General features: G+C 44.0%; 4 protein-coding genes and 1 non-coding gene across 7 annotated transcripts in view; 2 read left to right on the forward strand and 3 right to left on the reverse strand.

Annotated features, from left to right (window-relative positions):
* Positions 1 to 17,565: 17,565 nt before the first annotated feature.
* RBP7 (retinol binding protein 7) lies at positions 17,566 to 36,174 on the reverse strand. Its single transcript, XM_029227244.1, has 4 exons — positions 36,034 to 36,174; positions 24,808 to 24,986; positions 24,587 to 24,688; positions 17,566 to 17,806 (listed from the first exon to the last, which is right to left on the reverse strand). Exons 1-4 carry the CDS (start codon positions 36,104 to 36,106, stop codon positions 17,756 to 17,758), a joined length of 405 nt encoding a protein of 134 aa, XP_029083077.1. The 5' UTR covers positions 36,107 to 36,174; the 3' UTR covers positions 17,566 to 17,755.
* Positions 36,175 to 45,959: 9,785 nt separating this feature from the next.
* Positions 45,960 to 69,183, reverse strand: NMNAT1 (nicotinamide nucleotide adenylyltransferase 1). Of its 2 annotated transcripts, XM_029226756.1 has the most exons (5): positions 69,066 to 69,183; positions 51,052 to 51,222; positions 48,805 to 48,988; positions 47,355 to 47,500; positions 45,960 to 46,625 (listed from the first exon to the last, which is right to left on the reverse strand). In XM_029226756.1, the coding sequence occupies exons 2-5, from the start codon at positions 51,164 to 51,166 to the stop codon at positions 46,225 to 46,227; spliced, it is 846 nt and encodes a 281-aa protein (XP_029082589.1). In that variant the 5' UTR covers positions 51,167 to 51,222; positions 69,066 to 69,183; the 3' UTR covers positions 45,960 to 46,224. The 2 variants fall into 2 exon arrangements, with proteins under 2 accessions (XP_029082589.1, XP_029082588.1); XM_029226755.1 differs by lacking the exon at positions 69,066 to 69,183 and having other exon boundaries at positions 51,052 to 51,977.
* Positions 53,360 to 53,432, reverse strand: TRNAE-UUC. Its single transcript has one exon. It is a non-coding gene; the product is annotated as a tRNA-Glu (tRNA).
* A 763-nt stretch (positions 69,184 to 69,946) lies between the features above and the next one.
* LZIC (leucine zipper and CTNNBIP1 domain containing) lies at positions 69,947 to 80,548 on the forward strand. Its single transcript, XM_029231234.1, has 8 exons — positions 69,947 to 69,975; positions 70,592 to 70,751; positions 74,735 to 74,839; positions 75,913 to 76,048; positions 76,383 to 76,481; positions 78,143 to 78,238; positions 78,640 to 78,721; positions 79,217 to 80,548. Exons 3-8 carry the CDS (start codon positions 74,739 to 74,741, stop codon positions 79,273 to 79,275), a joined length of 573 nt encoding a protein of 190 aa, XP_029087067.1. The 5' UTR covers positions 69,947 to 69,975; positions 70,592 to 70,751; positions 74,735 to 74,738; the 3' UTR covers positions 79,276 to 80,548.
* Positions 80,549 to 96,019: 15,471 nt separating this feature from the next.
* The window catches only part of CTNNBIP1 (catenin beta interacting protein 1), a 53,392-nt gene continuing 42,682 nt past the window's right edge, over positions 96,020 to 106,729 (forward strand). Inside the window, exon 1 of one of the 2 annotated variants that reach the window (XM_029229731.1) lies at positions 96,020 to 96,245. The gene's annotated coding sequence lies outside the window, so the exon portion shown is untranslated. The remainder of the gene's footprint in view (positions 96,246 to 106,729) is intronic. The other variant, XM_029229728.1, reaches the window with a different exon arrangement.

A 106,729-nucleotide genomic window follows, 5' to 3' on the forward strand; every position in this document is an offset into this window, starting at 1 on the left:
TATTTCTCTTAGTCAGTTTGTGCTGCTATAACAATACCATAGACTGAGTGCCTTATAAGCAACAGAAATTTATTTCTTAGTTCTGGAGGCTCAAAGTCAGAGGTCAGGGTGCCAGCATGATCAAATCTGGTGAACTCCCTTTTCCAGGTGGCTTGTACTAGCTTCTGCTGGTATCCTCACATGACTGTGAACAGAGAGCAAGCAAGCTCTCTAGAAACTCTCATAAGGGCACTGATCTCATTTGAGTGCCTCACCCTTATGACCTCATCTATTCCTAATTATCTCTGCAAAGTAATGCCATCACATGGGGAGGGTGTCAACACATGAATTTGCAGGGGATACAAACATTCCATCTGTAACAATATTCAAATATTATAGGAAATATCCTTCCCATTTTGTGGCTGGAGAAACTATGAATATTAAATGGCCTGCCCCAAGTCAAATGGGAAAATGATTAGAAGTCTTGCTTCCCCTGAATTCTTTCCCTATCACACAAATATCTCTGTCTATACATCACAAGAACACAATATCTAGAACAAAATGGGTATTCGAAAAATGTAAGAGAAAGTACTGATTGTATGCTTGTTTGCTGAGTAGTGATGTTGTGAAAATGCCACAGTATTTTATTCACCATAGATTCCATGTCCAATCTAGCTTTAACCTTTTATGATTTATGACATTTGGATTTTCTGACATAGAATTCACTTTTAAAGCTGTCTCACTATTTTAAGACTAAGAAATACAGGGATTTTTTTTTTTACCATTTGCGTGACAACTCCACTCCCTTTCTTTTTCTTCACCTCCAAAGTACTCTTTCTGCAAATATAATGAATTTTGTAAAATCACAAAAATTAAAAGTGAACTCTCTTTAGCCATGTACTGTATTTCCCATGGTCTTTTACAGGATGAATCCCTCTAATATGTTTTTTAGTGCCTTTTACAGTTGTGTTTTAAACTGCCCAAGTGCTGGAGTACCTACCACTTCCCTTAGGGGAAGCTTTCCCACAAAATCGTAAATAAGAGTATCTCAGAGGTGTTCATGATACTTAGCTCATTGTTTTGCTCAGTTTCTTCCACCTTCCATCTTCTAAAGGGGGCATTATATTACCCCCTTTAGATCATGCAAAATAATCTGTCTGCCTCATTTGGGAACTACCAAGCATCAAGGCCCAAGACAAATTAGTTCTCAGAATTACCTAGAAGTTAGCAAAAGTACTTTTTAATACTAGTAACAGATAAAGGAGGAGAGCAAACTGAAACATGTGACTGAAAATAAAAGTATACTTTGGGCAGATTTTGTTATTTTATAAGGGGAAAGGAGTTTTTGTGGGGGTTTTTTCACTTGAAAGTAAAAATAGGGACTTCCCTGGTGGCGCAGTGGTTAAGAATCCGCCTGCCAATGCAGGGGACACGGGTTCAAGCCCTGGCCCGGGAAGATCCCACATGCCACAGAGCAACTAAGCCCGTGTGCCACAACTACTGAGCCTGCGCTCTAGAGCCCACGAGCCACAACTGCTGAGCCCACATGCCACAACTACTGAAGCCCGCATGCCTAGAGCCCATGCTCCACAACAGGAGAAGCCACCGCAATGAGAAGCCCACGAACCGCAATGAAGGGTAGCCCCCACTCTCAGCAACTAGAGAAAGCCCCCGCGCAGCAATGAAGACCCAGCACAGCCAAAAATAAATAAATAAAATAGTCTTTAGAAAAAGTAAAAAATAGCCTCCTAGTCTATTAAAAGGCATTTGTGAAGGTAAATTCTAGAACTTATCATCTTTTAGGATAGCTTTTATTCAAGTGCCAGGGTATAGAGGGTTCACTGGACCAAAATTTGTCTTCCTGATGATCTACAAAGCTACTTACATCTATAAGTACAATATATTCTGTTTTCTCTTCTGCCATCAGAGGTTAGCCCCCGCACCTGGACCCTGGATTCCTTCCCCTCCCACCTTCTTAAGGACTTTGGTCCAGGATTTATTCTTTTCCTTTTGCACCATCATTTTCTTTCTCCCCGCTGGACACATTTCTGCTCTAGGAACACTAACTTTAAAAACCCCTACCTTGACCTTACATCTCCTTTGGGCTATGCCTCCTTTACTTGCTTCCCTTCACAGCAAAACATCTCAAAAGACATTTTGCATATTATTTCCACTACTTCCCTTCTTCCTCAGTCCAGTCTATCCTCTGTCTGTGCCATTCTAAGAAAATTCTCTTGTTGAGATCACCAATGATCTCCATCGAGCCAAGACCAGTTCCATTTTTTGTATCCAGTATTTATCAGTCTTCTCAGCATCATTCAGTACAGTTGAGCACTTTTGAAACACTTTCCCCTATATTGCCTTTCATTGAGGCCACACTCCCTTGGGTTTCCTCTTGCCTCACTGGAAGCTCTTCCTCAGGTTCATTTGCTGCCTCCTTCACCCAAGTTTTTTTTTTTCTTTTTTTTTTTTTTCACCCAAGTTTTAAATATTGTGGAGCTGCAGGCTCAGTGCTGAGTCCTCTTCTCTCTGCCAACATGACAAGTGCTGTAGATTAAAGTAAGTCCAAGAAGGAGAATAATGCTGGAGATCGGTGTTTCCGTTTTAAAGAGGGTGGTCATACAAATGAATCTGTATACAAAACAGAAACTGAGTCACAGGTATAGAAAACAAACTTATGGTTACCAAGGAGGAAAGGAGTGGGGGGGGGATAAATTGGGAGATTGGGATTGACATATACACACTACTATATATAAAAAATAACTAATAAGAACCTACTGTATAGCACAGGGAAATTTATTCAGTGCTCTGTAATGACCTATGCGGGAATGGAGTCTAGAAGAGAGAGGGTATATGTATATGTATGGCTGATTCACTTTGCTGTACAGCAGAAACTAACACAACATTGTAAATCAACTATACTCCAATAAAAAAATTAACTAAAAAAATAAATAAAGGGGACCTTCCTGGTGGCACAATGGTTAAGAATCCGCCTGCCAATGCAGGGGACACGGGTTCGAGCCCTGGGCCGGGAAGATCCCACATGTCGCAGAGCAACTAAGCCCGCGCGCCACAACTACTGAGCCTGCGCTCTAGAGCCCGTGAGCCACAAATACTGAGCCTGCGTGCTGCAAATACTGAAGCCCGGGTGCCTAGAGTCCGTGCTATGCAGCAAGAGAAGCCACCACAATGAGATGCCTGTGTACCTCAATGAAGAGTAGCCCCCACTCGCCCCAACTAGAGGAAGCCCCACGCAGCAACGAAGACCCAGTGCAGCCAAAAATAAATTAATTAATTTAAATTCAAATAAATAAATAAAAGGGACTTCCCTGGTGGTCCAGTGGCTAAGACTCCACGCTCCCAATGCAGGGGGCCCAGGTTTGATCCCTGGTCAGAGAACTAAATCCCACATGCCTCAACTAAGAGTTCGTGTGCCACAACTGAAGATCCCGTGTGCTGCAACTAAGACCTGGTACAGCCAAATATATATATATAAATAGAGTGGTCAGAGAAGACCTAACTCAGCAAGTAGCATTTGAAGAAAGACCTGAAGGGACAGAGGAAGTGAGCCAAGTGGATATCAGTGGGAGAGCATATGAGGAGCAGAGGGAATAGAAGGCCCTGAGTCAGGAATAGGCCTGGCAGGTGGCCAATGTGGCTGAAGCAGGATGAATGTTAGGGAAAGTAGAAAGTGATGTCTGTGGCTTTCTGCTCTAAGATGGGAGCTGTTGGAGCATTCTGAACAGAGGAGTGATCTAATCTCTCCGATGTTTTAAAAGGATCACTCTCTCGATGCTACGTTGAAGACAGACAGTAGGGAATAAGAGTAGAAGCGCAGAGGCCAGTCAGGTTCTCACCTCTTGGCTCAGTGAGCCAGGTGAGAGGTGCTGAGGGCTCGACAAGATAGCAGCAAGCAAGGTAGGGAGAAGTGATGGGCTTCTGGTTATATTTTGAAGAAATAGCAAACAGAATTTGGGAGTGGAGGGTGAGAATGAAAACAATGAGAAAAGTCAAGGATGACTCCAAGTGTTGGTAGAAAGAGAAGTTGCGATTCATTGAGATGGGGAGGACTATGGGTGGAGCAGACTCTGAGGGGAAGATAAGGAGCTCAGTTTGGTGCATGGTAAGTCTAAGATATCTACTAGACTTTGAAGTAAAGATGTCAAGTAGATGGCTGCACATATAGCGCTGGAGTTTAGGAGAGAGGTCCAGACTAGAGACATCAGTTGAGCATCTTTGGTGCATGGATGAAATTTGAAGTCATGAGATGGGATGAGTGATTAGAAGAAGCAAGGAGGAGGAAAGGAATGAGCAAGGGAGACTGACAATGACTGGCCTGCAGTTGGAGGAAAACCAGGAGACGGTGGTATCTGTGACCAAAGTCAAGTGAACAAAGTGTTGAAAGAAAGAGGAAATGATCAGCTGTTTCAAATGCTGTCAACAGATGACTTAAGATGAAGACGGAGATTGTCCATTGAATTTAGCAACAAGCAGCTCTTCGGTGACCTTCAGAACAGTTTTGGTGGATTGATGGGAAAGGAAACTGATCTAGGTATGTATAAGAAAGAATGAAGGAATAGACAACTCTCTCAAGACGTTTTATGGCAAAAGAGAGCAAAGAAATGGGACAGTAGTTGGAGGGAGAAGTGGGTAAAGCTGTTTTGTTTTTCATATTGGGAGAAATAATAGTATATCTTTTATGTTAAAGGGAATTATCAGTTGAGAGGGAAATTTTTGAATATTTAGGGAAAAGTAGATTCTGTATACTATTGATGTCTTCTTTAAATCCTTTACCTTCTAAGAAGTATATTCTTTTTTTTTTTTTTTTTTTTGCGGTATGCGGGCCTCTCCCGTTGCGGAGCACAGGCTCCGGACGCGCAGGCTCAGCGGCCATGGCTCACGGGCCCAGCCCGTGTGGGATCTTCGCGGACCGGGGCACGAACCCGTGTCCCCTGCATCGGCAGGCGGACTCCCAACCACTGCGCCACCAGGGAAGCCCTAAGAAGTATATTCTTATCTTATAAATTGGAAAAGTGTATTTCCTCTTGAAAGGAAAATAATAGCAAGATTTTTTCTTACACAAATCTTGTTTGCTATCGCTGTTGATTTGACGTTAGTAATTTTCTAGATTTTTAACCTTCTTCTTGCCTAAAATGATACAGCACGCCTGCCAAGGAATGCCGACTGCTTTGTGAGGCCATGTTAATCATTAGACGTTGTTTCTGGCTAGAATCACAGGTCATGTCTGTGACTGACTTAATGTCTCTAAAAGTCAACTATCTGAAATTTATGTATTCTGACTCTGACTTGGGCTTAGGATTCAGAATTCTGCTTGCGTGGAGTAGAATTTGATTTTTCTAGGATTACATTGTAATGCCTAATGTCTGGGGTTGCTTGATACACTCAGCAGATGTGGTCACCAAATCCAGGAAAGAAAACCAGTACTGCTGACTCACTCTGTCATCTGTTCGTGCATTTAGTAACCACTTATTGAAAGCCTATGATGGGGGAGTTTCCTGGTGGCCTAGTGGTTAGGATTATGGGCTTTCAATGCTGTGGCCCAGGTTCAATCTCTGGTGAGGGAACTGAGATCCCACAAGCACACACAAAAAAAAAAAAGTAGGAAAAAGAAAAAAAAATGCCTATCGTGGGCAAAGCACTATACAAGCTACCAAGACAAACTGGTGAATAAGACATGCTAAGTATTCTCCTACCCATAAGATGCCTTACAGTCAAGGAGAGAGATGGAACAGACACAAAACTTTCCTGGGCATATATCTGGAGAAAACTCTAATTCAAAAAGATACATGTAGCCCAATGTTCCTTGCAGCACTATTTACAATAGCCAAGACATGGAAGCAACCTAAATGTCCATCAATAGATGAATGGCTAAAGAAGATGTGGTACATATATATACAATGGAATATTACTCAGCCATAAAAAAAGAATGAAATAATGCCGTTTGCAGCAACATGGATGGACCTAGAGATTATCACACTAAGTGAAGTAAGTCAGACAAATATCATATGACATCACTTATATATGGAATCTAAAAAAAAAGTTATTGTACAAATGAACTTATTTACAAAACAGAAATGGACCCACAGACACAGAAAACAAATTTATGGTTACCAAAGGGGAAAGGCAGGAGGGATAAATTAGGAGGTTGGGATTAACACATACACACTACTATATATGAAATAGATAACCAACAAGGACTTATTTATAGCACGGGGAACTATACCCAATATTATACTCAATATTTTGTAATAACCTATAAGGGAGAAGAATATGAAGAAGAATATATATATAGCTGAATCACTCTGCTGTACACCTGAACCTAACACAACATTGTAAATCAACTATACTTCAATAAAATAAAAAAAAATTAAAAACAAAAAACAAACCCCAAAACACGTATACAACTATAATACATTGTAGAAAGTGTGAAGTGCCATAAAAGAAATTCCAGGAAAGCACAGAGGAGCCCAAAGGATAAAGAGATTATTACTTGTTTGGAGGACGTTGCTCTGACTCACTGAAGCAGGCAGGTATTCTGAGAGAAATCTACCCAACAGCCTCCCTTCCAATGATCTCAACTAATGTCAGTATTTCCCCGCATTTTAAAACATGATAATTCATTTTTATAATCCCCTGAAAAGCAGGAACATCTTGACCCCACTTTCATTTTATAGCCAAATGAACTGACTCCATCTCTTTTTGTTAAAAAAATTCTATTAATGTCATATGTACTTAAAACGTAATATTAGAAGAGTTTCCTTTAATTTTTAAAACCTAATGAACAGTTGCATTTGAATAAAAATAAGATTTATTATGTTTTTAACCAGATGAATACTCACAAACTCATCTTCTATATTTCCTCATTAAGTGAAAAGTATTATCGGGAGAAAACTACCTACCTCTTGGCTATATTTTCATCATAAGTCTCCTACATTCCTTCTCTCTCTCTCCTCTTAGAAAAAAATTGATAAATGTGTCAGTGAGAATAAGAAAGGAACGTGATGGAAGACACCACCTCACATGGGAGTAAGTCAGTCACACCAGATTCAAGGGGTTCAGAAAAAGATTTTTTAAATTTTTGTTTAAAAAAGGGAGTTGGGAGACTTCCCTGTGGCGCAGTGGTTAAGAATCTGCCTGCCAATGCAGGGCACATGGGTTCGATCCCTGGTCCGTGAAGATCCACATGCCGCGGAGCAACTAAGCCCGTGTGCCACAACTACTGAGCCTGCGCTCTAGAGCCCACGTGCCACAACTACTGAAGCCTGGGTGCCTACAGCCCGTGCTCCGCAGCAAGAGAAACCACTGCACACCACAAAGAAGAGTAGCCCCCGCTCGCCGCAACTAGAGAAAGCCCACGTGCAGCAACGAAGACCCAACACAGCCCAAAATAATAATAAATAAATAAATTTTTAAAAATAAAAATAAATTAAAAATAAATAAAAATAAACATGACATACAGAGTGGAAGTCCTGGATTGATGGATTTCATTTATTTATTTGGTCATATTTGCGTTCCTCACCATGTTTCTGTATTGAGAACATATGTGTAGTTTTATCATTATCAATATCTGGGTAAGTAATATAAACTGAGGAAAATGGGAATTCCCTGGGAGTCCAGTGGTTAGGACTCAGCGCTTTCACTGCAGTGGCCAGGGTTCAATCCCTGGCCTGGGAACTAAGATTCCACAAGCTGCGCAGCGTGGTCTAAATAAATAAATAAATAAACTGAAGCAAAGAGTCCAGGAGAAATTGGCTCCACCCATAAGTGGAATTTATCGATTTACATAACTGCAAAGTCCAGAAGCAGATTTTCAGGTCAGGTTTGTTCCAGAGACTCGACAGTGGACCCAAGGTTCTTGATTCTCTCTCTGTTTTCTGCAGTAGCTGCCTGCTCCTCTGGAGAGCTTCCTTCACGGTGTGCTGGTGGCCCCCAGGATGGGTTATACTTCCTCATCCAAGCCTTGTAAGGAAGAGATTGTCTTTTCCCATCCTTCCCAGCTAGAATCCTGAAACCCGCTCACATTAGACCACTTGGACAACATGTAACCAAAACAAACAAGCAAGCACTAATTGATTTAGTCTGGGTCCCATGTTTCACTTGTAGAGCTGGGGTGGAGTTAACTTCAGCAGAACCAAATTGAATCTCCCTGAGCAAAATAAAAATCCCATTATCCACCCCACTGGTTAGAAAGCTAAATGACAGGGACCTCCCCAGCGGTCCAGTGGTTAACAATCGGCTCTTTCAATGCAGGGGCGTGGGATCGATCCCTGGTAGGGGAACTAAGATCCCACATGTGTGGTGTGGCCAAAAAAAACAAAAAAGAAGAAGAAGAGATAAATGGCAGCTTCTCCTGAGAAATAAGTGACTAAGTAAATAGTCTTAAGTTGCTATTTTAGATAATATCAGTACCAGGGATGGATGTAGGTTTTGTAGTATCTAAAACATAAACAATTTCGGAGGTCTTCTTTAAGAAAAAGAATACAAAATTAGTCTCAAATGTGAATTTTAAGAATCAGAAAAATAACAGTTTGATTAACTGCCCCTAAATAAATTTTACCTGCAACATACTCATTGTCTCTTCATATGATAATTTCATAATATAATTTTTTAGAGAGATTTTAAAAAGTAAACTAATCTTTCCTCTATCGTGGTTGACCTAAATCTACTTTTTATTACTGATAGCTTAGGAAAGTTTCTTTTAGCTTCACAACTCATTATAGTAAGGATATTACATTATTGGTAAGGATAGGTAAACTTTAGGACTGCTTTTAAACTTGGGGCTATTTCTTTTTCTTTGGCCTGCGGGATCTTATTTCCCTGATCAGAGATCAAACCCACGCCCCCGGCAGTGGAAGCCCGGAGTCTTAACCACTGGACTGCCAGGGAAGTCCCTTGGGGCTATTTTTATGAAGTTTCAGACATGAACTGGGATATTTCAGAGCATCATAAGTTTTCTTTTTCTTTTTTTGCGGTACGCCGGGCCTCTCACTGTTGCGGCCTCTCCCGTTGCGGAGCACAGGCTCCGGACGCGCAGGCTCAGCGGCCGTGGCTCGCGGGCCCAGCCGCTCCGCGGCATGTGGGATCTTCCCGGACCGGGGCACGAACCCGTGTCCCCTGCATCGGCAGGCGGACTCTCAACTACTGCGCCCCCAGGGAAGCCCTGAGCATCATAAATTTTCTTATGCTGTGATTAACAGTAACACTCTGAATTGAGGACTCACAATCACCAGTTTGCTTTTGCCTTTATCGTGGTGTGTTATGTTTCATATTAACTCCATCAGTGTCAGTATTTTATGTAAACTAGCCAGAAATTTAAATCTTTTGACTCACTCCCTTTCCTTTTTTAACATTTATTTTATTCAAGTATAGTTCGTTTACAATGTTGTGTTAATTTCTGCTGTACAGCAAAGTGATTCAGCTATAAATATATACATTCTTTTTCATATTTTTTTCCATTACGGTTTATCACAGGATATTGCATATAGTTTCCCATGCTATATAGTAGAACCTTGTTCTTTATCCATTCTATATATAATAGTTTACAATCTGCTAATCCCAAACTCCCAATCCATCCCTCCTCCACACCCTTCCCTCAGGGCAACCACAAGTCCTTTCTATGTCTGGACTCACTCCCTTTCTTTTTTTAAAATTAATTAATTAAATTTTGGCTTCCTTGCTGCGAGCAAGTGGGCTTTCTCCAGTTGTGGCAAGCGGGGGCTACTCTTCGTTGCGGTGTGCAGGCTTCTAATTGCAGTGGCTTCTCTTTGTTACAGAGCACAGACCTTACGCGCGCGCGCGCGCGCGCACGCGCGCAGGCTTAAGTAGTTGTGGTGTGTGGGCTCAGTAGTTGTGCCTCCCGGGCTCTAGAGCGCAGGCTCAGTAGTTGTGGTGCATGGGCTTAGTTGCTCCGCGGCATGTGGGATCTTCCCAGACCAGGACTCACACCCACGTCCCCTGCATTGGCAGGCGGATTCTTAACCACTGCGCTACCAGGGAAGTCCCTCCCTTTCTTAATTGGGTTATCAAACAATTCAAGAAACTATTCATTACACTTATGTAAAATTTATCCTTATAATGAACTACTGCTTTGGGTATGACCTTTAAAAAAATTTTTTTTTTACAATTCACTGCTTAATGTTAGAATCATTTATATGGAATTTATCATTGACTTTTTATGACTTTTGTTTCATATTTTCAGGACCTAGTACCACTTGGTGAACCTCTCCAAATGTCTGCTGACTTGAATCCAATCTAAGCAATTGTGATAAAATGCGTCTAATAGTTAACTATAGTAAATCACCATGAAGATGGCCTCTTGCATTTTAAAATGACAGAGGGATACTTTGCATATCATATTTTCTCACTTGTTTTACGGAACCGTGCCAAAATGTCTTTCCAAACTGCAATTAAAGCAGTGAGGCATAATTAAAAATATATATTTGGTCTTTGTCTTTGATTCCTGGCACAGAGGTCCAAAAACTCTTGGAGTTTCCTGAGTGATAGGAGTGTCTTTGTCATTCATAAGGGGCGACTGCAGATCACGCTTGAGTTTGTCCTAATGAGACAGCTTAGGGTGTTCCCCCCTCCAAATAGCCTCAGAATGGGGACTGGTCACCAGAAAGACCAAGCACTTTATTAGAAGGTGGGAACCCTCTGTCCAGCCTACCAGCCTCCGGGAGAAGAAGGGGGACTGGAGATTGAGTTCTATAAAGACCTTTGAACAATGAGGCTCAGGAGAGCTTCCAAATTGGTGAACACATCAAGACGTTGGGAGGGTGGAGGACCCAGAGAGGACATGGAAACACCGTGTCCCCCCACCCTTGCGTTATGCAGCTCTTCCTTTCGCTGTCCCTGAATTGTATCCTTTATGATAAACCAGTAACAGGAAGTAAAGCTCTGTGAGTCATTCCAACAAGTTATTGAACTTGAGGGAACTGTCATGGGAATGCAGAAGGCCACTTACTGTACAACTCGATTTATATAAAAAAATCCAGAATAGGCCATTCCATAGGGATAGAAAGTAGATTAATGGTTTCCAGGGGCTGTGGGGAAAGGGTTGACTGCTAATGGGTAAGGGGTTTCCATCTGAGGTAATAAAAAATTCCAGAATTAGACAGTGGTGATGGTTATACAACACTGTGAGTGTACTTACGGCCATTGAATTGTACATTTTAAAATAGTTCAAGTGGTAAACTTTGTTATGTGTAAATTACCACAATTTTAAAAAATGCACCCATTAGGATGGCTATTATCAAAAAGCCAGAAAATACATGTTGGTAAGAATGTGGAGAAATTGGAACCCTTGTGCAATTTGGTGAAATGGCACAGTTGCTGTGGTACACAGTTGGCAGTTCCTCAAAAAGTTAAACACAGGATTACCACGTGACCCAGAAATTCCACTTGCGTATATACTCAAAAGAGTTGAAAGCAGGGACTCGAATGGATATTTGTACACCTGTGTCCACAGCAGCATTATTCACAATAGCCAAAAGGTGGAAGCAACTCAAATGTCCATTGCCAGATGAATGGATACACAAAATGTGGTCCATCCATACAATACAATGGAGTATTAGCCTTTAAAGGGAATGAAATTCTAACACAGGCTACAGCATGGATGAACCTTGAAGACGTATGCTGCGTAAAATTTGCCACACTCAAAAGGACAAATATACGATTCCACACAGGTGAACAGTCAAATTCATAGAAACAGGAGGTAGAATGGAGGTTGCCACCGGCTGGGAGGAAGAGGAATGGAGAGTTGTTTCATGGGGACAGAGTTTCCGTTTGGGAAGATGAAGAAGTTCTGGAGATGCATGGTGGTGATGGCTGCACAACAATGTGGCTGTACTTAATGCCGCTGAACTGCACTCTTAAAAATGGTTAAAATGGGGCTTCCCTGGTGGCGCAGTGGTTGGGGGTCCACCTGCCGATGCAGGGGACGCGGGTTCGTGCCCCGGTCCGGGAGGATCCCACGTGCCGCGGAGCGGCTGCGCCCGTGAGCCATAGCCGCTGAGCCTGCGCGTCCAGAGCCTGTGCTCCGCAACGGGAGAGGCCACAGCAGTGAGAGGCCCACGCACCAATAAATTAAAAAAATAAAATAAAATTTTAAAAAAGGGTTAAAATGGTCAATTTTATGTTATGTATAGTTTACCATAATTTTTTTTAAACATCTTTATTGGGGTATAATTGCTTTACAATGGTGTGTTAGTTTCTGCTTTATAACAAAGTGAATCAGTTATACATATACATATGTTCCCATATGTCTTCCCTCTTGCGTCTCCCTCCCTCCCACTCTCCCTATCCCACCCCTCCAGGCTGTCACAAAGCACCTAGCTAATATCCCTGTGCCTTGCGGCTGCTTCCCCCTAGCTATCTACCTTACTACATTGGTTAGTGTGTATATGTCCATGACTCTCTCTCGCCCTGTCAAAGCTCACCCTTCCCCCTCCCCATATCCTCAAGTCCGTTCTCCAGTAGGTCTGCGTCTTTATTCCCGTCTTACCCCTAGGTTCTTCATGATACCATAATTTTTTAAAAACACTAAAAACTAAAAAAAGAAAGAAAAGGAGAGAAAAGAAAAGAAAAAGAAAGGAAAAGAAAAAGAGCAAGGGCCCTCCTTTTTTCCCCACAGGGCCCCGCGAGAAGAGGATGCAAGGTTCGTCCAGAAGGGGGCGCGTCGGGTCCCCGTGCTCCTCCGCAGCATCCGGGGCTACCCAAGAGGGGTCACTCCACCCCAACTTCCCTTAACTTCAAATCTGGGGCAGGGTGTGGCGGGGGGCGGCGGTGACGCGGGGGCGGGGTTCCCCTCTTTCCCGGGCTATCCGGCCCCTTCTCCGTGTTTGGGTGGCGCAGACGGTGCCCCTCTGAAGCACGCGCCACTCCCTGGAAAGCTCCTGTCTTTCCAGAAGGCTTCCTCTGCTTCCTAGGCTGGCAGAGCTCGCGTCCGGAGGAATCCCCTATTTTATTCTATTTCATCTATTTCATTGCTGCTCTCACAGGATGGCCAGCAATAACTTTGGGGAACAAACAGCCTGAGCGCGTCACCCTCCCACACATCAGGCTACTGCAGCGCGCGCAGCGCGCTCCGCGTGGACACGGCTACACGCCCCTTCCTCCCAGGGACGCGTAGCAGCTGCTCCCAGAGCCGCCCAGAAAAATCCGCATAGCCCTCCCCCGGTGGACGTCTCCTGATTGAAACAAAAACTCTGTCGTGGAGGCTAGTTTCTGAACTCTTCACAACTGGAGCCAAAATAGCACCACAGGCAGCTGTATACCAGTCTTTTCCTTGGAGAATGAGAAGAATTTTAATTTCTAACGCTTAAAACTTTTAATAAAATGCCTGAAGAAACAGACATCTGCAGGGGTAATGGGATGAAGGTTCAAACTAAAACCACTCCTATCTTGATTTGGTAGGTTGCCTAAGTGGGGAATGTTTTTTAAAAAGAAATGTTTCCTAGACATAAGGTGAGAGGAAGGAGGAGAAAACAAGGAGAAACGCAGAGAACCAGGGGCTTCCCCGGTGGTGTAGTGGTTAAGAACCCACCTGCCAATGCAGGGGACACGGGTTGGAGCCCTGGTCTGGGAAGATCCCACATGCTGTGGAGCAACTAAGGCCGCGTGCCACAACTACTGAGCCCGCGTGCCACAACTACTGAAGCCCATGCACCCAGAGCTTGTGCTCCGAAACAAGAGAAGCCACCGCGATGAGAAGCCTGAGCACTGCAAGGAAGAGTAGCCCCCGCTCACTACAACTAGAGAAGCCCTGCGGGCGGCAACAAAGACCCAGTGCAGACAAAGAAAATTAGAAAAAAAAAAAAGGAAAAAAAGGCAGAGAACTACTGCTTATTACTTTTTGTGGCTTTAAGTCAAGTTATATAAGGGAGGAATGGAGGAGAGCCAGCCATTCTGGAGCTGGTGCACCTGCAGGTGGAGGTAGACAGGTTCACGGCTTTGCTAAGAGTGATGCTCTTCTCCTGTGACCTGAGAGTCTCATAACTTGGTTCGAAGAACTGAATAGATACATAAATAAATAAATGCTCTATACCCTGAACTGAAGTGGATAGTTCCAGGTACTGCTGAGCAGCGGTCTAGCAGATAAGATTGCTCAAAGTCCCCTGGCTCTGCGAAAGGCCAACCTCATCTCCTCCCACTCTCAGCCCTGCTCCAGCTGCCTCCTGGCTGCACCTCCAGAACGTCAGACATCCTTTCACTTCAGGCCCTTTGCACTGGTCCTCTTGCCCCCCAGCTCTCCACAAAGCTTATTTCCTTGTTTTATGACTCTGACTAAATATCACACTTTCCTGAGATTTTTCGTAACCATCTTGCTTAAAAGGGCACCAGCAACATCCTGTTTTCTCTATTCCCCTTCCCTATATATATATTTTTTTGATAGCACTTACCACTGTATGTTTAACATATATATTATCTATCTCCTCCCTTTGGTTCATGAAGGGAACAATTTTTCACTTTTTTCACTGCTAAATTCCAGGAATTAGCATGGTCCTGGGGAAAGCAGGTCCTTCATGTTTGTTTTCTTTTTTGTTTTGTTTTGTTTTTTGGCTTCACTGCACCGCCTGTGGGATCTTACTTCCCAGACCAGGGACTGAACCCAGGGCCACGGCAGTGAAAGTGCCAAGTCCTAACCCACTGGACCGCCAGAGAAGTCCCCCCATATTTGGATAAATTAATAAATGCCGATAAAACTTTGCCTTCCCACTGCAGCCTATTGTCTCAAATTGCCCCAAAGCAATGCTGTTATGTTAGGAGATTTCTAAAAAGGGGTCGTCTCACAGCCCACAGCCTCCAATTTGGGTTACTCACTACATAATTCTCAAATCTCACTGGGTTTGCAACCTCAGCCAATCCACCTACTGCCTGATTCTATCCTGAAACAATCTTGTGTTCTTTCTTTTTGGTGGGATCACAATATCTAATTGGATCAACAACTGTTTCCTGACTTCATTTGACTCCAAAGTCATCACTTTTAAGGTCAAACTAATAACTTGGTTTCTGTTATTTATGTCGACTGAAAAAAAAAAAAGCACAGCCTAAAAGCTGAGAATTATGTTTTATTCAGCAGACTTACTGAGGACTTAAGCCCAGGAGCCAGCCTCTCAGATAGCTCCAAAGACGTAAGGGAGGAGCCGGAATATACGAGTTTTTGCAACAAAAACCAGGTAGTCAGAACATCAAAAGATTACTGTTAAAGAAAAAAAACAGGGTCTTCCCTGACGGTCCAGTGGTAAAGAATCTGCCTTCCAATGCAGGGGATGCAGGTTTGAGCCCTGGTCCGGGAAGATCCCACATGCCACAGGGCAACTAAGCCCGTGCGCTGCAACTACTCAGCCTGCATGCCTCCAACTACAGAGCCCACACTCCAGAGCCGGTGCACCACAACTAGAGAAGCCCGAGTGCCACAAAGAAGAGCTCGAGTGCTGCAACTAAGACCTAATGCAGTCAAAAAATAAATAAAAATAGGGCTTCCCTGGTGGCGCAGTGGTTGAGAGTCTGCCTGCCGATGCGGGGGACACGGGTTCGTGCCCCGGTCCGGGAGGATTCCACATGCCGCGGAGCGGCTGGGCCCGTGAGCCATGGCCGCTGGGCCTGCGCGTCCGGAGCCTGTGCTCCGCAACGGGAGAGGCCACAACAGTGAGAGGCCTGCATACCGCAAACAAACAAACAAACAAACAAACAAACAAAAAATATATATATAAATAAAAAAGAAATTAAAAAATAAATAAAAATAAATAAATACGAAAAACAAAACAGACATCTCAAGTTAATGAATTTAGCACTTTTCTATGTATGGGAAGATGCAAGAGTCTGGGCCCATTGAAATAATTCCTTTTATATGCACCTTAGCTATCTAAGGCCAGTATCCTATTTTTCTCCATCCTGGGTCCCCTGAGGGTGCAAAGTTGGAGGCTGCCGCAGTGGCTGGTGGCTTGATGGCTGCAACATTCTTGGTTTAGTGATATGGCAGGCCACATTTTTTGTCCACACTTAAAACAAGAGCTATACCTGATACTCACACTTTAACTTCCTATAGATTTCTGACATCACCAGCAGATGGTAAGCTCCTACAGGCACAGACCTTTCCTCTGCTGTTGTCCACGGAATCCCTAAAGCCCAGCTTAGAGCCTAGCACGTGGTGAGTACTCAGTGGCCATGAGTCCTTCCCTGACTTGCCTTATCATCTGGCATAGACTCTATGGTCCATAAATTCCATCCATCTCGCCAAGTTGCTCCCCTCCAAGACTCCCTGAAACTACCACCACGTCCCTTCTGCTTCTCACTGTCTGTACCCCTTCGCCTCTGCTGGTTCCAAAACGCTTCGCATGCTGCTTCAGTACCAGTTGTGCTGCTAAACCATCCTCACCAGGATGGCAAAATCCTGCACCTCGCCTTATGGATAACTTGGGCATCTCAGAGAGCACTGAACCCTCCCTCAAACCTGAACGTTTCCTTCCTTTGCTTTCCTGATGCCTCCCTGTTTTTCCCGCCCCTCTGGTCCTGGGGCTGTGGGGTTTGTACCTCGGGCTTCTCTCTTCTCACTTTAAACATAATGTCCCAGACAGTCTCATCCATATGTGTAGTTTATATGCTCGACAACTTGTGCGTGTCTCCAGACCCATCTATCCATTGTCTCCTGGCAGCCTGGCTTTCACCCGGCACAGGCACCTCAGAATCTGAAGTTCTGACTCCACTTCCTTCTTCTGCTTGTGTTACCTTCTTTCTGATGGGCCTCACCCTTCCTATAGCAGCCTGAAACAAAAGAGAGCACCTCCCTTGATTCTTCCCCCTGCCAGCATCCCTAGACCTCATCCATCACCTTGGACTATAGATTCTGCCTCCTTAATAATTGGTTACTTCTCTCCAGTCCCAGGAGTCCTTTTCCCGTATTTGAGACCTGGGCTCCAGGTGATCCTGAATGACGTCACCTCACACTGTGATTTCCACCAGGCTTTCCAAACTGCCTCCTGATTCGCATCCCCCAGCCACAATCTTTCATCCCTCTGCATTCAGAGTTACTCCTCTGAGCCAACCTAATTGTGCATATCTGTTTAATACCTGTCACCATCTTCCTATTACCTTGGGGACAAAAATCTCACCTCTTCACCCTAGCATTCAAGATTCTTCATGGTAGGGCCCCTGACTGTCATGTCAGTTTCGCCTGCCGTCTCTCCCCCACCACCCCACCCAATGCACCACCCTAAGTTGCAGCTATAGCAATCTTTTCAGTTCTTCAAACATCCCTCCAACTTCTGCCTAGAATGCTTCCTGCTTACCTATGCTTCAGGTCCCAGCTTAAGGATCACCTCCAGAAATACCCCAGACCCCTGCCACCACTTGCCCATCCCCAGATGTCAGGTTTGCCCCTCCTGAGCTCTCACAGCTGCCTATACTTCTCACCACTGTTCAGACTGTTTGTTTCCTCCATTTTCCTCAGTAGACCTGGAAGACGGGAATTAAAACTTGTTCATTGGTGTGTCAGTGGTGTGCCTAGAAGGCTTCCAAATATTTCTGAAAATAAGGATATGCTAAATTTAGAAGGAAAACATCATACTCATTGGACAGGTTTATTGAAGCTGAGAAGTTTTCTCACAATCCAAATGGCTTCTGGTACAGGATGTGTGACACCTTTCTGACCACAAGGCCCCATCCACCAAGCCAGGACAGATCAACACCTGTTTATTCTGGAATATAATTCAGCATTAAGCCATCGCCACATGTAGACTCTGCGGCTGGATACAGATCAAGCTCTCTGGAACGTCTGTTTGCACACTTGGCCTTCACAGAACATTTCCTAGGGGCAGGGAGGAAGGGAAGACGAAAGAAGATGAGTTGGCATGTGGTCTATTACCATTAGTCACAACACTTCTGACACCAGGTACGTGGTGTCTTTTCCAATCCCATGTCTCCAACCCTCTGACGCCAAACTGGATGGTCAAGAATTTTTCTTTTTTTAAAGTTTCACTTTTACTTGTATCTTTCTTTCTCTTTTTAAAAAAATATTTATTTATTTAGTTGCACCAGGTCTTAGTTGCGGCAGGCAGGCTCCTTAGTTGCAGCATGTGGGCTCCTTAGTTGTGGCATGCATGTGGGATCTAGTTCCCTGACCAGGGATCGAACCCAGGCCCACTGCATTGGGAGTGCGGAGCGTTATCCACTGCTGGAATGGCTAAGAATTTAATTCAGTTCTGACACTGAGGACCAGAGCTAGTGCAGACCCCACAGGTCAAGGGCTTAGTCTCATGAGATTGCCCTTATTTCAGACATCAGTCACAAGTCCCAGGCCACATATACTTCCAACCGAACAACTGTAAATGAGGGATTCCCACAACCCCCTCCCCTCAGGTTCAATACTTTGCTAGAATGGCTCACAGAAACACTCTTTACTTGTACTTACAGGTTTATTGTAAAGGATGCAACTCAGGAAGAGCCAAACGGAAGAGATGCATAGGACAAGGTATCGCCGGGGGCGGGGTGGGGGGGTGGGGCGTTTGGCAGGGCGGGCAGAGCTCCAGGAGGGCTACCCTTCCAGCACTTCTATGTCTTTACCAACCAGGAAGCTCTCTGAACCCCCTTATGTAGGGGTTTTATGGAGGTTTCATTACACAGGTATGATAGCTTAAATCACTGGTCATTGGTCATTAACTTAATCTCCAGATCCTCTTCCCTCACCCAAGCTCAGGGGCTGTGCTGAGAGTTCCAGCTTTCTAATCCGGCCTTGATCTTTCTTGGGACCAGCCCCCATCCTGAAGCTATCGAGGGCCCCCAGCCACCAGTCGGCTCATTAGCACACAGAAGACACTCTCATAACTCTGAGATTCCAGGGGTTTTAGGAACCAGGTACAAAGACCAAATATTTATTTATGTATGTATGTTTGTATGTATGCATACTCTATTTCTTTTGAATTTTTGAATTTTATCTTATTTATTTTTTTATACATCAGGTTCTTATTAGTTATCCATTTTACACATATTAGTGTATACATGTCAATCCCAATCTCCCAATTCATCACCCCCACCCCTGCCACTTTCCCCCTTTGGTGTCCATACGTTTGTTCTCTACATCTGTGCCTCAATTTCTGCCCTGCAAACCGGTTCATCTGTACCATTTTTCTAGGTTCCACATATATGATTTAATGTATATTTGTCTTTCTCTTTCTGCTTTACTTCACTCTGTATGACAGTCTCTAGGTCCATCCACCTCACTACAAATGACTCAATTTCGTTCCTTTTTATGCCTGAGTAATATTCCACTGTATATGTGCACCACATCTTCTTTATCCATTCATCTGTCGATGGGCATTTAGGTTGCTTCCATGACCTGGCTATTGTAAATAGTGCTGCAATGAACATTGGGGTGCATGTGTCTTTTTGAATTATAGTTTCTCTGGGTGTATGCCAGTAGTGGGATTGCTGGGTCATATGGTAATTCTGTTTTTAGTTTTTTAACTAAAAATACTCCATACTGTTCTCCATAGTGGCTGTATCAATTTACATTCCCACCAACAGTGAAACAGGGTTCCCTTTTCTCCACACCCTCTCCAGCATTTGTTATTTGTAGATTTTCTGATGATGCCCATTCTAACTGGTGTGAGGTGATACCTCATTGTAGTTTGGATTTGCATTTCTCTAATGATTAGTGACGTTGAGCATCTTTTCATGTGCTTCTTGGCCACCTGTATGTCTTCTTTGGAGAAATGTCTATTTAGGTCTTCTGCCAATTTTCTGATTGGGTTGTTTGCTTGTTTAATACTGAGCTGCATGAGCTGTTTATATATTTTGGAGATTAATCCTTTGTCCGTTGATTCATTTGCAAATATTTTCTCCCATTCTGAGGGTTGTCCTTTGTCTTGTTAGTAGTTTCCTTTGCTTTGCAAAAGCTTTGAAGTTTCATTAGGTCCCATTCGTTTATTTTTGTTTTTATTTCCATTATTCTAGGAGGTGTATCAAAAAAGATCTTGCTGTGATTTATGTCAAGGAGTGTTCTTCCTATGTCTTCCACTAAGAGTTTTATAGTGTCTGGTCTTACATTTAGGTCTCTAATCTATTTGGAGTTCATTTTTGTGTATGGTGTTAGGGAGTGTTCTAATTTCATTCTTTTACATGTAGCTGTCCAGTTTTCCCAACACCACTTATTGAAGAGACTGTCTTTTCTCCACTGTATATCTTCACCTCCTTTTTCATAGATTAATTGACCATAGGTGTGCGGGTTTATCTCTGGGCTTTCTATCCTGTTCCATATATCTATATTTCTGTTTTTGTGCCAGTACCATATTGTCTTGATTACTGTAGCTTTGTAGTATAGTCTGAGGTCAGGGAGTCTGATTCCTCCAGCTCCGTTTTTTCCCCTCAAGACCGCTTTGGCTATTTGGGGTCTTTTGTGTCTCCATACAAATTTTAAGATTTTTTGTTCTAGTTCTGTAAAAAATGCCACTGGTAATTTGATAGGGATTGCATTGAATCTGTAGATTGCTTTGGGTAGTATAGTCATTTGCACAATATTGACTCTTCCATTCCAAGAACATGGTATATCTCTCCATCTGTTTGTGTCATCTTTGAGTTCTTTCATCAGTGTCTTATAGTTTTCTGAGTACAGGTCTTTTACCTCCTTAGGTAGGTTTATTCCTAGGTATTTTATTCTTTTTGTTGCAGTGGTGAATGGGATTGTTCAAATATTTATTTTTATTGTATCACAGCTTGTAAGAATCATCCCAAGAGTATCCTTAGAGCAAGGGTCCTTCTATCCTCTGCTTCGGCAGAGTTCTTGGCTATGCCAAAGAGGGATGCATGCAATTTGAACATTACTTCTTACAGCCAACTAATCTGAATCCTCAAACAAATTTGTGTTTTCTTTGTAGTTTCATGTTACATTTTTGTGATGGCAAGTTTCTTAACTTTCTTTTTATTGCCAGAAGAGTGTGAGATTTGTCAATCTAAGAATCAAAATATCTTCAATGTCTTTGTAATCAAAGACTCCCCAGACTCTCAAATACCACCCATATCCAACTTTAAGATGAGTGTTCTCATTTTGTTTTCATGGATCTCACCTAGATTTCACATGTATGTTGAGACTTAAAAAAACAGAGTTGGAAGCACACATTCTTGTCAGACTTAGATTTGAATCTCTACTCTACAACCTTGGGGAATTTCTAAATCTCAGTCTCTTCATTTGTAAATGGGAAAAATAGTGTCCCTTCCACAGGACTGTCTTGAAGACTAAGTGAGAAAATGCACTCAAAGGATTTAGCTAAGTAATCACACGCAAAATCATCACTCAAAAACTGTAAGCCAGGGCTTCCCTGGGGCACAGTGGTTAAGAAACCGCCTGCCAATGCAGGGGACATGGGCTCGAGCCCTGGTCTGGGAAGATCCCACATGCCACAGAGCAACTAAGCCCGTTCGCCACAACTACTGAGCCTGCACTCTACAGCCCACAAGCCACAACTGCTGAGCCCAGATGCCACAGCTACTGAAGCCCGTGCGCCTAGAACCCATGCTCCACAACAAGAAAAGCCACGGCAGCAAGAAGCCTGCGCACCACAACAAAGAGTAGTTGCTCACTGCAACTGGAGAAAGCCCGTGCGCAGCAATGAAGACCCAATGCAGCCACAAATAAATAAATAAATAAATAAATAATTTTTTTAAACAAATGTAAGCCATTGTAACATACCTGTATGGCAGGAAGAAATTCTCATTTTAAAAGCCATAATTAAGCCTTTATGTACAATTTTATACCCTCTAGATTATATTGAGAAATTATTGATTAGGTTGAGCTATAATTTGTATGGTTTTTAAGTGCTGGTGGCATAAGAAATTGATATACCCTTTTGGAAGCGAGTAAGGCAACAAAGTAGCAGGAGGCAATGATGTCTCTGACAACACTGATCCTCTCTGTGAATTCTTCCCAAGGGAATAAATCCATGCACGCAAAAAATTCTGTTTATGTGAATTTGAGAAATAGCTGAGGGCTTCCCTGGTGGCGCAGTGGTTGAGAGGTCGCCTACCGATGCAGGGGACGCAGGTTCATGCCCCGGTCTGGGAAGATCCCACATGCCGTGGAGCGGCTGGGCCCGTGCACCATGGCCGCTGAGCCTGCACGTCCGGAGCCTGTGCTCCGCAACGGGAGAGGCCACAACAGTGAGGGGCTCGCATACCGCAAAAAAAAAAAAAAAAAAAAAGAAATAGCTAAAAACACCCTGAAATATTCCTGGACATTGAAATTAAGAAAATGTTTTAATAATATGAGAGTTCATGAACCTGATGGAATATTATGCAGCCAGTTTGCTACGTTATTATATGTATTCAATTTATACATGATGAATTCAATAGGGAAATTATTTAGAAACCTGGAATATGTTTTTCTATTGAATGAAAAGGAAGAATATTCTAACAGACTGGATGGTAAGATACCAAACTGAAAACAGTGAGTTGGGATGATAGGATTGCTGGTCATGGTTTCCTGTTTAGCATTTTCTTTAATAATCTCATCAAAAATAAGAACACTCAACAAGAAAATACAAACAACCCAATCAAAATAATGGGCAGAAGACCTAAATATACATTTCTCCAAAGAAGACATACAAATGGCCAATAGGCACATGAAAAGATGCTCAACATCGCTAATTATTAGAGAAATGCAAATCAAAACTACAATGAGGTACCAGCTCACACCAGTCAGAATGACCAGCATTAGAAAGTCTATACTGGAGAACAGACTTGAGGATATGGGGAGGGGGAAGGGTGAGCTGTGACAGGGCGAGAGAGAGTCATGGACATATACACACTAATAAACGTAAGGTAGATAGCTAGTGGGAAGCAGCCGCATGGCACAGGGATATTGGCTCGGTGTTTTGTGACAGCCTGGAGGGGTGGGACAGGGAGGGTGAGAGGGAGGGAGACGCAAGAGGGAAGACATATGGGAACATATGTATATGTATAACTGATTCACTTTGTTATAAAGCAGAAACTAACACACCATTGTAAAGCAATTATACCCCAACAAAGATGTTAAAAAAAAAAAGTCTAAAAATAACATATGCTGGAGAGGATGTGGAGAAAAGGGAGCCCTCCTACACTGTTGGTGGGAATGTCAATTGGTGCAGCCACTATGGAGAACAGTATGCAGGTTCCTTAAAAAAAGTAAAAATAGAATTGCCATATGACTCAGCAATCCCACTACTGGGCATGTACCCAGAGAAAACCATAATTCAAAAAGACACATGCACCCCAATGTTCACTGCAGCACTGTTTACAATAGCCAGGACATGGAAGCAACCTAAATGCGCATCGACAGATGAATGGATAAAGAAGGTGTGGTACATATATACAATGGAATATTACTCAGCCATGAAAAGGAACGATATTGGGTCATTTGTAGAGACGTGGATGGGCCTAGAGACTGTGAAGCAAGTGAGAAAGAGAAAAAGAAATATATATTAACGCATATATGTGGAATCTAGAAAAATGGTACAGTTGAACTGGTTTGCAAGGCAGAAATAGAGACACAGATGTAGAGAACAAATGTATGGACACCAAGGGGGGAAAGCAGGGGTGGGGGTGGGGTGAAATGAATTGGGAGATTGGGATTGACATGTATACACACTAATATGTATAAAATAGATAATAAGAACCTGCTGTATAAAAATAATAATAATAATAAATTAATAAATACAAAAAAAAAAGAATTACCATATGATCCAGCAATCCCACTCCTGAGCATATACCCAGACAAAACTCTAATTCAAAAAGACACAGGCACCCCTATGTTCACAGCAGCATATCTCACAATAGCCAAGACATGGAAACAATCTGAATGTCCATTGACAGATGAATGGATAAAGAAGATATCACACACACACACACACACACACACACACACGATGGAATACTACTCAGCCATAAAAAAGAACAAAATAATGCCATTTGCAGTAACATGGATGCAACTAGAGATTATCATACTATGTGAAGTAAGTCAGACAGAGAAAAACAAATATCATATGACATCACTCATGTGGAATCTAAAATATGACACAAATGAACCTATTTATGAAGCACAGACTCACAGACATAGAGACCAGACTTGTGGTTGCCAAGGGTGGGGGAGGGAAGGGATGGACTGGGAGTTTGGGGTTAGTAGATGCAAACTATTACATATAGAATGGATGGACCACAAGGTCCTACTGTATGGCACAGGGAACTATACTCAATGTCCTGGGATAAACCATAATAGAAAAGAATATAAAAAAGAATATAGGGCTTCCCTGGTGGCACAGTAGTTGAGAGTCTCCTACCGATGCAGGGGACACAGGTTCGTGACCTGGTCTGGGAAGATCCCACATGCGGCGGAGCGGCTGGGCCCATGAGCCATGGCCGATGAGCCTGCGCGTCCGGAGGCTGTGCTCCGCAACGGGAGAGGCCACAACAGTGAGAGGCCCGCGTACCGCAAAAAAAATTAAAAAAAAAAAAAAAAAAAATATATATATATATATATAACTGAGTCACTTTGCTGTACAGCAGAAATTAACACATTGTAAATCAACTATATTTTAAAAAAAGAACAAAACAGGGCAAGTACCAGGTGGAGTTGGTCCCCTTCAATCCAATGGGTCCAGCCTCTGTTCTTCTTTTGCCCCTTCTGCACACACGTGAGTCTGTCATTGTCCCAGATGACCAAGCTCTGCATGAGGGATGGGAGAAAATACTGGTTTGCTCTAGCAACATCCTCAGGTATTACTAGGGAGGGTGCCAAGGTAACCTTGCAAAACTAACAGCCTATGTCATTACTTTAATTTTTACCTTGCATTTTCTGTCATCCAGGCCTTTGTTATCCTCATCAAATTCTTCTCCAACTTTAAATTTCACAAGGTGGCTCCTGAAGCTGCTGTTCGTGTGGATGGTAAAAGCATCCCCATTCTGCTCAATCACTTTCTGTGGTTTCAGAAGCCTGGCTATCTTACGCGTGGCAAAGTCAATATCTTAAAAATAATTTTTTAGAAAGAAAAGAAGACATTTCAACATTTCCTTGAGATGCAAAGGCTAAGAATTTGGCAGCCGTCCTCAAAATCATTGCATTTGATGGCTAGTCTTGCTTTGACAACTTCAGCGTCGTTTCCTGACAAAACTGGATCTACAGGGTCAGCTATCCTGGCAAATCTCCTTCCGGAGGCTGATTAAAAATCTTGAACAGCTTTCAGGGAAAGTTCATTTGGCTGGCTGTGCGTTAGGTGATGGACCTGAAGCTGGGCATGGCAGAGACAGTTCTGGGAATCCCCTCAGAGGTTGACAAGAGGACGAGGAAGCCAAGGGGACTGGGTTCAGGCCCCAATCCAGCCTCAGTCACAGACACCTTTTTCTGCTTTATACATTTACACTTCCAATTAAGACAGCATTTGAACAGTTTCCGAACACAGGGGAAAAAAACAAAACAAAACAAAGCACCTCTAACAAAAAAGAAAAACAAACAGGGAATTCCCTGGCAGTCCAGTGGTTAGGACTCGGCGTTTTTACTGCCAAGAGCCTGGGTTCGATCCCTGGTCGGGGAACTAAGATCCTGCAAGCTGTGTGGTGCAGCCAAACAAAAACTTAATAATTTAAATTTTTTTTTAATTTTAAAAATTAAAACAAGAAAATTAAAATGAAAAAAGAGGAAATAAAGCACCTCAAAAAACATTGTAATCATGCAAATACTACTATACATTGAGAAATCTTTAAAAGCTTTAAAAGAGTCACACACCAAAACATGGAACACTGAGACGATCAGCATTTTGGTATAGACAGCTCCCATTAAGTGGCTATCAACCCATTATGTACTAGAGGTAAGGGTTGTTGTTTTATTTTATTTATTTTTAACATCTTTATTGGAGTATAATTGTTTTACAATGGTGTGTTAGTTTCTGCTTTATAACAAAGTGAATCAGCTATTCATATACATATATCCCCATATCCCCTCCCTCTTATGTCTCCCTCCCACCCTCCCTATCCCACCCCTCTAGGTGGTCACAAAGCACCGACGTGATCTCCCTGTGCTCTGCGGCTGCTTCCCACTAGCTATCTATTTTACATTTGGTAGTGTATGTATGTCAGTGCCACTCTCTCACTTCATCCCAGCTAGGGGCAGGACAGGAATAAAGACGCAGATGTAGAGAATGGACTTGAGGACACAGGGTTGCTATTTTAAATAGGGAAGCCAAGTGCCATTTCAGCCAGAGCTGAGGGAGATGACAAAGTGAGCTGTAAGCTGTGCAGATTTGGGGGGAAAGAAGTGTAAGACAGAGGTCACAAGGACACCAGGAAGGGCGTGCCAGATGGTCTCAGGAACACCCAGGAGCCTGGGGTGGCTGGAACAGAATGAGGGAGATTGAGGAGGAGGAGGGGACCTAGAGATGAGATGCGAGGGGACAGTAAGGACAATAGGGCTTCAACCCAGAGCAAGATGGAGTCAGCTGGTAGCCACTGGAACGTTTAGAGCAGGTGACACGTTGTGACAAGATCAGGCAGCCACAGCTGTATGCTGGCTCGTCACCCTGGACAATTCTATGAGTCACAGGGCATGGTTCTCCTATTTAGGGACTGTCCTATTACGTAGAATAAAGTTTTAGGAATCTTCATTGCAGAGATTTACATACCTCATTGCAGGTAGCTTGGTCCCAGAGTTGACCCGTTTTAATTTGTTTGCCTAACAGATTCGGTTTTTCCTGACACGACTGCCACTTGGGGTTAGCTGTGCTTCTCGGGGCCAGGTGCCTCATACTTCCATTTCCAGCCTAGAAAACGTGGCCAAGCCCTGAGTAGGGGTCATTCAGCATCTCATTAGCCCCCACCCATTCTTTTGTCTTCTTAAAAATTTTTTCTCTTTCTTTGGCCTCACCATGTGGCTTGCGGGATCCTGGTTCTGTGAACAGGGATTGAACCTGGGCAGTGACTGCGTGGAGTCCTAACCAGTGGACTGCCAAGGAATTCCCAGTCCCACCCATTTCTAAGCTCAATGATAGTATAAATGTTTTAGAATGAAATAATGCCATTTGCAGCAACACGGATGGACCTAGAGATTATCATACTAAGTGAAATAAGTCAGAAAGAGAAAGACAAATACCATATAATATCACTTATATGTGGAATCTAAAATATAAATATCTACGAAACAGAAACAGACTCACAGACATAGACTCACACTCCTCTTGTGGCTGGCAAGAGGGGTGGAGTGGGGGAGGGAAGGATTGGGAGTTTGGGATTAGCAGATGCAAACTATTATATATAGGATGGATCAACAACAAGGTCCTACTGTATAGCACAGGGAACTATAGTCAATAACCTGTGATAAACCATAATGGAAAAGAATATGAAAAATACATACGTATAACTCAATCACTGTTTTACAGCAGAAATCAACACAACATTGTAAATCAACTATACTTCAATAAAAATTTTTTTTAGTTTTTTTAACATAGAACTCAAGTTTTTAGCAAGAAATGCAAATGATCCAGTCTTTACTTGTTTTCAGCAATGTTTAAACATTGAGGCTAAACCCTTAAAATATTTATCTGATTATTAAAATGACCAAGCCAAATTTAAAATAGTTATCACTGACTTTCCTTAAACCCTATTCTGTATGTGGAAGAAAAACAAACAACAGGGCTTCCCTAGTGGCACAGTGGTTAAGAATCCGCCTGCCAATGCAGGGACATGGGTTCGAGCCCTGGTCCGGGAAGATCCCACATGCCGCAGAGCAACTAAACCCGTGCGCCACAACTACTGAGCCCGTGCTCTAGAGCCTGTGAGCCACAACTACTGAGACTGCGCTCTAGAGCCCGCGAGCCACAGCTACTGAGCCTGCATGCCACAAGTACTGAAGCCCACCCGCCTGGAGCTCATGCTCCACAAGAGAAGCCATTGCAATGAAAAGCCCGCGCACCTCAACAAAGAGTAGCCCCCACTCACCGCAACTAGAGAAAGCCTGCGTGCAGCAACGAAGACCCAACACAGCCAAAAATAAATAAATTAAAACAAATAAACAAACAAAAAAAGGCAAACAAACAAGAATCCAAACTTTAGATAATTACTTTACATCAGTTATGCTTTTACCATCAGTGAGATGATTTGTTGCTAGTAAATTTATAATTAGTACTACTGTTACTGAAAGCTCGGCCTCTCTGCGCACCGGCGCCTAATCAAATCCAGGAGACAGAGTTTTGGGTTAAGTAGAAAAGGAGAGCTTTATTGCTTTGCCAGGCAAAGGGACACACAGCGGGCTTTGGCCTCAAAAAACTGTGTGTCCCAACCCCAGAGGATTTGATGAAGGGTTTTATAACAGTGGTTCAAAGGCGAGGAAGTCTCTGACAAGATTAGGGTGTGAGCAGGGCTTGCACTTCCTTAACCTCATCTCATGTGGTCATCTCCTCACTTTAATGAGCTTCCCTGGTCCCTTTAATCTTGCCTCAGGTGGTTTCTTGGCTGCAACTTCTTGATTAGCAACTGTTTGAAATCCACCCTTTGGAACTCAGGGAAGGTCATGGAGGCTGGAGTCTTGCCTGTAAGAAATGGTAGACAGGGACCTCCCTGGTGGCGCAGTGGAATCCACCTGCCAACGCAGGGGACACGGGTTCGAGCCCTGGTCCGGGAAGATCCCACATGCCGCAGAGCAGCTAAGCCCATGCGCCACAACTACTGAGCCTGCGTGCTGCAACTACTGAAGCCCACCTGCCTAGAGCTCATGCTCCACAAGAGAAGCCACTGCAGTGAGAATCCCGCGTACTTCAAAGAAGAGTAGCCCCCGCTCACCACAACTAGAGAAAGCCCGCACGCAGCAACGAAGACCCAACACAGCCAAAAATAAATAAATAAATAAAATTTAAAAACCGGTGGACAGGGACTTCCCTGGTGGTCCAGTGGTTAAGAACCTACCTTCCAATGCAGGGTACTCGGGTTTGATTCCTGGTTGGGGAAATAATATCCCACATGCTGTGGGGCATCTAAGCCCCCACACAACAACTAGAAAGGAGCCCGCACGCCGCCACTAGAGAAGCCTGTGCCACAACAAAAGATCCTGCGTGCCGCAACTAAGACCCGACACAGCCAAATAAATAAATAAATATTTTCAAAAAAGAAGAAGAAATGGTGGACAAAAGAAGGCCTCCGTGCGCAGGCCGCACTCGGTTTCACTACCACATTGTAAGATTGTCACTTAACAGATTTGCAGTTGCAAGGCTGGCCTTTTTAAAGATCAAAATTTAAATTAGCTTAAGTTCTGGTCATTTTCTGCCAGGTCTACACTTACCATGACCTCAGTGGCCAAATGGCTTTAGTAGTCATAAGGCTTCTGTCCAGGTCAAACCATGCTTTTCCACACCATTAGATTTTTAAGTAGGAAACAAGACATTCCAGCAGGAGGAGGAAACAATCTAAAGGACGCACATCCTATTATAAGGATGTGTGTGAGCATACACATTTTAGGGCAGGATCTCAAAGAGGCCAACACAAACATTTACTTTTCTAAACTTCATCTGTTCACATTAACCCTTCATCCCAAAGCCACTTCTAATCTTGAGGCAATGTGGGTCTTGGAGCCAAGAGATACTGGCTTTAAATCCAGTTTACATGGTGACCTTGGACAAGCTGGTAATCCCTGCCTTCTCATGTTCATGAGATTAAAGGGGAGTCCAGACAAGATGGTCAAGCCCTTGCAGGCATTAGCACAGCATTCTTTCCTGCCTAGAGCTTCACACCTTCGGTCTTTCTTTGCTATTGTGGGGTCCACCAAGAACTCCCAAATCCAGAGCTAGCTCCTCCAGCCTTTAGAACCCAAGCAAACTTTCTTCAATTTCCAAAGGACAAATTGCCTTTCTTCTCCCTGCAATTTGGCAGAAGCTAGGAAAGCGCAGTATCAGAGCCATGTTGGGGAGTTGCAGGATCAGCCTTAGTCAGAAAGGAGTAATTTTCCCCCTCAAAAGAGATGCTGGGGGACTTCCCTGGTGGTGCAGTGGTTAAGAATCTGCCTGCCAATGCAGGGGACACGGGTTCGAGCCCTGGTCCGGATAGATCCCACGTGCCGCAGAGCAACTAAGCCCATGAGCCACAACTACTCACATCTAGAGTAAGCTTGCACTCTAGAGTTCGTGAGCCACAACTACTGAGCCCGCATGCCACAACCACTGAAGCCCACGTGCCTGGAGCCCGTGCTCCGCAACAATAGAAGCCACCGCAATGAGAAGACTGCGCACCACAACGAAGAGTAGCCCCTGCTCGCCGCAACTAGAGAAAGCCCGGGCGCAGCAACGAAGACCAAGTGCAGCCAAAAATAAATAAATAGATACATTTATAAAAAAAAACAACCATAAACATTTTTAAAGGGAGAATCATTTGGGGAGGGGGTCAGAGTCTTTGCTCTCTTCCACTGTGTGCAGACTTTCAGGGTGGTGTTCTAGGGATCTTGTGCTCAGTCTGAAGTTACCATCATCCACCTGGGTGGAGACCTTGGTTCCCGCATAAGAACTCAAGCATAAGAACTCTGAGATGCTCATCACTGAATGTTCTTTATCAGATTGTTATGTATATTCCTTGAGGAGGAACAAGGATCCTGCCCCAAGGCTGCACTATTGTTTCTTGACTGCTCCTCCTTTGTTTCTGCACTCCCTACTTTCCCTGATAAGCAACTTGAATCTTATCTTTGGAACCCAGGGAAGGTCAAGGAAACTGAATGAAGCCTACTTCCTACAAATAAGAAAGGAGGGACACAGAAAGGATTTGTACCCATGAGGGCCCCACAGGATTCTACTCAGTTTCAGAATCACCGAAGAATCTGGTTGAACGCAGATACTGATTCCATAGATCCAGGATCTGGGATGAGGCACAAATGTCTGCATTCTAAGGAGTTCTGCCGGTCCTTGAGTAACAAGAGCCTACAATCATCTGGATCTGGGCCCCTACTTTGCCCAGGAGAAATGCATTGACCCTGGAGTCTATGTTTTTACACGTGGAAGGCAGAAGAGAGTTTGCCACACAAATAGCCATGTGTGCCAAATCATTTTCTTCCCAGGCTTTTGGCAACTGGCAATAGGTTTTAGGCTGATTTCAGCTATTGTATAAAATGCTAATGTAAGCAGATAGGTTAGGGGGTCCCCACCCAGAGAAAGAGAACCAGGCATGGCTTTCTTGACATAAGAGAAACCATTTTTGGCCTTACCATTTTTATTTTTTTGGTGTTGCCTTTTATTTTTATTTTATTTTAGTTTAGTTTTTCGCCATGCTGTGCGGTATGTGGGGTCTTAGTTCCCCAGGGATTGAACCCACGCCCCCTGCATTGGAAGCACAGAGTCTTAATCGCTGGACCACCAGGGAAGTCCCATGGCCTAGCCATTTTGTGATCTAAGCCTGGCCATAATGAGTGCCCTTGAGCAGGTCTTAGTAATGCAGGAACAAAGGAAAAGCCGTCAAGAAAAAATAGTTCAGCAATAAAACAGAGTCCTACTTCTGTAAGCAGCTATCTTGCCCCTTTCCTGCTTGCCTATTTTTGTTCCCCTTAAACCTTAATTGTGACAATGACATCACAAGGTAACATTTAACCTAACTCCTGACTTATGCTCTACTAAATGTCCACAATGCCTTGCCTAACCTGTTGATTCTTTCCGTAGATTAAAAGAAGTAGGAATGAAGAATTAAGTAAAGAATGACTAGTTTTCTACCCCCAGCAACTCCCTGAGCAAATTTACAGGCAGACCACACAGGCAAAATAGCATCCAAAGGGAGATCAGGAGAAGTCAGCAGGTTTGCAAGCAATGGAAAAATGACGAAGAATCTGACCTCCTACCTTAATAATTAACTGAGATTTTTTTCCCCCTTTTTCCCTTTAAAAACTTTCATGGCTGAGCATAATCTTTGGAGTTGCTTTTGGGACATGAGTCCAACTTCTCCCCAGATTGCCAGCTTTTCTGATTAAAGCGACTTCCCTTTCTACCAACACTTGCCTCTTTAGTATTGGCTTTTGAGCAGGAGAAGCTGAACCTGAGTTTGGTAACAATTCCTCCTCAAGGAATATACAGAACAATCTGATACAGTCTTAGTTCCACAGGAACTAAGGCCCCCACCCAGGTGGAGGATATGATGGTGTTGACCCTCCTGAGTTGAATCAACTAAAGCTTGGACTCTGCCCAATTCTATGCTGAATTCTCCTCTGCTCAAACCCCTTCATGAATATGCACGTACCCTTAGCTTAAAACTTCACCAATTTTGCTATTCAGGGAGACACTGCTTTGGGAAAGATCCACAGTGTTGTCCTTACTTGCTGCAAGAAATAATAAGTCCTTTCTTCTCCTGATCTTTGGCTTGGTTGTGTCTTTTGGCTGGACACCCACCAAGAGGTGAACCCAGATTTCAGGTAACACTAAGAGATCCCTTGGTTTGTATTTTAGACACTTTAGAATATCAAATCTGATCCAACCACCTCTAACAGATGGGGAATCTAAATGAACTCAGAGGTTATATGACTTTGATTCTATTACCAACAATCACTGGCTAGTTATCTGCGTTTCCAGTTTGGTGGTCTGTTATACTAAGTAGCCTCTACTCCAGCATCCTTAGCACACTTATATTTCTTTTGGGAAACAGACTGCAAATAACAGTTCATGTGTTGTCTGGATCTAGTAGTATCTTTCTGGAACCTGAACCAAATGTAAAAAAAGGAGTAGTGAGGCAGGATATTGACTCAATACTCTATGGCTTAATCCTCTGTGAAATGGGTTGGATGATAAATGAATATAGCTAATGTAAATAAATAGCCTCTGTTGGCCTCTAGGATCTAATACAGTGCCAGATAATTGATAAGCTTCTAATGAAATCACGAAAAAGAAAGTATCCAACAAGGGGTCATAGCAGAGCGTAAAGAAAAGCAAGACAGTATTGGGGACAGGTGAAGGATTCCATGAATACACATTTGAAAAACACTAATTACAACACTCAGAAGGCTCCTTTGCGATACGTGACAGGCTTAACAAAAGATGTCTTCGCACACTTGAAATGTTGACCCTGACTCCATTCCCTGTTTTCTCCTCTAAGAAATTTGCTCTAAAAGCCATGGAGGGCCTTCCCTGGTGGTCCAGTGGTAAAGAATCCACCTTCCAATGCTGGGGACGTGGGTCGTCCCTGGTCGGTGAACTAAGATCCCACATGCCACGAGGCAACTAAGCCACAGGCCGCAACTACTGAGTTGGCGCGCCTCAGCGTGAGAGCCTCCCTGCTGCAAACTACAAAGCCCAGGCCCTCTGGAGCCTGTGCGCCACAACTAGAGAGAAGCCTGTGTGCTGCAACAAAGAGCCCGCACCACAACGAAAGATCCCGCATGCCGCAACTGACCCAATGCAGCCAAATAAATAAATAAATAAACGCCAGCCATGGAAATGGTTAAAGAGAAAGAGCATAGCAAGGCAAAATTCAAAGCCATCCCCTGATCTTTAGCACGTTATCCTCCGTAAAAAAGCCAGATGCTAGCCAGAGAAACCAGGGGAGAAAGCACTTATGGTCACATGTCGCCACTAATTTGGGGGTGAGGAGATAAGTACATTATCAGGATTTACTGCCTTTGGGAAAAGTCATCATTAATTCCTTCTTATGAATGGGAAAGAGAGGAAATGAGATTCAGGTGAAGGTAGAATATGCCACCCTCAAACGTGCCACTTTGTCATACTGACTGTTTTGAAATGAAGATGATTGGGAAGAAGATAGAAGAAAAACTCTCTGCCCTTCCCCCAGAAGCAGGACATAATTGTGTAAATGTGTCCCCCCTCTCTCTGTACCAGGTCGGACAGAAGTTAGGGAGACAACACTAGATTCCTATCAGCCTAGAGATGGCATCAGATTTTACATAATAGACTTTACTAACTAGCTCTCATTTTCCATTAGTTCCTCCATGTATTTAATCTTCCCACAATTTGCCACCCCTAGAAAGTCAAAGCCCTTTTCTTTGTCTTGTCACTCTTTGCTGAGATGCCACATAACCAAGTTCTAACCACTCTGAGATGCTCATCACTGAATGTTCCTGTGTGTTTTCACCATGCATGTGCTAACAAACTTCCCTTTGTTCGTGTCTTGTTACTCTTTTTTAAAATAATTAATTAATTAATTTTTGGCTGCATTGGGTCTTCGTTGCAGTGCTCATGCTTCTCACTGTGGTGGCTTCTCTTGTTGTGGAGCATGGGCTCTAGGTGCATGGGTTTTAGTAGTTGTGGCACGTGGGCTTCAGTAGTTGTGGCTCGCGGGCTCTAGAGCTCAGGCTCAGTAGTTGTGGCGCACGGGTTTAGCTGCTCCACGGCTTGTGGGATCTTCCTGGACTAGGGCTCGCACCCACCTCCCCTGCATTGGCAGGTGGATTCTTAACCACTGGGCCACCAGGGAAGTCCCTACTCTGTCTTTTTTAGTCTAATTAACAGGGCTCCAGCCAATGAACCTAAGATGGGTAGAGGAAAAATACTTTTTCCTTGCCTATGAGGTTTTGTGTCAGTATGAATCAGATTTAGCTTGAGAAGTTCCAGACTTCCCTACTTAGTGTGAGAAAGGGAGGGGAGAATCTTACCATAGGCTGGGAGATCTTAAAAACACACAGGAACCTCAGAACCGTACGTTTCAAAGTGGTTAAAATGGCCGATTTTATGTTATATTTATTTTAGCACAATTAAAAGAAAAAAGAAATAAAATGGATCCCCCTGCTCTCAGTTTACAGATGGGGAAACTGAGGCCCAGGTCAGATAATGAGGAGGCGGAGCCAGAGCAGCCCCCAGGCCCCTAGACTCCCAGCAACTCTGGCCCAACTGTCAATAGCGCCACTGATGGGCGTCATTTAGGTGAAAGTGCTTGGCACAGAGTAGGTGCTCAGAACTACCAAGTCTGAAGAGTTAAACTAAGGGCAGGACGAACTAAGAATGGGCACGGAAGGGAGGCGTTCTACAGTCCCGGCAGGAAATAAACTCTTGAGGCCCCGCCGGCCCCCTACGCACCCTGGAGGCCCCCGCGTTCCCTTCCCTCCGCGCTTAGAGAGCCGGAGCCCAAGCCGGGCAGGGGGCAGTGGAAGCGACCCCCCCCCAGACGGCCACCCACAGTCCTCCCGGCTGGAATTGGGCCCCGGGGTAGTGGGGGACGGGGTAGTGGCCTCTGAGGGATTTGGGTTTCTTGACCCTCCTCAAGCCCTCGAGGGAAGGAGAAGCCAGAAAATTGAAGATTTCAAACGTAGGTCCCGAACTCCACCGGGCACCAGAGTCACCTGGGGGCGCGGGCGCGGCCGGAGACCGGCTGGGGAAGGTCCCCTGGGGCCCGGGAATCCGCGTCCCGGACCAGCTCCAGGTGATGCTGATGCGGCCGGCCGGGACCTCCCCGGGACGGCCGCTGGGCTCGGGGAATCCCAGAGCCGCCGCCCGGAGCCTCGCGTTCAAGCGGCTGCGCAGCGAGGTTCTCTCGGGAGGGGCTTCGGGCCGGGGCGCCCCCTCACCCGGGTGGACCCCCATCGTGCCCCCGAGCCTCCCAGCGAGGTGGGCCCATGCCACCCTTGCCCCCTCCTGCTTGGAAGTCCGCGATAGGACAGGAGCCTCGGCCGCGGGGTAGAGACGCACGGGGCACCGGCGGACACACAGAAGGACAGGCAGAGAGACTCGCGGACGGGGGAGAAAGAAGGACGGGGAACGGGTGGGCGGACGGGGGACAGGAGGAAGGACGGGAGGGACCTGGACATGGGCAGACGGGTGGGGGGGCAAGGGGATGGGAGAGACCGAAGGATGGGGGGACAGGCAGACCGACTGGAGGACTGGCAGACGAACGGGGGTGGGAGTCCGACGGTCAGACGGACGGACAGCGAGACGGAGGATGGACGGGGGTGGGGAAGCGGGGTAACCGCCGGATCCTCAGGCAGACGGGGGGACGGAAGGACGGACGGACGAGGGTGAGGGGAGACAGGGAGACTGACCTACAGGACAGCCCGGCCTCCTCCGCCCTGACCCGGACGCGCGGCCGGAGCCCGAGGCCCCCGGACGGCCCCCCCGGCCCTACCTAGGGCCAGCATGTAGCCCTCCAAGTTGTCGCTGCTCAGCAGGTTCCAGGTGCCGCTGAGGTCGGCGGGCATGGCGGGCCTGGGGGCGGCACTGGCGGTGGGCGGTGGGGACTCGGGAGGTAAATGTGTGGCCGGGGAGGCGGGACCGGGGCGGGACCGCCGCCGGGAGGAGCTGTGCGGGGAGCAGTGAGCACAGGCCTCCGGGAAGCCCGCCCCACTCTTAGCCTCCTTCGCCACGCGCTCCTGGATTTCTGCTACCTCCCTTTTGGAGGTAGCTCAGTTTTCCTTTGGGCTTCCTCCTCTCTGCTTTAACTCCAAACCGTGATCACAGCCACACTGTTTTCTCTGCCTACACGTTACTAACCAAGGGATCTCCTTCAAAGGCATGGCATTGATTACTGTGTCAGCTGCAAATAATATACCAATAAATCCAACTCCAGTGGTCTCAATAAATAGGGGGTTATTTTCCTTACCTATCAAGCAGCCCTGGGATAAGCAGTTGCGGGTGATGATATGGCAGCTCCACTGTCACGGAAGTGGCACCTCTGTGATTCTCCTGGCTCTGTGATTCCTGCCGGTCACCTCACTGTGATGAGTTGGCTGCTGGGTTTCCAGCCGGAACATCCACATTCCGGGAAAGAAGGGGTAGAGCACCACCTGCCATTATCCCTTCAGCAGATTTCTGTTTACCCTCATTGGCCCAAACTGTGTCTTATGCTACTTCTAACTGCAAGGGAGCCTGGGGAATCTAGTATCTAGTCTTTAGCCTTGTCAGTACAGAAAGGCCAAAGAGTAAGGTGTTGGGAATGTGGGCTAACCTATAATAGCCACAAACACCCTCTCTATAGGCTGGCTCCAAGACTTACCTGTCCATTTCTTTTCTTTTATTTCTATTTTTTAAAAAAACGTTATTGGAGTATAGTTGATTTACAATGTTGTGTTAGTTTCAGGTGTACAGCTTATCTGTCCATTTTTGATCTCTCCTGTGAGCTCCAGACTCAAGTATATTAATAGCCAACATTTATTGAGTGATTACTATGTGTATTATCATTTATCACAAAATCCTACCTCTCCAATAGTTACTTTAGTATCTCCATTTGACAGAGACAAAACCTGAGACACAGAGAGGTTAAGTAACTTGCCCAAGTTCATACAGTTGGTGGAAGAGTCTGGATTCGATCTCAGGCAGCCTGACTCCAGAGCTCATGTGTCACCACTCACTGCTTAAGATGCCTCTCGGGACTTCCCTGGTGGCGCAGCGGTTAAGAATCCGCCTGCCAATGCAGGGGACACGGGTTCGATCCCTGGTCCGGGAAGATCCCACATGCCGTGGAGCAACTAAGCCCGTGCGCCATAACTACTGAGCCTGTGCTCTAGAGCCCGCGAGCCACAACTACCGAAGCCCACACGCCTAGAGCCTGTGCTCCGCAACGAGAAGCCACCGCAATGAGAAGCCTGCATACCACAACAAAGAGTAGCCCCTGCTCTCTGCAACTAGAGAAAGCCCACACAGCAACGAAGACCCAATACAGCCATAAACAAATAAATAAGTAATAAATAAATTTATTTAAAAAAAAAGATGCCTCTCGATGTCTCTCCTTGGATGACTTAAAGGCATTCGAATGTAACATATACAAGGCAGAAAGCATAAAACAAAATTGTTCCTTGGCTTTCCTCATCTCCATAAATTGTACCACTAGTCACCCACTTGCTTAAGCCCAAAGCCCATTTAGACACTGGATTTCTCCCTTCTCTGCTCACCCATATCCAATCCATCAGCAAATCCTGTTGGTTCTTCCAACCTAACCCAAGCCACCATCCTGTCTTGCCTCTTCCTGGACTTGCTGCTTCAACTCCTGACCCCACCAAACCGTTCTCCATCCTGCAGTCTGGCAAGCTTTTGAGAAATGTAATTCAGATCTTATCACTCTCAGGCTTAAAATGTTCAGTGTTCAGTGTTGTCCCATTTTTTGTAAGAGGAAATTGCACTCCCTCCCATTTAGAAATGGTTCCTAAAGCCATTTCTGATTTGGTTCCTGGATACTTCTCCAACATCATCACGCTCTGTCTCCCTCGACTCAGCAACTCCAATCATACCAGTTCTGTTGTGGTGGTGATTCTGTGCAGAGGTCAAACCCTTTCTTTCTTCACAGTCTTTGTATAGTGTTCCCTCTTCCTGGGAGGTTTTTCCTCCTGGTTTTTGCATGGTTAGCTCCTCTGGCTTCCAGTTCAAAAGTCACTATTAGGGAAATAGTCATTTTTAACCATGCTCTTCATGGAGAAGAATTTTCCCTAAACACCCTGTTGTTTTTTTTTTCCAACCCTATTTCTTCCTCATGGAGGTGGAATGAGTTACCTGGTTGGGGGAAACCAGGGTGACCACCCATTACGGTTTCCCCAAGACTGAAGGAGTCCCAGGGCATGGAACTTTCATTACTAAAACTGGAAAAGTTCTAGGAAAACTGGAATGAGTTGCTTGCCCTACGGACAACAGCCATTGAAGAATTTTATCCACTAGGTAGAGTTAGTCTATCAAATATTGTAAACACAGATTCTCAGTATTTTCTTCTCCCTTTTGACACGGACTTGAGGGTGTGTCTATTTCACAGACCTGAACTTTCTCTCAGATAGACTGCCTAGACTGGGGAAGTTAGTATATAACTTATTCTTGCCACTCCCAACTCCATGGCTTAAAATAATACAAATCATTAACTGGCTCACAAATCTGCAAACTGGGGAGGGCTCACAGGGCATGGCTCATCTCAGCTCCATGTGGCATTAGCTGGGGTAACTTGACTCCAGTTGGGAGGGCTAGAGAAGCCACTTCCCAAATGGATCCATCTCATGGCTATCTGTTGGCTGGGAGCCCAGCCAGGCCTGTGGGCTGGGGGCCAGGTTCCTTTCCATGTGGCCCTCTCCACGGGCTGCTTGGGCTCCCTCAAGCAGGGATAGCTGGGCTCTAAGAGGGAGCATCCCAAGAGAACCAGGAAGATGCTGTACCATCTTGACCTAGTCTGAGAAGTTATATAACATCACTTCCACCAGAGTCCAAGGCCCACTCTGATTCAAAGGGAGGGAACATGGACCTCATCCCTCAATGTCACACTGTAAAAGGAGCACGTGAGATGGGAGATTCTCATAATAGCCAGCTTGGAAAACACCATCTGTCACAGTTAGCAATCCCTCTTTTGACCCTCACACGAAGCTACAACTTCTAACCTGGACCTTATCAGTCATGAGGGTGCTATTTTGGGAATTCCCGGTGGTCCAGTGGTTAGGACTCGGCACTTTCACTGCCGGGGCCCTGGTTTGATCCCTGGTTGGGGAACTAAGATACCGCAAGCCTCGAGGTGTGGCAAAAAAGGTGCTATTTTGGTTCTCCACTTATTGTTTCTCTTGTCTTATTTTTCCGTTAGTTTAGAAGTTGAACAGAGAAATATTTGGATCTCTTCAAAAATCTGAGTCACCTTTTCAGAACAGCCTTCTGATATACATTTACTCTGTATCACATCTCTGCTTATATCCTTCATAATTATCATAATCCATAATTATCTTTTCTCGCTTTGTTTACTGACTACCTTTTTCATTAAGATGTCAAGGGCAGAGACCATGTTCATCTTATTCACCTCTATAGTATCCCCAGTGCCTAGTACAGTGCCTGGCAAGTGCTTAATAAATGTTTGTTGAATGAATGGCTATGACCTTTCCAAAGGAGAAATACCATTTTCACTGAGGAAACCATAGTGGCACCGCCCTGCTCAGATGAGGCTATTGATTCTCATAAGTATGAAACATTGATTCCTTTGGTGGAACGTGACAGGATGATATCAAGTCCTGGGATTAGATATACTTTGCCACGTAAAGGGCACAGAACTAAGAACTCTGACCAGATTTCTGGAGCATGAAACCTGTTTAAATTCCAGATGACTAAAGGAACAGGACATGGAGAAATCACATTTCCTTCCTATCCTTAAAATCTGATTGTTCTAAATGTTGGCCTGAAAATGAAAGTCACAGAAATAAACTAATAATAGTTCTAGCAATTGTGCTGGTTGGTATGGCTTTTGGCCAGCTTGAGCAAGGGCCATCTGTTAGGGAGAGGGTTGAATTTTAGTTGAAGTGGACATAGCCTGGACTTGCCCATGGGAGGAGGAATCATTTTCTCCTCTGCAATTTCAAGATCTTTCTTCTGGACTAAGACCAAAGTTCTCTCTCGAAAGGAAAGAGAAAGTTATCTGGCCAAATTTGAGCCCTTTCTTTCCTTCTGTTTGATACTGGCAAAGTAAACCATAAAATTAGAGCCAAGATGAGGTCCTAATCTTGTGTACAAGCACTGCTTCTCCTAGACAGTAATGGATGGGGATGATGAGGGACAGTTGATGGAGTCTGATACTGGTCCAGCAAAGAATGGTGTGGACAGTAGTAAACTTCACCCTATCCATACCCTCCCCTCCCTAACGCAGGAGGCAACACCGTCAGGGAGCTCGGTGCAGTTCCAGGGATAAGACCTGGATACACAGGGGTTCGTTATACTTTTATCACTAAACCTATGTCTGAAAATTTCCCTAATGTTTTAAAATGTAACTGTTGTCATGATACTCACTGGTTTGGAAAAACTTATCAGGCAGTTTAACTTGATTTGGGACACACTGCCTGCTGTACCATTCAGACTTGTAAGACGCTTGAGGCAGAAGTGGATCAGAATCCCAGCACTGAAGTCCCCTCAGCGGGAGGAGGGCCATCGTCCCTCAGGAGGAGCCACAACAGGGAATGGGAATCCCCACCATGTGCCGGCGCCACTGCAGCAGGCCCGAAACCCTACCTGGACCCTTCCAAGCTCCCCTCCTATGAGCCGCCACATCCCACCCCACACGCCTGGTCTCGGTCAGGCTGGCTTCCTTGCTAAAGCCCATAGTCACACGCCTGTTCTTCTCCATACCTCCTCTTAGGTTGTTCCTCCTGCCTAAGGTTGCTGGAGTTGGAAAAAAAAACAGACCAGAAACAGGACTCCTCAAATTTCAGATAAGTGACAAATAGTTTGTAGTATAAGGAGTTCCACCTGGAACACCCTCTGTCCTGGTTTCCTGATTACAGGACCTCTGGGCACTCATTTTGAGGAAGCCTTCAGGAGTGGCTCTGGAGACTTCCCTGCTGATGCTCCAAATGCAGCATTTCTCTGTCCGCCCTCCCTAACTGCAAGCAGCCTGGCGACAGAGGCTGGTGACAGGTGCTGAAGGGTGCTCCCTTTAGCACCTCAAGTGATGAGTGTTCCGAGAACTACTTCCTGGTCATGCAGAAGGGTGGGGACAGGTGGCAGCTCAGAGTGGTGAGAAGCCAGTGTGAGTGGCAACTCTCCATCAGGGCTACAACATTTCAGAGCCGGAAGGGGCCTCAAAAATCATTGTTCTGGGGGCTTCCCTGGCGGTCCAGTGGTTAAGAATCCGTGCTGCCAATGCAGGGGACTCAGGTTCGATCCCTGGTCCGGGAACTAGGATCCCACAAGACTTGCGGTGCGGCCAAAAAAAAAACACACAAAAAAACATCACTTTTGTTTACAGAAAGGGAATCTGAGAGACAAGTGACTGCCCCCATAGGCTGACTGACATGCCTGGAGCTAGAAACCCGCCTCCCAGGCAGAAGCTTCTTCGGCTGACTCACAGGCAACAGGGCTGCAGGGTGATGTTCTGGTACCAGCATGGGCAGCTGGGTGCCCTTCTTCCTCTTTTTGTTGGTTAAGAGTGAACTGCGGCTCATACCCCTCCTTCCTCTGACTGGGCATTCACTGCCCCAGTTCCAAGGAAATGCTAACGCTGGGCGAGTTCAACTTAGTCCATCTGTATGGACTGAACACATCAGACATCACCATCAGACTACCATACTGTTGAAAGTTTTATTTATTTGTATTTATCCACTTTGGGTGGATGCAAATTTCAAGATTTGACTAAAACCTCATTCTTTGAAAAGTAATACATTACACAAGGAGTAAAGAGGTTAAGAGCACAGGTTCTGAAGACAAACTGCTCGTTCAAGCTTCAGTTTTGCCATTCACACCAGTCACCTAATTGTGCCCATTTCCCTTATGATATAAGGCACATGTTAGCACATGCCGGGCCCAATTATTAAGTGCTCACTAAGTGCTGACATTATTAAGTTCAAACAGCACCACTGGTGAACTAGGTACAGATTTTAGAGATGGATACTGTCTATGCCTTCTCATAGTTAGGTGGATGCTATGGTGAACATTTTAGATCAAGAGGCCTTTGGGAGTAATTATGAGAATGGTGGAGGAATGGATGTCCCGTGGCACCCAGAAATAAATGTCAAAGGAGCCCATTTCATAATACAGCAACTTCCGGGCTCCCAGAGAAGTGACTTGGAGAGGGTGGGGTAAGGATGACAGCAGCCCCACCACTGCTGTGCATGCTGACCTTGGGGGGATGCTTCCTTCTACCCTGTAGTGAGATACTCAAGGGGGCAGGAAAAGAAAGAGCATCCTTTGACACAGGAGATGAGGCTAAATCACCCCCTTGGCTCAATCGCACTAGGCATTCAGTGCCCCAGTTCCAAGGAACTGCTAACAAGTGCTGTTCACACTTGTCCACTTACCGGCAAACAACAACACAGACCTCCCCACGTGCTGTAGGCTCAACTGAATGAAGCTGCAGTAAAGGACTTCTACTGAACGTTCTTTTGCTGCTTCAAATTAGACAATGTAAGAGGTAAGGGAGTACAACACATAAAAAACACCAGCTCTACACACTTCCTAAACTCTTAAATTCACATTACAAGAGCCAAGTATGAAAAAGGTATGGTAGGGAACAAACAATGGCATTTTCCCCCTCTTCCTCAACAGAAGCCACAACAGTTACTGATATTTATTCCCTTGTGAAATTCATTGTCTTATTTCATTATCCAAAGAGGAAGTTCTGTCCTTAAGGATACCCTCAACTATGTTATTACTTTGTGGCATTAGCAGCATCCTGGTACTGGGACAAAAAGGCAAGCAGCTCCTTCCATGTACAAAGTTGTTGATCCATAAATAGCCCAACAATAGGATCATTTCACTGTTACCAGGTCTCCTGGGAGGGTCCCCACATGCTTTACCCAGTGGGCCCTGAGGTCAATATACTCACAGCTAAGCAGACTGTGAGCACTTCTAGGCAGGAAGGCATCAAAGTAGAAAAGAAGTTTCTAGCACTGGAAAGTTCCTGCAGTTCACACGCAGTTCATATAAACTAAGTGTAGTTTCCCAGGAGAAGAAATCAAAGTTACATTTTGATAACTTCATCTGTTTCTAGATTGTTATTTTTCAGTACTGCTACAATTCTTAAACTCCGAAAAGCTGAGGAGTGGAAGAATGATCCTCATCTCTACAATCTGAGATTATAACCTTGCATTTGTTCAGCAGATAAGAGACTGAAGCTATTGGGTGCCAGGCTTTGCTCTCCTCCGTCTTTGAGAAGTCGGCCCGTTGACTTTATAAGAATAAGCCACGAGCTGTAGAATTTACATTTGCCAAGTTTATTTAACATTTTCCTTTTTTAAATGGTGGCTTCAGATCTGACTATCCAACTGCACAGGTATAAGTACATTTTTTTCTCCTACAGAGGTATAAATCCTTTAGAGTGGTGTAGGTATGAAATGTAAATTATTAGATGTAGGTATGTAAAGGTAAATTATTCTACTTTCTTCTTTTAAAATTATTATTATTATTATTATTTTGGGGGGCTGCGTCAGGTCCTTGCTGCGTGCGGGCTTTCTCTAGTTGCAGCGAATGGGGGCTACTCTTCACTGCCATGCACGGGCTTCTTACTGCGGTGGCTTCTCTTGTTGTGGAGCACGGGCTCTAGGGCACACGGGCTTCAACAGTTGTGGCACGAGGGCTCAGTAGTTGTGGCGCACGGGCTTAGTTGCTCCGCAGCATGTGGGATCTTCCCAGACCAGGGCTCGAACCCATGTCCCCTGCACTGGCAGGTGGATTCTTAACCACTGTGTCACCAGGGAAGTCCCTATTCTACTTTCATTAGAAATTTAACTTTAGTCCTCCTTCTATCACAGAGTGATTTTCATGAACCATAAAACTATTCTAGAAAAAGCTATTTCTGGTCTTTTTGTTTTATTAATTGGTAAAACTTCCACAAAATTTTAATCAGTAGCAAACCATATAACAAGTTTGTGTTTTTAACATAACGTTATGACTTCAATTATTATTTGAGTGTTCTACTTTGGGTAAAGTTCCTACAAAAGGACAAGAAGAGAAAAAGTATAAGAAAACAGACTCTTTTTCTGCTTAAATCCACAAATGGCAGGTTCACAGTGGGCTGGAATAGAACCAGCAGGGGTCTTCAGAAACTCGAGAGTTTTAGATTGAGGCTGTGGAGATTTCTTCCACAAGCCACTCATCAGGAACCAAAATTCTGAGCTAAAGGAACTGCTGGGGGGCTTTCCTGGTGGTGCAGTGGTTGAGAATCTGCCTGCCAATGCAGGGTACGTGGGTTCGAGCCCTGGTCCGGGAAGATCCTACATGCCACGGAGCAACTAAGCCCATGCAGCACAACTACTGAGCCGATGCTCTACAGCCTGTGTGCCGCAACTACTGAGCCTGCACGCCACAACTACTGAGCCCACATACCACAACTACTGAAGTCTGCGCGGCTAGAGCCCATGCTCCGCAACAAGAGAAGCCACCGCAATGAGAAGCCCGCGCACCACAATGAAAAGTAGCCCCCGCTCGCTGCAACTAGAGAAAGCCCGCGCACAGCAACGAAGACCCAACGCAGCCACAAAAAGAAAGAGGAACTGCTGGGCTGGTCCAGTGCGGCATTTCTCGTGTCCTTTCACCATCTGATTAAGCTACCAGTAAAGGCTAAGAGCATTCACACCTCACAAAATCCTTGAGTGAGATCTCTCATTCTCTGTGGTTCTCTCTGTGTCAGCTAGCACGACATCCCTTCTATACAGAGATGGCAGATGGCCAGGGCTGGACCACGAGCCACAACAGGGCTGTGCTAAGAGAATCTGTGCATAACGTGGGGAAGGCAGAGGCTCCCTGCCTCTCGTGGGCATCAGAAACACCTGTGTACCTTTCTAAACATTCCAGGGCTCGGACCCCTCTCCCTGCCTCTACAGGTGGGGCTGCAGGTAAGCGTGCCTAGCAAAGCTTCACTGGCCTTCTGATGTGTGCTGGAGAGAACCAGCTCCTGGCGTAGTTTCTGCCAGGACTTCACAGCCGGTATTTTGCACAGCTGGAGATGACTGATCAGTGATGCATTTTACAAGATCACTATTTTAAGAATTCTTTGGCCACCCTGAGTGAGCGCTGCCCAGGAAAAAAGGCATGCATAAAATGTTCGTTCCTTTCGTAACTAAAATTAGGATCTTAAATGGTCTCTCTACTTTTCACACTTTACTTCTCTTTCTGTGGTAAAGCCAGGATGTCTTTTTTGAATTCTTTTTGTAGTTAGTTTGATTGAATGTTCTTCTACAAGGTTCTTCTACAATTAGTTCTGCTACGCATCTCTTGTTTTAAAGATAAAGAGGGGACTTCCCTGGTGGCGCAGTGGTTAAGAATCCACCTACCAATGCAGGGGACACGGGTTCGAGCCCTGGTCCGGGAAGATCCCACATGCCACAGAGCAACTAAGCCCACGTGCCACAACTACTGGAGCCTACGCTCTAGAGCCCGTGAGCCACAACTGCTGAAGCCCACGTGCCACAACTACTGAAGCCCATACGCCTAGAGCCCGTGCTCTGTAACGAGAAGCCCACGCACCGCAACGTAGAGTAGCCCCAGCTCGACGCAACTAGAGAAAGCCCGTGCACAGCAACGAAGACCCAATGCAGCCAAAGATAAATAAATAAATTTATAAAAATAATAATAATAAAAAATAAAGATAAAGGGATTTGTATGTTAAATGTTCTTCTATAATGTTCTTCTACAATTAGCTCTGCTACTAATCTCTTGTTTTAAAGATAAAGGGATTTGTATATTCCTAAAAAAAAAAAATTGAAATCCTTCACCTTAGTAACTTCTGATAAAGATAAACCTGATTTTAAATTACTACTGATTTTTACCAACCTTTTAAACTTTAATTATTAAAGAGGATCACAATTCCTTCCCCCATTTACTAACACCCACACTGTTTCAAATTCCCAAAAGGAAAGTCCACAATACCATGCTGGAGAATTTCTCATGTGTCAGCTTCTGCAGTTTTTCTCTGCAAAGGAGCTAGGATCACCCCAACATTCCTCTCCTCACTCTCCGAGCTATACAAACTATGCTTCTCAATATATTCCTGGACAAGGTCTGGTACCAAGTAGCGAATGCTTTGGCCCCTTCTGAGGGCTCGCCGGATCTTTGTGGATGAGATGTCATTGGTGATCCATTCATTCACCAGGTGAATGTTGTTCTGGTGTTTCCACAGCACATCGGATTCATAGATGAATTTCTGAGCGTCATTTCCAGCCCGAGTAATACATATAAGCCCATAGTCTCCCACGATTTTGGCGATATCCTCACCCTTCCATAGATTGGGCACACCAAAGGACTCCAAGAGATCTGCTCCACACAGCAACTTCACCTTTGGCACACCTGGGAAGAAAAAGAAAACAGAGCTTCAGGGTTTGCCTTTTTTTCTTTTTTTAAAAAAATATTTATTTATTTATTTGGTTGTGTCGGGTCTTAGTTGTGGCAGGCGGGCTTCTTCACTGCAGCTTGCAGGCTCCTTAGTTGTGGCATCCAAACTCTTAGTTGCGGCATGCATCTGGGATCTAGTTCCTGGACCAGGGATCGAACCCAGGCCCCCTGCATTAGGAGTGCGGAGTCTTAACCACTGTGCCACCAGGGAAGTCCCAGGGTTTGCCTTTTTAATAACGCCCTGCATCAAAATGAATGCGTATGTGTGTTCTTCTGGCTAAAGGGTTCATAGTTTCTATCAGATTCAGATTCTCTAAAAAGAGATCCAGGATCCCTCAAAAGTTAAGGTCGACCTCCTGCAGGATAAATAAGCTCAGGGTGCCTCTGACTCTCCCTTCCTTCCATCATAAAACTAACAAGGGGTGGGGAATTCCCTGGTGGCCTGGTGGTTAGGATTCCGGGTTTCCAATGCCATGGCCTGAGTTCAATCCCTGGTCGGGGAACTGAGATCCCGCAAGCTGTGCAGTGCAGCCAAAGGGGAAAAAAAAAAAGAAAAGAAAACTAACAAGGGGCATTTTCCAGGCACCCACACATATTGAATATGAAAGTAAAATACAAAGGGGGCTTGCTCAGCTCTAGAGTCTTATCAGCTATCATTGGTAAGTCCTGGCAAAACATACAGACCTTTTGTTTTTGTTTGCTCTAGTGATTTCTTTTGACTAAAATCTTGTCTTTGTTCAGCCCACTTCCTCTTCCGTCCAGGCCTTTCCAGTACAGGTGAGTCCTGCTGCTGATCACAGCTACTGGCTTCCAGCTTCTCTTGATGGTGTCTATAAAGCAACAAAGCAATAGAACATTTCTCTTTCTCACTATGCTCAACTGAAACGTCATCCCTCTGGAGATGCCTAAGAGCCTCTGATGCAATGTTAAAGGTTGGGAGCTGTTAAACACATTTAACCACAGGTACAATGCCCAACTACTCAGAATGGATGCCTTCGAATACATAGTACTGCTGGGTCAGAACGGATGCTGGCTAGGATATGGCATGGCAGCCCTGGGCTCTGGCTGTCAAGAATGGAAAGCAAGGAAAATCCTGGGAGCACAGCAAATGGTAGCTATTACTATTCTAAGCTGTATGCATCTGTGTCATAAAAACAAGCATTAACATTGATTACAGAAAGTAAGTCCCCTAAATACCAATGAGGTCCCTTCTGAGAGCACGTTCATAAGTCCAACAAAGTTGGACTTTGTTGTTCTTAAGTCCAACAAAGTTAGCCTAGGTACCCAACTAACACAATCGGCTATATAGTACTGTACTGTAATAGGTTTATAATACTTTTCACACAAATAATACATAAAAAGCAAACAAATATATACTGGACCCCGACAAGTAATCTCTTACCATGTCAGCGTGGTGGCCAGACCCTATAGACTGGGACAGTTTAAGAGCAGCATCGTTGGCAGCAGAAGCAGGAACAGTTTCCTGACTCCAACTGCAGTTAAGGAGGCATGACCTTGAAAGAAGCCACCACTTCTACTCTTCCAGCCCTTTCAACATTTCTGCATGAGTACCTAAAATCCCTTTCTGCTTAAAATGCTCTATTTCCTATCGTAACCCTAACTGATATGGTTAGAACCAGAGGGTTCGAACTCTAAGAACAGACATTAGACAGGTTTTTCCAAAAGTCCTGGTGTTTTATACTCAAGAGAACATTCAGTAATAATTAGATGTTACTCACTCTGGTTTCTGAACCCTTAAACTGGAGCTGTTTCAGCGTTCTGAGCACGGCGATTTGTGACAACCCCCATATGCTGTCAGAGAAGCAGCTCCCAAAACCAGCTCTCTCTGTGATCAAGCATCATGGCTTCTCTTCCTTAAATTACCTGCCTCTCTCTTTTATACTTAAGAAGACTGACCACAGTAACATCATCTTACAACTTTACCTTTCTCACTTGGGGCACAGACAGGCCAGGTGTGCTTCCTCTATTCTTTAATAGGGATATACAGTTAACAAGTGTGCAAACATCTCAAAACACAGTGACAGCCATAAAGGCTGAGCACCACCCACACCCTGTTACCATGTGATAACCTCACACAGGAATGGCATGGCAAAGCTGACTGCACCATGGATACCTTAGCACCGTGGCAGTCTCTATCCAATCCTGTTGAAGACTTTCCCATGTATCAACTTCCAACCATTTTGAGTTCTTGGCGGCGAGTTCTGCCATGATAACTCGGTGATGGGCAGAGATGAGTCCTTTCTTCTTATATGCATCGCCGACGGGAGAAATTATGCCTTTGATAACTTCATATTTCCCTGGGTAAAGAATCAGATTTGATATGAGGTATTATAACAAATTAGATTTTATGCACAGGAAATATCATCCATATGGTTTCATAATCACAGATTTCCCCCCTCCTCCTTTTTTCACAGGGATCCAGGTTTATTTATTTACTTTTAATTGTGGTAAAATATACATAAAATTTACCATTTAAGCTATTTTAAGTGTATAGTACTGTGACATGTTGTACGACCATCACCACCGTCCATCTCCAGAACTCTTTCAACTTCCCCAAGTGAAATGTCTGCACCCATCAAACACTGACTCCCCATTCCTCAGCAGTTTAAATTTTGATTGATGTTTCCAAACTGCCTTGTAAAAAGCCTTAATCTATTTGTATACACAAAAGCCCATTCCTTCCCAACACCTGATATTTGACATTATCAAGTTTAAAAACTTGTGTCAATGTGATGGGAAGAATATATCTCATTTTTTATTTTAGTTCCCTGATTATTAGTGAGTTTGGACACCCATCCACCTATCAGCACACAGCATGATCACTTATGTAACAAAACAAAATAAATCTGTGTGTATGTAGGGGAGAAAAAGTTTTCCTCGACCCTCTTAGGGTCCCTGGTGGGGTGTGAAACTGACAAAGATAGATTAACAGGAGAAAAGCATACAAATTTACATACTGTAAGATTTATGTGACACGGGAGCCTTCATAAGGAAATGAAGACTCCAAGAAACAGTTAAACCTAAGTACAGTAAGTCCCCTACATATGAACCTTCGAGTTGCGAACTTTCAAAGATGCGAACGTGTGTTCTCATGTCCAATCACGTAAGTTAGTTAACATGTCTGGCGTACACTGTCACGGGCACCACATCCTCTACAAGTGGTTGTGCTTTTGTGTACTTTACTGTACAGTACTGTAAGGGTACAGTAGTATAGTATCTTTATTTCTAGCTAGATTTGCAAGAGGACGACTTCACTGAACTCCTTGCTGTGCAACACAAGGAGCTTACTAATGAAGCTGTGATGGAATTGGAGGCCCAGAGAAAGGACGAAGAGAGAGGAGAGGAAGAAGTAACTGAAGAACTGAAGAGATTCACGACTCAGGAAATGGCAAGGGGATTTTCTTTATTTGCGGCGGCACTGTTAGTTATTGAGGCATAGGACCTGAACATAGAACGGTACACGAAGGTTGCGGCAGCCATTCAGAATGCAATCCAGGGCTACCAAGTCATCTATGATGAGAAAAAAAGAGCTACTACCTAGACTGTTTTTTCAAGACAGTAGATGGAATTGAATCCAACAAGGAACCAAGGAACCAAGGAACCAGAAGCTGTGCCATCAGCGTCAGGCGTGAGTGACATTGCAGCTTGCCCTCTGTCTCCTGTTGCTGATGATCCTTCAGCTCTACCATCTCCCACCTCCTCTCCCTCCTCCAGTCAGTAACTCTTCTTGCCTGTTCACTGGATGCCAGCCCCTGTATGCCAGCTGTTGCCCTGTACTACTGTACTTTTCAAGGTACTGTACTGTAAGACTAAAAATATTTTATTTTTTGTGTTTGCTTGTTTTTTATGTATTATTTGTGTGAAAAGTATTATAAACCTATTACAGTACAGTACTATATAGCCAATTGTGCGTGTTGGGTACCTAGGCTAACTCTGTTGAACTTACAAACAAACTGGACTTATGAACTCACTCTTGGAACGGAACTTGTTCTATATAAGGGACTTACTGTATTTTTATGCTAGATTAGATGAAGGGTAAACAGTCATGGCGGAATAGGGCAAAGAGTACAAGGTAAGTGTAGAAAACTCAGGGGAATTTAGCAAAGAATGTTTGCTTGACTTCCCTTTGTCTTCAGAGATATGGATGCTCCTTTTCTCCGGGTTTAGGGAGAGCACCTCTCACATGAACGTTTTACGATCTGCTTCAGGGAAGAGGGGTGGAGGGAGGAGGTCAGAGTGACCTTCCTGCCTCTGCTGTTTTATCAAAGTCCTTCCGCTTAAAATATCCAATATGCCAAAGTGCTGTATTGTAGGGCAGTGCATCCTGAACCCCATCATTGCTTTTGGCTACTCTTCCTACCTGTTCCATTCATGTAGTCCTTGGCCAGCTCAAACAGCCTGAGGTGCATATTGGTGATAGGATTAAAGGAACCACAAGCAAGGAGAACCACTTCTGTCTTCTCTGAGTTTTCCATGCTGAGAATTTGAAGTTGTAGATCTAAATGGAAAACTCTGACACCTCTCTTATTGTCTACAAAGGAAAAAGAAAGTAAGTTCAGTTACAGGGCTTCTGATGTCTTTCCATGTTCTCATTCCAAAGAGGTGGAATAAATAGTTAGCTTCACTGACTATGCTGGGTGAATTGCAAAAATGACCCCTTTTCTCCACCCTTCCTTTTCATTGTGAATTTGCAGCTCTTACCATAAAGGGATGGAATCTCCTTCGCACCCTTTGTGACTTGCTTTGGCCCAAACAATGTGGCACATGGGAAAGTGCTCCCATTCTGAGCCTAGGCCTTCGAGGTGTTGTACACTCCCACTCTCTTTTGGACTCCTGCCCCTGACATGAAAACAAACCCAGGCTAGCCTGCTGGAGGATGACAGAACTTGCAGGAGAGAGCTGGTGCTCTGGCTGACAGACAGCTAACCATCAGCTATGTGGTTGAGGCCATCCTAGACCATCCAAACCCCAGACAATCTGCTTAGATGCACGAGCAAGTCCAGGTGAGATTAGCTGAGCCTGGATCAGATCAGCAAACCCACAAGCTGAGCCTAGACTCATGAGCAAAAATGAATGTTTGTTTTGCGACTGCACTATTGTGGCCGGGTTAACAGATACAATGACATTATCATCCACCAAATATAACTCCCCAACAACCCGTCCTTCAAAACCGTATTTTGCCTCTTAGTCAACATGGTCATGTTATCACTTTCAACTGAATAACAGTTTACAACGGACAAACTCTTTTCCATATCAGTTATTCCATTTGATCCTTCCATAACCCTAATGAAGTAATGCAAGGCAACTGAGTTTAAAATTTTATTAAAAATTTTTTATTAGGGCTTCCCTGGTGGCGCAGTGGTTAAGAATCCACCTGCCAATGCAGGTTCAAGCCCTGGTCTGGGAGGATCTCACATGCTGCGGAGCAACTAAGCCCATGCGCCACAACTACTGAGTATGCGCTCTAGAGCCCGTGAGCCACAACTACCGAACCTGTGTGCCGCAACTACTGAAGTCCACGCACCTAGAGCCCACGAGCCACAACTATTGAGCCCGCATGCTGCAACTACTGAAGCCCACGCGCCTAGAGCCCGTGCTCCGCAAAAAGAGAAGCCACCACAGTGAGAAGCCCGCGCACCGCAATGAAGAGTAGCCCCTGCTCACTGCAACTATAGAAAGCCCATGGGCAGCAACAAAGACCCAATGCAGCCAAAAAATAAATAAAATAAATTAAAAAAAAATTTTTTTAATTAAACGAATTCACGTATATAGATTTGAAATGATAGGGTGACAAAAGGCCCATAATGGAAGCAACAGTTATTGGCCATATCTCACCAACCAACCCCTCCAACCAAATCCCTAAGAGGCGACCACTTTTAACTTTTTCAGCTATTTCTTCTGGTCGAATCTATCGTAATTCTATATTATGTGCTTATAATATTATTTCTTAATTTATTCAAAGAGTGTCTATTTACTTTCTCTCATGATCAAAGAAAATTAGCTCATACACCCCCATTACACTCAGGCTATATACTTGGGAAGTTTGGGAGAGAGTTGTGAGGGTGTATGAGAGCTAATCCTCATAGATTATGTATAGGGGGGGAGAGATAGAAAGAATCTCTAGTCTATGCTGAAAGTCACCTTCTCCCACAATTCTGAAGGCATTGCTTCTAGACTGCAGTGCTAACAGTGAGAAATCCAAAGTCACTTCCAGTAATTCTGATCCTTTTAATGTGGCTTATATTATTTCTCCCTTGAAGCTTACGAGAACTCTGTCCCCAAATGTTCTGAAATTTTACAGTGATGTTCTCCAGTGTGGCTCTATTTTCATCTATTGTGCTGGGCCCTGAGCAGGCCCTTTCAATCTCAGAACTCATAACCTGCAGTTCTATAAAATGTCCTTGAGTTATTTCATGGATGATTTTCTACCTTCCATTTTCTCTGTTCTCTTTGGAAATGCCTAAGAGTTAGAGCTGAAGCACCGGGACTGGTCTTCCAATTTTCTTACCCTTTCTCTTCTCTTTTCCATCTCTTACCTTCATGCTCTAATTTCTAAATATCCTCAAATTCATCCTCCAATCCACCTATTGAGGTTTTCATTTCTGCTATTATACTCAGTTTTTTTTTTTTTTGGGGGGGGCCACATCTCAAGGTTTTCAGTATCTTAGTTCCCTGACCAGGAATCGAACCTGGGCCCTCGGCAGTGAAAGTGCTGAGTCCTAACCACTGGACTGCCAGGGAATTCCCAATACTCAATGTTTTAGACCTTTGTCCTCTGAATGTTCCTTTTTATGGTATTCTGTTCTTGTTTCACCAATGCATTACGCTCTCTCATTTCTCTACCAATATTAATGATACATTTTATATTTCCTTCAAAGAGCTGATAGGAAGTTCTAAGTGGGTAGGTAGGGCTTCTGCACAGTGGGCTTCATTGTATGGTAACTTGGCTGTATTACAGGTCTTTCTCCTGGGATTGGTCAGCGTCCACAAAAATAGTATCCTCCAACCTCCTGCCTATATAGCATAACAGTTACAAACCCCTGCTCTGAAATCAGGCTGTCCAGGTTCAAACCACAGCTCCAATACTTACATGAGCTGGATGACCTTGGGCAACCTAACCCTAGCCTAACCTTCCTTTTGCCCCAGTTTTTCTGTCTTAAAACAGAGAAAATAATATTACCTACCTCATGATTATTGTGAGAATTAAATGAGACAATACACATATGCTACATAAAGCTGCTTTTGGCAAGTAACGAACACACTATGAATATAGCAATTATTTATGTTGCATATCATGTTGCTGTAATTCAACTCCTTTTTTAAAAAAAATTATTTATTTATTTATTTATGGCTGCGTTGGGTCTTCATTGCTACACGCGGGCTTTCTCTAGTTGCAGCAAGAGGGGGCTACTCTTTCTTGCGGTGCACGGGCTTCTCATTGCGGTGGCTTCTCTTGTTGCGGAGCACAGATTCTAGGCGCAGAGGCTTCAGTAGTTGTGGCTCACGGGCTCTAGAGCACAGGCTCAGGAGTTGTGGCACACGGGCTTAGTTGCTCCGTGGCATATGGGATCTTCCCGGACCAGGGATTGAACCCTTGTCCCCTGCATTGGCAGGTGGATTCTTAACCACTGCACCACCAGGAAAGTCCCTCAACTCTTTTTGATCTTCAAAAAAAATTTATTTCAAATGGTTCAATCAACTATTATTACTCTGCTGAATCTGTTTTTTCATGGAGGCTTTTTTCCTGAAATTCTTTCTCTAATCTGGGCCGAAAATCTCTAACCCGTTGTGCATCTGTCATTCTGAAATTTGACATTTCACCTCTCTCCTAAGGGAGATCCCCTATTTCTTAGAACCATGTCATTGTCTTTCTTGTTTTACTTCCTAATTTTTCTGGAGCATATCCTCAAATAGCTTCATAATAAAGGGCAAATGGGAGATAAAATAAATGTCTTTATTCTTCCTTAACTGAGAGAACTCTAGGCTGGAATTTTCTTTTAAAATTATGAATGCATTCTTCATTGTTTTCTGGCACCGAACACTGCTGTTGAAAGTCTGGTGCTATTCTGATTCTTGTTCCTTTTCATGTAACCTGCTTTGTCTTTTTGGAAGATCTGAAGCATGTTCTTTTTATCCCAAATGCCATAATGATGCATCATAGTGGGGGTCTTTTTCATTCATTGTGCTGGGACTCAGTGAAGCTGTCTATCTCCAACTCAAAGCACTCAGTTCTAATTATTTCTTTAATAAACACTCCCTATTAACTATCAATAAATAAAATACTTTCAGGAGTTCCCCGGATGCCAAATTGCTCAAAGTGTTTTGGGAACTTTTAGGGAATCACCTGTAGAGCCTGAAGTATTTTTATAATTAAAGTTGAAACATAACGAATGACAATAAAGAAACCAACATTTGGGAATTCCCTGGCGGTCCAGTGGTTAGGACTCTGAGCTCTCACTGCTGAGGGCATGGGTTCAATCCCTGGTCAGGGAACTATGATCCCACAAGCCTCATGGCGCGGCCAAAAAAAAAAAAAAAAAAAGTAAACTAACATTTATATGATACTTTCTAACTTACAAACTACTCTCCATGCACATTATAAATTAATTCTCACCATAAAAGAACAAAAAATGGCCAAAGACATTTAGTTTGTTCCGAATAATAACCTATTGTTAGATATTTAGTTTTTCTAGTTAATCATCTATCATTGGTCATTTAGATTTATCTAATTTTTCACTATTACAAACATCTCAAAGAAATAATAAGTTGAGAATGAGTTGGAAATTAAGGCTATAAAACATCTCACTGTGTACCTGTAAGCCTTGCCAACACTCAGAAGACCTGTATCAGGACCATTTGTTTGTAGCCCAATTGTGTTCAGACCCAATTGTTAGTCTGACCAACTTACTTTTGCTCAGATTTTATGCTCGCATGAGACAAAGTTAGTGAGTGGCAGAACCAGGGCTAGAATTTAGGTTTCCTGACTCCTAGGTTCTCTCTCAACAAAAAGAAAAATTCGAGATAAATTGCAGCTGTGTAGATTGGCAATGAGCCCTTCTGGCTGAGGAGTTGCGGAATGTGAACTTCAGTTCCTTAGACAACAGGAAACTGACGGTTTCTGAGCAATGGAGTGACAACAGGGTTCTAGAAAAACAATGCTCTAGAAAAATAAGGTGACATGAGTGTTTAAAAATCCTTATATGGTTGTATGATCTTGACCTGATCACTTAATTCTGTGTCTTAAGTTTCCTCAACTGTAAAATAGAGACCATGATATGTTACGGCAAAGTGCTTATGACAGTGCCTGATGCATTGTCAAACAGCTACCAAATAAATGATAGCTGTTATTTGTGAGGAAAGTGACAATACTGATGATGGTGATGCTATTGGATTAACTGGAAGGGGCAAAACGATAGGAAGGCCAGTTACAAAGTAATGAAAGCTTCAATTTAAGTACAGTCAGTGGAATGGAAATTAGAAAACATTTATTCAATAAATACTTGAGGTCTACTCCAAACAGTGGCAGGGATCACAGGGACACTGCTAATTGTTAATAGGAAATAAAGGAGAGAAGAGTCAATAATGCTCCACACAGCATTAAAAAAATGAGTTCACTGGCTAGAATGATTTAAATGTCCTACCTTTCAATTATCATCCCAAGGATGATACCAGGATTCACTTGGGGCTTGCTCCCCCCCTCCCACTCCTTATCTGCCCCCCTCCAATTCCCATGCAAAGTACCTGTGGTATTATGGAGTGGCCCTGGGCCCACAGGGAAATCAGGGTATCTGGCCAGCTACTGAGCATGCTCTCAAGGACCGTGGTGGAGGGGCTTGATTCAGCTGGAGTCCAGCGTCAGTTCCAGCCCCACCCATCTCAAGTTTCAGGTACCACTCCCCAGGGGGACTAAGCTGTGAGCTGAAGAACGGTAAGCTTGAGAGCAGGAGGTGCAGATCCCCTGGGAGCTGCTGGCTGTGCAGGGAAGGATGGAACAAAGAGCTTGAAGCCCCTCCCTGACCTTGGGGGCGAGCTCAGGTTTCCAGGTCCTCCCCAAGGGAAGGGGTGGGGAAGGGGCTGGGGGAAGCTGATCTCTCAGCTTAAAGGAAGCTTTCTCTCTTTTCACATTCATGACCTGTCTCAAATATCCAGCTCAGTTCTATTAATTCACTGTTAACACAGCCAGCTTTAGACTTTAGATCCTCAAAGCCATAGAAGAATTAGGTTACAGCGAGCTTCTATCTATCATAGCTTAGAGTGGCTTTCAAAGAACAAGGATCTGCCCCTCTCCATTGGAGAGTACTTCCTCCGTATCCCCGAAGGGTTCGTGTGGAGGGAAGGGGGCCTCGGCAGGTGAAGAATGAGTGTAGAGGAGGTTTGGAAGCTCTAACGGGACTGTTCTGGGTCTTCCTTGCCTTTTGCTCCAGGTGCTCAAGGACCAGGGCCACCATGATTCACTTCTGTCTGGCTCATACAGCCTATCACTTGCACTGCTGGCTGCCAAGATCTCATCAGCTCAGGCTGTAAGTGTCCCTCAACAGCCCACTGTGGCAAAAAGTTCATTTCTTCCTGAGGCTGTCCTGAGGTTGAAGTAAAATTTATTTTCAACTTTAAAATCACTGACTTTAAGTTTCAAAAACATTGATGTGTAAACATTAATGAAACATTTTGTAAACATTAAGTCAGTTTTTAAAACATTAACTTAAAAAAAAAACTTTTCTTGTCACACTTCAGAATGCTCAATATAATTAAATCTATTTTGACCGACTGTTAATGCAATTGACTTGACAACTTCTCAGATTTACACCTCTAAAGGGACACTATTCCTTTTAAAATAGTAACCTTAAACATGTAACCATATTCTAGTTCTAACAATGTGCCACTGCTTTAGTCTGGGGGCATATATATATATATATATATATATATTTTTTTTTTTTTTTTTTTTTTTTTTTTTTGCGGTACGCGGGCCTCTCACTGTTGTGGCCTCTCCCGTTGCGGAGCACAGGCTCCGGATGTGCAGGCTCAGCAGCCATGGCTCACGGGCCCAGCCGCTCCGCAGCATGTGGGATCCTCCTAGACCGGGGCACGAACCCGTGTCCCCTGCATCGGCAGGCGGACTCTCAACCACTGCGCCACCAGGGAAGCCCTGGGGGTATATTTTGAAATTGCTTTTTGTTTTGAGTACCTTCACTGGGGGTAAATCTTTGTCTTTGGAGGGGAGATTTAATTTCTACAAATACCCTAAAGTCATTCAGTGCTAAATCCAATTAATAAAATAAATAATGAAGGTGAATAACAGTTTACAGTGAAGAGGTAGAACTATTAGTTAAGGAATAAGATTTTCCTACATGTGTGGAAACTATGTAAGTGTAATCTCAAAAGAATTTCAAAATTGAGCGGTAACCACAGACCTCATTTGGTTGTGTAAGTTGTGGTAGGTACGTTAACTCACTCAGTGTGAACCACCTGGCTGGGGGGAGAGCGAGCACAGTACAGGGCCACAGGGTCCTAACCATGCTGTAGCTCACCCTCTGCTGTAGCTCTACTGCTCGCTACTACTAGGTGTTTGTCCTCAGACTAGACATTTAATGTTTCTGAGCCTCGGTTTCCTCATTTATAAAATGGGAAACCACAGTCCCATTTCATAGGATTGTGTGCATATTAAATGAGAAAGTGAATAAAAAATGTGACACATTTGTCTAATTATGAATATTAATAATTCTTACTATTGCTTGTGGGTTGTCTTATGGCATTAACTTACAGCCATGGTAAAGAAACGAAGGTTCTCAGGGACTTCTCTGGTGGTCCAGTGGCTAAGGCTCCATGCTCCCAATGCAGGGTGCCCAGGTTCAATCCTGGTCAGGGAACTAGATCCCACATGCTGCAACTAAGAGTTCACATGCTGCAACTAAAGATCCCGCATGCCGCAACTAAGACCCAGCACAGCGACAATAACTAAATAAACAAATAAATAAGAAAGCAAGGTTCTCAAGATTCCTTAGAGACCAGTAATCACAGTGATATAGTAGGAGCTCAATAAATGGTTACTATTATTCTTACTGAAGTATTATTAGACATAATTTTGCTGTAATGGGATGGATCTCAGTTCATCTTTGCTATGTTTAAAACTTTTATTTCTGTGGTTTGATGTAACATTCTCATGAAACAGAACTTGAATTTGGTTTCTTGAAGGCATTTTATCACTGAAAAAGTAATGTATTATGTAACTCACTGTGTCCCATGCAGCCAAGTGACAGTGTTCCTGCTTGCGATCACCATTCTGACCCTCCAGTTCTATGTTCTGCTGAAGTAAGTTCTTCCTCCAGCCAACCCCCTCCCCTGGCAGCTCAGCATGCACGTCTTACCTGTGGAGATGGCTCGGGTGCCCTCTGCCATTCCTGTTATGTGTTTAATTGCAGCCTGCCCCATTGTTTTGCCCCTATTATCAATGGTAGTCACCTGTTTCACCTCTTCGAAGAGTCAAAAATCTCAGTTCAGCCAGGAGAGCTGGGATTTGGGCAGATTGAGTTTAACTTTCAGTCAACAGTTATTTCTTCTAGTATAAGAAGTCGTCAAATGGGAAACAACGAGAGCACCGACGTTTCAATTTATAAATTCCCTAGAGAGCAGTCCCAACAGCCTAGCATTAGCTAACTTCTGCAAGGCTGAGGGTGACACAGGCACACTCAACCAGATTATGACTTGACCTGTTATTTCAGATTCTATGTTGGAAAGTAGTTTTGGCTGAAAAAGGCAGTTAATACCTTTTTCGGGCAAACGAGGCAAATGCAATTTGATACATTCAAAATCAACTGCAGTTCTAAAAATCCTAAAAAAAAATCTGAAAACTTAAGTGATGCGGAAGGAATGGAAACTGTGACACTCCTTGTAATTAGCCTAACTCAAACTTGCCAGCTTCTACTATAAGAGGTTTGTGTGTGGTAGGGCATATTTCCTTACTCCAGAATTTCCACAAAATGCTTTTTCACCAAAATATCAAATTAACATGAATTAGAAAAATGGTAAACATTATTTGTCCACCAATTAAGATATTAGTAACGCTTAATAATATTTTTATTAATGCTAGCATTAATTAATTTGCAGTCACAGTAAAGGAACCAAGGTTCTTAAGAGGAGTGAGTTGTCTGGAGCCAAATGAACCTAGTGCCACAATTAGAATTCAAGGGTCAGGGCCTTCTGGTGTTACACTAACAGCATGGATTTCTTCTAGTAAGTAATCAATTTATGTATGACCCAGGGTATTGATTTTTAGGCCCAGATCTTCTCGATACTGCAGTCAACCTCTCCTCACCAACCTGGTTGGTAATATCATCTTTACTTTCTTCACAATTGGTAAGTGTGCAGTCATTCTGTCAGGCACTTTTAAGTGTCTACTATTTGCCAGACACTACTAGAATAAAAACGGGTAGAATAGGACTTCTTGCTCTTCAAGAGCTCAAAGACCGAAACCTAAGAAGAAATTCACATTTAGAATTCAGGTGAAGGGAATTCTTCTTTTTGGTTTTGGTTTTTGGCCATGCCGCACAGCAGGCGGGATCTTAGTACCCCAACCAGGGATTGAACCCGTGCCCCACTGCAGTGGAAGTACAGAATCTTAACCACTGGACCGCCAGGGAAGTCCCTGAAGTGAATTCTTAAAAAGTTCCTTGGTATCTCTTTTAGTCATCCTACAACTTGAATATGAACCCAAATTAAATTAAATACTAATGTTTTGTTTTGATGTTATAAAATTCTTTACAGTTATAAAAATATCAGATTTATCCACTCATTCAATAAATAGTTACTAAGGAGATGATATAGGTAGAAAAACAGGGACCTCAACTAATTGAAGTCAAAAAATGATACAAAAGAGTTGGACTCTGAAATGTGCTGAAGTTTTAGGAATACCTTAAACTAGTATATTTTACTTATATTTTCCTTTGTATGTACTTTTAAGAGTGATGTGAACTTTAAATTAAGACTATGTCTAAATTTTTATAAAATGAAAAAAGTTATTGGATGCCTTAACATGGTTCTAGAAAGAGTCTCCAAAGAATTCCCTGGTGGGAGGCCAGTTCAAACAGTAATCCCACAACAGCAGGAGCTACTTCTTCTCTCTGACCTTCCTTGCCCTCATTTCTAAAATGGAGATAAAAATACCTGCTTCACAGTTTTGCTGTAAGGTTTAAATGAAATAACGGGGGAATTAAAAAAAAAAACTGTCACAGTTATTATCACTAGCATTGCCAATAGTAAGCACATGACCTCGATCAAAGGAAAACCTTAGCCTGGCTAGGTTTTGAGCACTTTTGTTCCACAATAGATACATGAGGAAACACCTTCTATTTAGGGTCTGCATTCAAGAGTATACTTCTGAATGAAATAATGCCATTTTGCAGCAACTATATGATATCACTTATATGTGGAATCTAAAATACGACACAAATGAGTATATCTACAAAACAGAAACAGGCTCACAGACGTACAGAACAGACTTGTGGTTGCCAAGGAGAAGGGGGAGTGGCGGAGGGAAGGATTGGGAGTTTGGGGTTAGCAGAGGCAAACTATTATATAGAGGATGGATCAACAACAAGGAACTATAATCAATATCCTGTGATAAACCATAATGGAAAAGAACTTGAAACAAATATAACTGACTCACTTTGCTATACAGTAGAAATTAACAAGACATCGTAAATCAACTATACTTCAATAAAAAAAAAGAGAAATGTATTTCTGAGATAATTCAACCCAGTAAACTGAGGCTGTTCTGCTGTCCTTTTAGGTTTTACCGTGCTGCTTACTCAGATGGAACCAGTCCCACAGGCACTAAAGAGGATGTTTTCTGTATTTGGTGTGGGGTCCTTCAGTGAAGGAGTCTGCACCGTAGTGTTAACATTTTTGGCAACCGACTGTGTACGTTTTTAAATACTGAATTTCCAAAGGCTCATCTTAACCTGAAAGCTTGGCTGTATACAATGCACCATTAGTCCTCAACATTTATTTTCTACTTACACTAAGAATAGAGATGGAGAGATAGAACTCCTCAGTAGACACATCACAGTTAAAACATTTCAACAGGGAAAGTTTAAAAATTCCATGAGAAATTTTTCTTTTTCTAGAGTGAAGTCTGCTTTACTAGAATTTAAAAAAAAAAAGTTAAGACATTAATCAACAGTGGTAGGAACTGCTGGACGGGGTTGGCACATTAAGCAGCAAGCTTTCCATCTCCTGCTAAGTTGGTGCCTTTGTTTAAACCCTTTCAGCAAAAACATTTAAAATATGTATTGCAATTAAAAGACAAGTATTCCTAACAGTTCTTTCTTCCTCCCAAATATAGGAAAAAAGGACTCCTGAACTTTACTACTTGTCTGTGACGCTTTCAGTAAGCAGTGTGGTTTCTACAGGTAAGCAAAAACTTCCCAAGTAACCCATACCTATTTAAAGGCTTAACCAGTCCTTCAAGGGAAGTAAATGCTCAGGTAGGATTCTTACATTGCAAGGGGAACGTATAGCTCCTCTTAAAGCAGGAGCTCCAAGAAGCTGCAGAGTTTTAAAAGCAAAGAAAAAGCAGAGAGGGTTAGAATGGGATATAAAAAGCCATCCTTCTCACATTATTTCCACTCCATTTAATTAGCTCCCATTCTTTATCCTACAGTGTTTTGCTCAAGCCTGGGGCTGACTTGGCTGGCCAGTGTAACCTGTCCAAGGCCAGATGCTAAATGAACAGTCTGAAGCTGACATCTGAGCCTTGCTGGTCCCCTGCCTTAGATATATGTCTTGGCAGGTTGAGCCTTTTCCAGCAGCCTTGTCATCTGACTACTGCCAGCAAACATGTGACCATCTCCACCCTGCCACTCCTAGATGAAGTGGGGTCAGCTGAACATCAGAGCCACGACAACAAGAAGCACAGCAAAACCAGTCACTGGGAAGAAAGTTGTCAGGTGACAACATTAATGAGCACTGACAATGGATAAAAAGGAATCGTTCAACCAAAATCACTGGGTCGATATCACAAGCAAATTCAGCCCCAGTAAGGATCTCCTATTAGATACTTTCAAGATCATTAGTATTTTGACTTTCTGAACCTCCTTTTCTGTTTCAGTGAAGTTAGTAGCATCAGCTGGATGGCCACTATAAAAGTACTGAGAAGGAAAAAGAAAAATATAGATCTTAGTAATGAACAAAGGTCTAGTTTCAAAAGAACACAGTGATCCAGACTGTATATTTGAACAAGGTCAATCTATCACTTCTTTAAAAGTGCAGTGGGAGATTTTAGAGTAAAACTCATCACGATCTCCCCTACCTGGGCTACACCAATCTCTTGCATCATGACAGTCAACTGCTGTCTAGAGAAAATAGCCAACTGACCTGCATGATGTTGTCTTTTGACTTGTTCTGTGTGTATGCACAGATTCTGAGGGATTTTAAGTAGTAGCTAGATACTCATAGATGCTCTCAAAGTCTTTAGTAAGTGGAGATAATGCCATTTCTTGAGGGGAAGAACAGTATCTCTTGGCAGAAGGAACAAGTTTAATACAAACATCTCGCAACACATCTATGACAGACACAGATTTCACAAATGGGAATGATTGTTTTCCATCTGCTTCTCTGTTCAGGTGATACTTGCTGCAGGGGAAGTTACCCACCAACACACTATCCATCCACCACACTGACATTTTCTGAGCACCTTTCACATTCCAGACATAGCTCTAAAACTTAGGAGTTAGAAACGCGAGTAACTCATAGGTTAACAGTGAAATCCCCTGAAATAATTCTTTTACTATGGTTAACAGAAACTATTTAAAAGTAACACAGCCTTTTACATTCTCTAGACCTCATTAACCAAATATCAACATGTCAGATGAATGTCAACTTATCTCAAGATAGGATTTTTATCAGAAGTTTCTTTTTTTCTGAACTATCTTGCCCCTCACCCCCAAACCTGATCTACTTGAAGATCTCAGCTGATGACAAACCCATCCTTCCAGTTGCTACAGTCAAGTACCTCAAATCATCCTAAATGCATTGTTTTTCTTTTCCCACACCCCATCAGGAAGTCCTAATGGCTTCACCTTCAAAATACATACAGAATCCAACCATTTTTCGCTAGTTGGAAATTTTTAACTGACTTTTTCTAAATGCAAGTGGCTGCTTCTTAAGACCAAGGCTTCTTGGTACTTCTTTTTTTAAAAACTAATTTATTCATTTGGTTGCTCCGGGTCTTAGTAGCAGCAGGCGGGCTTGCAGGCTCCTTAGTTGCAGCACATGTGCTCCTTAGTTGTGGCTCCAGGGCTCCTTAGTTGCGGCACACGGGTCCCTTAGTTGTGGCATGTGAACTCTTAGTTGCAGTATGCATGTGGGACCTAGTTCCCTGACCAGGGATCGAACCCGGGCCCCCAGCATTGGGAGCGTGGAGTCTAACCCACTGTGTCACCAGGGAAGTCCCTGCTTGGTACTTCTGTGTCTTGAAACTATGCAACATTCTTAACGTAACTCCAGAAAACGAAATTCTGTTTCTTAATTGATAAGCATAACTTCAAGCAACATTTAACCAGCACCTTAACCCATAACCTATAAAACTGAATTTTCATGCACATTTATGCTTTTATCATTTCCTCCAAAACCAAGTCACCAGAGTTAATTTCATTAAGAAACATTTATTTTATGCTACCAATATCGTATGAAATACAAAGCATGCTCTTTCTCCACACAGGTGAAAAGTATAAAATTCTAAAACTGCTATTTTTTTAGCCCCTCATAACTTAGACAGCCATGATCAGCAATCGTCCCTCACAGACTGACAACACTTTCTGCTATAACCCATGTTTGCTCCGAGTGGAAAACTTTTGCTGAGCAACTTCATGGGGGATGCTTTGTTTTAGCAGTTCTCAATCTGGGACCTGGGCTTCAGAGGTACAAAGCCTCTGAAGTTGTAAGCAAAATGTTGGGCATGTGCACCTATGAGCAACTTTCTGGGAGAATGTAAAAGGAAGTTTGAGAAAATAAAAACATTAAGCATTACACTCATTAAATTTACTATAAGAAAAAAAATACTTGATGTTTGACATCCACTACTCTCCATTTAAAATTTAAAAAACAGGGCTTCCCTGGTGGCGCAGTGGTTGAGAGTCCGCCTGCCGATGCAGGGGACACGGGTTCGTGCCCCGGTCCGGGAAGATCCCACATGCCGCGGAGAGGCTGGGCCCGTGAGCCACGGCCGCTGAGCCTGCGTGTCCGGAGCCTGTGCTCCGCAACGGGAGAGGACACAACAGTGAGAGGCCTGCGTACCACAAAAAAAAAAAAAAAAATTTAAAGTTAGTCTTCACACTACTTTTTCCACAGCTGCTAAAACCCTAGAAGTGAAAACTTTCTAATTACTAATTGAATTGAATTGAATATTGAATTTCTAAATGCTCATCTAATCTGAAAGCTTGGGTATATTCAATATACCATTAGTCTTCAATATATACTTTCTACTTAGATTAAAATTAAAGATATGTAAAAATGGAATTCCTAATTAGACATATGTCATAGTTAAACATTTCACTGGAGAAAGGTCAAAAAATTCCACAAAGAATTCTCTTCCTTTTTCTACTTTACTATAATTTTTTCTAAGTTAATATGGAACTGTTGGAAGATTGTTTTAGGGTGTCCCCATGCTCAGAGTTTGGATTTCATCCTGTAGGGAATGGGGATGTTTTAGAGGGCTTAAATAGGGAGTAATATATCAGTGCACTTTAGAAATAATTCTCAGGACTTCCCTGGTGGCACAGTGGTTAAGAATCTGCCTGCCAAGGCAGGGGACGTGGGGTTGAGCCCTGGTCCGGGAAGATCCCACATGCCGCAAGCAATGAAGCCCATGCGCCACAACTACCGAGCCTGCGCTCTAGGGCCCGTGAGCCACAACTACTGAGCCCATGTGCCACAACTACTGAAGCCCACGTGCCTAGAGCCCGTGCTCCGCAACAAGAGAAGCCACGGCTCACTGCAACTAGAGAAAGCCCACGCGCAGCAACGAAGACCCAACAGTCAAAAATAAAAACAAATAAATAACTTTATTTTTAAAAAATGCATTCGTATAATGGCATATTAAATAATGGTGCTATGAGTAAAACAAAGTAAAGCAAGAGGATAAGGAGTGTTGGAATTCTAAATAGGGTGGTCAGGAAAGGCCTCACCATGTGACATTTGAGCAAAGAATTAAAGGAGACAAGGGAGTGAGCCAGGCAGACACCTAAAGGAAAAATGTTCTAAGCAAAGGAAACAATGCAAAAGCCCTGAGGCAGAAGCAGGCCTGCCCAGTTCCAGGATCTCCAGCGAGATCAGAAGGGCTGAGCAGGAGTTAACAGAGGGAAGGAGTTTTGGTAGGTGTCATCAGCGGTAAAAGGGAGCCACTGCAGGGTTTCTGAGCAGAGGAGTGACATGACCAAACATATTTTCAAAGGATCTCTCTGGCTGCTAAAGCTGACAACAGAATGTATGGGGAAATAGGGTGGAAGAAAGGAGACCAGATGGGAAGGTACTGCTGTAACCCGGGTGAGAGCTGATGCTGATGTGGACCAGGGTGGTAGCAGTGGAAGTGGTGAGAAGTCATTCGATTCTAGATATATTATAAAGGTAGAGCCAATGTGATTTGCTGATGGATGGAATGTGTGCTGCGAGAGAAAGAGGAGTCAAGAATGACTCCAAAAATTTTTGGCTTAAGCAACTAAAAAACTAGAGTTACCTTTAACTGAGAAGAGAAAGATGGTCATGGAATAGGTTTAGGGGAGAAGATCAGTAGTTCAGCTTATAAAGAAGTTAAGTTTGGGATGTCTATTAAATATGCAAACAGTGGTGTTAAGTAGGTAACACAGAACAGAGCCCAGGTCAGAGGAGAGGACGAGAGATTTACTAGGTTTGGGGTCATCTGCATATAGATGGTATTTAAAGTCGTAAGACTGGATGACATTACCAAGAGAGTGAGTGAGACAGAATGCAACAGCAGTGTGGGCATCACCGGGGAACTGGTTAGAAATACACAACCACAGGCCCTACCCTAGGTCTACTGAATCAAAATTTGCATCTTAACAAGATCCCCAGGTGACGTGTATACATCTTAAAGTTTGTAAAGCTCCACTGGTCCAGGTGAGAGATAATGAAGGGTAATAACAGGAGGGACGGTGTCAAGGGTTTACAAGTAGATGAGCTGAGTGAATGGAGGAGGGAAGGAGGTGAAGGGAGATTTCTGACTTAGAGACCACTTAGATGGTGTGCTGAGAGTCAACAGAGAGTATCAGGGGAAGCACAGGTTGGGAGGTATGAAGGGAAAGCATAAAGACACACACTACGGTTTTAAAGGTGCCGCTGAACTTGAGGTATACACAGGACATCCGAGTAGGGAGATCTAGTAGGTAGACAGAAAAAGAGAGAGACTAGAACCTGGCAGTACAACCCAGAGACACTAAAGACTACCTTCAAGGAGATACCATGGTTAAAAGAAGGCTGTTTATTTGATTTGCTTTTTTTTTGAAGAACAGAATTAGAATGTTGGTTGGTTGAGGGAAAAGCACAATTAGGAAGCCACACAGCCTGCAAGAAAGCTAATAATTGATGGAGAAAGGTCCCTAAGGAGGCCACAAAGAAAGGATTTTTTTTTTTAAGAAAGGATTTTAGGTACAAATTAAGAGCATAGCTTAAAAATAATGAGGAGAAATGAAAACATACGTCTACACAAAGAATTGTATGGTTTGGCTTTATACGTAATAGCCAAAAGCTGGAAACAACTCAAATGTTAATCAAGAAATGAATGAATGAATGAAGTTTATTATTAGCTCAAATAACGGAATACTACTGAGCAATAAAAAGGAAGAAACTACTGATACAAATAACATGGATGAATCTGAAGAGACATTATTTTGAGTGAAAGAAGCCAGATACAAAAAAGAACATGCTATATGATTCCAGTTATATGAAATTCTAGAAAAGAATTTATAATGACAGAAGACAGATCAGTGGTTGCCTGGGGCGGGGGAAACTGACAACAGAAGGGCAGAAAGCTTCAGGGTTCCTGCTATGGAATCCTTATTTTTTCTCCTGTGCTCTTCACTGAATGGCAATACATTCACCCACTCTCTTTGGATGGGCTTGTTTCTCAAAAATAAATATCCAGTTATACTAATGTAACTATAATGATGGTGACAACTATAACAGTAACATTCATTGAGTTCTTCCTGTGTGCCAAGCAATATACTAAGCACTCATGTGATCCTTACAACACTCCAATGAAGTAGGTACTATTATTCTCTCCTTTTTTCCCTAACATATGAGGAAACTTAAGCTGAAAGAGGTTGAGTAACTTGGTCAAGATCTCACAGCCTGTGTAACAACCTTGACTCTAAAAGTTCATGCTCTTAACCGTTACACAAGATTTACAATGGTACGTTATCTACTCGTGGTGCGCGGGCCTCTCACTATCGCGGCCTCTCTCGTTGCGGAGCACGGGCTCCAGACGCGCAGGCTCAGTAGTTGTGGCTCGCGGGCCTAGTTGCTCCGTGGCACGTGGGATCCTCCCAGACCAGGGCTCGAACCCGTGTCCCCTGCATTAGCAGGCAGACTCTCAACCACTGCGCCACCAGGGAAGCCCCATGGTACTTCTTATTAGCCACTCAAGTTTCATCTGCCCCTGCATATTCCCTACCTAGTTGGAGCAGCTAGTGCTCTCTGGACTCCCCTCCCAAGTCCAAGTTGAGGTGTCCTAAACCTTCCCAGCTGCCAAGTAGTATTTATCTGGTTTTCCAGTTATGACTCCCAGTTCTGAGGTTTTCTTCCCCAATGCTCTCTCCTGTGACTACCTACCTAATATTCATTCATCTTTTCCCAACATCTTCTCTTCCCTCCCTATTTCCCCTCCAGGCTTGTATTCTATTTTTGTTTGAGAACTGGAACCCAAACCAATTTCTCTTGTCTATGCACTAGGAATACTTTTTCATTGTCCATTAGCTCTAAACAGAACTCAAAGGTATGTAAGAACACTCTCAGCATAGAACCGCTGAATCAGATTGTCACCGAGAAACAGCATGCAAATACAACGCACGTATGGTGAGGCCTCTCCTCCACCACTTCTAAGACTGTACACACTAAAACCAACATAAATGCCAAAATAGAACACCTTATTATCATCATCAAAATTAGCGGGTGAACACAGTGAGAAAATGTTTATTCAGCAAGTTCTTCCAACGATGAAAGAAGTATATTTTCCAGTTTTGTTTTGTGTGGCACTGGCCCTAACTATTCGTCATTGAGAGTTCGATATTCCACAAAAACGTTGACGCTTCCACACATATCCACATGTCAAAAATCAGAGCTAATTATATTAACATGACAGCCACTTACTTTTACAAAACAAATTCTGTGAATCTGAAGCGTTTTGCAAGGTAGGCTATTGGAACCATTCCAACTGGTGTGTCAACAGTCTTCTCTAAGTTGGACTTAGAAGAGTGGTTTCACATGCAAATTGTAACTCTGAGAAACAATTTACGGTGATAAATTAAGAAATTCTATGATTGGACAAACAATTCATTCTGGTGGAGTTCTACGGTAATCTTGGAAGTTTGTCCTGGGTGGCTGAAATATAATTAACTTTAAAGACAACACCTGAGAAACAATTTCGCCGTAAACCCTGATGTCGTCTTGTGGACTAATGACTTCAAGGAGATGGGCTGGGAACATCTGAAAATGTTTTAATTTTCTGAGTAACTTCTAGACTGCTGCCAACAGCTAGCAGTCTCTCCTCAAGAGGAGTGAGTGTCCCGCTTCCAGGAACATAGATCTAGTCTTTTATAGATTTGGAAATTACGAATTTCAGAAAAAAGAGAAGTGCCCCGCCAAGCCCAAGAAGCCTCTTGAAAAGGATTTTTTCCCCCAGGGTGCACTCACTTGTTCCAGAGGCAAATTTACCGAGGTTTTCGGTTCCACAGAGAGAAACAGAAACAAGGAAGGGGCAAGACTCCCTGTTCCAAACTTGAATGTGACCTAGCTTCAGGGACAGTTGTACCTTACCCTCAAAGACCCTAAGCAGTCCTGAGCTGACTCAACCAGAGACGGGTTTTTCAAGAGCTCTGGGAGGTGACTTACCTCCTCCTCAGAGCGGACCAGCCCGAGCTCTCCGAGAGACGCTCCGCAGCCCGGACGCTAATGAGGGTAACACCCGCGGCCGCGCCCTCATTGGCTCCAGGAGGCCGGAAGTGCGTGCGTCTGACGGAAGTGCTCCTCTTCTACGCGTCCGCCGAGCGGGGCCCCTCAGGTAGGCGGGGCCCCTGGCTCCGAACTCTGGGACCGAGTGGTGGGTGGAGGCGGAGAAGGGACCCCGAGGGCCTGAGGAGGTGGTTCGGTTTCTGGTCGGGAAAAGTGGAAGAGTTTCGGAGGCAGCGGATTCCCGGCGACCTCTGGTGGCAGTCGGGCCTAGTCGAGCCGGCCGCCGCACGACCCAAATGTGGGAGCTTCATGTTCCCCGGTGGGAGATGGGATTTGGGGCTGTGATCGGGGCTGCTCCCTGACCGCGTCCGGATGGTTGAGGTCCAGACGCTGCTCACTTCCAGCCGGGAAAATGTATGCGCTCCTTTTCCGTGATTTTGGATATGACAACTTCCTTCAAGGCAGATCCGGGTGCGGGGTTTTCCTGAGTAACACTCTCGGTCTCACTAGAAAAAAACCTCAGAAAGACTGCCAGAGGCACAGTCGAAAGAGAAAACGGGTTTCTCTTCCTCCTCCACACCCCCTCCCGCCCCTATGATGTCGTCCTAGAAAGAGAGGGTGTGTTTCAGTTGCAGGCTGCCCAAGTGGCAGTTACTGGGACTGCTTTAGGTATACGTTTATGTATAGTAAATAAAACCACTTTTTAATGGTTTCCCTTTTCCCAGCCAGCTCCACCCCCAGGTGGTTTGAACTTTGAGCCTCTTATAGTCCTGATGAACAGTTTCGCTTTCCTCAAGTTTAAGACACTTGGAACTTCAAGAATTGGAGGTTTATGCAATTTGAGACCGGTCCGCACTGAGCAGAGTTCAGAGGATTAAGAGACAGGTGAGCATGAATGAGTACCTTAATTCTCAAAAATTAAGTTTTTGGGCTTCCCTGGTGGCGCAGTGGTTAAGAGACCCCCTGCCGATGCAGGGGACACGGGTTCGTGCCCCGGTCCGGGAAGATCCCACATGCAGCGGGGCGGCTGGGCCCATGAGCCATGGCCGCTGAGTCTGCGCGTCCGGAGCCTGTGCTCCGCAACGGGAGAGGCCACAGCAGTGAGAGGCCCGTGTACTGCAAAAAAAAAAAAAAAAAAACTTACGGTTTTTGAAGAGTAATTTTGCAGTTTCGGTAAAAGGTGCACCACCTTTATTGAATACTAGGTGGTGCCCGTGAGTTAATCTTTCTGGGATAAATCTCAAATAATGTAGCATGAGGGTAAGGTTTTTAAAGCATCTTCATCTTCTCTGAAATTCATTTAGAATAGCTTTACCTCCTTACAGTACGTTGTGCCTTTATACAGTTCATTCAGTTATCAAATATGTAGTCTGTATTAAGTGCTGAAGAGGCTAAGAAAGGAATCAGACCCATTTTCTGCTCTCAGTTTACAGTCTGGAGAGGAAGACAGACAAATAAACAACAAGCTATGATGAAATCACATATAATTCAAGGCAGACATAGTGTTAAATGGAGACTAAGACATAGATCTTAGTCTCCAAAATCGCAGTTGATCGCAAAAGCGATCAATTATCATTATTCATTTACCATTTATTTATTCAGTACCTTCTATCTGCCCAGCATTGTGCTAGACGCTGGTGTATAAAGAAAATGTAAAATCCCTACTCTCAAATAACTCACAATGTAGTGATTGGGAGGGAACCAAGGAAGGCATTATGGAGAAGGTGAAACTTGACCTTGAAGGATGGATGACTTGGCCTTGATAAGTAGAAGAAAATGCAGGCTCAAAAGAGAAGGATGAGGACTTCCCTGGTGGCGCAGTGGTTAAGAATCCGCCTGCCAATGCAGGGGACACAGGCTCGATCCCTGGACCAGAAGATCCCACATGGCGCGGAGTAACCAAGCCTGTGCGCCACAACTACTGAGCCTGCTCTCTAGAGCCTGCGCGCCACAACTACTGAGCCCGAGTGCCTACAGCCCGTGCTCCACAACAAGAGAAGCCACCGCAATGAGAAGCCCACGCACTGCAGTGAAGAGTAGCCCCCGCTCGCCACAGCTAGAGTATGCCCGTGCACAGCAACAAAGACCCAACGCAGCAAAAAAAAAATAAGTAAAATTTTTTTTTTTTTTTTTTTTTGCTGTACGCGGGCCTCTCACTGTCGTGGCCTCTCCCGTTGCGGAGCACAGGCTCCGGACGCGCAGGCTCAGTGGCCATGACTCACAGGCCCAGCCGTTCCGCAGCATGTGGGATCTTCCCGGACCGCGGCATGAACCTGCGTCCCCTGCATCAGCAGGCAGTCTCAACCACTGCGCCACCACGGAAGCCCTAGCCAGTTTTTTATTTAAAAAAAAAAAACAAAAGAGAGAGAAGGATGAGCTTCTTCTCTGTCCCTTTAATCTTGCCTCAGGTAGTTTCTTGGCTACTCCTCCCTTGATTAGCAGCTATTCAGAATCCATCCTTTGGAACTCAGGGAAGGTCTCGAAGGCTGGAGTCTTACCTGTAAGAAATGGTGGACAGGGAGTTCCCTGGTGGCACAGTGGTTAAGAACCTGCCTGCCAGTGCAGGGGACACGGGTTCGATCCCTGGTCCAGAAGATCCCACATGCCGCGGAGCAACTAAACCTGTGCGCCACAACTACGGAGCCTGTGCTCTAGACCCCATGAGCCACAACTACTGAAGCCCGTGCTCCACAATGAAGAGAAGCCACCGCAATGAGAAGCTGGGGAACCCCAACAAAGAGTAGCCCCTGCTCGCAACAACTAGAGAAAGTCGGTGTGCAGCGATGAAGACCCAACACAGCCAAAAATAAATAAATTTTTTAAAAAAAGAAATTGTAATAACAAAAACCTTATTTCCGATATTAACAAAAAATACAAGATATCTAAGAACATCCAGTGTTTAAAGCCTTTGTGAATAAAATAATACTTTTTTTTAAACTAGAGATCATAAAAGAAAGCTTTGATAAGTGGAGAGATATATTGCTTGATTGGAAGTTTCAAATTTTAAGGATACAGATTTTCTCCATATTAATTTTAATGTAACCCCTGTCAAAATTTCAACTGAGGGACTTCCCTGGTGGTACAGTGGTTAAGAATTCGCCTGCCAATGCAGGGGACACTGGTTCGAGCCCTGGTCCAGGAAGATCTCACATGCCTTGGAGCAGCTAAGCCCGTGCACCACAGCTACTGAAGCCTGCGTGCCTAGAGCCCATGCTCCACAACAAGAGAAGCCACCGCAGTGAGAAGCCCATGCATTGCAACAAATAGTAGCCCCTGTTCGCCACAACTAGAGAAAGCCTGCGCGCAGCAACGAAGACCCAATGAAGCCCAAAATAAATAAATCAATAAAATAAAAAAATTTCAATTGAATTTTTTTTGGAATTTGTCAAAATGATTCTTAAATTCATCTAGAAGGGAAAATGTACAAGTATAGTCAAGAATTTTGGGGAAAAAAACCAATAATAGAGCCAACTCCTTATCAGTCATCAGTATACACCAGCTCTAAAGCTATAATAATTAAAGTAGTAAAGTAATGTCTTAGGACCAGAATATTATCAATGAAACAGACTTGAGTCTGTTTCTATTGAGTCTCAATTAAAGGTAGCATAAATAAATACTAGTAAACAGTGTTGGGGCAGCTGGCTATCCATTTGAAAGAAAATAAAAGTTAGATCCCTACTTCACAGCATTAACAAAAAAATAGTATATTTTTGGGAATTCCTTGGCAGTCCAGTGGTTAGGACTTGGTGCTCTCACTGCCATGGGCGCGGGTTCAGTCCCTGGTCAGGGAACTAAGATCCCACAAGCCCCACGGTGCAGCCAAAAACAAAAACAAAATAGTATATTTTAAAAAATCTTGAGATGGTCAGGGCTTGCTTTCATGGGACACAAAACTAAGAAAACATAGAGGAGAACATAGGTTTGGCCATTAAAAATAATAATTTACCATAACAAAAAATGCCATAAATTTAAAGCCAGGAGACAAGAGATAATATTTGCAACATAATTGCAAGGACTTTATATCCGTGTTGTATAAATCAGTAAGAGAAAGATAATCCAGTAGAAAAATGGGCACATTTCCAAAGAAGAAATTCACATCAAAAGTTGTTCATTGGGCTTCCCTGGTGGCGCAGTGGTTGAGAGTCCGCCTGCCGATGCAGGGGACACGGGTTCGTGCCCCGGTCCGGGAAGATCCCACATGCCGCGGAGCGGCTGGGCCCATGAGCCATGGCTGCTGAGCCTGCGCGTCCGGAGCCTGTGCTCCGCAACGGGAGAGGCCACAACAGTGAGAGGCTCGCATACCACAAAAAAAAAAAAAAAAAAGTTGTTCATGCCCACAAGTCATTATGCACCTAAAGACCAATAAGATAATACTAGGAGTATTCTGAGTCCTGGAGTGTACTTATTAAGAACGAAAAAGAATGTTAAAATGAATCTTGTAAAGCAGAGTCACGCCTGATCTGTTTCTTTATAAATCTGTATTTTCATCTATCAAATATGTTTAAAGTAAGATAGACTAATAGTTAAGACTTCTAATTAATTTGTGAATTCAATTAAGACTCCCAGGCATTTTTGTGGGGTGTTACTACTATATGCGTTTCAACTTTTATATATAAATTGAGATTTTTTTTTTTTGCATGACTGTCTTCCCCACACCTGTAGCTCAGAAAGAGTATAGCCAATTTTTTTTTTTGGCTGTACCACGCAGCATGCGGGATCTTAGTTCCTAGACCAAGGATCGAACCAGCGCCCCCTGTAGGGTAAGCGCAGAGTCTTAACTACTGTATTGCCAGGGAAGTCCCCACCACTTTTTTTTTTTTTTTTTTTTGAGTATAGCCTACTTTAAATTGCTTTATTGTTCTCCTTAGTAAAATGGCTTCCAGAGGAAAGACAGAGACAAGCAAATTAAAGCAGAACTTAGAAGAGCAGTTGGATAGACTAATGCAGCAATTACAGGACCTGGAGGAATGCAGGTAATAGTATAATTGTGTGCTGCTATGCTGTAAAATGGCTTTTGTCTCCTGCAGCTAGATTATAAGCTCCATGTGTGCAGGCCCATGTGTGATTTTGGTTTCCCCTGTAGTGTTCTTCACAGTGCTTTGTCTGCTGGAGAAATAAACTCAGTACTGGCTTTGGAGTTTAAAAGGCTGGGATATGAAAGTATTTAGATTAATTTCAAAGTGAATGTGAACTTGGGCTAAATATTTAACCACCTTAAGTTTCCATTTCCTTGAGTATGAAATGGAAATAATAACACCCATCTTGTCTTCAGTATTTGAAGTAGCCCTGCCTGGTATCAAGCTGAGAAGGTACTGCTTGAACTTCTGGTGTGTCTTCAGCTTTAACTGCTCAAAGAAATAAGACTGCTCATTGCCTTTTTAACAACCTTGAAAGACTATTGTAACTATTGCAGATGAAGGGAACAACACAATGCTTGGCCCAAAGCAGGCACTAGATAAATGGGAGCTGTTTTGTAGTAAATGTTTAATAAATGGCTTGTTTGGAGTACTCAGATGGCAAGTACTGCATTGCTGTTGTATTTCAAGGTGCATAAAATTTTACCTACCATTAATGATAATGATGGTAATAATAACAGCTATTTATTAAGTACCTATTATATGCCAAGTACTTTCCATATTTCATTTAATGCTCATAGCAACCCTATAAAGTAAGTACTATCATTATCTACAGCTTATACAATAGATAAAAAAAACTGAGACTTGGCTAGTCAAGTATCTTGCCCAAGGCTATACCATTGATTCAGAGACTGCTTAAAAGGAAGTTATTATGTGGTTTGTTTGTTAAGTATGTCTCATTTTGGTTTAAAAAAAAATAAGAAAGTTTAATTGTCAGAATTGCAGGAAAACGCCCACACTAATGTCTGAACACATCCATCATTAGTATTTTGATATTTCCTTTCAGCCTTTTTCCCCCAGGATATTTTTTGTATATATATATGTATCTGAAGTCTTAGTGTATAAATACTAAGATTGTTTTTTTCTTGTGGAACTCTGTATTTTTCTATATTATGTTCACTGTACTTCAGAGAGGAACTTGATACAGATGAATATGAAGAAACCAAAAAAGAAACTCTGGAACAACTAAGTGAATTTAATGATTCACTAAAGAAAATTATGTCTGGAAATATGACTTTGGTTGATGAACTAAGTGGAATGCAACTGGTAAGCATCATTTACTTACATTGGTGACACAGTTTGGTTTTTGTTGTTGTTTTTTTCCAGTAAGTATATTTAAGATAGAAAATGTACCCTTTTTGGGGTTTAACTTCTAGAGGAATGTCTACTTATGGATAAAACAGCATTTGCTTCCAGATCTTCATCTAGTTATATATTTGACTCCAGTGACATGCATAGAAATAGCAAATGGATGCTAAAGTTGTAATACTGTTTGATGAACAAAGAAGACCTATTAAGAATTGAAGACCTATCAATCAAATATTGTAATATCTGCTTTGTTGGACTATTTTGGTTAGTTTTCACCTTCTTGTATTTCTAGGCTATCCAGGCAGCTATCAGCCAGGCCTTTAAAACCCCAGAGGTCATCAGATTGTTTGCAAAGAAACAACCAGGTCAGCTTCGGACAAGGTTAGCAGAGGTAAAGTTTCTTTAAATTGATCCAGTCCCTGTGTGTATTTCTTTTCTCAGCCCAAGAATTTGCTCATTATGTTATTCTAAAGTTTAAAAATTGGTCATTTGAAAATGTACAACACCAAGAGTGAACCCTAGGGACTTCCCTGGCGGTCCAGTGGTTAATACTCTGTGCTCCCAGTGCAGGGGGCCCGGGTTCAATCCCTGGTCAGGGAACTAGATCCTGCGTGCCGCAACTAAAAGAGCCCGCACGCCGCAACGAAGACCCGGCGGAGCCAAATAAATAAGTAAATAATTTAAAAAAATAAATTAATTACATTTAAAAAACAAAAAGAGTGAACCCTAATGTAAAGTATGGACTTTGGGTGATTACGATGTGTCAGTGTAGGTTCATCAGTTGGAACAAATGTACCACTCTGGTGGGGATGTTTATAATGGGGCTACTATGCATGAGTGAGGGCAAGGGGTGTATGAGGAATCTCTGTACCATTTGCTCAATTTACTGTGAACCTAAAACTGCTCTAAAAAATAGTCTATTTCAAAAAACTAGTCAGTTGACTTTAGAGCCACAACCCACAACTTGGTTTCTGACAAAATTAGTCCTTTGAGCAGTTGTTGTTGATAACAAATGTAGAGGTTTAACCAGCATATGGCAGTTTAAATTGCTACTGACTGCTTCTGCTACAACTCCACATTTAAAGTTTTACTATTTATTTCTGGAGCTCTGAATTGAAATCCCATCTAGCATTCATTAGCAGCCATGCTTTATGCATGTGCGGCCTTTCCCATCTAAGAATTTCAAACATCTTTATAAACCTGACACTTGAGGAAGTCTGTTTATAGACTTGAATATAGTTAAGACATTAATAAGTTATTTGCAGCCATTGGTAACGTAATAGCATAGTGGTTAAGAGCATGGATTTGGATCAAACTGTTTGGATTTGTACCCCTGTTCTACTGTGGACGTATGTGACGTTGGGGAAGTTATTTTCTTCAACCTCTTTTTTTTTTTTTTCTTCTTTTTTCTTTTTTCTTTCTTCGGCCGCACCATGCGGCATGTGGGATCTTAGTTCCCCGACCAGGGATCGAACCCGTGTCCCCTGCATTGGAAGGCAGATTCTTTACTACTGGACCACCAGGGAAGTCCTTCTTCAACCTTTTTTTGTGCCTGTTTCCCCATTTGTAAAAAGGCAGTAATGATAGTCCCTACCTCTTATGGTTGTTATGAGGTTTAAATGGAGTAAAATGTGTAAAGCACATAGAATAGTACCAAAGCATAGTACATGCTATCAATGTTTCTGGTGGTAGAGGTGATATTTAACCAAAGTTCCAGGAGATCTGTTACCAGTTGTCTCATTCAGGCCTTTAGACCACACTTCAGTTTAATGAAATAGAGTTCTTAGAGGATAGCTCCTCTTTAAAGAAGCTATTGACCTACTAATTCCTCAGTAGAGTTTATAACTAAGACAATGGTTATGATTAGTATCAAGATTTATTAGAACTGTGTAATAACATTTCTATCATGTTTGCCTTGAGTTGTTTCTATAGTTCTTTATAATATTAATTGGTAGAGGACCTTTTCTTTAAAAAGTACATCTGAAAAGCTTGATTTTATGCAAAGAATGCTTTTAACTTAAATACCATATGCTTTGCATTCATCTGTTACAGATGGATAGAGATCTCATGGTAGGAAAGCTGGAAAGAGACCTGTATACTCAGCAGAAAGTGGAGATACTAACAGCTCTCAGGAAACTTGGAGAGAAGGTACTTGTATTTAATTTAATATATTAGGTATAAAGAAAAAGTGTGAAGTATTTTGTATAGAACTTCTTGATCTGTGATTTAGTTTGTGGTCCTAAGACATTCTTTTTTTTTTTTTTTTTTTTTTTTTCGGTACGCGAGCCTCTCACTGTTGTGGCCTCTCCCGTTGCGGAGCACAGGCTCCGGACGCGCAGGCTCAGCGGCCATGGCTCACGGGTCCAGCCGCTCCGCGGCCTGTGGGATCTTCCCAGACCGGAGCACGAACCCGTGTCCCCTGCATCGGCAGGCAGACTCTCAACCACTGCGCCACCAGGGAAGCCCCTAAGACATTCTTAACAGTGATTCCTAGAGCCACTTTGTTCACATTTGAACTCAGTCCTTTGGGTTTTGTTCTGTTTGTTTAGCTGACAGCAGATGACGAGGCCTTCTTGTCAGCAAACGCAGGTGCTATACTCAGCCAGTTTGAGAAAGTCTCTACAGACCTTGGTGAGTACCCTCGTATTTCTGAAAGCTGGATATGAATTACTGCTCTAGATTGACAGATGGCACGGGTGAGATAAAATGATGGCCTTTTCTTGAGTTTAGAGGTGAAACCAGAATTGTTTTCTTTATAAACCGCTTTTTAATGGGTTTGTTTTCCAATACTATTTAATTAAAAATAATCAAATTAATATAGCCTAATGCTTTAAAAATATTTCAGCTAAATGTAAATATAAAAGTAAACTAAAATGTTACATGTTCTATTTCATACCCTAATTAAAGTAAGTATTTGTAACCAGTAAATTGCCCTATGTGGCTGAGTTGTTTGTGCAGGGAAGGAAATTGTCGTGGCGGTGGGGAGGGTCAGGGATAATGCGCTGATAATAAAAACTCGTTTCATTTTCTGTTTTATCATCTACGTGATAGATTTTCCTCTCTTTACCTGGAACTATAAATGCATTTGAAATGACATTTCTGTTTATTATGTGTCTTTCTCCTTAGGCTCTGGCGACAAAGTTCTTGCTTTGGCAAGTTTTGAGGTTGAAAAAACAAAAAAATGACATGGTGTGAAAACTTAGGACATCGATCGCATTCTTGTTGTAAATGGCATTTTTCTTCCGGGGATTTTGAGTCATGGCAAAGAAGTCAAGAGATTCATGAAATGTATTAATAACCTAAGAAAAGGTGACAGAAAAACATACTTAAGGCTTTTGTTTATGCCTTTCATCATTGTGCTTTGTGTAGGGATACCCACTTCTGTGATCCTGGACTTGTTGGGATGGAGGGGCTCACTGGACCTTATTCATTATGATTTGTCTGTTTAAGAGAAAACAAAATAGTGTCTCTGCCTGTCTTTACTGAGCCTCCTTGTTTTTAAATGCTGGTAGTAAATGAAAAGATGTGAACTGATGATTCTTTTCTGCTCATAATTTATCCCCACTTGTTGGAGTAAATAATGTAGCAACATCAACAGACCTCATATGTGTTCACAGAACTTTAGAGTTCTGAGTGATCTTAGAATCATTTTCATTTTACAAACAAGGAAAGTAAGGCTCAGAAAGAGCAAGTGACTTTCTTAAAGTCACATTAGAGACAGAGCTGGGGATAAGACTTGGGTGTCCGGTCAGTTTAGTGTCCATTGAGTTTTATTTCTTTATTTTGTGCTGCTTTTAAAAAATAATTCCCACATATCGGTATAAGTCCGTATTTATGAAAATTCAATGTCCCCAAAAAAGTTGTCACTGAGTGACCATTCCCCAGCCCGTAAGCTCTCAGTATGAATGGTGCCCATTGTATCTCTGAGTTTTGAGCTTGGAACAATGGGAGCCCTGTTGAGAGTCTCCTGAAGTAACTTAACCTCCTGCGTTGTTTCACCAGGGAAGCAATTGGAAGTGGCAGCTCGAGGCCCTCCCTGTGTGTGACCTCTTTGCTGAAACCCAGAGGGTGGTGACTGTAAACTACTATTTACTCTTCAGTTTTGGGAGAAACACAGAATAAGTTATGAGAAGAAGCCGGTTTCTCTCCTGAGTGTTTACGTCTCTCTGCATGCTCAGATATATAGATTTTTCCCATATGCATGTAGGTCACCTTATTTCCTAGGCTCTGGCCACTTTATATTCTTTCACATTTTTCTCAGTATTTTTCTTTAGACTTTATACAAATTAAAAACATTTTTAAAGCTTCTTGTGTACTGTAAACTCTACTAGGTGCTCTGCCAACTGGACAAATTAGGGGACCTCAGCTACATTAATGCCTTATTTGGAACTTTTAATGGGTAATTTTTTATATATTGGTTTATGATGGTCACAAACTCATTAAATTGTGACAAACTAAGAAAAAGCAAATTACCTGTTATTCATCTAGGGCTTTATGGTCAATCACCATTATTTCATTATTCTGTGTGTTTTTTTTAACCAAAGTGAAATTCACATGACCATTTAAAATTCATCATTTTAAAGCGTGCAATTCAATGGCATTCAGTACATTCACAGTGTTGTGCAATGACCACCATTATCTAGTTGCAAAACATTTTCATCCCCCACAAAGGAGACCCCATACTTACTAAGCAGTCATTCCCTCCTCCTTCCAGTCCTCTAGCGACCACTAATCTACTCTCTGTCTCTATGGATTTACCTATTCAGGATATTTCATATAAATGGAATCATATAGTATGTGACCTCTTGTGTCTGGCTTCTTTCACTTAGCCTAATATTTTTTAGTTTAATCCACATTGTAGTGTGTATCAGTACTTCGTTCGTTTTAATGGCTGAAAATATTCCCTTGAGTGGATACCACTTTGTGTTTATCCATTTATCTCTTGATGAACATTTGGGTTTTTTCCACTTTTTGGCTATTGTGAATAGTGCTGCCGTTATGAACGTTTGTGCCTAAGTATTTGTTTAAATACCCCTTTTCAATTCTTTTGGGTATATACCTAGGAACAGAATTGCTGTTTGGGTTTTGTTTTAATTCATAGCAAGATTCCCTTCCAGTAGTAGTAAGACAAGGAAAATTAGGAATATTTTATATTTGAAAGAGGCCTAAATGAATCTGGAGTCCTTAATTTTGGTTTCCCTTAAACTTTCTGTAAGACTAACCTCAGTGAAATATTTTGTCATTAATCACATTAATATATTCATTTTGTAAGTGATGACTAGTACTTAATTTAAAATTAACCTTCGTTTCAAAGTGACCAGGTTTGCAGTGCCTAGCAAGACACTGTCAGTCATGGCCGTGTGACCTTTGGTAGGTGACAATATATATATATATTTTTTTGGTGACCACATTTTTTGAGCCTCATTTTCCTCATCTGTTCAGTGGGGATCATAGGAGCTAACTACTACGTAGGATTACCGTGCATTCCCCTCTCTTTCTTAATGTAGAAAGCTTTACATTGGGGTTAATCCACCATTTAATAGTTTTTTCAAGGGCCATATGATATATTTTTCACAAATTTGGTAATTTAGAAAAGTAATTTGAAAAGTCTATACAACTATAGTTATTAAATGACTTGTAAACTATGTTCATGTTATGTTCATATTTTGCTATATTTAATCTTCTAGTTTTTTAGACCTCTTGGGAGGTCTCAAACTGCAATAACTAATGCTAAGGCAGCTTTTTGACATCCTTGGGTCAAGCTAATATTTTAATGGAAAGAATTCCTGCATTTTTCAAAGAACTGGGGTTGCCGCAGAAATAAATTCCAATGATCAAGTGTCCAACCTGGCTGTTTAATGAAATCTAATAATTTAAAACAATTTCTCTTTCAGCGTTTTGCTTTGTTTTTATCCTGTGAGTGTTAAGTTAGGTAGAGGAAGAAGTCAAGCAATAGAATGAGTTGTTCCCAGGAACGAGTTGGAGTTGGGACAGATGGGTTGTTAACTTTGGTCGATAGGCCTTTTATTGAAGACACTCAGCCAAAGAATGGTCATCTTAGGCAAAATAAAAGACTGTGCAAATCCACCATTGGAATAGTATCTTATTACAGTGACCGGTGGATAGTTTGAAATTATTACAGAAAAAATAAACCCAGACCATTTTGCCTAGAGCTTTTCAATCACTTTCCCGTCCACTTTTTTTTCTTGTCTTTTCATTACTAAGACCAAAGAACACTCTTCTTTGCCTCTCAAATTGTTTTTCAGCATTAATATGTAAATTAAAACTGTCAGCACTCCCACAGACCCCCGTGAACAAGCTGTAATTGCTTCCAGTCTGTGTGGCCCTGGAATTAAAAAGATTTAGAAACTGGGGAAACTAGTACTTAATATTTTCATTAAGTTGCAAAAGCAGGTTAGAAATATGGCTCTACTAGATATCACCCTAGAATATGGCCTTTTGACATCCTCACTCATTTTCTTTTTGAAAGCCCCTCTCCCTGCTCACACTAATAGCAAGGTGGAAAGACTGTAATGCTGAAAGGGCCTCAAACACAAGGGGTTAGTGACATTCTTAAGAGCTTACAATGCAAAGTCCATGCTGTTCCAAGCAGAGGACCAGGAAAGTTGAGCGGTTTGAGGCTGTCAGTTGGTAGATTCCTAACGCTTGGTTGTTTTCCTCTGAGAGCATCACATTCCTTACAGCCTCAGACAATGGACTACGTTTAAAAATAAACAAGTAGGGCTTCCCTGGTGGTCCCTGGTGGCGCAGTGGTTGAGAGTCCGCCTGCCGATGCAGGGGACACGGGTTCATGCCCTGGTCCGGGAGGATACCACATGCTGAGGAGCGGCTGGGCCTGTGAGCCATGGCCGCTGAGCCTGCGTGTCGGGAGAGGCCACAACAGTGAGAGGCCCGTGTACCGCAAACAAAAATAAATAAACAAGTAAAAAATATTTTCTATAAAGGAGGTCAAGGAGAGCCACCAATTTTCTTTTGAGTTAAGAAAGAAGAAGACAGGGACTTCCCTGGTGGTGCAGTGGTTAAGAATCCACCTGCCAATGCAGGGGACACGGGTTTGAGCCCTGGTCCAGGAAGATCCCACATGCGGAGCAGCTAAGCCCGTGCGCCACAACTACTGAGCCTGAGCTCTAGAGCCCGTGAGCCACAACTACTGAGCCTGCGTGCCACAACTACTGAAGCCCGTGCACTTAGAGCCTGTGCTCCGCAACAAGAGAAGCCACTGCAATGGGAAGCCCGCACACCACAAAGAAGAGTAGCCCCCACTTGCTGCAACTAGAGAAAGCCTGTGCGCAGCAATGGAGACCCAACGCAGCCAAAAATTAATTAATTAAAAAACCAAAAGAGGCAGATAATGCTAGTAAGAGTCCTTTCTAAGGTTATGCATCAGTCACAGGTCCTCCGTCCTCAGCTTCTGGCAACTGTGACTGAACTTCTGAAGCCTTCCCACAAGAATCTCTGATTTTGTGTTTCAAGTCATAATTTCAATACATGGTTTAAGAGTTTAAGTTATTGTAATTATGTCTGTTCATTCTAAAATGTCTTAGTTCAACTACTATGTTTTTGTTGCTGCTAAATTGTCATATATATAAGAAGAGTTCAGTGATTTTTTTGGCTTGTATGAAAACCTGATTCTTTTAGGCCTGGCCTTATTCCTGCAATACTCATAAACCAGGCAGGCCAAGTTGAAAACTGAGGCAGTGACCCTCGATGATAATTTTAAAAATAGGTAATTTAGGTAAAAGTAAATATTTGGCTTGGATTAGGTTGTAAGTGATTGTCTTAATCCTATGGTTGACCATGTTCTTAGAAAATGTGGTGTTTATTCATCTTTAAAAAAAATTTTTTTTTTCGGCCACGCCACTCGGCATGCAGGATTTTAGTTCCCTGTCCAGGGATCAAACGCATGCCCCCCTGCAGTGGAAGTGCCGCGTCCTCACCACTGGACCACCATGGAAGTCCCTCAAAAAAAAATTTTTTTTTAACTTAGCACCTCAAATTTTACATCACGTTTATTCTAGGTCTTGGTAAATTATACCTTAGATTTGGTTTTTAAAGCTCTGAGCTTGTAAATCAACTATACTTCAATAAAAATAAATAAAATTTTTTAAAAAAGATAGCAGCCTGTAGGAGGCAATAAATCTGGCACCCTATATCAATGCTTGGAAGAGAGTCACCCACCGATCAGGAAAGTCCACTTTAAACTCATAGAAGCAAGAAATAAACTTCCATTGCGTTTGAACCAGCAAAACAAACAAGACCTCTGAGCTTATACTCATTTATTTAAATATTTTGTTTCATATTTACTCAGGAGAGGAGCATTTGTAATTTTCGAGCAAACAGGCAAAATCTCAGCCCCTTAGCCTCAGCCTCGTGGCATTTCTTTTCATCCTGTCTTCCAGAACTATGAGTGGTTTATTCCTCTGCAAGAAAATACCATGAGCAAGGGTCCAAATAAAAGAGTATGTGAGACATACCTAAATCTACTTTCCATTCTCAGGAAGGAAAATGTGAACTCTGTCTTTAACTTGTGAGCCTGGAGCAGAAATGAGGGATGTGAGTGTGTGCTCATTCATGTGTGTGCCTCTCTTCTGGGAACCTGACTGCTCCCACAGTACTCTTACGACCTCCCACGGTGCTGCTCTTGCCAGAGAGGGAGGTTGATTGTGCCAGGTTAATTTTGTTACAATGAAGGCACTGGACAAATTGTGTACACTAGACCCTTTTACTTTGAAAAACTCAAAATGTGCTTTCCCTGGTGGGGATTAGTTCTTGAAAATGAAGACAATTACTATGTGGAAGCAAGGAAAGCTTCTGTCTGCTACCTCTTCTGATTGTGATGTCATTTATTCTTTCATCAGGTATTTATTGAGTGCTGAGATACGCCAGACACATTACTTGGCTCTTTTTGGTTAAATTTTCTAAAATGGATATTGAATAGAGTCCTTTTATTAAAAAAATAAGACTCTTAAGTGTTTATATGGTTAATAGAAGTTTAGATATCCAGCTGCATCACCAAGAGGTTTATTTCACAATGATAAAATTGTGTTTTAAATAGACCTACCCCTCCCTCCAAATCTGTCACTCCATCATAGCTGGATCCTTAGAAACATTATTTCAGATGTGTATTCACATAAGGAAGATTACACTTGGAAATAATTCTGATCTGTACAATTTGATCTAAATGATCTCTTTCATCTATAATTTTTTACCTCATTTTAAAATCAATCTTGTAGGAAATTCCCTGGCGGTCCAGTGGTTAGGACTTGGCACTTTCACTGCTGTGGGCCTGGGTTCAATCTCTGGTCGGGGAATTAAGATCCTTCAAGCCACGCAAAGTGGCAAAAAAATAAAAAAATAAATAAAATAAAATCGATATTGTAAAATGCATATCTCACTAAAATACACTTGACCCTTGAACAACACGGGGGTTGGGGGTGCCCACCCTCTGCGCAGTTGAAAATTCATGTACAATTTGACAGCCCTTGGTATCTGCGGTTCCACATCCGTGGATTCAAACAACCACAGGTTGTGTAGTACTGTAGTATGTATTTAGTGAAAGAAATCTGGGTATAAATTGACCCACACATGCAAACCCATGTTGTTCAAGAGTCATCTGTATTTATATTATTAAGTCATTTTGGAGAATATTAAATGGAAAGAAAGTGGGAATACTCCTGTAGGGGAGGAAAGATATCTTTCCTCTTTTTGTGTTCTTAACTGGGACCCCTATAACAGAGGCAGATTAACAAGAGAAAAGCGTACACATTTATTTACTGTAAGTGTTATGTGACATGGGAACCTTCGTAAGGAAATGAAGACCCAGAGAAACTGTTAAATCTGAGTGCTTGTGTGCTAGATTTGATGAAGGGTGGAAAGTTGTGGGAAAATGAGATAGAACAAAGGTGAGCTAAGTGTAAGAAACTGAGGGAAACTTAGCCAGATCTGTTTGTTCCCATTCCTTTCTGTCTCTTCTTTGAAGGTAAGAATGTTCCTTCCTTCCAGGTATTGGGGAGGGCACCTCTCACATGAGGGTTTTATGACCTGCTTCAAGGGAAGGTCGCAAGTCCTTACTACTCATGCCATTTCTCAAGTTCCATCAGCTGAAAATAGTCAATATGCCAAGGTGCCGTATCGTGGGGTGGTGTGTCCCCTGAACCCTGTCACTACATTTCTAATCCTAATTGTGTCACTCTTTTATACTTAATTTTGGTCTCATTTTGTCAAGTCACCTTCCAAATATTCATGTAGATATTTTGTGAAGAATAGTTATTAAATGGTTAAATGGCTTTGAAACTACAGTGTAAGGAACTGTACAAAATTAAATAATGCCACTTTCATTAAAATATTTAAAATCTTAAAATATACATTTTAAGAATACTAAATAAAATGGAGGCGTTGTGTTTGGTTTGACAAAGGGAAGCTTGTGTTCATATCTAGATATTTGAAATAACAGGAAATTAAGATCATAAAATATATTAACTAGGAGTACCTAATGTGGGGAAAAGCCTACAATTCTGTTTCTCCTGTCTTTTCGTTTCCTGGATGTGAGATTAATTTACTTTTACATTTCCTTTAATGACATAACTTGTGCTAAAGAGATCTTATAATAACCCAAGACATCCTAGTGAAAGGATGTTATTGGGTTTGTGGGAATTTGTGTGTTAATATTACAGTCTGTCTCAGCAGGGTGTCATTAGCAGCAGAAATGGAAGGCAAATTAAAACCAGTCCTTTTATCTTTTCCAGACACTGCAGCCCCTTTAGCATGCTGTTTCCATATGTCTTCTCTGAAAAGAAATTAAATGGAAATTGCGTGCTCAAAGTTGTTTTAAAGTCACAAGTGTCACCTGTATGCTTGCTTAAGGACTCCCTGCCTCCTCTTCTCTGTGAGCATGTCTTCTGCTTTCCTGAGAAAGCTTTTCTACTTACTAGTAAAATAAGTGTCCCTTTCTGTTCTGTCTGTACTTAGCCACCAATTAGTAAGATGAGCAGAAATGCTCCCATGCTGAGCATCCTGCTGGGGGCATGGAAGAGGCTGACACTACTTCATGATGTGAGCTATATGAGTGCCTTTTTATCTCCCAGGAGAGGTTCTCAATAGGTTTGGTCTGCCCCCTGGAGCCTGTAGCTATTATAGTCTAACTACTCATTAAAGTCAATCTAAGATATTGCTAAAGCCTTTGGATTCTTCAAGTGCATTGCCTCCACTCGAATACAGCTAAAAATAGTTCACTTTCACTCCCCAGAGCTGCTTCCAAGTTACATGAACTCTCCCCTCAGCCTCACACCCCACCAAAAATATTGATGTCCAAAGCAAGACTAGCTTCTTATTAAAGACCCAGGACTATGGCTGTGAATGCATTCCTAACTGCAAGAATGGAAGAAAAGAATGAATCCCAGTTAAAGCTAAGCCCAAGAATGTGAGATAAATCAGGACTTTGGGGGGGAAAACGGATTTGTTTTCCTCCCAAATAATAAATTTTTTAAAAAAGAAAAGAAAAATAAATGCAAAAAACCCCACCCCCCCAAAACAATAAATTAAATCTAAAAATTGATGAGAGTACATAGCACTGTGCCAGACTCATCCATCATAAATTGAATGCCTGCTGTGCCATTCTAAGCTGATAATTCTAAGCTGATAATATTATACAGTTTTATATTCTGTCCGGTAAAGGCTTTGGGAAAATTAAAGCAATTGTTTGGGGGCTAAAGCAAGGTGGGTTAGGACAAAGAAAGCAACAGACTACCATGTATTTATTCTCCATCAAGAATGGAAAATGCCTTGATGATAGCTGCTTTGATATATTGGAGTATTACTCAACAATTATTTATTCAGACCTTCCTCCCTTGAGGTGGAATATACTTCCTTATCCCACTGTTTGGGGCCTGGCAATTAGACTGAATTTGACAAATGGGCTGTTTATGGATATGACTCCTGGAGAGGTCTGCAGTGTGCTTCCACAGTTTGTCTTGGTACTCTTCCTCTTCTGCCGTTCATCATAAGAGGAATGTGCCCTTTGTGGCCTCTGGTTCAAGGAGAATGAGGACACATGGAGCAGACTTAATCCCAATCTACAGCTAAACCCTGTTGATCCCGGCCTGACCCAGCAGAGTCACAGTCAACCCACAGCCTGAAGTATACCTACACGAGGCAATTTGCAGACCCCTGAACAAAAACCACAAATGCTTGTTAAGCCACTGAGTTTCGAGGTGGTTTTTTTATGCAGCAGTCACTTGCTAATACGCCGTTCTTATCCCACTTCAGTTCATTCTCCTTGCAAAAGCCATAGTCATCTATTTAAATACAAATCCAACGATGTCATATCCTTGTTTAAACCTTTTGGTGGTTCTCATTACTTTTGGGGATAAATACTGAATGTTTAGCATGACCTATGAAGTCCTGTATGATAGGGGCCTGACCTCTTTCCCCATCACTCTGCACTCCAGCCACCCGGCCTTCTCTCACAGTAGTCTGATCTCACCATCCTCTCTTGCTTCCTCATGGCCTTTTTATGGGCTGGTCCCACTGTGTGCTATCCTCTTCTCCCCACTCTTTGCTTAGTTAACTCCTACTTATACCTCAAGTGTGAGCTTAAATATTATTTTCCCAGGGAAACTCTCCCAGACCCTAATGCAAGGTTAGGTTCCCAATTATATGGTCTCAGAGCCCATTGTGTTTCAGCTTTTAGCACTTAACTATAATTGCAATGAATTATTCAGGTGTATAATTCATTGGTGTATGTCTTATCCATCATGAGGGCAAGGACAGTATGTGTCTGATTTGCTGCTTTATCCCCTGCCTCGCACAATGACATGCGATTGGCTAAAGAGACTATGCTTGAACAAAAGCCAGGGGACACATAATAGTTCACGTGTGAAACGTTGATGAAGTTCTGAATCAGTTCAAATGAAAGGTCCCGTAAGAACTTAGAGGAAGGTAGTGTGAATATTGGAACAAGGTCAGAAAAAGACACCTGCAAAGAAAACAGTCTCTTGTTAGTCACAGAGCCAGGTTAGTTACAGTAATAATGAGCGTTAGATCTCTAAATGTTATTGAATTAGAAATGAAAACTCCGATTGTAAGAAGAAAGAAATGTCATTAGCTGCCAGGGGATTGACAATTTGGAAAGGTTGCACTGTAGAACTACCAGTTAGTTTCAAACAAGTGGAGATTGTCCAAGAATTTAAAAGTAAGATCAAACTGTGCCTTTTTTGAGCTCTTAACTTTTTAAAATAGTGTCACAGCTTATGTAATAGGAAGAAACCGTTCTAGGTATCCTGATATATACAAAGAAAAAGTAAAACCTACCAGGAATGACACGACGTTTGTAATTTGAAGTGAAAATCTCACGAAGGTTTTAGTACAAAGCACAAAGAAAAGAAAATCAAGGTGGATGGAGCTTCAAGCGTTAGACTTCCAGTGCCCTTAGTTGTGTATGAGCAAGAAAGACGCATCTCGAGGGGAGACTTGGGACTCACAACCTCAGGGTTCACTGGAGCCTACGAAGACCTGGCTGAGCCTCGTCCTGTCACTCCCTGGCCTGCACATGCCATCACAGAGGGCAGCCTGTGGAAGCCATTTCATTTTCATATTACAGTTTTTCAGCAATGTATACAAATGTAGCCTAAGTTGCCTTTTTTCTTTTTAAGGGAAAAAAGTGGTAGAGGATTTTAAAAAATTCCTTAGCTCTTAAGTATCTTGGTCTATTTCCCTTGGCTCTATAGCTTGAGTGAATTAAAATGATTTCAACAGAGGATTCTAGAGTGCAGCTTCTTTTATTTTCCTTTTGCCGCCTGTGTTGGCTCTCATGTTCTTTGCTTAAATAATTAATAATCATTAGTATCTGTTATGCAGCGTGTGGGAGAAGAGTGGATAATCTGGGATCCCAGGACATTTGCACTATGCCTGTCCCCTTTGCATAAGCTTTCATGTGAGGCTCTTCATTAGCTGGCACCAGGGTGTAGATTTGCTGCCCTCAGCCCGTACTGTTTATTAACTATAAAAGAAGAGCCCCATCTGATTCACAACCAGCTGGGGGCAAGTACTGCTGATGGGAAGTAATTTCCTAGAAGAGCAGTAATGAAGAAAGTGAGGGGAGCAGTGTGTGCAGAAAACAAAGCCACAAAGTTCATTTAGATTGAGCAACCTCTGCTGGACCAAAATGCAAAATCTAAGTGTCTGTCACATTACTGCAAAGCCTGACCTCAGTCTTACAAATAGCAAGTAGCTAAACATATAAATGTGGAACAGGAGGGTTTATACTCTCAGGCAGGTTTGAAAATTTCTACTCTTAGAACAGTGAAGGGTAGGAGCAAAGCTACAAATATTTAATAACAGGCAAAGCTACAAATATTTAATAACAGGGCCTGTTATTAAAGGAAGGAATTGCTTGTCAGGAATGGTCTTTTCAGTCTCACCTAAATACACTGGTAACATTTCAATATCTACAGATATGAAATGCATTCGTTTGTGCAGGGGGGAAAGATAGCTGTTCTGTCATTTATTACCAGAGAGTAGAGACTCTTTGCTTTTAGGGATGGTAATTTTTTATGCTTAATTAGACGATAACCAGCTGGAAAAAAAAAGGTGATAAACAGACTACTGTGCTTAAAGACTAATAGGCTGAATATTTGGATCCAAATTGAGGCCTTATGTTGGTTTGTCTTTACTAGGTGAACATTTGAGGCTCAGAAAGTACACTTATTAGGCATGTTGGTTGGGCTTCCCTGGTGGCGCAGTGGTTAAGAATCTGCCTGCTAAGGCAGGGGACACGGGGTTCGAGCCCTGGTCTGGGAAGATCCCACATGCTGCGGAACGACTAAACCCGTGCACCACAATTACCGAGCCTGCGCTCTAGCCTGAAGCCCACGTGCCTAGAGCCTGTGCTCCGCAATAAGACAAGCCACCACAATGAGAAGCCCGCGCACCGCAATGAAGAGTAGCCCCCGCTCGCTGCAGCTAGAGAGAGCCCGCGTGAAGCAATGAAGACCCAATGCAGCCAAAAATAAATTAAAAAAAAAAAAAGACATGTTGGTCTGTCAAAACACTCAGCCAAAGAAGTGAATAATTATTTCTTTATATTGTTCCCAAGCACAGTACAAACAAGGTTCCGTGATGTAGGTATCAGATGCTGTAGAAACCAACACTCTAGGGACAGGTTGGCGGCGAGCCAGATGTTCAAAGCTGCACATACCCCACTCATGACACAAAATACATATATCCACTGCTCTACAAAATGCTTTCATCATTGTGTTTAATAATTCCTTATTATCTCCAAAGTAAACTTAAATGACAAGTCACTTGCCAAGGTGAAAGAGAATGGCACACGACCGCGGCATGCTTTGTCTGCTGCGCGCTTAGCCTCCTGTCTCCTGCGTCACTGTCTATCCCCAGAGAAGTTAGAGTTGTATCGCATGTAAACAGGATGACAAATATAGGGACCGAGGGGCTTCCCTGGTGGTGTACTGGTTGAGAGTCCGCCTGCCGATGCAGGGGACACGGGTTTGTGCTCCGGTCCGGGAAGATACCACATGCCGCGGAGTGGCTGGGCCCGTGAGCCATGGCCGCTGAGCCTGCGCGTCCGGAGCCTGTGCTCTGCAACGGGAGAGGCCACAACAGTGAGAGGCCCGCGTACCGCAAAAAAACAAAAAAACAAAAAAACATAGGGACCGATGCAAAAGACAATTTTTCGAACTTTCTGTATAATTGGAAGTTATTAGTGTTTAAAATTTGGTTTTCAAAACACAAAAAGAATTGGTTCTTATTTTTTCTTTACTAAAAAAAAATCTCCTCTTTATTCAGTACAAAGTCTTTTCCTTTCTCTCCCATTCTCACCTTGTACCTGCTCAACTTGTAGGCAGGAGGCCCTCTTATAGGGTAAAATTTGAGGACCACTGTTGCCATAACTACTTCAAAATAGCTTTCCTTCCCTGCAGCCTGCTGTGGCTCCACTGTTGTTTCATACTTGGCCTGAATATTTTACTGTTAGAGTTATCCCTTTGATACAGAGGATAGAGATTTTTCTTCCTCCAGAAAGCAGCTATTTAAAGATACATATATGTCTGGGAGCACAGAGAGGGCCTCCCCAAAGCTGAAAGGGTAAAATATAGAATCATAAATTTATTGAGTGAAGCGTGAAAAAAGGGTTGGTAGCATTGGAGTTGCGGGTGGAGATGGGGAAATAGGAGTGGCTGTCAATGGGAGGGAAAGTCCTGGGTTCAGTCTTTACACATTTATTTATTCATGCAGTATTTGTTGAGCATCTACACTGCCAGCTACTATACTAGGTGGGAGTGGTTCACAGTGACCTCCTTGCCCTCCTGGAATTTATGGCCATGTTGGGACTGGGGCTGGCCTAGTATAGGTAAAGAAAAGTCTCCTTGAGTTTGGGATTAGCAGATACAAACTACTATATATAAAATAGATAAACAAGGTCCTACTGTATAGCACAGGGAACTATATTCAATATGCTGTAATAAACCATAAAAGAAAAGAATATGAAAAAGAATATGTTAAACTGAATCATTGTGCTGTACATCAGAAACTAACACAACATTGTAAATCAACTACACTTCAGTAAATGGAAGAGAAATGGTACTCATATGTACCAAAGCACAAAGAAGTATCCTGTGATCAAGGAATAGGGAGAGGGCCTGTGTGTGGTGGAAGCTCAGTTGGCAAAGGTAGTTCAAGGTCAGGCTGGAGCCAGATCATGCAAGGCCTTGTAGCCATGCTAAAGATTTTGAACTTCGTCAGGAAAACAAAGAGGAGTCGTTGAATAGCAGAGGTGTGACAAGATTAGTACATTTTTTTTTTTTTTTTTTTTTCCGGTACGCGGGCCTCTCACTGTTGTGGCCTCTCCCATTGCGGAGCACAGGCTCCGGACGCGCAGGCTCAACGGCCATGGCTCACAGGTCCAGCCGCTCTGTGGCATGTGGGATCTTCCCGGACCGGGGCACAAACCCGTGTCCCCTGCATCGGCAGGCGGACTCTCAACCACTGCGCCACCAGGGAAGCCCAAGATCAGTACATTTTAAGAAGATCCCTCTAGCTGCTGTGTGGGCAATGGATTGATGGTGTTAGGGAAAGCCTGAATGAGGGCACACTTGGAAGTTAGTGCTGGAGTCATGATGAGGGCTGATGATGGGTTAAACTGGAGCAGAATAGTGGAGAGGGTGGGAAGTGGGGAGATTCAAGGTATGGTCTGAGGGTGGAAACAACATGGACTGAACGTGAGGGATAAAGGAGAGCGTGGTGTCAAGGATACTCTTAAGTTTCTGGTATAAGCAACTTGGTGGAGTGGTGCCAGCTGTTGACAGAGGAAAGGCAGATTTGGGGACCTATTAAGTGTGAGATGGTTTGTGTAGAATTGGTGCAAGGTCTACTGAAACCATGGAACACACCATGATAGGTTCTCTCCCTTTCACTTTCCTTCCCTCCAAATCTTGGTCTCTGTGTCTGTCCAGTAACATTGCCTCATTCGTTCAGAATTTTCCATGGGATGGGTGGAGGATGATGCTAACATTTTTGAGGTCACATCCTTACAGCTCTTGATCCAACAGGAAAGAAAGAACTTCCCTTCATTTCCAATTCAGAAAGTTTCAGAGAAGGACTCCAATTGGCTCCGCTCAGCTCACATCCTCTTCTTAGCCAATGGTCAAGAGAACTCAGCACTTAAATTGATCAAGCTTGGGTTCACGTCTCCCCTGTTTGCTTTTTTTGTGGAGGGGAAAGGGTAGAATACTATAGTTGGTAACCTCATCACCACCTCTGGTGGGTAGACGGTGGGGAGGAGCAGTTCCCCAAAGGGCAGAGGCAGTGCTGGGCTGTCAGAACTAACAGATGTTTCCTGCCTCCTAAGCCTTCAGTGTTTCATTCTGCGTTAATCCTGCAGTAATACTGCTATCTAGAAATGCAGAATTTTCCAACTCTGAGCTGATGGGGTAGTTAAGGGCCTGGCTATGTTGATGAACTTATTGTAATTTTGAACTATAAAAACAATATATTTATGAAAATTTTGAAAAAAGGAAAAAAGCATCCACTATTTCACACTGACACCTTTTCATTTTGTGCATTCCTTTCCCACATTTTTCCTTAAGCATATACCTTTCTTTTTTCCCTCCTTGCATGTGGGAATCTCAGTTCCCTGGTCTCATTTCCCCAACCAGGGATCAAACCCGTGCCCCCTGCAATGGAAGCGTGGAGTCTTAACCGCTGGACCACCAGGGAAGTCCCTTAATTCATTTGTTTATTATTTTCTAAAATATTTATTTATTTATTTATTTTGGTTGCGCTGGGTCTTAGTTGTGGCAGGCGGGCGCCTTAGTTGCGGCTTGCCGGGCTCCTTAGTTGCGGCTTGCCGGCTCCCTAGCTGTGGCATGCGAACTTTTAGTTGCGGCATGCACGTGGGATCTAGCTCCCCGACCAGGGATGGAAACTCTGGCTCCCTGCACTGGGAGCTCGGAGTCCCAACCACTCTGCCACCAGGGAAGTCCCAATTCATTTGTTTAAACATCAATATTTACATGAAAATAACTTGAATATGTAAGTTTGTTGTATTGGTATGCGCTGGGAAACTTGAGGGACAAGCTAGTAACTGTATTGCGAAATATTGCTTGAGCTCTTGTTATGGGCATGGTAGTCTGGAAGCTGATGGAGATACAGACATCATTAAAGTCTATTTCTGGCCTTTAAAAGTTCATAATCTCATGACTTTTGATAAAATTAAAGTATTCCTCAACTGTAACTAAAAACAGTTATTAAATCAAAAGAGCAATATGGACATTGGAGGATATAAATACAGTAAAAAAAAAAGTATCTTGTATCCTTGCATAGGGAAGGGAAAGAAAAGTGAGGGGAGTGGAAGAGGATGGGACAGAAAAGGAGTGAAAAGGCTGGGGAAAGCGGGGCAGTAAGGCCTCTAAACTGTGGTTAGTGTCACCCCATGCAATTGTTAAGTTAAATGTTGAAAGTGAGACCACACTTGAAGACACGCATCCCTTTAAAAGGGAAGGGGGGTGTTCAGAGCAATTCTCATTTTGCCTAAAAGGGGCTGTTTCTCTCTATACTCTCTCCAGACAGCCAGATTAGCAGACATAGTCAGACTTCCTATAGAAACATTTTAATCAAGGGCACCCTTCTCCCCAGAAAAATGCACTCACTACCAATACAAACAGTATTCTAAGTTTAACCCACAGAGGACCATCCCTGGGCTCTCTGGGCTCGGAGGATCCAGGTTAGACAGGCCCCCAGTTCAAGAGTCGGCCTAACTGCTTCAAAGGTAGCAATACTCCCAGCTCCAAGACTCAGGAAGACCACGCCTCTAAATGTTTTGCAACCTCGTCCATTTCAGATTTTTCAGGGGTCCTGGGTAAATCGGTCTCACCAAGGATTCCGCCCCATCTGGCTGCTCCCATTTTTAAACACAGACCCGTGCGTGGGAGAGGCCATTATTTTTACGGGATCACTGTGCTTCTGGAGCAGCTAGGGACAGGCAGAGTTGCTTTACCGCAACGCCGGGTCCATCCTTAACCCGGGCTCCGCCCTCAGGCCGCCTCCTCATCCGAGCCCCCGCCCCTCCTCCCCTGCCAACCCCCGACCCGCTCCACCCCTTTGCTCTGAGAGCCGCTCGGCCACTGCCCGCGACCGGGTTCCACCTGCCCATCTCGTGGCTCCGCCCCGGGGCCACTGGTCCCGCCCCCTTCCGAGGGGCCCAATGAGCGTGCCCGAGCACTCCGCAGCCCCCCCTACTCAACTGGAATCCCCGCCCTCTGTCCGAGTTAACCAATGAGAGCCACAGGGTGTTCCTGGCCACGCCCACCACATCATCAGGTCACGCCCCCGGCGCCCGGCCCCCCCGGGGCGTTGCCGTGGCCGCGCCTTCGCCGCCCGAGCGGAGCCAGATGCCGCCCCCTCCGCCGGTCCCTCCCCCGGCGGCCTGGCGCCTCCCTCCCTCCCCGCCGCGGTGACTCACTGAACGGGAGGCGGAGGCTGAGGCGGTAGCTCCCGTTGCTGCTGCTGCTGCTGCTGCTGCTGCCGCCGCGGCTGCTCGGGCTGTGCGCGCCCCGGAACAGGCCGCCGCGCGCCGCTCTCGGACCCGCAGCCCCCGCCCGCCCGGCCGGGTCGGGCGGCCCAGGTAAGCGCCGAGGCCGGCCCTCGCCCTCAACGCCTGGGCCCGCGCCGCGCCGGGGCTCGGGGGAGCCGCCGGCCCTTTGTCTCTCGGGGAGGGGCCGTGGAGGGCGCCCCCGACCCCGCTCGGACCCACCGGCCGGACCCCCGGCACGGCGCCCTGGTCTGGGCCGGGCCTCCTGCCCCACCTGGCCCCCGCTGCTCCTGCCACTCGCCGCCCCCGCGACAGACCACCATCCAGCGGTCCTCAACCCCCCTTACCCCGGGGATCGCCTCCACAGGTGTCCGAGCCATCCACTCTGTTGCTCACCCCACCTTGTTGGCGGGGTTGTCACCGTCTGTCGGCACTCCAGGTCCCGTGCTCTCTTGTCTCTTCCCTCACCTGCGCCCTGCTCTCAGCATCCTGACCGTCTGTATAGAGCCCTCCCATATTTTCCCAAACTAAATGCTGCCAAGGTCTGGTCACTGAGCCACGGTTCCTCTCCCTAGTCTGGTTGAACTGTCGTGTCCCCATCCCACCTCTCCTAGTGAGTGTTCCTAGACGATGCACATTGTAGGCATACATCTCACCTGTATGGCAGGCGTGTGTATGTGAACCTGCAAGATTAACCACTCAGAGCCTGCACTTCTCGCCTCCTTTCCATCATCCCCACCCCGACCACTTTCCTTTTTCTTGAACCTGGTAACCGAGACACTTAGGTCTGATACCCAACCTCTGTTAGGCCCCGCATGCCTGCCTCTCTCGTGTGTGCTGAACTTGTCTGAGCAGTACCTGCTGTCAGGTTAGCCCCTGGGAAGGCCCAGGAGGCCTGTGTTGGCCGCAGATGAAGAGTTTTATGAATAATGAGATGTGAGGCTGGCAGCACCTCCTATCTGAGAATCTAAGTACACTATAGCTGTTAATTACTTTGTCTCCTGTCACTCACACTACTTAGGGAAGTGTGCCTGGCCGACGGCTGGGTAAAGTGAGGCACAGGGTGTGTGGGCAAGGGACCTGGAGGCAAGTCAGTGTTTGTCCTGAGGTTCTGCTCCCAAGTATCTTGGCTCTTAGCTCCCTGCTACAACTACTGGGCTCTAGTTCCTGGCTTTAGACTCTAAGTGATACTGATCTCTTGGGCCATTAAAGTGTCCAGAGAGACCAAGTTTCCTTTGATTTAAAGCAGGACTTTGAATTATAAATAAAGGTGCTGGCTGTTAAATGCCAGTGTGTCATTCATGGTTTCCTGGTGGAGTGAGTGGTCCTTGTGTATGTGTCAGGCAGCATTCCAAGCACCGGGGGCTACAGTGGTGAAGAGAGACACAGCCCCTGCCCTCCGGTAGCTGACCTTCTGAAGAGGAGGGATTAAACAAGTAAGTGGACACAATAATTTTAGTCATGGTAAGTGCTGTGAAGGTGGGAAGAGCCAGTTTGGATTTTATTCCAAGTGCAGTTAGAAACCACAGGTGGATTTTAAGTAAAGAGGTGATAAGATCTGATTTGTTTTCAGAGGTCATTCTGGCTGCTCTATTGAGACTGGATTGTAAGGAGCAGGGATACTAATTGGGAGACAGACTGTTGCCGCTTCCGGTCAAGGGATGATGGTGGCTTGGACCAGAGTAGGGGTAGCAGAAGTGAATAGGTAAAACCAGTCTGCTCCCCCTGAGACAGGCTCAGAGCTTTAAAGCAAAACTTCAGGGAACACCGACTTCGAGTTATACTCCTGGCAGAGAATTTCTAGACCTGACCAAGCTCAGGTTTAGCTCAGCAAACCTTACTCAGCACCTGCTGTGGGCCAGGTACTGTGCTAAACTCTAGAGATACTGATGTGAACAGGGTGAATAGGGAGCAGTCTCCATGTTCTAACAAGGTGCTCACAGAAACGTCACCCACCCCCTCCTTGAGGGAAGAGGGTTTGTAGGCTTAAAAATCAGTTTGAGGTGGAGGAGGGCAGAACACACTGTGCTTCATTCCCACATCCGGCTGCATTATTTAAATGAGAGCGTTATTGCCCTGCCTCTGCTGTAAGATGTTGCCCAAAGATATTGGGACTGATCTCATGGTGGGTGGGAGAGCAGCTCAGTGGCCGTGAACTTGAACCATTAACCAGAATAAAACTTGATCTCCACGTTGCTCCAAGTCTGGGCTGTCAGAACACATCCGAGCTATAAAGGACCGTGGGGCCGGGCCCCTCTTACGGTTGGGCACCTGTGGTCCCTAGAGAGTGAGTAACTCTTTTGAAATCCCATAGCTGTTTGTACGTTTGCTAATGGTATCTGTCACTTTCTACCTCTCAGCTTCGTATGCACTTGCATGACCCTGAGCTTTCTGAGGCCAGGGTCTCTATTGGATTCAGCTTTTCCATCCCTCACAGCATCTAGATCCTGCCCCAAAAGTACACTCATCAAGTACGGGTTGACTTGCCTGGGTGTCTCACAGCACCTAAAACTAGAGCCCAGGAATCCTGACCCTGTCCATGTCTTTTCATTAGATTCCTCCTCAACCAGAGTGCACCACGGGGGTCAACCCAGCAGACTCCATGTCACTGAGCTCACAGCCCTTCCTTGATGGGTCTGCTCTCTCTCCAGCTCTGCCTACAAGGAACAGCTGCTGAGGGCACTGACCAAGTAGTTACTCGACACTCGGCAGATAGGAAGCATAGCTCTTAATCAGAGCATGGACTTCATACCAAGACTATCTGGGTTTGGGTCTTGGTTCTGCCCTCATGAGCTTCGTGACCTTCAGCAAGTAACTTAACCTCTCTGTGCCTCAGTTTCCCCACCTATAAAATATTAATACTTCACGGAGTTGTTGGGAGGCTTAAATTAAGTAATACCTATTAGATGCCTAGAACAGCACTGAGCACCTTGGTATGGCTTGGTTGAAGTAGTAGCTGTTATTTCACCATTATTTTTTTACCTGATTTTTATCTCCCATCAGAATTTAAGCTCTTTTAGGGCAGAGATTTTGTCTTTTTTTTTGGTCTACAGTTAGACTTTGTAGGCACGCAATAAATATTTCTTAAATTGTATTGCCCGTTGAACACCTACTGTGTGCCAGGCACTGTTGTAGATGCTGGGGATATAGCCAAGAACAAGATCACCAAGTTGCGTGATCTAATGAAGTTTACATTCTAGTGGGAGAGACAGACGGTAAACAAGTACACAAGTGAACAAAATAATGTAGGATGGTGAAAAGAGATGCACGGAGAATAAAACAGGGCAATGAGATGGAGAGTGCCTGGGTCATAATTTTAACGAGCTCTGAGGAGGTAACTTTGAATGGAGACCCTGCGGATGGGCAGAGAGGACAGTAGAAGCAAGAAGCCTATGGCGGCTGGAGTGTACTGAGTGAGGAGGTGGCAGGAGTTGGGTCTGTGGCCACAGTGAGGAGTTTGGATTTTACTCTTCTATTCTGAACAATGGGAGGTCACTGCACAGGAACCTTTCCTGGGGGTCCATCCTAGGAGAAAGACCCGGACGATTGGAAGAGCAGTGAGCAGGCTCTCCTTGTCCTGGGAAGGCTTTTGGAGGCCATCAGTGTTGCATTTATTCCCCTCAGGTTTCTCATGTCTCTGACCTAGGTACCCAGGAGATGTGGGATCCATCAGCTAACTTAAGGAAGTTCCAGGTGTGTGTGTCTGTGTGTCCTGCAGATTCCATCAAGCCACCTTTCTCCCCTGAGTATGTAGGTAATCGGTCAATGTTTCTTGAGTTGAATGAATGAGCATCACCAGCTCTTAGCATTTTGTCCTGTACAGCGGCTTGTCCTGTTCTCTGCATAAGGAAAAGCTTCTTGTCATGGTAGTGACTCTGGCGTAACCTTGGAGTTTTGCTGCTGTTCTTATGTGCATCAGGGACCCCCACATACCTGTATGTCACAGTGTCTTCACAGTGTTTTGTTTTGTTTTTTCGGCTGCACCGCTTGGCTTGCAGGATCTTAGTTCCCTGGCCAGGGATTGAACCAGGCCCTCGGCAGTGAGAGCACGAGAGTCCTAACCGCTGGACCACTGGGGAATTCCCTGTCACAATGTCTTTGTTGGAAGTGGACCAATGTTGACTGGGCAGCTTTCCTCCCCCCCGACCCCATCCCCATTTCTCTACCAGTTCCCTGCTGAGTACCACCAGGCCACACTGTCACCTCTGAACACTTCCTGTATCATTATTTGATCTACACTCCTGCACATCACTTGATCCAAGTATGGTGGTACCTAGAAAGCATTGGCTGTCTTTAGTCTGGGCTGAGTGGAGTTGGGAAGCTCAGCAGAAACGGAGTTTCAAACCCAGGAGTTCAACTCACCAGGAATCCCAAGTTGGCCTCTTCAGACTGAGGGCAGTTGGCCAGCCTTTCAAATCCTCACTCAGGCATCCCCTTGTCTGTCAGTGTCTGTGATGCCAACCTGCTCTGCTAACCTTGAGAGGCCAGTGAGAGTTGGTAGGAATCAAATAGGACTTTTGTGCTGCAAGTCACTCTCAGGGTTCTGGCGTATTTCAGTGGCCGAATCGGAAATGGTTGTTAGTCACGTGTTGCCTGTCTCCTTGTGAAAACTAAACCCGGAGTGGGTGCAACCTTTTTCTCTTGTTACTGATGTTCTTTTTTTTGTTTTTGTTTTTTTTCATTATGAGAGTGATACGTACTCATTTAGAAAATGAGTGATGACATTTTCTGTACTTTTTCTCATTTAGTCTTCACTGTAGTTTCTAAGTAGCATTATTACCATTTTGCATATTCAGAAGCTGAGGCCTGGAAAGGTTAAGTACAATAAGCTGTTTGAAGTGAAGATAGTTGGGAACAAAGTCAAGATTCAGACCCAGTTGGTGGGACTCCTGTGTGTGAGTTCTGGGCACCATATTAGATGCTGCCTTGCAGCAGAAACAACAGAGAAGAAAAGACATCTCCCTTAAGCCCAGCGTGGATGACATTGTGAGGGTGCCCAGAGTCAGCGCACTGGCTGCTGCAAAGAGTTTGAATCCTATGCCTCTTCCCTGTCTCATCTGACCTTGGGCAAACTAAGTCACCTCCCTTTGCCTTACTTTCCTCAATTGTAGATGGGGATAATGATCCTTGTGCCTTAATAGCTCCCAGGGGCATTGTGATGTTTGGGCCAAAGTGCTTTTGAACTTCCCTTATGAAAGGGCACTGAGCCCCAACTGCTTATACTCTGTCATTAAAGACCTATTATGTCCTGATCCTCCGCAGAGCCTTGTTAAAGGGGGAAGACAACAGCCCCCAGAGGGAAAGGTGTCCTTCTGTGGGGGGGTTTCCTCCTTCCAAAGTTTCTTAAGGATTGAAGGTCATGAAAGTTTCTCCATTTTTCATGTTCATGTTGTTCTGTAGAAGCTTCTGGAAGCAGCATGTAAACTGTGCATCGTAACAGGTTCGAGGACCGTTGATGGCAGGGCAGAGAAGGGGGTTATAGGGCTTGGTTTCTAATCCTGGCCGTGATGTCTTTGTAATATAAACCAAGAACACAGAGATAGCAAGAGGTGATGACTATCTTCCATTCATCCTTCCTTTCCTCCTTCCTCCTAATAACTCACTGATTCAAGTAATAAATATTTACTGAACTTTTATTACGATCTGGGCCCCATGGTAGGCCCTGGGAATACTGTGGTGAGCAGGGTAGAATTAGTTCTTATCATACAAAACTTAGCGTCTAGGGCCAAGAGGCTTATTATCTAGTTGGGAGTCGTGTGACTAAAGCAAGAACATGTTGGTGAGTGTTTTGAACTCTCAGGAGGAGAGTCAGGATATAATTTCCAGATGTCCACATCAGTCGCATGGGTACCTGCCCTGGACGGACATTACGGTGGAGGGTTGGGTTTGGCTTCCCAGAAGAGCAGGGGAAGAGTTAGTAGATTGGAGCCCTTGTGTGTCACACTTAACAAAAGCTGTGCTAGTGTGGGCGTCTGTAGAAACAGTTAGCACCTTGGCAGTCCCAGTTAGTAAGAACTACGTTTCCACTTAAAGGCTTCTTAACCCTTTGTTACCCGAGTTCAAGTCAGGGAAGAACGATCATGGCATTGAGCTCTTTCCACAGTTTTTTTTCAAATAAATTTTATTTATTTATTTTTGGCTCTGTTGGGTCTTCATTGCTGCGCGTGGGCTTTTCTCTAGTTGCGGCAAGCGGGGGCTGCTCTTCGTTGCTGTGTGTGGGTGTCTCATTGCGGTGGCTTCTCTTGTTGCAGAGCACGGGCTCTAGGCGTGCGGGCTTCAGTAGTTGTGGCACATGGGCTCCGTAGTTGTGGCGCACGGGCATAGTTGCTCTGCGTCATGTGGGATCTTCCCGGACCAGGGCTCAAACCCGTGTCCCAGCATTGGCAGGCGGATTCTTAGCCGCTGTGCCACCAGGGAAGTCCCCACAGCTTTCTGAAGTTATGCCATCAATCCAGTGCCTTTCTTATGAGAAGACCATCAGTGCTTGTCTCTCCGGAATTCCCTGCCTGCCTGACAGGTCTCCCTTGGCCAACTTTGGAAAGCAGGCATACGGAGGCAGGCAGGCTGTGGGGCTGGCTGCATCGGTGCTCTCGGCATGATGCCAGGGACACCTCTGTCTGTGAGCCCCCGTTGGGGTCAGTTTATGCACAGTGGGGTGGGGGAGGGTTCTTTCTTCCCCACGTCTGCCCAGCCACAGGCCTCAGGATCCCTCCAAAGAGCGCGGTCAGGGAGGCCCAGCAGTTTCTGCAAAAGCACCCAATGTTCTTCCACTAGCCCTCAGGCCAGAGCTGGGGTGGAGAGGGCACAGGGCTGGTAGAGGCGCCTGCCCACATCCAGAGTGAGAGGGAGGTGCCAGGACAGGGCTCTGCTCCCGGGCAATGTTGCTTTCACCAGCCCCTGCAGTGTCACTACCTTCCTGGTGCTGACCAGGTGCCCCTTCAGTCTGGAGGGCCTCAGAACCATCCAGCATCTGATCAGGAGGAAAAGGCCAGTCTGGCGAGACCAGGTCACTCAGTGCCCCTGGACTTGTTCTTGTGTGGTCGGAGCCCACGGTGATGCCGGTTCAGCTGGGAGAATGTGACCCACTTCCATCTTCTCTCCCACGTGGAGAGCTGGGTGGGAGGCTTTTGGAGACCAGCTCCAATTAAGGCTTTTTCAGCCTGAGTATCTCCTGAGTATCCAGCCCACATGTTTCCTGCTGCTGGAATCCTGTGGTCCGTGTCCCTGAACTGAATAACAACTCCAAAACAGATGAAGTTACCGCCTTGTCGTTCTGAAGTTCTGGCTTCCACAAGCGGGGCTTCCTTCGGGGGTCAGTGTCCCTTTTGGATTCAGACACCTTTCACAGTGTGGGCCCCACCCTTGTTCTTCCAGCTAAATCACCTGGCGAACCAGGGGCCCAGTTTCCAAAGAGATGGGTTAGCCTTGCCCTCCCTGCCCAGACCAAGGCCTCCCTGGCCCCTGCCCCAGGCAGCCCTGGCTTCCGACAGACCGATCCATCCTGACCCTTGTCCTCACAGTATGTCCTTCTGCTGCAGGAATATGAACTAAAATGTGTTTCGGACCCTCTAGGTTTCTTCCATTCTCTCCAGGTAGAGAGCATTTGAATGATTTTCCATTTATAATTTTATGTTTCTCCTGCGGCGGGGCTGGGGGGAGGGGCGTGTGGAGGAAGACAGTTTAAACACACGAGGCTGTGGGTGCTGCTGAGATGATCTGGAGATTTTAAATGGTAAGGGGGTAGTTCTGAGCCCCTGAATGATGCAGTCTTACTTACTAAGGAAGGAGCAGAGGTGATAGAGAAACCGCCAAGGTCAGGTCCGCTAAGCTGTGATCTCAGACCTCTGTGAGCGCCGTTTCCCGCTATGTGCTCCACAGCCGATTGCTGGAGTTGCAGGAAGATGGGGTGCTGGTGATTTTTAGGGGGAGCATGGTGGGGCCTACAGGCTGGTCAGCTGGCTTACAGGCGTCTCTCCAGGGCCCTGGCTCTACTTTCTTGCGCAGAACAGCCTTCCGGAGCTTACGGTGGGACGTGGTGGGGCAGAGTCAGCCAGCACAGGGGCAGAGTCCTTCATCCCTACCCCAGGGAAGCTGCTGCTGCCACCTGAGAGCCATCACTTTACGTCTGCTCCGGGACTGGCTGTCCACCCTCACCTCCTGTCTCCGAGGAAGAGAAGAGCTCTCGCAGGCCTGTGAGCGATGGTGGCAGAGCTTGGGTGCTCAACAGCGGCCACGGCACTGGACTGGCTGGCCGGGCAACCAGCCACCAAAGTGGAGGAAGATCTTTTATTCTCCTCTTCTGACCCCATTCCACGTCCTTTAAAAAATATACCGTTGGGGGCTTCCCTGGTGGCGCAGTGGTTGAGAGTCCGCTTGCCAATGCAGGGGACACGAGCTCGTGCCCTGGTCCGGGAAGATCCCACATGCCGCGGGGCAGCTGGGCCCGTGAGCCATGGCCGCTGAGCCTGCGCGTCCGGAGCCTGTGACCCGCAACGGGAGAGGCCACAACAGTGAGAGGCCCGCGTATCACAAAAAAAAAAAAAATATATATATATATATATATATATATATACCGTTGGGATTTTTTGGAGTAGGTAATATATACATAGTACAGAACTCAAAAGGCTAATTGTTGAAAACTAAGTCTTCCTCCCTCCCTGAAAGAGACGCCTCGAAAAAGACACCTGTTAGTGGATGCCTTGTGCATCTTAACCAGAGACCTCCTACACACGTACAAGTGCATCAGGTACGCGCTGACTGCACACGTGCCCGACGTGCACTATTTTTTTTCCACACTGTAATACACACTGTCGTGCACCTTACTTTTTTCACTTCACGGTAAGTACTGGAACTCATTCTGTTCCACCATCATCATCGTCGTCATCATTTGGCTAATACTGCTTCACTTCCCCTGTGCTGGGTATCGTTAAAAGTGCTTTGCTTATGTTAATGCATTTATTCCTCACAACAAACCTGTGAACTAAGGACTGTTATTGTCCACAGTTTGCAGATGAGCAAACTGAGGCACAGAGCCATTAAGTTAATGTCTGAGGTCATTTACAGCTACCCCACTCCTTTTAATGGTTCCCTGGCATTCTTTTGATTGGTTATACTTATACTGAGCGATTTGATACAAGTTGTGGGCTTCCCTGGTGGCGCAGTGGTTAAGAATCCGCCTGCCGATACAGGGGACACGGGTTTGAGCCCTGGTCCGGGAAGATCCCACATGCCACGGAGCAACTAAGCCCATGTGCCACAACTACTGAGCCTGCACTCTAGAGCCGCGAACCACAACTACTGAGCCCGTGTGCCACAACTACTGAAGCCTGTGCTCCTAGAGCCCGTGCTCCGCAACAAGACAAGCCACCGCAATGAGAAGCCCTCGCACAGCAACGAAGACCCAATGCAGCCAAAAATAAATTTATTTAAAAAAAAAAAGAAAGCTGAAGAGCTGCCCTTATTAAAAAAAAAAAAAAAGCAAGTTGCAGGTATCAGATACTTTGCATCTCCTAAGGCCATGCTCTGACATTATCCCAATACTGTTTTCAGCCCCAAGGAATTTACTATTGACCCAGCAGTGTTCTCTGATATACAGCCCACATCCAACTTTCCCAACCACGCCCCTCACTTTGGCCTGCACCAGTTTTTAATCTGGGATCCAACTGAAGATCTCAACTTCACTAGGTTCCCAAGCTCTTTCCTCTCCCTTAGCCTAGAGTGTTCACTAGCTTTTCTTTGTCTATCACGACATTAACATTTTTTAAAGTCCAGGACTATTGACTATTAGTCTGGTTTTCCTTAGAATTGGAGTAAAGGTGAACATTTTGGTGAGAGATGATTGTAGCTGATGTTGTCCACGTCCCACTGGAGGCACACAATGCCAACCTGCCCCGCTTCTGGTGAGGCTGGGTTTGTGGATCACTCAGTTATGGAGCAAAGTTTTAAAAGTACAAAATAGTAAGTATATTAAAAGAAAACAGTGGGAGAAGGAAATAATATGAAATGAAATCTGTAAGTTATAAAATAAAAGATGTTAAAATCTGATTACATAAAAATCAAAACTCTACATGGATAAAATAATATAATCGAAAGAACAATGACAAACTGGGGAAATACGTGTAACAAATATCAGAGCCATAGGACAAACTGCCTTAATATATAAAGAGCACTTGTAGATCAACAAGAAGAAGACTGCCAACCCAAGAAAGAAATGGGCAAACAACATAACAGATTGCTCTTAATGATCTGAAATGATGCTCTATTTCCTCATCAGGAAATGCAAATTAAAACTATAATGATATACCACTTCCCACCTATCAGATTAGCAACAAATCAACTTCTGCCAAGGTATGGGGGAAAACAGGTGTTCTTGCACCATTTTGGTGGGCACATAAAAGGTCACCATGTCCATGGAGGGCAACTAGGCAAAATATTAAACATTTAAACACATGCACCCTTTGCTGTAGCAACTAAGACTGTAGGGATTTATCCTATAGACAGACAAAAGCATAAAGATACATGTAGGGGTTTCCCTGGTGGTGCAGTGGTTGAGAGTCAGCCTGCCGATGCAGGGGGCA

The sequence above is a fragment of the Monodon monoceros genome, unplaced genomic scaffold (genome assembly GCF_005190385.1).
Source record: "Monodon monoceros isolate NGI ecotype Baffin Bay Population unplaced genomic scaffold, NGI_Narwhal_1 Super_Scaffold_18, whole genome shotgun sequence".
NCBI lineage: Eukaryota > Metazoa > Chordata > Mammalia > Artiodactyla > Monodontidae > Monodon > Monodon monoceros.

Bases quoted from the DNA above. Each gene is read 5' to 3' on its own strand.
- RBP7 (XM_029227244.1), bottom strand. From the start codon at position 36,106: ATGCCCGCCGACCTCAGCGGCACCTGGAACCTGCTGAGCAGCGACAAC. The intron at 24,987-36,033 runs GTAGGGCCGGGG...ATTATTTTTAAG, and splicing joins GGGCTACATGCTGGCCCTAG to ATATTGACTTTGCCACGCGT. The intron at 24,689-24,807 runs GTAAAAATTAAA...TCCCTCATGCAG, and splicing joins TGGATGACAGAAAATGCAAG to AGCTTGGTCATCTGGGACAA.
- NMNAT1 (XM_029226756.1), bottom strand. From the start codon at position 51,166: ATGGAAAACTCAGAGAAGACAGAAGTGGTTCTCCTTGCTTGTGGTTCC. The intron at 47,501-48,804 runs GTATCCATGGTG...GTTGCTTTATAG, and splicing joins GAGACTGCCACGGTGCTAAG to ACACCATCAAGAGAAGCTGG. The intron at 46,626-47,354 runs GTCTGTATGTTT...TTTTCTTCCCAG, and splicing joins AGAGCAAACAAAAACAAAAG to GTGTGCCAAAGGTGAAGTTG.
- LZIC (XM_029231234.1), top strand. From the start codon at position 74,739: ATGGCTTCCAGAGGAAAGACAGAGACAAGCAAATTAAAGCAGAACTTA. The intron at 76,482-78,142 runs GTAAAGTTTCTT...CATCTGTTACAG, and splicing joins TTCGGACAAGGTTAGCAGAG to ATGGATAGAGATCTCATGGT. The intron at 78,722-79,216 runs GTGAGTACCCTC...CTTTCTCCTTAG, and splicing joins GAAAGTCTCTACAGACCTTG to GCTCTGGCGACAAAGTTCTT.